Source organism: Mytilus californianus, unplaced genomic scaffold, assembly GCF_021869535.1.
Source record: "Mytilus californianus isolate M0D057914Y unplaced genomic scaffold, xbMytCali1.0.p SCAF_7, whole genome shotgun sequence".
Classification (NCBI taxonomy): Eukaryota; Metazoa; Mollusca; class Bivalvia; order Mytilida; family Mytilidae; genus Mytilus; species Mytilus californianus.
Genome location: NW_026262723.1, coordinates 89,679,319 through 89,823,497, shown reverse-complemented (window position 1 = coordinate 89,823,497; position 144,179 = coordinate 89,679,319). Strand labels below are relative to the sequence as shown.

At 33.6% G+C, this 144,179-nt stretch overlaps 2 protein-coding genes across 2 annotated transcripts; both read left to right on the top strand.

Moving 5' to 3' along the window:
• The first annotated feature begins 23,253 nt into the window (after nt 1-23,253).
• On the top strand, nt 23,254-27,671 carry LOC127708704 (uncharacterized). Its single transcript, XM_052213823.1, has 2 exons — nt 23,254-23,370; nt 25,669-27,671. Exons 1-2 carry the CDS (start codon nt 23,292-23,294, stop codon nt 26,652-26,654), a joined length of 1,065 nt encoding a protein of 354 aa, XP_052069783.1. The 5' UTR covers nt 23,254-23,291; the 3' UTR covers nt 26,655-27,671.
• Nucleotides 27,672-28,341: 670 nt separating this feature from the next.
• Nucleotides 28,342-140,890, top strand: LOC127709553 (uncharacterized). Its single transcript, XM_052215159.1, has 49 exons — nt 28,342-28,371; nt 30,537-30,768; nt 32,120-32,278; nt 35,463-35,621; nt 40,712-40,882; nt 42,158-42,241; nt 46,888-47,001; nt 47,771-47,903; nt 50,910-51,043; nt 51,929-52,132; nt 53,702-53,953; nt 55,303-55,388; nt 57,080-57,275; nt 57,570-57,812; nt 57,945-58,072; nt 59,142-59,338; nt 61,548-61,663; nt 63,414-63,536; nt 64,101-64,241; nt 64,843-65,008; nt 66,294-66,530; nt 68,450-68,721; nt 69,006-69,143; nt 70,175-70,270; nt 71,065-71,271; nt 71,620-71,884; nt 74,492-74,588; nt 78,871-78,967; nt 79,834-79,995; nt 80,938-81,099; nt 83,790-83,945; nt 84,369-84,530; nt 88,661-88,825; nt 90,114-90,275; nt 91,020-91,187; nt 92,217-92,378; nt 95,820-95,987; nt 96,824-96,979; nt 99,017-99,175; nt 101,426-101,608; nt 102,145-102,318; nt 103,613-103,777; nt 107,083-107,244; nt 109,069-109,230; nt 117,700-117,822; nt 121,513-121,617; nt 133,911-134,019; nt 135,325-135,638; nt 139,873-140,890. The coding sequence occupies exons 2-49, from the start codon at nt 30,555-30,557 to the stop codon at nt 139,935-139,937; spliced, it is 7,773 nt and encodes a 2,590-aa protein (XP_052071119.1). The 5' UTR covers nt 28,342-28,371; nt 30,537-30,554; the 3' UTR covers nt 139,938-140,890.
• The last annotated feature ends 3,289 nt before the right edge of the window (nt 140,891-144,179 follow it).

Here is a 144,179-nt window from a genome sequence, read left to right as displayed (position 1 = left end):
GGCGAGACACTGGGTTCCGCGGAACCCTTACAAATTTTTGGTCATATTTGTCTATTATCTGGAAAACTATAAAAGATAGAGAAAAACTTTAAGTTGCAAAAATGATCACCAATACAAGATCTACAAATAAATATGGCAAGATCAAAATCATCAGTCGATTTCTTATTAGAGTTATTGCCCTTTGATGACAATTTTTACCATTTTTCTTGCGTTTTTGCTTATATCTTAACAATTAGAATAGATCGATAGAAACTTAAATAAGAAAAAATTATCAGCAAGACAAGATCTACAATTAAGACAATATTATTTTTATTGGAGTTATAGCCCTTAAATGACGATTTTTACCAATTTTTTTTAGTTCTGTCATATATGATAACATTTATAATATATAAATAGAAGTTTTTAATAAAAAAATGATCAACAAGGCAAGTTGTTCAAACAAGTCAAATTTTGTTGATATCATTAGTAGACTGTCAATCTACATAGGAGTGATTGCCCTTAAATGATGATTTTTTTTACCCTCTTTTGTGTTATAAGCAAAAACTAAAGAAGATGGAGAGAAACTTAACAGATAAAATTTTCAGAAATACAAGATCAGCAAAAAAGATATTTTTGTCATGAATTCTTTTCTTGTCTACAATGTTGGAGAGTGTCCTTTGTTTTAATAAGTGTTGTAAACATTCAATAACGCGGTTTTACCTTTGTGTTAACGTAACGTCGTTCCCGGCAAAATTGGCAGTTGCCGATTTAGCGTTGCGAAATTCCGCCAACATGTGGCATTCGAATAACATCTTTGTTTTCTAACTTGTTATTAATCCTACATTTCTTTAGTTACTTGTATTTATATGCTTTATATTGATAAATTGGTGTCGAGACGTATGAAATCGTGATTGCTTTCTTTATAATCCAATATTTACGTATGTATTGACAGTGATTTATATGATTAACCTTGACCAGTAGCGACCTATTTTCTTACGCGCAAGGATAAGGCGTGATAAGTATTATAAAAAGGGGATTTTCCGAATAGCAAAACGAATTTGAACTCATCTTTACAGAAACTTAATAGGTAAATACTTCACGCACGAAAATCACAGAAAACCGTTAAACAAATTGTACTTTCATTCTTTGTAGTAATTTATAGTAATAATAATAATTTCTATTTCTTGAAATAGTAGTTTAGTTGTTATTTTATTTAGAAAACCTGGCTAATGTATTTCGAAAAGCTATTGAATAGAATAAATATCTACAGACTAAAGGTATTGTAAGAAAGATTGAGAACAATCTTTACACTGGTGGCAGCGGTGGGATCTGGAATAAACCCACCAAGTAGTTTAGCCATTCCCAACCATGCCATATCATCTGGGAATATGGAGGCCCATTTTTCAGGGGAATCTAGAAACTCTCATGATTATTTTAATGCAAGGTTTAATATCCCTGAATTCAGTAATGGGGAGACAATAGATAAGTATCCAAATATATTGCCTACTTCAATTAATGAAGGAGAAAGGGAGATAACTCATTTGACTGATGAAAATCCTTGTACCATGGATCATACTATCAACTTACCTGCTATAAGTAAAGAAATTGAGAATAACACTAATCTGTTCCTTGTTCCAACTCAAAGTCGAAGTGATAGCGCTTTAATTTCAAGATCAACCAATTCTGATAGTGATGAGCTCACACAATTAAGAAGACAATTAGATGCCTTAAAGAATGAAAATTTTGAATTAAAGAGAACAGCCCAACAAAACAGTCTTCCGATACCAAGTTCAAGTCAAACAAACCCTAATCAAAATCTGGTCAACACAATTACCCAGTCAACAGAGTATATAGAGCCGAATGTATATGCTGGTACCCATACCCATGTAAACCATGATATTGTTAGCAGCAACATTTCACAGAATCCAGTTCTTAACAAGAACTTGTATACTCAGAGTCAATTTGTGAGCAACACCTATCCTCATAATACAATGCAAAGAAGTAACTATTTGCAAAATACAGTACAGAATAGCCGATATATACAAAATCAAGCCCCGAACAGTAATTTTTCACAATTTCCAGTTCAAAATAGAGATTTCCAACAATATCAACCAATCACAGAGCCAAACTTGTTACCAATGCAGCATTCCAGTGGACCACAGTATATCAATACATCAGAAGTTCCAATATTTAATGAAAATGGACGCAGAACAAGAGTGCCATTCTATAACGGGAAGGATCCATGGAATGCATATGTGATGCAATTTGAATTGATTGCAGAAATGAATAATTGGAGTCCATCAACCAAAGCCATAGAACTGGTGACAGCTCTCAAAGATGAAGCAATGGTCTATGCTTCATTTCTTACACCAGAGACAAAAAGATCATTTTCAGCACTTTGTGCAGCCATGTCAAATAGATTTGGAGATCATGGGTACCCGGAAACATACAGACAAGAGCTTCATACTCTGAGAAAGTATGATAGAGAAACAATTCAGGAGTATGCTTCAAGGGTCGAGATGTTGGTCAGGAAGTCTTTCCCCACAATTGACACAGCAACACACAGTACACTCAGTGTGGAGTATATGCTTAGAGGATTGCCGGACCAGAGTATTGCTATTGAGCTACTGACAAAAAGGATAACCAGCATAACAGAGGCAATACACCAAGTTACCCTGTATGAAATATATAAGAGAGGTACAAGAGATAGAAACATCCGTCAGCTTGGTACAACAGAGGACATTTATAGAAATGATTGCGGGTCCGAAGATATAGAGGTCAGAAAAGTAGGAGGGAAAAGATTTGTTACAGAAGAAAGAATGACTCAGTTTGAAAGAGGAATTTCGGAGTCACTAGAGACAACCATTAAAAGAGAAATGGCAAAGTACTATACACAACAGGAGTATGACAGTAGTCCAGGGCAAAATAAGCAAGTGTATAAAGACCATACGACCAAGATGAAGAATTCCAGATGCTTTAACTAAAATGAGGAAGGCCATTACATAAGAGATTGTCCAAAAGAAAAGAGAAGCCCCTATCATAATCATAAAGAAAATAGAGGTGGTTTTATAAGGAATAATGAAAGGAGTCAAAACCAAAATGAAGAGTCTTTAAACTGCTAAGGGTTGAGACTATCGGCCAAGTGTCAGCCCCTAAACATGGTAAAGAAAAAGTTAAAGAGAATAATTTAAATATGAAGAGAAACATTGCCAAATGAAAGAGCATTTGGTTGAACCGAAAAAATCAGTGAATACAGCTTATATAAAGAGATCATTTGAAGAAGATAGCCTAGATATACGGGACCTAGATTTAAGCCTAGAGATGTTGTTTGAGGAGTCTAAGGAGATACAACAGAACACACCAGAGAACAAACCAAAGGAGGTAATGGGTAGTGCAGAACCGATCAACGGGATAGAAGGAAATATTATCATTGCTCGGGTGACAGCAGCTAGCATCACAGTTCCAGTGGTCATTAACAAGATTGTGACGAATGCAGTTATTGACACTGGAGCAGAGGTGACGGTTCTAAGTGAGAAGTTGTATAATCAGATTCCTGGGAGTAAACGGCCAAAACTAAGGAGAGCAGCAAGAAATTTGGTAGTTGCTGAGGCCGGTAAGAACTTGACAACAAGAGGGATTACAGAGGTGGAAGTTAATCTGGGAAGTGAAACCTTCAAATGGCCAGTTTATGTAGCACCCATTGGAGATAACATGTTATTAGGTTGTGACCTAATTGATGAAATGAATATCACAATCAATCCTATGCAAGGCTTACAGTTTAATGGTCAGCGGATTGAATGTGAGACTAAGAGACAAACTGATAGAGAAGCCAGAGTCGGAGTAAAGGACACCAATTCTGGGCTTATCGTTGACAAAGAAGCGGAAAGAAGTGAGTTCCTGTCAATCAGAGATTCAATGGTAGAGCCGGTAATGGCCGATGACAGAAAACCCATGGTAGCAAGTACGCAGGACATGCATGTACATGTACATATAGGAAATATTACCAGTACAAGTTATAAGGGTACACAGACGGACAAGGTCGATGTCCAGATGTTGCCTGAGCTCTTGCAAGAAGAAAATGTAAATGTTACAGAAGAAAATGTAAATATTAAAGGAGACAATGTAAATGTTACAGAAGAAAACGTTAATGTTACAGAAGAAAATGTTAATATTACAGAAGAAAATGTAAATGTTACAGAAGAAAATGTAAATGTTAAAGGAGAAAATGTAAATGTTACAGAAGAAAACGTTAATGTTACAGAAGAAAATGTTAATGTTACAGAAGAAAATGTAAATGTTACAGAAGAAAACGTTAATATTACAAAAGAAAATGTAAATGTTAAAGAAGAAAATGTAAATGTTAAAGGAGAAAATGTTAATGTTACAGAAGAAATTGTTAATGTTACAGAAGAAAACGTTAATGTTACAGAAGAAAATGAAAATGTTACAGAGGAAAATATAAATTTTACAGAAGAAACTGTAAATGTTACAGAAGAAATTGTGAATGTTCCAGTAACAGAAGAAAATCAAAATATTCCAGTTACGGAAGAAATTGTAAATGTTTCAGTTAAAAAAGAGGATGGAAACTTTTTCTGTCAGGTGGAAAAAATAAGTCAACTGAAAGAAAGTTTCCGTGAAACAGATTTAGACCAAACTAAGAAAGAACATGAGAATGAAAAACAGGTAACTCAAGACACACAAAAAGATTGGAGAAAAAGGAAGAAAAGAGCAGAAGAGGACACAGAAAGAGAAAAGAACAGAAGAGGACACATAAAGAAAAAAAAAAACAGAAGAGGATACAGAAAGAAAGACAAAAAGAGACGAACCAATGATACAGTGAAGTTGTTGGACAAAGAAAACATTGAAAATTTTATAAACAGTTTATTTATTATATTGAAAGACACAAAACTACAAAATTGTTGACATTATTTATATGTATATTGTTTTATATATCATTGGTACACTTTTATTATTATACGTGTCAAGAATTGTGATATATTCGTGATCTAGTCAACATTGACAAAAACAAATTTTCTTAATTTTAATATTCTATTGAGATAGCAGGTGCTTGATTAGATTTTGTTTAATTGTATCTAATGATTTAATATTTCGCAATTATTTAAATTTGGAGACGAAATTCTATTTTGACGGAGGGCAGTGTTGTAAACATTCAATAACGCGGTTTTACCTTTGTGTTAACGTAACGTCGTTCCCGGCAAAATTGGCAGTTGCCGATTTAGTGTTACGAAATTCCGCCAACATGTGGCATTCGAATAACATCTTTGTTTTCTAACTTGTTATTAATCCTACATTTCTTTAGTTACTTGTATTTATATGCTTTATATTGATAAATAGGTGTCGAGACGTATGAAATCGTGATTGCTTTCTTTATAATCCAATATTTACGTATGTATTGACAGTGATTTATATGATTAACCTTGACCAGTAGCGACCTATTTTCTTACGCGCAAGGATAAGGCGTGATAAGTATTATAAAAAGGGGATTTTCTGAATAGCAAAACGAATTTGAACTCATCTTTACAGAAACTTAATAGGTAAATACTTCACGCACGAAAATCACAGAAAACCGTTAAACATATTGTACTTTCATTCTTTGTAGTAATTTATAGTAATAATAATAATTTCTATTTCTTGAAATAGTAGTTTAGTTGTTATTTTATTTAGAAAACCTGGCTAATGTATTTCGAAAAGCTATTGAATAGAATAAATATCTACAGACTAAAGGTATTGTAAGAAAGATCGAGAACAATCTTTACAATAAGCACGAAGACCTAGGTGATCGACGAAGGCTCTTAAGAGCCTCTATGTTTCTTTTCTGTTGAGTTTTCCTTGGATTTGGTACCCCCTGCTGTCTGGGTACATCAAAAATAATAGAATTATATCAAATTTTTATACTCATCCAGGAATATGACATCAAGTAGACATTATACTTACAATTCTGAGCCAAGAATCTGATATCCAAGATTTATTCACTTCCTGTCCTCGGCCTGTAGTCTGATATGCAGTGTATATATATTATCTTCCAGCTTTTATCCAGAATTTGGAAATCCAGCGCTTAACCTGGACAGAAATTTGAATCTTTGTACCATAAAATCTCTAATTATTCACTATATTTCAAAGATCCTACAGTTTAAGATTTCTGAATAGCTTACAATTACATTGTACCTTTAAGCTGAAATCTCCTGATTTTATAACACTTCATTTTTTAGGCCTCATAAGGGGGCATATACTCTTTAAATTAAGAAGCTAAGGGTTTTTTTTCAGCCAAAAAAAATGGTTTTGCATGTCAAGTCAAACAGTATTTTAAATATGGATTATATAAGCGTATATATATCCTGATATGTCAATTAGACTTAATCAGATGGTCTGGTAAGTTAATTTTAAGATATATTATATATATTAGTTGTAATGAGCTATTGGCTTTCTGGCAGAATATATATCCTTTTTGCTTCTTTAAAATTGTCTCATTCTAAAATTTTGTTTTGATTAGGTCTGATTTTAAAAAAAATACTGCTTTGTTTCCCTGTAAGTCTAATATATGACCAAACCCCACTATCTTCAACACAAAATTTTAAAGATTATATTTCAAATTTATGTTGTAGAAATTGATTGTGGGAATCCTCCTGCTAATATTACTGGAGCAAATTTCACTTATCCTTCAAACTTGAAATATGGATCCATGTTTGAATTTACATGTTCCAGTTTATTTTATGTTGACGGAAAAAGTAATAATGGAGCTACTAATGCACAAGTTCAATGTGAAGCAGACGGTCAATGGGATCTTGGAAGTTTACAGTGTTTAGGTTGGTATCTGAGAAGTATAAAGATAATGTTACATATCTTTTGTTGAACATAATAACTTAGAATAAGCACATATCAGGAAAACATTTGCAGCCGACATTTTCAGATATAGATATGTCTGAATGACCTTAACTAATGAACACCTAGGAAAAAGTATACTACAGGATAACCTTGACATTTGTCCATCAGTTGAGAATAGATACATAAAAGATTTGTCAATCAGTTGGAAATAACAACATGTACATCAAAAGATCAGCTAGAAATCTGACAAAATCTTAGAAATTTTAAGGATAATCTTCATAACTAAATAAAAAGGTTAGGCATGACCTTGACATATCTGACAAATAAGTAGTGTTTGCAAGATAACCTTGAAATCTGATATTAAAACACTTGTACATGAACACTTGTCATAATGACCTTGATGATTGAAAGACTATTGGAATTAAAAAGTCATGTTGACTTTGATAGATACAATTTAGAATACCCTGTACACTTATTTTTATCTTATTGTTTTCAATTTTTTTTTTTGTAGGAGAAACATGCAATGACCCAGGATATCCAGCTGGGGGCATAGCTAACTTGATGATGAACAACACATTTCAAAGTTTTCAGAAGAATGGACATATAAGCTTCACTTGTGATAGATCTGGCTTTGTCCCTAATACTTTCACCAGGATTTCCTGTAATGAAAACAATTCTAGCACTGCATTAATCTGGGATAATCAAGTACCAAGTTGTATCGGTGAGTTAATTGATATCAATTATATTGGTATTTGCTGCAATTAACATTCAAAACAAAAAAACAATCCAATACAAAAATGATTAAGAATGGAAAAACTGAATGAAAAAGACTGCATATACTTTTATAGGCCATATAATTTTGCTCCAATAACTTCATCATTATTTTCTTAGCATGCAAATTCCAGCTTATTTAAAAAAAAAACTTGATAAAAAAGTCTGTAGAATGAAACCACCAGTATTCAGCAGAATTATTGAAGCTATATTGAGTAATTTTACCATATTGTTAGCAATATGCACATAAGTGACAAGGAATCTAGTTAATTTAAAGTTTTACTTAATCATATCTCGATCTCGCACAATAAAATTTAAGCTTTTTGTGGTAATGACAACTCTCAGAATTTTTTTTTCATAACTATAAAGTTCAAAACTCTAGAAATGATTCAAAAAATTTTTTTTTTAATTTTCAGATGTCACGAAACCAGTATTCTCTGGTTGCCCAGACAACATTACAGTGAAGGCTTATAGTAAACTATCATTACATTTTTCACAGCCAAATGTGTCAGATAATTCTGGTAGCATTAAAGAGTTCACAATTGAACCTGTAGATGCAAACAGTACACTGACAGTGAACATAAAACCATTTACAGTGAAGTACATTGCCAAGGATCATGCAGATAATGAACAGATCTGTAGCTTTGAAGTATTCATTGAAGGCAAGTTATTAAGACCAGATATAGCACCAAGAATCTTAGAAATAATGATCAGAGCTTGAAGGAGAATGTTAAATTGATAATTAATTAGTCCCTTACCTGCAAAAGCAGACAGGGAGTATAGTTTTGCCCTCTATCCATCCCTCAGTAGGTCCCTTAAATTGTGTCTTGTAAGTTTCCGCACTGTTTTGTAATGCTTCGATCTATTAGTTTGATATTTGGAATGAAGTTATAGAATTCAAAATTACAGATCAAGATTGAGTTTCAATCAAGTTGAGCTATATTTGTTAATGCTGTCGCCCTTGGAATTCTCAGTTTGTTGCAATCTGTTCTGTAATGATTCTGTATTACAGATACAATGAATATGGGTTGATTCTTGAAAAAGAAACCAAGAGCCCGGAGTCCATGGTATCCATTTATATCATAAGAAGTTACATATTAAGTTTGGGTTTCCTTGAGGTTGAGCCAATTTTACTGAAGTTCTGAAAGAACATACAAGAAAGTAGTACATATTTTAGACAAAATAGTTCCTATGCATAGCTGTATCTTTGTCAATAAGTGAAATATTTGGGTAGTTTTGGAATCAAATGAAAGCTTGGGGACTTGGAATTACTTTAGATACTTTAGAACCCTTGTTGAAAGTTTCTTTTGAATAATAAAAAAGTATATGAAATTATAATAGGAGGGCACATTTGCCCTGTTGTTCAGATCAGAAGTACCTGTTTTTGTACTATCAAACTTCCGGGAACCAGTATGCTCTAATATGCAATTAAAGGTATGTTGAATTTTTCAGCACAAGTCAGGATAAGGTATAGTTTACCGGTAGACATGATATGACTGCCACTTTATTTGAACTTAAGAAAAAATAGCCATTTATGCTTGCAATTGCAGAACTTAACATAGAAAGCAATTGGACTATGAATTAGTGGTTTTTGTTGAGCCTGCGAAATTTATTTCGCAAAAGTTAGATATAGCGATCCTAGATTCCTTCGTCTGCAACGGTGTTGGTGGCGTCATCATTTAGGTTCAGTCCGGTACCTCGAATCACCAAATAACACCGTTATTAGCCAAATAACACTTGTAAACACCGAATAACACTTGAAATTTTAATATTAGCACATATTGGTGACATTTAAACATTGATAATTAAATAATATTGTATTATAAGTGTATTTTATAACTTAAAAATTATTTATAGAAAGCAGGTAAGTTCATAAAGATCGCATTAAATATTAGTGTGTACATCCAACATGGCGACCAAGGAAAACACAATGGGAAGAATAAAAGAATGATTGCATATGCATACAAAGGGAAAAGCTATGAAAATAAAATATTAAATAATGTACTATATATACAGAGTATTGTCCAATAATTGTTTTTCAGTAAGGTTTCGAAAAGTTAACAAGTACATCAAAGCCATGCAATTACTCCAATCACCAATTAGTTTTCTTAACGATTTACTCAATATTGAATGAAACGTTATTAAGAATTTTCACATATTTAATTTAAATTTAATGAAAAAATTAATTATACTTGATTGTTTTATAATAAAAACAAAGCAGCTGAATGGATGATTCGTATGTGTGTATTTTCTCAAAAAGAAATTAAAGGTTTTCATTGGCAAATATTAATGTTTTTACAAGTAACTAAAATTTGGTATAAAAACATGTGAAGACATATGTGCTGTCTTCCATTTTGAAAATGGCTTTATATCCTTGTGTTCAATGTGATGAAGAATGTGTTGATTGCACAATTCAGTGCAGTAGTTGTGATCGTTGGGTTCACAGTGCTTGTGTCCGATTGAATGATTCAATGTTATCGGCCTGGTCAGATGTGTCTCTAAAGTTCCTATGTAAGGACTGCTGCTTTACAGACAACAAGTACGACATGGCCAAGTCCCTAGAAAGGTAAGTAATTTTATAAAGTATATTTTCAACATAATATTTATTAGAATGTATATGAAATATATAAAGAACAAATGTGAAATTGTACATATTTAATTTTAATGAAGACATTAATTTCACTAATTCGATTATATTTAACTTGTTTCTTATTTCATTTTCTTTGGCAATATACATTTGTATATTCAATTTACTTAATTTACTAAAAATTCAGAAATAAAATTAATGGAAAAAAAAAATAATATTCTTAGTATTGACGTTTAATTATTTTTTTATTGCTATGTTCATCCATTTTAATACATTAAATTAAGTTTAATAATGAAATATTTTTTGCCAATTAGATAATTTAATTGTGATAATGCCAAGTTCCCAATTATCAAAATATTTATTACCTTACAGTTCTATCATATTGTTAATTAGATTGTTGTATACTGACATGTGCCCATTACATAATTAATCATTAATTATATTACGGTATGGACACTCTGCATTAAACAGGCTTGTGACTGTCTTGGTATACCAAGGCTGCATTACCAAAACCAATAATAATAATTAAGAAAAAAGAACACAAATAAATATTTACAACTATATACAATATATGTACTTCCTAACTATATCTTCTGTAAAAGTGTAATAAGCTTTATTGTTTCACAAAGAATTTTTGATTATTTAATGTATGTTATAATCTATTTTAATTGCTTTCTCCTAATGTTTAAGTAAGTATATTGTATTGTTTATGCAGTTAATTTGTATTGTGTTTAATGCATTTTTCTTTTACTGTTCCCCATTGCTGTTTTATAGACTGGATAAATAATGCATGTATAGTATTGTTGCGCATGTTTTCAGGTACAACTTGAAGAAAATATTTTTTAACAATAAGTTCTAAATAAATTGTTATCGCAGACTATGATAGATAAGCCCGTGCCTTGTGCAGGATATCTTAGTAGTTTTAATTTTTTACAATAATTTCTAAATAAATTGTTTTCGCGGACTATAACAGATAAGCCCGTGCCTTGTGCAGGATATCTTAGTAGTTTTAATTTTTTACAATAATTTCTAAATAAATTGTTTTCGCGGACTATAACAGATAAGCCCGTGCCTTGTGCAGGATATCTCAGTAGTTTTAATTTTTTACAATAAATTTTAAATAAAATGTTGTTTTCGCGGACTATGACAGATAAGCCCGTGCCTTGTGCAGGATATCTTAGTAGTTTTAATTTTTTACAATAAATTCTAAATAAATTGTTATCGCGGACTACGATAGATAAGCCCGTGCCTTGTGCAGGATATCTTAGTAGTTTTAATTTTTTACAATAAATTCTAAATAAATTGTTATCGCGGACTACGATAGATAAGCCCGTGCCTTGTGCAGGATATCTTAGTAGTTTTAATTTTTTACAATAATTTCTAAATAAATTGTTTTCGCGGACTATAACAGATAAGCCCGTGCCTTGTGCAGGATATCTTAGTAGTTTTAATTTTTTACAATAAATTTTAAATAAAATGTTGTTTTCGCAGACTATGACAGATAAGCCCGTGCCTTGTGCAGGATATCTTAGTAGTTTTAATTTTTTACAATAAATTCTAAATAAATTATTATCGCGGACTACGATAGATAAGCCTGTGCCTTGTGCAGGATATCTTAGTAGTTTTAATTTTTTACAATAAATTTTAAATAAAATGTTGTTTTCGCGGACTATGACAGATAAGCCCGTGCCTTGTGCAGGATATCTTAGTAGTTTTAATTTTTTACAATAAATTCTAAATAAATTGTTATCGCGGACTACGATAGATAAGCCCGTGCCTTGTGCAGGATATCTTAGTAGTTTTAATTTTTTACAATGAATTCTAAATAAATTGTTATCGCGGACTACGATAGATAAGCCCGTGCCTTGTGCAGGATATCTTAGTAGTTTTAATTTTTTACAATAATTTCTAAATAAATTGTTTTCGCGGACTATAACAGATAAGCCCGTGCCTTGTGCAGGATATCTTATTAGTTTTAAAAGGGCTTGGTTACTCTCCATTTTTAAAATAAAAAATATAATATTATTTTTTAATAACTATAAACACAAAAATTATTATTGTAAACAGTTAAATATTCCAAATTTTTTTAAAAGGGGAGGCGCCCACCATCACATTGTTCATTGCCTTGACGTGGCGTGAGGGCTCCACTTTGGTGGTCTAAAATGAACACGTTGAGGGATTGTATGCAATCATTCTTTTATTCTTCCCATTGTGTTTTCCTTGGTCGCCATGTTGGATGTACACACTAATATTTAATGCGATCTTTATGAACTTACCTGCTTTCTATAAATAATTTTTAAGTTATAAAATACACTTATAATACAATATTATTTAATTATCAATGTTTAAATGTCACCAATATGTGCTAATATCAAAATTTCAAGTGTTATTCGGTGATTACAAGTGTTATTTGGCTAATAACGGTGTTATTTGGTGATTCGTGTTACCCGGTTCAGTCTGTGGTTGAAGTTTTTTTAGACATCAATAACTTTGTCAAACCTTCATGGAATTTTATGCAATTTGGAGAGAAGCTTGTTTATGACCAAAATACAGTATTAAGAGCAAAATTTTGAAAATATTTATTTTCATTTTTCCATATTTTACTGATAAAAAGACTTAGTTTTTTTTTAACAGTTAACTTTCAGATTCAGTCTGAGGTTGAAGTTTTTCAGTCATTAATAACTTTGTCAGACCTTCGTGGATTTTTATGAAATTTGGACAGAACCTTGTTTATGACCAAAATACAATATCCAGAGCAAAATTTTGTTTTAATTTTTCCGTATTTTACTGATAAACGGACTTAGTTTTTTTTTTACAGTTAAAACAAGTAGATACAGTCTAGGGTTATAAAAGTTTGTTACACATTAATTACTTTGTCAAACCTTCATAAATATTTTGAAACTTTGGCAGAAGCTTATTCATGATAAAGAAATAATGTCTGATGCAAAGATTTGAAAACATACTTTCATTTTCAGTATTTTTCTGATAGATGAACAGTTTTTTTTCAGATAACATTTACAGACAGTCTGGGATTAAATTTTTTTGACATAAGTTTGTAAACCTTCTTAGATTGTTATGAAACTTGGACAGAAGCTAATCTCCAAGACAAAGAAATAGCTGTGATCTAAAGAAAAAGTAATCTGTATTTTACTGATAAATGGACTCACTTTTACACTGACAGCAGCAATTGTAGACGAGACACAGGGTTTTGTGGAACCCCTTACAAATTTTAAAGCTATATATACAGTCATATCATAATGAGTTACATATCATGTTTGAATTTTATTCTGGTTGAGTGATATTTGCTGTAAATTTTACAGCAGATAGGGGGCAATGTATTCCATATGTAATACCTTCAGAATGCTTATTAGCCATATCTTGTCAGTAATAATCTTTAGTTTATCCCCTTTTGTGGGTTTGATCCATTGCCAGGTTCAATCAAAGATTTGAAATTTGGTATTTGCTGCTTCTTTACTAAGCATGTTGCATTTAGTAGAAAGAGCAAAGACTGGTAATCCCAGAGTCCTAATAATGTGCCTGGGAACTTGCGTAGAGTGGCATGTCTACCTGTGGACTATTACCTTTAGAACTAGCATGTTAAAATACTGACTAAGAGTGTTGATCTAAAACAAAGCAGAGTCAATATTTACATCACAAACTAACATCTTCTCATCCTGGATATGCATTTAATTTACTACTGGATGTTAAACAGCTATCCATCATTGTCATCACAATCATATGTTCCAAAAATTCACTTTCCAATGTCAGATAAGTTGAAAGTTTTTCTACCTTCAAATTCCAAATACAGTACAAACTGTAAAACAGCAGCTTTGAAAAAATACAGATATTTGTCTTCTGTTTAATTTGTAATAAATGAAACATGATTTTGTAATAAATTCCATTGTGCAATATTCAATTTTTCTAATTTTTGTCTCGACTTGACATAGTAAAAAAGCGAGACATAGGTATGCTGTATTCAAGGACATCATCAATGTATTAGTTTGTGATTAGGTCTAGTTGTATAAGCATTGGCATATCTCATTTCCATGGAGATTATTTGGCCCGACCCCTCAGTCATGGTCTATTGACTTTGAAACTTTTGCTTAGTTTATAGTTTTAGTTTGTGATTAGATCAGTTTAAGAAAAACCACTTTTGTTAAGTCAATGATATTTGGTATGCAAATGTTTTGGCGTTTGCAAGTTTTATTTCCATGGAGATTATATAGCCCCAACCCCTCATCATAGTTCATTGACTGAAATTTTTACATAGTTTACAAGTTAATGTTTGTGTTTAGGTTTGTTTAAAAGGAATGACGTATGAAAAGTCAATAGTATTTGGTATGCAGTTGTATAAGCATTGGCAAATCTCATTTCCATGGAGATTGTTTAGCCATATACCTTCAGTCATGGTTCATTCACTTTGAATATTTACATAACTTACATGTTAAAGTATTGCTATTTTAATTTCAACATTTGCATTATCAAAATAACAAATAGGCGAGACATATCTCTGTGTAAGCAGTTTATTAGTCCTGTGATTATATTCTGTTTCTTTGTTGACATCATAAACAAAACTAGTAGAAGTTAAACATTGAGATCATTCATGTTGAATAGGAGGTGCAAGTAATATGGATTATAAGACCTTCAAGTAAATAAGTGCCAGTCCTTGTAAGAATCAGGCAATTTTGAAAAAAAAAAAAAAAAAAAAAACATGACAAAAAAAAACCCCACCGACCTAACCATGCTATTTTGAAGTTACGCTCATCCTGAGTTAGAAATGGTAGGCCTTTCATTTCTGCATGTCTGGTAATTCGAGAAATCTCTAGATAATTTTTGGTTAGAATGATAGCAAATTACGGAGTTAGCTCCCCTTAATTTCTAATCTCTAGTGCATTTCAACCAAATTGTATCTTGAATTACCAGAACAGGAAAAGGAAACGATTACGAATGTTATATTCCTGCACCATTATACATTTTGAACATAAATTAATGTCAACTTGAATGGGTTTTGTCATGTTTTCACCACTGCCTGGTTCTTAGGCAGATCGGCATTTAATAAAGCATTTGATTTATCTTCCAATGTCCAGATATTTATTTAATTTATCTTCAGATTTCCAGATTTTCATTTAATAACCATTTCTCAACTGTGTTGGTTTATCTTTTTACAGATGAGAAACGTCCTAAAATACAAAATTGTCCAAGGAGTAGGATAGAATATGTAGATAGTACGAGTCACAATATCACCACTGCATTAGCTAATACAATAAAGGTGACTGACAATATGGACAATGTTAATGCAATAGTCACACCTGAGACATTTATAGCCGATACCAGCAATCCCATGAGGCAGATAGTTAATGTCAAAGCAACAGACAAAGCAGGCAATACTGATGAATGCTACTTTGAAATTTATGTTAGAGGTAAGATATGATTTGTTAAAAACTCATACCTGGACTGCAGGTATGTAATTAATATTAGTATTTCAATATAGAAAGGGAATTTGGTTTGATTGCCAATGAGACAACTATCCATAAATACCAAAGGAGAAAGGAGTGTGCAATTACAGGTCAATGTACAGCCTTCATCAGCGAGCAAATCCCATAGCTTATAGTAAGCTGTATACGACCCCTGTGACAAAATGTGAAACAATTAAGATGGAAAAACCAAAAAAGGCTGAATTATACTACAAAAAAAAAACCACAACAACCATAGCAGACATAGCAGACAGCAACCAACTAGACAGCCACTGGATTACAGGTTTGTGGCTTGGAGTTATGCCTAATCACTTATCCTCCAATCCTCCCTGTATATTGCTGTTATTATTAGTTAGGGCTGAAACCCAGTTTGAGATTTCCTTTGCATATCAATAAAGCAATAAACATATTAACGAACAAAGCAAAATGAAGTTGAAAATCTGTGGTACTGGGTACTCCAAAATAACCCCAGTGTCTTGGAACAAGTATTATAACTTCTCAAATTTTAATCAGTTTACCCCTGATGCATTTAGTTTTAAAATATCAATAGCAGTGAGAAAATAACCTTGTGCAGTACCAATATATAAGTTTCTACAAGATAAATGTCCCTGGATACAAGTATTTATGTATACAAATCCTTGCTGGATAGCAATAACTTTTAGTTATGTAATAAACTATTAAACCAAAATATAAGTATCTACAAGATATAGGTCCCTGGATAGCAATAACTCTTTAGTTATGTAACAAACTATTAAAAATAAAATCAATTATCATAAGTTTAGATGGATCATATCTTAATTTACTAGCTTTGTAAACAATATAAAATACCTTCATATTTTATACACATATGTGATTGTATCACAAAAAGGTTAAAGGGGCATTTTCTGTGATTTCAACAGTATAGGTTAATAATACAGTCTTTTTTGGGGGGTTTTTGTTTTAAACATTTACAAAAATGAAATATTTGATAATGATTTGTTAGTTAGGAGTCTTTTTGTTTTGATTTTGTCATAATACAACGTCCGACCAAAAAGCTTACCAAAGCATTATTGATTTGACAGACAATTCAACCTCATTTGGGTCCATATGCATGCAACCCATGATGTGACCTTAGTTGGGAATAATTGCACATGTGCTCAGCATGTTCAGCTCAGCTGAAAAAGTGAAAAAAGAAAACCGATTTCATGTCTTGTGTGTTGATTTCTATGGAACATTTGTATTTCTGATTAACCTTTTAGTATGTTATATATCAAATTCAAAAATTAAATTGGCAATTGATGCCCCTATGAAATAGAGGAGTAAGTCTATGAAGAAATAAGATAAAAAATGTGGTGCTCACTGAATAATATGTGTAAAAACTGTGGTGCTCACTGAATAATATGTGTAAAAAATGTGGTGCTCACGGAATAATATGTGTAGAGTGTTATTTAAAAGTGTGCACCACATTTGTGACGTTTTTTCTTCTTAGACAGAACAAATATTACAGTCATTCCTTATAATATAATTTTAAGTTCAATTTTTAAGAAGTAAATCATGAAATAAACGTGATGACGTCACGGTCTCATGACAAAATTATGTTTATGAGCTGATAGACAAAACAATTTCAGCCAATCAGAAGACATCTTACATCCAAAAGTAAATTAAATACAAGATGAATGACACTTTAATCTTCCTGAAACCTTTTTATTTTATCAATGGGAACTTTGTAACTGTAACTTTGGTTTTAAATTTAAAATTTGTTTTTATTGAAATTATAGGTTATCCTTTTGTGTTGAAGATTTTATTTTTTGCAACTGGGCCATTGGGTCTTTGACTCCACTGGTTGAACTATCCAAATTAAAGGTCCAAAGATTGTGTGATTTTGATTCATTGTTGAATTTTAGCTTCAGGTTTAAGGTAGTTTTATGTGATTATATCAATGCAAACATATAGTTTTTTTTATTAATTGTAGTATCAACTTGTTCACCATATTACCTACCAACCCCACAGCATGGTAGTAAAACTTGTATTCGAAAGAAAGAAAAGATTACAAAGAAAAAGATTATAAATGGAAAAACGATAGGAAACACTGGCTATATATGTACTATAACATGTGATCCAGGTTATTATATGTATGACTATCCGGACCAGAGTGTAGTTACCATGGAATGTGATAATAATGGTAACTGGAATCGACCAATCATTCCTGCTTGTACAAAAGGTAAGGAGAATTATATACAACTGATATATTTGAGTGACAGTTTTATTTTTGTTTTTTATTACATTGGTTACAATGAAATATCGTGATTTCCCAGTGAAATAAAAAATGATAATTTTACATGTGAAATAAAAAAAGATAATTTTACATGTGAAATAAAAAATGATAATTTTACATGTGAAATAAATTCAATGATCTCATTCCTCTGATGTCATACAACAATTGGATGTTGTCAAGATGTTGTCAGTGACATTGAATCAAAACAATTTAAGAATGCTTAGAAAAATATATAGTTGTTTTCATACGACCACAAAAAATTGCGTCGTATAATGCTATGATGTCGTCGTTGGCATCATCGGCGTCGTCATCCGAAGACACATTTGGTTTCCGGACAATAACTTTAGTTTAAGGGACGACATCAAAAAATCGATGTCGGATAAAACACTTAATTCAAATAGTTTGGGGGTGGGGGTAAAAATCGCTGTAAGTTTTGTTATCCGACATCGATTTTCGAATTGAAAAATATGGATTCAAGTTCGGCCCTTACATATGTTTGGACTTTTAAACCAAATGAAATCCATCAAATCGTACCGGAAAGCAAATTTTTGGCGGAAAGTATTGGGGCGAAATTAATCTTAGTATCTATGTCATTCAAACGCTTTATCGATCGTGAATTTTGAATGATATGAAACCATTTACAGATCAACACAGATTGTTTAGGTCCACACGGCATGGTGGCATTAAAAAATAAACTATAAAATTTCCTTTGAAATTGTGTTAATTATTTAATTATTAAAATGAAAACTGAAATATAAATTCAGATAAAAATTTGAAAGTTTTATAGAACTTTGTGAGATAGTAGAAAAATATGACAGTGGTCAACAGACATTGAATAGAAATTACATAGATCATATCACATACACTATTAGTCCAAATAATTATGACGTCTTGAAAGGCTATTTTAATTTTTTTTCTGGGACGCCTTAGGTGTTAGTTGTCCCAGAAAAAAATTAAAATAGCCTTTCAAGACATCATAATTATTTGGACTAATTCACTATATTCATTTGGGATTGTGCTTTTCCCTCTCTCCAAAGTTGGCACAAATGCACTGCCCTGTCATCACCAAACATTTCAATGGACCACTATTTAGTTTAAAGTATATACATTATATGAAACAATGAACTGTTTTATATTCATTTGAGAAAAGGAAGCAAAAACAATCAAAACCATAACCCCACTATTTACCCATGCCAATAGTGGGAAGATGAAAAATGCAGAATCCATGCTGACTGTAGTGTTTATAAAATTATAATTTAACAGTGCCTTTTTTGATGCATACCGTAATAAAAATACACATAACTTTTTTCCAATATTTTTTAAAAGTGATGTCCAAGTCAATATACAGAACAAACATACATTGTTGAGGAAAAACAGGACCCATGATACAAAAAGTATACCCTGAGAGCATATGCCCATATTGGTCAATCAATTTTTCCCAAATTAAGTTAAGAAGGGGGGGGGGGGGGGTCAGTGAAAAATCTATGTAAATTAAGTTTTTTTTATCCTACATTGAACTTGTGATGTCTTCCCTAAGTGAATGCATCTCTAAGAAATTTTACCAGAAGGTTCAATACCACAAAAGGAAGGTTGGGATTGATTTTGGGGGTGATGGTACCAACAGTTTAGGAGTTAAGGGCCAAAAAGGGTACAAAAACAAGATTTTTTGTAGTTTCTGGACAATAACTGGTGTGTAAGTGTATGGATCTCCCTGAAATTGTACCACAAGGTTCCATATCACAAATTGAAAGCTGGGATTGAGTTTGGGGGTAATTGCCCCAAGCATTCAGGAATGATGGGCAAAAAAGGGGCCAAAAACAAGCATTTTTCTAGTTTCCAGACAATAACTTGTGTTTAATTGTATGGATCTCTCTAAAATTGTACTACAAGGTTCCATACAATAAAGGGAAGGCTGGGATTGAGTTAGGGGGGGGGGGGGGGGGTAATTACTCCAAGAAGGGGGGAATTTTGTTTTGGGGTTTATGTATTTTTTTTCTTCAAAATTTTTGAAATTTCAAATAATTGCACAGTATTGCGCAATAGCACGAAATCTTCAATTGCACAGTATTGCGCAATAGCACAGTATTGGGCAATAGCAAGAAATCTTCAATTGCACAGTATTGCATAATAGCACAGTATTGCACAGTAGCTAGAAATCTTCAATTGCACAGTATCGAGTAATAGCACAGTTGCACATTGATGGCTGCATCAAAACAAATTAAGAATGTGTTGAAAAAAGATATAGTTCATTGCATTTTCTACTTTATTTCAAATAAAATAAATCAATGAAATAAAAATGACTAATCCTAGAATTCAAATATTGAAAAATATTCAACTCTTGCCCAAACAACTCTTATAAAAATAACTCTTGAACTACAAGAATTCGTGAATAAATGTGTTGTTCAGTCACTCGTTGAATATTTTAGTATATACTTGAATTCTGGGAATTGTTATTCAATAATTCTGTATGGACATTTTTGTCGAGCCTGCGACTTTTGTCGCAGAAAGCTCGACATAGGGATAGCGATCCGGCGGCGGCGGCGGCGGCGGCGTTAGCTAACTTCTTAAAAGCTTTATATTTTAGAAGATGGAAGACCTGGATGCTTCATACTTTGTATATGGATGCCTCATGTTACGAAGTTTCCGTCAGTCACATGTCCAATGTCCTTGACCTCATTTTCATGGTTCAGTGACTACTTGAAAAAAAAGTTCAGATTTTTTGTAATGTTAAATTCTCTCTTATTATAAGTAATAGGATAACTATATTTGGTATGTGCGTACCTTGCAAGGTCCTCATGCCCGTCAGACAGTTTTCACTTGACCTCGACCTCATTTCATGGATCAGTGAACAAGGTTAAGTTTTCGTGGTCAAGTCCATATCTCAGATACTATAAGCAATAGGTCTAGTATATTCGGTGTATGGAAGGACTGTAAGGTGTACATGTCCAACTGGCAGGTGTCATCTGAACTTGACCTCATTTTCATGGTTCAGTGGTTATAGTTAAGTTTTTGTGTTTTGGTCTGTTTTTCTTATACTGTATGCAATAGGTCTACTATATTTGGTGTATGGAATGATTGTAAGGTGTACATGTCTAGCTGGCAGGTGTCATCTGACCTTGACCTCATTTTCATGGTTCAGTGGTTATAGTTAAGTTTTTGTGTTTTGGTCTGTTTTTCTTATTCTGTATGCAATAGGTCTACTATATTTGGTGTATGGAAGAATTGTTAGCTGTACATGCCTGCCTAGCATGGTTCATCTGACCTTGACCTCATTTTCATGGTTCATTGGTCAATGTTTAGTTTACTTGGTTAATGTTAAGTTTATGTGACAGTTGTAATAAAGCTTTATATTTAGGACTATCAACATAATATCAATGATTAGTAAAGAAGGCGAGACATTTCAGCGTGTGCACTCTTGTGTTGAAATACTGAGAAAGATAAAAAAAAAGAAAAGGAAAGGTTGAGAAGGTTTTGCTTTAAGCCATTTCAGCATTGAACAAAACCCAAAACATATAGTCAGCTATAAAAGGCCTACACAAGACAAAGTGTCAGACAATTCAAACAAGGAAACCAATGGCCTGATTTAAGGATAACATTATATGAAAAAAAAAATTTGACAGATAACAACCACAAAATTACACGCTACTGACTTGTGACAAGCCCATAAAGAATATGGAGGGATTAAGCATGTTTGTTGGTGCTTATCCTTCCCCTAACCATTGACCACTGTGTAACAACACAACATAAGAGGAAACCAACCAATCCTTCTCTTTTAATTTATGAAAGTATAAATGTCCTGCAGCTTAGAATATCAGTGTGTAACAAATTCATTATTTTCAGTTGTTCAAGTAGATATTTGTAATTAACAAAAATTGTTGCTGCGAAATTTCAACTTCATTTAAAACTTCCACAGAGTTGGATGTAAGATTAGAAAAAGTTGCAACACAAGTCTTATTTAACTGTTTCATAGAGAAACATCTTTTTTATTTACATGAAACAAAAATGATTAAAGCAGGACATCATGAAATTGTTTTTAAAAAAAACAATTAGTCAAGGTCTTTGAGTCCTTAAGTTTTTGTCTCACCTTTAAAGCGAGACATAGGCATGCTGTTTCAGTGTTGGCGGATTCAACAATGTGGTATTTTTATATAAATAAAAATTGAGTATTAATACACAGTATAGTGAAATGCAATTCATCCTTGTGATTGCATTGCCTCTTATCAACAACATATTAAGTTACTTCATATCAGGATACAGTCATTTATGGAAATGAGTGTATCCTTAGCTTTGTATGTCATTGTAAACTTTTAACCAATGAGAAGATTGGGTTTTCCTAGTTGCTGCTGTTGAAATCTCGTTCCCTAATTGTGTAGTGAGATTTAGTTAGAGAACCAATCAGAATAGGGCGCTCATTTCAAAATGTCCAATCAGATAGTTAATTAATTACTGTTGGTTCTTTGTTCTAACAATTGCGCGTCTTCATAGGCATTCAAGCTAATTCAGTTGCATGAAGCAGAAGCATTATATTTTTGCAGTTGGAAATTTTTAAATTACGAATTATATATGTAAAATTTCGTTTATGGATAGATCGTTTTTACCATGGATAGTGAAAAATTTGTAAGAACATTTTTACTTATCCCAGAATGGTATTTGTTAACTCCAGAAGAAGTGGAAACAATTAAAACGTGTATCGTGGAATCGTCAGCAGATCGTGCTCACGTTTACTGGAGCATTACTTTAGACTGTGCAGCGTGTTGTAATGGATGCTATTTTTGTGGTTTCACAAAGAATTTGTGTAGTGGAAGCGTCAAGGCAGAAAGCAGGTCCGATTAGTCGGGATTTAATGTGAACTTTAAATCTATATTTGGAATTGTTAATACCACGTTTGCTTAAATTCATTTAAAGACTTGCAAAAATGGCGGAAAACGGCGACAGCGACCGCGAAGTGGAGATCTTTAATGACAGTGATCGGGTTAAGTTGTGGGCAGCAACTATGAAATTAAACGATAACACCTCATCAGAGTTATTGAGACATGGATTTGACACTATGGAGGCAATTTCGATGATTGAGTCAGAAGATATGCCAACTTTCAACATCCCGTTAGGCCAGCAAAAAGTTTTGCTTAGAGCGTTGCAGAAAACTTTCAAGACCGGTCGAGACGAAAATGGTGGAAATATTAATGGGGCGTCAATGCGCAACACACGTGAAATCGGAGGCGGAGTCACCACAAGAGAGATTGGAGGCGGGGTTTACAATAAAGATGGCGACAGTAGTACTTCCGTAAACATCCAAGATGGCGGCAGAAGCACTTCCGTAAACATTCAAGATGGCGGCTTCCATGCGAACATTCCTAGAGCGGACGATACATATATCCAGGAAATTATGAAAATGATGGCAGTGCAAAAGGACAATAATGGACATTCAATCAATGATTTTAATGCTAAATCCTCTCATTCTCAAGGTAGAGACAATAATTTGCTTATCAATGACATTTTTTCATGGAAAGATCCGCAAATATTTTTAAAATCTGCTAGCTTTGATCCTAATGTAAATTATTTTGATATCACTGAATTTTTACCTAATACCTTAGGAGAACTGACAGAGTCAGAAGAAAAATTAGTTTCAGAATCATCAGGTGGCAAACTTGTGTTTAAGTCAGGGCCAGCCAAGCCCAAATTAGAAACTTTAACTGTAACACAATGGTCCATGGAAAATTTGTCCATTATGCATAAGTTGTTAGCTGTAGGGGACCTTGCCTCATCACAAGTTATGGACTATTTGTCATACACCATGCGTGTTTACCTCTTCCTTTCTAGCTGCGAGTTGGTGTCTGTCTTGTTTTTTGATCGGGAATATCGGCGTCTGCAAAAACAACACCAGTTCAGATGGGGTACTGACATTCCACATCTCCATTCTGTGTTTTTGAGGCCAAAGTTTTTGCAGGGTCAGTATTCCCGCACTACACCTCAGACTCAAGGCTCGAAAGGAGTGAGCAATAAGCAACATTTAATCACATATGCTTCTCATGCACCAGGTGGTAAGATGATTTGTAAGAAATTTAATAGTCGCAAGGGCTGCTTTATGTCTCACTGTAAATTTGAACATGTATGTGCTATTCCTGCATGTGCTGATAAACATCCAGCTTTTCAGCATACAAAAAACTAAGAACAATGGTGAAGCCTTCGCGTGTACTTGATCTGTCTGCATGGACAGAAGAACTGGTTGATGACTTTGATAAAGAATTTTTGTTGTTTGGCATTGAACATGGGTTCGACATTGTCATGAATGTTCCCATACCAAAAGATATACGCTCAAAAAATCACCCTTCAGCAAAACCCGGTAGCCCCTTCTATAAACAGGCCCATCAGCAGATCCTAACAGAAATTGAAAATGGAAACTATGTTTTTGTAAATACCCCTCCTAAAATAATTAGTCCGCTTGGAGTGATTCCAAAACCTGACGGTGGAGTTCGAATCATTCATGACTGTAGTAGACCAATGGGTTCTGCAGTGAATGATTTTGCAGGTGAATTTGACAAACAAAGGTTCCAAACAGTAGATGATGCTTGCAAGTTAGTTTCAAAAAATTTTTATATGGCTAAAGTGGACCTAAAGGCTGCATATAGGTCTGTTAGAATAAGTAAACAAAGTCAAAAGGTTACTGGGCTTAAATGGGCATTTCCTGATGGTCATGAATACACATTTATTGATAAAAAATTCCCTTTTGGGTCAAAATTGGCACCAGGCATTTTTCATAGATTGTCCCAAGCTGTTCGAAGAATGATGTCACGCAGAGGTTTCACCATTGTAGCATATTTAGATGATTTCTTTATTTGCGAGAGGACAAAAAAGCGTTGTGCTCAGGCATTAGCAGTATTAATTGCATTGTTGCGAAAATTAGGTTTTTGTATAAGCTGGTCTAAAGTTACAGACCCATGTCAAAAAATTGTATTTTTGGGGGTTGAGATAGATTCTACCACTTTAGAGACTAGGCTGCCTATATCAAAATTAACTGATTTAAAATCAGAACTTGCTGAATTTTTATTGCGTAAGCATGCTTCGAAAAAGCAATTGCAATCCCTGGCGGGGAAGCTTAATTGGGCGTCTGCAGTGGTTCGAGGCGGGAGAGTTTTTCTCCGTAGAATCATAAATGGCATAATGCGCTTAAAGCAGGATTGGCATAAATTGCGTATGTCAGGTGAAATATTACAAGATATAAAATGGTGGCATGACTTTATGAGGACTTTTAATGGGAAGTCCTTTTTCTTGGCAAAGGTTCCTATCACTTCAGTAGTGACTGATGCTTGTAAATCAGGTGCAGGGGGTTTCTACCACAGTGATTGGTTTTATGTTAACTGGGTTGAAGATTACCCCTTTGCAACACAGCTACACATTAATGAGTTAGAGGCGTTTTCGGTGGCGTTGGCAGTAAAGCGATGGGCCCAAAATTGGCGTGGCAAGCGTATTATAGTTTACTGTGATAATGCGGCTACAGTAAGCTGCATCAATAAATGAACATCAAAAAATTCAAGTTTGATGTCATTTTTGCGCGAGTTGTTTTGGTTGTCAGCAACATACAACTTTCATTTAATAGCTAAGCATGTGCCAGGCAAAGAAAATATACTTGCAGATCACATTTCGCGGTTACATGATTTAACTTACTGTGAAAAATTTTTGCGGTTTTATGTTCAACCACCATTGCTTGTACGCGATCTGGTTAAGCACATGTCTAGTAACGCCCTTCGTTTTCTTTTATTTAGGCTCACTGGCATCCAAGGAGATGACAACACTGGATAGTATTGTGGCAAAATTTAGAAATCATACTTATGCTGAGTCTACCAAAAAGACGTATCAGAACTATTTAAAATCCTATATGGAATTCTGTAGAAGAATTAACATTGCCCTTGTTCCTTTGAGTCCTTTGAACTTAGCAAGATATGTAGCCTATTTGTCTGCGAGACTACAGTTTAACTCCATAAATAATTACTTGTCAATTATCCGTTTGTTACATTTAGAAGCAGGGATTACGTCTCCATTGGAGTCATTTTTTATGGATTCGGTACTAAAAGGTGCTAAGCGTGTATTAGGATGCACAGTTCATAGCAAATTGCCTTTAACGCCGAAGATTTTAAATGAAATATTCACTTTGTTGTCATTAAGCAGTAGTAAGGACTTATGCTTTTGGGCAGCCTGCTTAGTTGCCTTCTTTTCCTTTTTAAGAAAGTCAAATTTATTTGCTCCGTCTCTTTCAGCTTTTGATCCTGTGCGACAGTTATCTCGAGAAGATATCACTTTTCATGCAGAGGGTGTCCGATTAAGAGTAGTGAAAACCAAAACCATTCAATTTTCAGAGCGTGTGTTAGAAATCCCACTTCCAAGAGTGAACAACTCTCATTTATGTCCCTCTAAGGCTCTCCTTCTTAATTTCAAGCAGGTACCAGCCATAAGCTCCCCATCACCGGTCTTCTTGTACTTAGTGCAGGGCAAGGTAACACCTCTTACCTATGCCACCTTTGTAAAAATGCTAAAACATAACTTATCATTGTTAAATTATGACAGCACCAAATATTCGGGACATAGTTTTCGTAGAGGGGGAGCTTCCTTTGCCTTAGAATGTGGGATACCAGCTGATCATATTCAGTCTCAGGGTGATTGGAAATCAGATGCATATAAGTTATACTTGGATCCTTCCTTTGCTCATCGACAGAAAGTCATGAATAAATTTGCTGCGGCCCTTGGGAAATAAATAACTATACTTACCTACCCCTACTGGTTCCACTTTACATGTTTGGGAAGTTTGGAATACCACAGATTGTTCATTAATTAATTTGTGTATTGTTTGAAAACTGTACTGTTGTTTGTGGTTTTATTAATATGAAAACTATAAGCATTAAACTGTGGTTCTTTTCCCAAACATGTGTTTGTTTTACTTAAGTACCCAACTGGATTCACTGGTTTCTAGACTGCATTCCGAACAGAGTAGGTCAGATGCTATTCTGCATCCGTTCTGAATCTGGTCTAGATTCCAACACATTACACTGTCAGTTAAGGGGGGGAGGGGGGCTTATTTCTGAATGCTGTAGATTAATGTGGTATTTTTATATAAATAAAAATTGAGTATTAATACACAGTATAGTGAAATGCAATTCATCCTTGTGATTGCATTGCCTCTTATCAACAACATATTAAGTTACTTCATATCAGGATACAGTCATTTATGGAAATGAGTGTATCCTTAGCTTTGTATGTCATTGTAAACTTTTAACCAATGAGAAGATTGGGTTTTCCTAGTTGCTGCTGTTGAAATCTCGTTCCCTAATTGTGTAGTGAGATTTAGTTAGAGAACCAATCAGAATAGGGCGCTCATTTCAAAATGTCCAATCAGATAGTTAATTAATTACTGTTGGTTCTTTGTTCTAACAATTGCGCGTCTTCATAGGCATTCAAGCTAATTCAGTTGCATGAAGCAGAAGCATTATATTTTTGCAGTTGGAAATTTTTAAATCCCATCCTCACCCACCCTTTAAAGGGCTTGATATTTGTTTTATTATTATTGTATCAATTTATTTTGTGTATATAAATATGTTTAGAGTAGTTTGACTTACAAGAACACACAGTTTTGTATTCATAATATGTTAGTTTTTATATGGAATACCACAGATTGTTCATTAATTAATTTGTGTATTGTTTGAAAACTGTACTGTTGTTTGTGGTTTTATTAATATGAAAACTATAAGCATTAAACTGTGGTTCTTTTCCCAAACATGTGTTTGTTTTACTTAAGTACCCAACTGGATTCACTGGTTTCTAGACTGCATTCCGAACAGAGTAGGTCAGATGCTATTCTGCATCCGTTCTGAATCTGGGGCTTATTTCTGAATGCTGTAGATTAATGTATTGATTTTTGATAAGGTCAGTTTATGGGGAACCACTAGTGGTAGGTCAATAATATTTGGTATGCAGTTGTATTAGCATTGGTAAATCTCATTTCTGTGGAGATTGTTTGGCCCTGGCCACTGAGCCTTCAATTATGGTTCATTAACTTTGAATATTTTGCATAGTTTACACATTAAAGTATTGTTATTTTAATTTCTACATTTGCATTTTACTATCAAAATAACAAAAAGGTGAGACATATCTCTGTGTTAACAGTTTATTAAACTATGTTTTAGGGTTGATATATATTAGAAATTTAGAAAGGTTAGTCTTAAATTTAGAGATCATGCAAACACATTTTTCTATTTTTAGGTTATATTCAGGCAAACTTCACTCAGACTTTTGATTTGACGTACAATGCAGTTTCCAATATAACAGAAAATTGTACATCTGATTACCACAGTGCAATTCAGGCTTTAATTCCTTCACCTCTGGCAAATATCAGGAATGCATGTACTGCATCATTTCCATCTATGGTGGTGGAATTATCTATAGCTTCCTCATCTGTTAATACAACTAGTGATGAGGTATTTAATATCAGTCCTGAGGTGGGAATGTTATAATATAGTGTTATTAACTATAACAGGGCCAATACAGAAATAGCCAGTTCATAACACTTTTATTAAATGATTTTAATTCTTTTAATTGGAATAAACTGAGAAACTTACCATGAAAAAGATACAGAATTTCATATCTGAACTAGTCTTTTGACTTTTCCCATTCACGTCCATGAATTTTTTGTCAACATTGTCAGATGAAATTTCTGATTTCTCGTCCAAGTACTTAATATTATGCTATTACAATTCATTTTATCTAGCAAATATAAAGTAGCTGGGAAGAATAATTCAGATAGTTTAACTATTCTTACTCTTGGATTGTCTGCGTTCTGATGATTGATCGGCGGAAATGAAACAGTGTCAATAATCAAAAGTGGTACTCGATAAAGGCTTTGAAATATTTCTGTTTCAAGACTTCAAGACGTTACAAAACACTTAACATCATTTAAACTTTTTATTTTATGATTTTAAGTTAAAAAATATAATACAAATGTTTTTTATGCATAACGATACGTCCAAACATAAGTAAGGTGTAAGAAAATTGAAACCGGAAGTGAATGTTCCATATTAGCCCATGGGCCTTTACGGCTTATTTTTTGTATTGGCCCTGTCCGAAAAGCAATATCAAGTCTTGATTTATATCGACAGGGGAACGTCATCAGTATTGCACATGCTGATTTATCCGTATTAGGGCTGATTTGCTCATATCATTTAATAACATTATTTTTTTCATGGGGAGTAAACGTGAACCAGGCAGTAATCCAAAAATGCAAGCCAATCAAAATAGGCATGAAGTGTCAACGTACGACCTTCAATAATTGATCAAGTGCCAACATAGCATGACAAATTCTAATTGCTCTTGAGTTTATCCAAGTTTGGGAAGTTACTCTTGTTATATTAAAATCTGAATACATCTTTTTCATTTGAAAGATTATTATGTAGCAAAATATTTAGTCAAAGTCTTCTGAAATTGGAGAAACGAGTGTATAGGTTTTTTATGCCACCACCGCAGCGGAGGGAGCAATAAGTTTTACCCTTGTCTGTACATCCCAAAATTAGTTTCCGTTCTCTGACTTTAGTTTCCCTCAACCAAATGTTATGAAACTTATACACAATGCTTATTACCACCAAACACAGATCAAGTATGAATATGGGTGGCATTGCTTTTGTTATGTCCCTTTATAAATGGAAAAATTGGAAAATTTGCTTTTCCGTATTCTAACTTTACCTTGCCACAATCAAATGATCTGAAACTTACATAAAATGCTTATTACCACCAAACACAGATCAGGATATATACATATGAATATAGGTGGCGTAACTTTTGCTGTTCTCAAGTTATGTCCCTTTATAAATGAAAAAATTAGCAAATTTGCAGTTTCGGCATTCTAACTTTACTTTGCCACAACCAAATGTTATAAAACTATACACAATGCTTATTACCACCAAACACAAATCAAGTTCGAATTTTGGTGGCGTCACTTTCATTGTTCTTGTGTTATGCACCTTAATTATTGAAAAATTGCAAACTTTGCTTCTTTTGCTTCTTTTGCACACTCAGCATTCACTAACAAATGTCATTAAGTTACAAGGAAAACAAAATGTCAATAGGTTAGAATTAGTACTTTGATTCTTGCAAATTTACAAGTGGGGGCATCTGTTTCCCATGGACACATTCTTTTTATTTTTAATCAGGTAAGCTTTAGTACTTCAAAATAGGTATCAATTCTTGCTATGTATATATTGAAATGACAGTTTATCTACTAACTCTTTTTCATTTTTCCTGCAAACTATTGCCATATAGTGGGATATTTTCTTGTGTGTAAAATTTTGTGGTGTCTTTGCTCGAATGTACTGTTTAAGTCTTGCTGTATTTTATATTTCGCTCCACTCTGCAATATATATAAAATTTCAGAAATTATGCTCCCATTTTCAAAAATAAGGGATTCACCCTTGGATATTACCACAGCAGACAAAAATGAGGGTGACCTGTCAAGAAAGCCTGGTAAAAGGTTTTCGCTTATTAGAGGTAACCTTTATTGCAGGTTTGATTCATAAGTAACTATTATTTTAGTAAGATTGAGTTAAGTTATCTGAAGAAATTGTGTAATTTGAATTTGCAAGATACATTTCAGACAGTGATCAAGTTTACTATGGCCATAGGACCAGCAGGTTTCACAACAGATCAGTATAAGATGTGTGCAAACCTTACTGAGGTTCACTTGATTAATTCTTCTATCAGTACCATTAGGGATTTGTCAGAATGTTCAAATATCAGTGCTGATTGGAATTCACTAAGTTTCACTCAAATATCTATTTGTAATGGCAGTAGAAAGTATGCTGATATTGACGGGAAGAACTTTTGCAGTAAGTTTGTCAATATAAAATGCCAATAAAGAGGAATTACATGAAAACAGAAAAAATGGAGCAAAAATTACATATATATTTTGATTGGAAATTTATAAGATATCACTAACATATTGAAAATTCTGATGTTAAAAGCATTGTATAAATATAAGATGCTTATTTTTTGCTGTTTCTGAATCATGAACATTTTTTATAGCTATAAAGTCACGCTTCCTAAAATTTGCTTCTATATAGCATATAGTGAATATTTTGTTAAATTTCATTGAGAGTTATAGGTGTAATACCACCAAATCATAGTACGTCACATCCGGTTGCATACGAAAAAGGGTAGAAAATATTCCTTTGAATTTGACAGTTGTAGGAAATTAATCCTACATTTCATTGCAGTAAAAAATTCATAAACACATAATTCAAAGCACCATTCTTTTTTTATTTGGTGTTTCTATAGAATATTTTGGAAACTTGAGGTTACATGGTTACTAAAGCTTGTACACAGGAAAAAATGGGATGAAAATTTTATTGGTTAACTTCCAGTGATGGTTATTATCTTATATGCAGTGAAATGTTATATGAAAATTTATCTGTAGTATGGGACAAGATAAAACTTTACTCAAGCCAAGTATTTCTTCATTTGAAAAAAAAAATATTGCACAATTTATTGAAAAGTGCAAATTTAACAAAGACTAATAGGGAAAAACAATGGTGGTCTTACTCCTATAATGATATTGTGACCTTTCATAGAGCTAATTGCCAAAAAAAATCGGTGTATGATGAGATTTTTGTGTATGGTAATGTATTTCGATGGACTAGACACTTTTACTTAATCACAATAACAATAGCTAAAGACAATTTATATTGCACAAAGTCAGATCGCTTTTAGAATTTAATTGTATGAATTGGATAAACTATTAACTCAATTCTGGGAGTTACCTGGTATAGATACGTATTTATAGGCTATAGTGTTAACCATGATGGCAAGATGGTAATTTGCAAAGTCGAAGTTGTTAACCACTTGTTTTCAATGAAATATTTACCGCTAATTTTTTTCAACATTAATTGTTAATGATTAATGAATCAATGTTACCTTTTTTTATCATAATGTTAATATCTCACTATGTGAAAAGGGACAGATATATTTTGCAAAATAGAATCAATGTTCGATGTATTTTGTCTGTTTCAGAAGGTTAACCTTACCTTGAACTCATTTTCATGATTCATTGACCAATGTTAAGTTCTCAAGATACATATAATAACACTTTAATTTTTGATACTGTCAATATACTGTTTAGTCATAATCTAATAAGTAGAACAAGAATATGAGACATTTGTATGTGTCCACTCTTTTTTTCAGTGGCCTGTCCAGAGGGAACCTATATAACAGACCAAGACACTTGTGATTTGTGTCCTGTGGGAACCTATAATAGTTTGACTGAAGTTTCTACATGTATTAGCTGTCCTAATGGTACTACTTCATACACTAAAGGAAATGTTTTTCCTGGATCTTGTACAGGTATGCCTTTATATATTTTTCTACAGTCTTGAAGGTCATTGTGTATTTCAATTTCATTACAATATGTTTGTTTTTTATTGTCATTTTGTAACATTTTGGAATGGTTGTTTCAAACCTACAATGACAATGTACAAATTTACAAATGTACAAAGTTGATGGAACCATCCACATTGAGTTTTTTTGTCTGTAATAATCCGTGGGACAATCGGACCAGCTCAAACATGAAATAGCCAGACCTGGTTAAATTTTGGTGGACAGGTCCGACAGTTTTCGTCAAGTCTGCCAGTATAGTATTGGTAATATCAGTTTCATCCTTTTGCCAAACCCTTCAAAGATTCTAGGCTTCTAATTTGGTACGTCTGATGGGGGTTTCAAGTACATAAGACTCATCAATGGATATGACTTTGAAGAGCATCGAAAACCAAAAATTCTCAAAAGTTGTACCAATACGGCTTTGGCTTTCTTTGCCAAGTCCGCCTTCTTTTGATTTTAAAATGTCAGAACATTTATCCTACAACCTTTGATCAAGTAATTGTTTGGTCATCACCTGTACTTTATTGCTTATAACTGTCTTTCCTGTTTTGGTCAATATAGCGTATGACAATGACAATCCTCACTAGTGAAATAACTGTTCTCAGCAAATGATTGGTCAAAATTTAATTATGATGTCAAATTTTCTTGGTTTTCTTCTGAATTTCCTATTGTGACGTCATGAAAAAAAGGCGACCATGCCTGATGACGTCACAATGACATATTTGGTCAGCAGTTGGACAGTGATGAGTTGTAATGTGTATTTTGGATCTGTCCGGCACCTACTTCCTGTTTGTCTACTATAGATAGAAATATCCTCTTTATTGAACAAGTTATAGTTTGAGTAAAAACCATTCAATCTTATTTAAGGATGTAGACCTCTGAGGAGCCAAAAATTTATAGAATTAAACTTTTTTTTCTTAACCTGATTATTGGGTCTATATGACTAAAAAAATAATTGGTGAAGAAAATATCATATGGTGATGCACTTCCTTTTTTGCTATGGCCATTTAAAAGTATCCAATACTGATGATTTTCACATTTTTCATCAATTTTTACCCATTTTTGGGCTATTATCATGAAAAAAATCAGTTTCACAATGAAACTTTTTTTCATACTTTCAATAAAGATGAAGTGGACCAATCTGAATAAATTTAACTTAAAAAAACTATAGGTAGGTGTTAATATAAGAAAGTTTTATAAAATTTTGTTTGCTTTTTCGTGTCAAATTTACCATGCTGTCAATTTTGTAAATTTGGGATTTTTCTCTTTTTTTAGAACAAAAAGCATATTATTTCAACTTCTTTGTGATAAATGATTGAAAAAATACATATCTAAGAAATTTTAAAAGAAAGAATTGATATGGGATGTACATGTTTCTGATAAAATCATTTCTTGTACCCTCACCCAATTTCCCAACATTTTGGCTAATGAGACTGACTTGATTGGTAATAAAATTTTCACAGAGTTAAGTTTGATTATAATATTTTTCAAATTTTCCACTTGTATCATATGTTTTTGAAATAATTCCAGAACGAGATTTCAACAAGACTGAAACTTTAGAAGAATACATCCTTAAGCATTTCAAGATAAATGTTCCCCCACATTTTTAAATCTGGATTAAATATTTCCACCTCATTTCTGCTATGACCATCAATAAAACTTTGTTTCCTTAGTGACTTGCCAAGTTTTTTCAGCCAAAAATTTTTTAAAGGATTTGAAGAAATTAAATAACTTGAGATGTTGCAGATAAAAAATATTGGAAAAAAAGCTCATAATTTCATTTGATATGACAAATTTGCAAATACTTTTTTTTTATCATATTAAATGTAGACAACTCAAGATATTTATAAGATAAAATGCAATATCTTGGCTGAAACAATTTATCCAAGTTTGATCAATGTTTCAGTGGATATTCCATATCTTACTTCTAAGATGTTCAATAATTTTACTCTTATTTCAATGTGAATATAGCCTCAGAAACATCACAAATATGCCTGCATTTTACAAAATTGGTAACGACTTAAATTGATTGTAAGCCATGAACAATTCAGTATACTTACCTTCTTTTTTAGTTGTAAGACTTATTGTGAAAGGCAGGCCATTTCATGGGTAATATATTTCTTAAATGACTAAAGAACGCTGTTTAATTATTATACCCCATGCAACGAGTTGCGGAGGGTATAATTTTTTTGACCCGTCCGTCTGTCCGTCCGTCCGTCTGTCCGTCAGTCAGTCTGTCAGTCCGTCAGTCCTGTTTCTTGTCATTGCAACTCCTCTCAAACCACACAACAGAATTTCACGAAACCTTTTTAGATAATAAGGACATACTATGTAGTTGTGTTTATCGACAGGAAATTACGATTCAATTCTTTTTCTAGGAGTTACGCCCCTTTGAACTTATTTACTTTAATGTACTACTGCAACAGTTTGTCATCGCAACTCCTCTCAAACCACACAACAGAATTTCATGAAACCTTTTCAGATGATAAGGACATACTATGTAGATGTGCATATCGACAGGAAATTACGATTCAATTTTTTTTCCAGGAGTTACGCCCCTTTGAACTTATTTGCCCAATATACTACTGCAACCTTTTGTCATCGCAACTCCTCTCAAACCACACAACAGAATTTCATGAAACCTTTTCAGATAATAAGGACATACTATGTAGTTGTGCATATCGACAGGAAATTACGATTCAATTCTTTTTCTAGGAGTAAGGCCCTTTGAACTTATTTACTTTAATGTACTACTGCAACAGTTTGTCATCGCAACTCCTCTCAAACCACACAACAGAATTTCATGAAACCTTTTCAGATAATAAGGTCATACTACGTAGATGTGCATATCGACAGGAAATTACGATTCAATTTTTTTTCCAGGAGTTACGCCCCTTTGAACTTATTTGCCCAATATACTACTGCAACCTTTTGTCATCGCAGCTCCTCTCAAACCACACAACAGAATTTCATGAAACTGTGTAGATAATAAGGACATACTATGTAGATGTGCATATTGACAGGAAATTATGATTTCTGATACAATTTTTTTTTCTTACACTTATTTTATTTCTCTAATGACAATGTGGGGACGTGGGGTATGTGAGCGCGCTCACTAAGGTTCTTTAATTATCTCATTATTTATTTCCAGTTTTATCCTGTAGTTCTGGACACTATTCCTCCAGTGGATTTCCACCATGTATACCATGTCCATTAGACACATATTTTGTTGACAGTCAAACTTGTGAAAAATGTCCAATTAACACAGAAACAGAGATACGTGGTGCTGTTAACCAAACACAGTGTAAAAGTATGTTTATTTTAGATCAAATGAACCATTTTAAGTACAGTGCTTTATCATGGCAATGTCAGCTTTTGTTGTCACAATTCAAGGAACAAGGCCAAAGTTTTTTTTATCATGATCTAAAGCAAGGTCTAGAATTTATTGGTGCAATTTTAGTCTTTTTCAAAGTTTGATATTCAAATTTCATCTTCAAGCAAACTAGACTGCATTTCAAGGTCCATTCGACCTGTTTCTTGATCAGTTTCCAACAATTCTGCAATGTTGTCAATGGTAAACCAACTTTTGGAATAAGAATCAGTAATCCAGAAGACAAAACACTATGGAATAAGTCTGTTGCAAGGACACATGCATGGATGAGAAAAGAGGTACATGTATATGATCATCAAACACTGAAGACTAAAATTGTTGAGGGTATGAACTTTCATTGAAAGATTGATTGATTGCTCAATATCCTCATTAATGAGTGTGATCAGGGGAACCTGAAGGAAAATGATATCCTAATTTTAAATAATCCAAAACTTTTTTTTAATTGTTATCTACTTAAATATGATATGATTTTTCTATTTTCAAATATATTTCTATTAGATAGTAAAGTTAGAAAAGCTTGTAGAAAAATCTAATATATGTGTCATATTGAAGTTCTTGGATAATGTAAAAAACCTATCACAAATCTTGGTATGAGAAAGGAAACTACTGTTAAAAGGCTTGTATAGTCCGTGGTTTTATTCTCCAAAATTGAACCTGCAGACAGGGGTGCGGACTTTAGGGTACAATGAGCAAGAAATACCCAAGAGAAAATAAATCTGGGATCCCACTGGAATTCCAACCCTGATGGGATTCCAATTGGAATCCCACCTGATTCCACTGGGATAAAATTTCGGGATTCCCATGTTAATCCCGGTGGAAATATACTGGGATCCCACTGGGATATTGTGGGATTTTGATTGGAATGTACTGGGATTCCTGGAAAAAAATCGGGATCCTGAAATAAATCCCAGTGGAAATATACTGGGATATTGTGGGATTTTGATTGGAATATACTGGGATTCCTGGAAAAAAAGGGAGGATCCCGAAATAAATCCCAACAGGATATACTGGAATTCCATGCACGTACTTTACTTCACTGGGATGCCTGGTTTATTTATTTATTACCCTTGCGTAAGTTGCGAAAGGATACATGATGTAAAGTTCTCCTCCTTTCTGTAAATAAATTTGCTGTCTCTGTACTTCCAACTAGTATTGCTGAGTAAAGGTAACTGGATCTGCATGCAATCTGTTTACTATCAAAATTTGCAGCTCCATTTAATTAAATCATTAAATCCCCTAAAAGTATAAAAAAAATCCACAAAGAATCAATTGTTCAAGACGTTTTGAAGCGATAAATAAACTAGAAATATTATTGCATGTTTATACAGTAGATTGGAAGCCATTAGGAATCAAATTAATTACCCTCCCCCTTTTTTATCCCCTGAAGATAAACAACTAGCGACTTATTATTTTCACCAAATAATCATTCACACAACTCAATTAATTATAAAAATAAATCAAGGGTGTCGCATAAAATAATTTATTACTAGCCAGTTTTTAAATATAAGAAAAAAACAACATTAATTTAATCGGCATAGGCTGCATGCGGATGAACTAGTGGCAGCGTTATCTAGGACGGTATTTTCTAGGGTCGGACTGTTCAGTACAATTACAAAAAAAAACACATGGTCATGACTTGTTTACATTTTACATAAGTTGAGAAACCAACGTGTTACGATGTCAATCATTGGCCTATCATTGATATATGCCGGACAATAATTAATAGAACACTTATGTGAACTTGGAGAAAATCAGAAACGCCCTAACTTGTCTGGCAAAACAGCCGTTGACGTTTTTCGGACGCCCTACCATTTATATCGCGAAAATCTCAGCATTTTTCTGACTTAGAAATACTAAGTCCAATAAATTATGACGTCTTGAAAGGCTATTATATTTTTTTCTTTGACGCCTTACATCGTCGCAGGAAGGCGTCAAAGCAAAAATTTAAAATAGCCTTCCAAGACGTCATAATTATTTGGACTAAGAAATACCTGGGACTATTATACTAACTATAATAGTCCCAGGAAATACTGTCAAACTGAAATTCGTAATTCATCCATGAACAAGAAGTTCAGCTACATGTAGCTGTGTAAACTGTCAAATTAAGTGACCCATTAAGTGATTGGCTTCACCTGACAGCTTTGGTGTCATACACATTGTTAATTAACACCAATAACCTTTGCTTTATGTCATAAATAATTGTGTATTTCAAAAATGTTTGACAAAAAAGGAAGGCGTCCCAGAAAACAATTAAAATACTAGCCTTGCCAGGCGTCATAATTATTTGGACTACTTACATGGCTGTAAATGGATAAAAAAACATATTTGTTAAAACAACCATGCTATTTGAATAGATCCATATGCGTTTTCAGATTCAGCACTCAACAACTTCCTGTTTACCAAACACTTGCATATTTTACAACACAAAATTCTGGTTTATGTTTTCCCGTTTCAACTAGAATGGGATCCTGGCTTCAGACAGTTATCCCAAATGGGATCCCAGTTTCAGATATTTATCCCGTTTCAACTAGAATGAGATCCCGGCTTCAGACAGTTATCCCGAATGGGATCCCAGTTTCAGATATTTATCCCGAATGGGATCCCGACTTCAGATGCTTATCCCGGCTTATCCCGCCAATTTCACCGGGATTTCATAGGGATCCCGATGGATCCCGTTTTCATTTTCTCTTGGGTAAGAAAGAAGAAAAAATTTGATACCCCTTACGATGTATAAACTACAAAACTTAATCGGTTATTATTCATTCCGTTTTGGTGTTTCATACTGACATATATTAAACATTGTTTTACAAAAGGATGGAACTGTTTTACTTTCAAAGTCGTATTATAGTGATATCTATTTAGTACAGATTTCGACTCACCATTTTAATTTTCTTTTTCACGTGCTATTCAAACTTCCGGTTTAAACGTACACAATCTTCTAAATTGTTTTTTGAGTAATTTTTACTTACCGTATAGCGGGTTATTTTGGCGGGTGTAAAATTTAGCGATTTAGGGGCAACAAAGTATATGAAAAATTTTGGCGGTTTTTATTTTGGCGGATTCTTAAATCCCAATTAAATATTTTGACGGATACTGAAATGCTTGCAGTTAAAAAGCAGACAAACAAGTGTTAAATGATTGTTTTACCTTCATGACTACTTATTTATTGATTATATTTTGATACAGTTAATCAATAGAATACCGGTACTTAGATATTTGTCACTGGTGTACAAACATCTTGTAAATGTTATGGTTGATTAGTTACGAAATTTACCGGACCTTTGATGTACTAATTAGGTTATTAAATTATCAAAAGTGACTTGCAACTCTTACATAATTTGACAATAATTAATAAGGGTAAATACCTGACAGAGTACCTTACACTCTTATATTATTTTACACTATTAAACTAATTAACACCTGACAGCCATTTTATAAGATATATGTGAATAATGGCCTTTGGCATTTATGTCGTTTAAACGAATATAAACCGTTATTGGCCCCGTCGACCGGGAAAAAAAAATAGATTGTTTACAAAACGCTTTAGCTATTAGAAAGAACCGAATGTATGCATACATTTTCGCGATTTTCCCTCGTCCGCCAAAATAAGCGAAAATAAACACCCCGCGAAAAATAACCCGCTATACGGTATTTTAACAATCGTGAAGTGTTTTAGAATCATTTACAAGCAGTTTCAACTTCTGTTTGACGATGGAAAACGGGTTTTTCCATGAAAATACCGCAAACGACCACACACGATTTGAAATTACCGGAGTTTCATTAGACATTTTCTAACAGCTACAAAAAGTTTTTTTACCTGAAATTTCGTGGGGAGAAGGGGGTGGGGATAATGTACCAATGCTAACTATACAAGCCCGATTACGGTAGTAACTTTCACCAGTTTAAGGTCCAATATGAATAGAGATTTTGGGGTATAAGGTAAGAAACAGCAACTCAATGACGGTTGTAACTACAAGTCCAGTATGAAGATACTAAGTGGCTCACAATAATATTATTAGATACCTGAGTATTCCACCAAATGTAGGTCACCCTGACATCATTTAATCAATTTGTGTCTTGCCTTGATAGAATCAAAAAGGTAGACTTAGATATACTGTTTCCGGCATCGGAGGCTGTGTCCACAATTTGTTAATAGGTCAGTTCAGTTTAAGGAGAACCACTAATGGTAAATCAATGTTATTTGGTATGCAGTTGTATAAGCATTGGCATATCTAATTTCCATGGAGATTATTTGACCCTGCCCCCTCAGTTATGCATGGTCTATTGACTGAAACTTTTTGTCTAGTTTACATGATGAAGTTTGTGATTATGTCAGTATAAGGGAAACCACTTATGATAAGTCAATGATATTTAGTATGCAGTTTAAGCATTGGCACATACTCTCATTTTCATGGATATTATATCTCATCACCTCAGGGGCCTCAGTGGCCGAGTAGTCTTAAGTAGTCCAACTACTGTATAGCTAGCCCATAAACACTGAGGTTGTGAGTTGGAATTCAACAGGTGGCAGGTGTGTTCAACTCCAATCTTAATGGAATAGGATAGTCAGTTTTCCCACCAAAGGTCTGTGGTTCCCACCAATAAAAACTGACTGCCACAAAATAGTGCAATAGTGCTGAAAGTGGCTTTAACACCAATTAATCAATCAATATTTGGCCTCCCATTTACAATAAGTCGTCATAACTTCCTTCTCATGCTGGAATGACTGTGGTTTGGTTTTTGGTTTTAAGTATGTTTCTAGATTTTAAATGAGTTACATTAATTTCATTCAGAGTCCCCATTATTTACTTCATTATTCATTGACTAGTTAAGCTTTACAGTTTATTTCAAGTTGTTCCACTACCATCTAGTTTTTTACCTAAAATGCTTCTTTTATTATTGATTCACTTTAAGTTGAGCAAACAACCATCACATGACCAAAGAAAAAAAAAGAAAATTGATACTCATCACTTTATTTATCTTTGGTTTTTTATTTGCTTTTATTTCAGGTAAATGTCCAGCTGGACAGTACAATATCTTTGGTAATGAACCAAATTGTCGCCCTTGTCCATTACATTACTACCAACCATCAGAGGGCGCTATTGGTTGTCTGGAGTGTGCTAATGATAAGATAACTCTAAGCAATGGTACAGACAATTCCTCTGATTGTCTTGATGCAGGTAAGGTCAACATTCAGAGTCTACCGGAAACATCTGATTGTTTTGATGCAGGTAAGGTCAACATTCAGAGTCTACCGGAAACATCTGATTGTTTTGATGCAGGTAAGGTCAACATTCAGAGTCTACCGGAAACATCTGATTGTCTTGATGCAGGTAAGGTCAACATTCAGAGTCTACCGGAAACATCTGATTGTCTTGATGCAGGTAAGGTCAACATTCAGAGTTGACTGGAAACTTTACAAACCATGAAATTGTATTCACAATGAATTTCAAGGATGACACATGTATATGACAGCATATGAAATGATAAGATGCCATAATGTGACTGTTTAAAATATTTCAAATACAAAAAAATCTGGAGCCACAGTATTTATCTCAGCACAAAATGGATGAATATTTTAGCAATTTCAATAATTTTAACACAATATTCCATTATTGCCACAATGAAGTCCCCTTGTTTAGGTAGCATGCCTTATAGATATCCAAAATGTTAAGGACCATATATAATATTGCAACAACATGCACCTTTTTACAATTAAATTGTGAATTTGGGAATAATTTAGCTAAGGAATTGGCAAAGCTTTTTTTTGTACATATCACAGAACCAGTACCTTAAATTTGAAAAAGGAAACTGAACTACAAGAACAGGGTAGTTTGAACCACTGAGCAAATTTCCTGTAATAAAACAAGCCATTAATTAGTATAAAATAAGGAGTTGCGTTACTGTAGATTCATTTATTTTCATCGGTACAAGTTTTTGTGGAATAAGAAAAAATTGTATTTTCATGGATATTTCATTATTGGTTTTGCCAAAATCTGCAGATAAGCCTATAGAAAATTTGAACTTCCTTGAATATTTTGATTTGTGGTTCACCTATTTCAATGAAATTTACGAAAATTGGTATCTCACGAATCATAATGAATCCACTATGATTGCAAATTATCTACCAGAGACCGAATGATTTAAATGTAAGCAACTCATAGAACAATGCACGGTCTCTAACAATAAGCAAAACCCACAATGCATAGCAAGCCACAAAAGGCAAAAAATTAAAACAATTCAATCTAGGAAAACCAATGGCTTGACCTATGTACAAAACAAACATAAAAACAAATATGACATACAGTGCCTTTATAAAAATTTAAATTTAAAATCAATCTATTAATATATTCAGTAGTGTATCAAGATGTGCAGATGATTGGAATGGAAGTAATTTATTAGCTTCTGTTTTATTGAACTGAATTTAATGATTTCTTTATATTTCATATTTACAGCACCAATACTTTGTAAACCAGATGTATGTCAAAGAGGAAATTGTTCAATCAGAAATCATGACTTCTATTGCCAGTGTCCAGAAGGTATGAATTTTTTTTTTTAAGTTTTCAAGTGAAAATGCAAAGAAATGATAGAAATGTTGGTACATGTATCTTTTGAACTAACAGAGATTAAGCAAACTAAACATTTGAAAAATAGATGTATAAATTTATAGAATGCTCATATAGTCATGTGTTTTGTTAAAATATACTTTTTCACACATTTGGTCTTTTGGAAAAAATGTTGTTTTTAGACCCCTCTACATATATATATATATATATATATATATATATATACAAGTCTAAATTGAAAACAACGTTCAAACCTATGATTGCATTGGATAAAAACCGCAATTTTTATACGTGTGCATGCAAAACAAATTTCTTGTTAGAGGGGTCTAAATACAGCACAAACAACACTTTCCAAAAGACCAAAACAGTGAAAAAGTATATTTAAATTTTTATTATATATATATATATATATATATATATAAACAAGTCTAAATTGAAAACAACGTTCAAACCTATGATTACGTTGGATAAAAACCGCAATTTTTATACGTGTGCATGCAAAACAAATGTCTTGGTAGAGTGGTCTAAATACTGCACAAACAACATTTTCCAAAAGACCTAAAAAGTGAAAAAGTATATTTTAACAAAACGCATTTGACTAGCAGGTCGAACAACGGATGTTCTTAAACCCTGCTGAATGCCATGGCGATTTCCAAATAAACAGATCACCAGATGTAAAAATGGATCTTAATTTATTAATAATATACCAAACAGAAAACAATAAACTTGCGGAAAAGATGGTATACCGCAAACATAAGGTGCAAAAATTTGTACACCATATCCGGATTTCGACAATAAATGTCTCTTCAGTGATGTTAGGAATCGAAACGGTATTTGGAAGGCCATATAATTTACCTCAATTTGGGATTGAATCTTGAATTTTGAAGAGTCAAAATAGGATGAACGGATCATATAAACCCGAAGGCAAATATAATACAAGCCCAAACAAAAAAATATAAACAAGTCTAAATTGAAAACAACGTTCAAACCTATGATTACGTTGGATAAAAACCGCAATTTTTATACGTGTGCATGCAAAAAAAATGTCTTGGTAGAGTGGTCTAAATACAGCACAAACAACATTTTCCAAAAGACCAAAAAAGTGAAAAAGTATATATATATATATATATTTTTTCCAAAATTGATATAGTATTGCTCTTTAATGAAGAGGATGTACCAAAATCATTAAACTCACCCTAATTTCATAGCTTGTTAGGCAATGTCAAATAAATTTTATGGTTCTCAGACATTGACTTAAAAAAAATTGATGAGGGAGGCAGGGTATTTGATTTGTTTTTTGTCGAGCCTTCGACTTTTGTCGAAAAAGCGAGACATAGCGATCCTACATTCCGTCGGCGTCGTCGTTGTGGTCGGCGGCGTCCACAAATATTCACTCTGTGGTTAAAGTTTTTGAAATTTTAATAACTTTCTTAAACTATCCTGGATTTCTACCAAACTTTGACAGAAGCTTGTTTATAATCATAAGATAATATTCAAAAGTAAATTTTGTAAAAAAAAAAATCCATTTTTTCCGTATTTTACTTATAAATGGACTTAGTTTTTCTGCCAAGAAACATTACATTCACTCTGTGGTTAAAGTTTTTGAAATTTTAATAACTTTCTTAAACTATCCTGGATTTCTACCAAACATGGACAGAAGCTTGTTTATGATCATAAGATAGTATCCAGAAGTAAATTTTGTAAAAAAAAAATCCATTTTTTCCGTATTTTACTTATAAATGGACTTAGTTTTTCTGCCAGTTAACATTACATTCACTCAGTGGTTAAAGTTTTTAAAATTTTAACAACTTTCTTAAACTATCCTGGATTTGTACCAAACTTGGACAGAAGCTTGTTTATGATTAAAAGCTAGTATCTAGAAGGAAATTTTGTTAAAATTTTGTTTGATTTTTTCCGTATTTTACTTATAAATGGACTTTGTTTTTCTTCCAGTTAACATTACATACAGTCTGCAGTTTAAGTTTTTAAAACATTTATTAGATTCATAAACTATCCTGGATTTTTACCAAACTTGGACAGAAGCTACTTACAATCAAAAGATAGTATAGAGAGGAATATTTTTATTTATTTTTTTCCTCATTTTTGTTGAGCCTGCGATTAACAGCAAAAGTAGGCGAGACACTGGGTTCCGCGGAACCCTTACAAATTTTTATTATTTTGTTGACCAGTATTTTTTTTAACACTATGTATTCATGTTAAAGAATAAGATAGCAAGAGATGATTAAAAATTCACAAAATCAAAGTAAATACAACACTGCTGCAATAATTGTCTAGAGAGGACAAATTTTCACAGAAAACTAATTCTGAACAACACAAATTTAATGCATAACTAAGGATGTATGTGTTGAATCTGTAGAAATATACAGTTTGTAACAATCTAATAAATGTATTGTTTTTATTTCATCAATGAGGTATGTGACATGAAACTAACATATCAAACCATCACTGTGCTCTGCTGAATGTCAGAATAAAATTTTGTCCAACTAAATAATGTAAAGTTGAAATCCAGGATCTTAATAAAATCATAACCGCCTTTGGTATGCTCTAAGCCAAAAGTTTGGAAACCTAAAAACTTCCGAGACAGTATGAAGAAAAAGAGATATGTAGTATACTTCAATGAAATCCCAACCTAACAAAAAACATTGACAACAAAAACAAAAATGCATCCATAGACAATATTTCAGATAAATAAAATCAAGCCTAAATTGCCTTGTTGAGAAAAAATTGTGTCAATTCAAACAGAGACTACCAAAGATCTGCAATCAACACTTGTTATTTTCGTAGATAACTAATAACAAATATAAATGGAACTATAAAGACAACCAAGTCTATGATCAACATTGCCTGAGGGAATAGCAACCTTGGTTTATGAACATTTACATAATCTCTATAAGTCTCTCATGAGGTCAAAATCAAACTATAAATTTATTCCTTTGATTGAAGTCCTTTTAAAAAAATGAATCTTTTTGTCTGTTTAATATGCTTAAATATACAGATCATTAATCAACTGCATGGAACTGCACACTTTATGCAGAAGGCATATTCTAAAACCAGAACCTGTTGAAATACAAAAATGTCTAATAATTTTGTAAGTTAATTTCTATTAAAAAGTTTAGAAACATTGCTTTTCCTTTATTTAATTAATGGTCTTAAAAAGTCTGGTGGTACCAAAGAAGCTCACATACTTTGTTCATCAAGTTGAATCTCAAAGTATATGTGGAATTTTGCTCAAGCAATCCCCATGAGCAATTCCATTACGCTGATCTTTTACAGATGTGTCATTTGTAAGTTTTATGATCATCAAAAGATGAAAGCATTTTCGCTTCTGTTTACATTTTGCAAATGTGCAATTTTGCAAATAGAGGCAAAAACCTGAATTTTCCTGAATGCGTTAAGAGTTATGGATCTTTGACTAGTTTGAAGGTGGCTAAATTTGAACAATGCAGATTTTTTACACGTTCTATATATTTTGGTTTGGCAAAAAATACAGGCCAGTGGCATCTTTTTGGTTGAAGCTGCAGTGTCTGAGAACAAAAAATTTATTTAATATGACCTTACAATCTTGATTTAACCCCCCACTACTGGGGTCAGAGGGTATACTGTTATACCTCTGTCTGTCCATCTCATAATTTATTTAGTTGCATTTTCTTGGCAGGAACTACAATCAGAGCTCCTAAAATATGGTATCAAGCTTCATGTGAGCATGCAATGCCATGGATACATTTTCACATCCATCACTCATCGAAATAAAAATTGCCTTGTATTTTTTATACAGTAATAGTAATAAGATTTTTATATGGTATGACATTGGCGTCGTCGTCAGAAGACACATTGGTTTTCGCACAATAACTTTAGTTTAAGTGAATGGATCTCTATGAAATTTTACCATAAGGTTCAATACTACAAAAGGAAGGTTGGGATTGATTTTGGGGGTTATGGTACCAACAGTTAAGGAATTTGGGGCCAAAAAGGGGCCAAAAATAAGCATTTTTGTAACTTCCAGACAATAACTTGTGTGTTAGTGTATGGATCTCTCTGACATTGTATCACAAGGTTCCATATCACAAAGGGAATGCTGGGATTGTTTTTTGGGGTATTTGCCTCAAAATTTTAGGAATTAGGGGCCAAAAAAGGGTAAAAAAACAAGCATTTTTCTAGTTTCATGACAATAACTTGTGTGTAAGTGTATGGATCTTTATGAAATTGTACTACAAGGTTCCATATCACAAAGGGAAAGCTGGGTTTGAGTTTGGGGGTAATTGTCCTAAACGTTTAGGAATTTGGGGCCAAAAAGGGGCCAAAAAACAAGCATTTTTCTAGTTTCCAGACAATAACTTGTGTTCAAGTGTATGGATCTCTCTGAAATTGTACTGCAAGGTACCATACCACAAAGTGAAGGCTGGGATTTCCTAGGCAAACATGTACGTAACATTAAGGGGTAGACATCTTCTATCTGCAACTCTGCTAAAAACATTGACTACATTTCAATGATTATTGCAAAATATCTCAAGTATCTAATACTCTGAGAACTGAGTTTAGAAAAAACATAAAAGTGAAATAAAAATAAAAATGAAAGTTTTTTCCATATCTTTTGATAGGATACTATGGGAGACGCTGTGAAATGGAAGTAAATCACTGTTTGTCAGAACCATGTTACAATAATGGTACATGTACAAGTACACCTAACAATTATACATGTGATTGTCTTAATGGTGAGTCAACCAATGTACATGTCTTTGTTCTAATGGTGAGTTAACCATTATACATTTCTTTGTCCTTGTGGTGAGTAAACCAATATACATATCTATCCTAATGGTGAGTAAACCAAAAAAACATGTTTTTGTTCTTGTGGAAAGTAAACCAATATACATGTCTTTGTCCTAAAGGTGAGTAAACCAAAATATATGTGTCTTTTCCCTTAATGGTGAGAAAACCAATATACATGTCTTTGCCCTTATGGTGAGAAATCTGATATACATTTCTTAGTCCAAATGGTAAGTAAACCAATATACATGTCTTTGTCCAAATTGTGAGTAAACCAACAGTTCATGAATTGAGTATCTTCAACAGTGGCCAATCCATGATAAATGGAGTATTTGGTTTTTTAGATAATTGATTAATGTATAAGATAAGGTATCAAGTTACCAACTGATTTTACACAGGTATATTTGTCCTAATTTTATAGAAATTTAAAATATTTTGACTTTTTAAACAAAAAAGATTTACATTATTTGCACTTTAGAAACGAGGCAATACAAAGCTAAAACAAGGGGTTTTCTGTATGAACAATAGCTCAGCGCGGTCATGTAAATATTTATTAGTTCCTTGTATATGCCTGATATTACCCACATACAAATATGTGTCTAATTAATGTGTGCATTTTTGTACTAATGTTTTTGTTTTTCTTTATCATTTTGGAATGCATGTTCTTACAAATGTGAGACGTTTCTGTTCTCAATGTTCACATTTTTTTTTATTCAGGAACAGATGGAGCAAGATGTGAAACCGATGTAAATTCTGAATGTACAAATAGTACATGTAAAAATGGGGGAGTGTGTATAAATAAGATAAACTCTTTTAGCTGTATATGTCCTGTTAAATACAAAGGACCTAAGTAAGTTTTTAGTAGATTTTAGACTAATTGTTTTTTTCTATTGATATTTTTTTATTAGGTATTGTATGCAGAACTGTTTAATTTAATGGTTTATCAAACTTTTGGGATTTCCCATACCATATATGAAAATAAATAACTAATTTAGAAAAAAAAAAAAAAAAAAAAACAGAAATAATTTTTTGTGATGAACTATCAATCTACAATTTATAGAAATGCTCTAGAGCTAAGTTAATAAGAAATGTCAGACATTTCTGGTTACAAAATTAAAGTAGCAATAAATTCTAGCTTTGACAAAGATATGAATGTGTTTCTAGTATTCAGACCACCGAGGGGGGTCCGGGGGTTGGAACCCCCGCCTTTTTTAGCTCACCTGGCCCAAAGGGCCAGGTGAGCTTTTCTCATCACTTGGCGTCCGTCGTTATCGTCGTTAGCTTTTTACAAAAATCTTCTCCTCTGAAACCACTGGGCCAAATTTAACCAAACTTGGCCACAATCATCATTAGGGTATCTAGTTTAAAAAATGTGTCCGATGACCCTGCCAACCAACCAAGATTGCTGCCATGGCTAAAAATAGAACATAGGGGTAAAATGTAGATTTTGGCTTATATCTCTGAAACCAAAGCATTTAGAGTAAATCTGACAAAGGGTAAAACTGATTATCAGGTCAAGATCTATCTGCCATGAAATTTTCAGACAAATCTGACAACCTGTTGTTGGGTTGCTGCCCCTGAATTGGTAATTTTAAGGAAATTTTGCAGTTTTTCGTTATTATCTTGAATATTATTATAGATAGAGATAAACTGTAAACAGCAATAATGTTCAGAAAAGTAAGATCTACAAATAGGTCATCATGACCAAAATTGTCAGTTGACCCCTTTAGGAGTTATTGCCCTTTATAGTCAATTTTTAACAATTTTTCGTAAATTTTTGTAATCTCTCAAACTACTGAGACAAATTTAACCATACTTGGCCATAATAATTATTTGGGTATCTAGTTTAAAAAATTTGTCCGATGACCCCGCCTTCCAACCATCATGGCCGACTTGGTTAAAAATAGAACATAGGGGTTTATATCTCTGAAACTAAAGCATTTAGAGCAAATCTGACAGGTGGCAAAAATGTTCATCAGATTTAGATTTATCTGCCCTGAAATTTTCAGAAGAATCTGACAACCCGTTGTTGGGTTGCTGCCCCTGAGTTAGTAATTTTACAAAAATTTTGCAGTTTTTTGTTATTATCTTGGATATCATTATAATATCTAACTTCTAATACTATTAATTATGATTTTAACCTTATTTTACATGATTTCCAAAGCATCAGTAAATACAGGTGAGCGACACAGGCTCTTGAGAGCCTCTAGTTTTGATGACCAATGCATTTGAATGGGGACATATAGTTGGAACCCCCCTTTATCCTGGGTAAGGGAACCCCCCCCCCCCCCCCCCCCCCTTTATAAATGGCTGGATACACCCCTGGACCATTGATGGACATAGTTTTACATTTCTGGTACACAAATTAAATCCATATTATACATAGATCCAAAATTAGTTTTGAGGCTCCATGGAGCTTCTGACAAAAGTTTGTAGTACCAGGTAACTGACATTGCTTCTTCTGTATTGGGACAGGAAAGTTCATAGATTTTGGCATAAAAAACTAAGTGGTTTTATGCAGAAATCAGGAGACACTACTGTTTGATAGAAGACTGAGATCTTCTTTTTCAACAAGCAGCAATATATAGAAATTTGGTAGTCTGTACATTTGTACTCACATGATGTACATTGTCATATTTCATTTCTGCATCCATTTGTTTTTATAGGACCGCTAAAAATTGTGGCTGTATAATGGTATGGCAATGTCTTCGTATAAAGAACAGGGTTCCATATTACAAAAGAAAGGTTGGGATTGATTTTGGGGGTTAAGGCCATAACAGTTTAAGAATTTTGGACCAAAAGGGGTCAAAAGCAAACATGTTTCTGGTTTCTGGACAATAACTTGAGTATAAGTATTTACGAGTGTACAGATTTGTATGAAATTGTACCACAAGGTTCCATACCACTAAAGGAAGTTTGGATTGAATTTGGGGGTTATGGCCGTATCTGTTCAGGAATTAGGATTCAAAAAAGAGTAAAAGCAATTTTTTAAACTTTGTTTGAATTGCTTATTTCTGACCAATTTAAGTGGGGTTTAAATAATCTTGAAATACTGAGGTTCTTTGATATGCTTGACCATGTATTTAGAATTTTGGTACATATAAATTTATTTTAATTCTAACAATCATACAAGTCATAAATAAAACCAATAAACAATGAAAAATTACTTCCTCCATAGCATCATGTCAATTGTCTACTGCACTTTAAATAAGTAAAAAGATGCATCACCAAATTTATCAAATTATCAACATTCTCATTCAAATATATCAGTCCACTTCAATAATAATTTAAACATTTCCCAAACAATTTCCTCCATATTGACATTTCTGTTCAAAGGGAAATAACTCAAACCACAATTTGATGATAATCCACTCTAAAAACACACAACATTAATGTCACCTTTTGATATCACTTTTCAGACGAATTCTAACCACAAATTCACAAATATAATTAAAATAACATCCCAACCACTTAGATTTACAATCCCATGAACCACAATTACCAATTCATGCCCAATTTCATGCAACAATTTTATCCCATATTATCCTATTATGCAAAAAATTTTAAAAAATCTTCCGTTCATTATAATATAATTTTATTATCCTTTTAACTTAGATATAACTGTATTCTGCATTTCATTTCCACTACATCATTCATTCCGAAAATTGCTAAATTATCAATATTAATTTCTAAATGCTGACAGTTTAACAATGTCAAGAAAAATGAATTTCCTCACCTTTTCCCATCACCAGCATTCCAACACAATGAACAGCAGATGAACAATTACAATTCTTTTTTATGATTATGACGGTTTCTGAAAACATATGCACAGTGCATTTAATTCTGTACATTTCAGCTGTGAAATGCAGACAGACATATGCAATGTTAAACCATGCCTCAATAAGGCTAAGTGTGAAAACTACAACAATGTTCGGAGGAAATGTATCTGTCAGCCTGGTTTTACTGGGGTTGATTGTGAAACTGATATCAGTAAGTATCATTCAATTGAAATAGAATTAAACTTGACCAATACCTTCACACCAAATGTAGTGTGCACATTCATATATATTTTTTATCAGATTAATTATTTTTAAAGTTTTGAATTTTGACAAGTAATTTTGTTATGACATTCAACCATGGTAACTGAACTTTTATTAATCCATAACTTTTGGGAATATGGGGGATATGCATTTCTTTTTGTTATTTATGTCAGTCTTCGGGGAAAACTTATTGACTTAAATACCCAAAAATCTTTCATAAATATCTTTAAATTAATATAGCTTACGAGGCCACTTTTCAAGAAATTTTCCTAGGCATACAACATTTTTACTGGCCTGTGCTGTAGGGCTCTTAAAGACAATTGTGTTGTTGGCTTATTGTACAATTGAAGTATCCTCATCTTCTTGTATTCATATTAGAAATTGATAGAGCAGTATAGGTTAGAAGAAAATAGTTTGGACCTATTTGTATCATTTCACTCTGGCATAAGAGACTAGAACATCTTCTGTAAATAGTCTAGTGTTAATTGTAAAAACTGAACACATTCTCTTAACCGGGTGGTTAATCAAATGAACTACCATTGAATCCCATTAAATTCTTTGGCAATGATCTATAGATATAAGAAGATGTGGTATGAGTGCCAATGAGACAACTCTCCATCCAAGTCAAAATTTATAAAAGTAAACCAATATAGGTCAAAGTACAGTCTTCAACACGGAGCCTTGGCTCACACCGAACAGCAAGCTATAAAGGGCCCCAAAAATTACTAGTGTAAAACCATTCAAACGGGAAAACCATAGGTCTAATCTATATAAAAAACGAGAACTAGTTCATATTTAATTTTCCTAATAAATGTTTTAATTTTCTGTTTTTCAGAGGAGTGTGATTCTAATCCATGTTATAATGATGCAACATGTCAAGACAAAGAAAATGGATATTTCTGTCAATGTAAAAATGGTTATTCTGGTACCCGATGTGAGGTTCGTACCAGTCCATGTGTCAACTGTAACGGTGGAACTTGTGTAGATGATTATAGATTAGACTCCTACAGATGTATCTGTAATGAAGGCCTGTCTTATGGTTGGTATTAGTTTGGTAGATGTGTTGTCTAAATGACAGTCACCTATACATGTTTGAAATGCAGGGCTTTCTTGTGTCAATAGTAAATAGTTGTAATGAAGGCATTTTTCTGTTTAATATGGTAGATGTATTGATGATTACAGGACTGAACCCTACAAACGTGTCTATAGTGAGGGTCTATGTTAGGTAATACACATATAGACTGTATTAGAATGGTACATATATTGACTTTTTAAAACACGTGACAAAATGAAACAACTAGAAATTTAGAATATTAATATATTTGTACTTCATAATAAAAAATAAGGAAATGTGGTATGATTGCCAATGAGACTACTTTACATGTAGAACAAAGAATGAAGGTGTAAACTATTCATTATATGGCTTTCATTGAAGAGCAAAACCCATATCGATGGTAAGTCAACTTTGGCTTATTTTTCATGTACGGTTCATACTTTAATTGCTCCAACAGTTTCCTAGATAGAGTAATTTATATTATAGGATGTATGTAAACACTAAGTCAGGATGAATTTGTTTATCAATTTTGGAAATAAGCCTGAACTTTGTCTAACTTTAAAACTAACTGTTATGTGTATGCTTATATTTGGGAACCTTTTTTATAGGATACTTGAAGGATGAATAAAAAAATATTGTTTACTCATCAAAAACCAATGCCTAAACACTAAGCATGCAGAGGCATACTTAAGATGTGTTACCATTTTTGTCTCCACTTGACGAAGTCAAAAATCCAGACATAGGTATGCTGTTTCCAGTGTCGGCGATGGCGGCGGCGGCGTCAACAATGTATTAGTTTGTGATTAGGTCTAGTTCATGGTGAACCACTAGTGGTAGGTCAATGATATTTGGTATGCAGTTGTATACGCATTGGCATATCTCATTTCCATGGAGATTATTTAACTCCGCCCCTATTAGTCATGGTCTATAGACTTTGAAAATTTTGCTAAGTTAACATGTATTAGTTTGTGGTTGGGTCAGTTCAAGGGGAACCATTAGTGGTAGGCCAATGTTAATTGGTGTTCAGCTGTATAAGCATTAGCACATCTCATTTCCATGGAGAATATTTGGCCCTGCCCCCTCAGTCATGGTCTATTGACTTTGAAACTTTTGCTTAGTTTACATGATTAGTTTGTGATTAGATCAGTTTATGATGAACTGTTAAGTAAATGATATTTGGTATGCAAATTTATTGGCATTTGCAAGTACATTTCCATGGAGATTATATAGCCCAACCCCTGATCAAGGTTCATTGACTTTGAAACTTTTACATAGTTTACAAGTTAATGTTTGTGTTTAGGTTTGTTTAAAGGGAACAACTTATAATAAGTCAATGGTATTTGGTATGCAGTTGTATTAGCATTGGCACATCTCATTCCATGGAGATTGTTTAGCCATGTACCTTCAGTCATGGTTCATCGACTTTGAATATTTGCATAACTTACATGTTAAAGTATTGCTATTTTAATTTCAACATTTGCATTATCAAAATTACAAAAAGGCTAGACATATCTTATTTTCAGAATATTATTTTTCTCATATTAATTCTTACAGGAGAATTTTGTGACTTCAAACTACATGTCAATACTCTTCCATCAATGCCTCTAAGGGAGGCTTCCACTAATGAAAATTACACAGCCAGTGAATGCAGATCTACTTGTGACAAAGCTTTAAGTAGTTGTCAGGGCTTTGTTTACCAACCAACTGATAAAATGTGCTACATATTGAACAGTTCTTTGATCGGTATAGAGATGTCTACAAACTCAAGCTATGACTTTTATGTTCATCGTTGTATCAGACCTGTAGGTAAGTTTATTAAACAAGTCTTTCTAAAATCAGTTTCCTATTATATTTTAATTTCTAAGATTGCTTTATCCAATAGATAAGTGCACTGGTACTTTATTTTGAATGTTCAAATATGTGTGTGTGAAAATACAAATAACAAATCATCAGATATGTCATTGAGACTTAAATTTAGCGAAATGTTATCATTTTTGTATGTACAACACATGTTTCTGGAATAACTATCAGGTACACTTGTGACCAAATTTGGAAGCCCAAAGTATTAAACCGAGAGGTCCCTCAGAGAACAACCGAAATGTCCTTCAGAGAACAACTGACATGTGCTTCAGAGAACTTCCAAAATGTCCTTCAGAGAACAACCCTAATGTCTTTCAGAGTACTTCCAAAGTGTCCTGCAGAGAACTTCGAAAATGTCCCTCAGAGAACAACCCAAATGTCTTTCAGAGTACTTCCAAAGTGTCCTGCAGAGAACTTCCAAAATGTCCTTCAGAGAACAACCCAAATGTCTTTCATAGAATTTTTAAAATGTCCTTCAGAGAACTTTCAAAATGTCCTTCATAGGCCAACCCAAATGTCTTTCAGAGTGCTTCCAAATTGTCCTGCAGAGAACTTCCAAAATGTCCTTCAGAGAACAACCAAGATGTCCTTCAGAAAACTTCAAAAACGTCCTTCAGAGAACAACCCAAATGTCTTTCAGAGTACTTCCAAATTGTCCTGCAAGTAACATCCAAAATGTTCTTCAGAGAACAACCAAGATGTCCTTCAGAAAACTTCCAAAATGTTCTTCAGAGAACAACTCAAATGATTTTCAGAGAACTTCCAAAATGTCCTTCAGAGAACTTCCAAAATGTCTTTCAGAGAACTTCCAAAATGTCCTTCAGAGAACTTCCAGCATGTCCTTCAAAGAACTTTCAAAATGTCCTTCAGAGAATTTCCAAAATGTCCTGCAGAGAAATTCCAACATTTTCTTCAGAGAACTTCCAAAATGTATTTCAAAAAACTTTCAAAAGCTCTTTCAGAGAACTTCCGAAATTGTCCTGCAGAGAAATTCCAAAATGTCCTGCAGAGAACTTCCAAAATGTCCTTCAGAGAACAACCCAATGTTTTTCAGAAAACTTCTAAAATGTCCTTCAGATAACTTCCAAAATGTCCCTCAGAGAATTTCCAAAATGTCCTTCAGAGAACTTCCAAAATGTATTTCAGAGAACTTCCAAAATGTATCTCAGAGAACTTCCAATATGTCCTTCAGAGAACTTCCAAAATGTATCTTAGAGAACCTCCAAAATGTTTTCAGAGAACTTCCAAAATGTCCTTCAGAGATCTACCAAGTTCACTATGTATATTATTTACAGATGATTTCTACACTCCATGGTTTAATATTGACAGTCCAAATACAGGCAAGGGTGATAATGAGAGAATAAAAAGACTTAGAAGAAAGGTAATGTACTTGATTTTAAATTAACAAAGCAACAGTACATACAATGGTGCAAGTGGAGTTTAGTGTGGTGTCCATTTGTCTGAACTAGTATACATTATTGTTTAGGGGCCAGCTGAAGTCCGCCTCCAGGTGCTGGATTTACTTGCTGCATTGGGCTGTTTTCTGCTCTTTGGTTGGGTTGTCTCTTTGACACATTCCCCTTTTCCATTCTCTAATCTACTGTGGATTCATTTATTTTCGTGGGTATCAATTTTCGTGGATAGGGAAAAAAAGACGTTTCGTGGTATAGGTAAATTCGTGGATCGATGATTACAAAAAAAAAAAAATTCAGATACGTAATTCGTGGATTCCTTTATGATTAAGGAGATCATATAACCTCCTTGGTTTGATCAATAATAAAACAAACAAAAAAGAAGGAATTGATTGAAAAAGTTTTGAATTGTCAAAATCCTCACTTGGTCATTCTAGATTAAAGTGTTCATTGAAAACTTATATTACAATAATAGACAGAGACAACTAATTATTTGTTTGTTTTACAATTTATAAATTCTTTTCGGAATTTTATAAGGCATTCAAAACTCTATGATTGAAAGCTCATTTCCCTAATCACGATATAATAAACAGTCATATAAGTAAAAGGTGTGAAAATAAATGTTCCCTGTCATAAACAATATTACCTACGGGCAATATCCCCGTACTTAATCCTATTGATTTTTTATCACCAGTAAACCAAACTATTACACGGTAATAAACAACTTGCAGTTATTTTCCATGAACAGTTTTAATCAATTTTAAAAAGTAAATTATCACTGATATTTGATATATTTATTATTGATTTAATCAAAATACTTGTATCTTCTTTCAATAAAAACACGTGTTGTGTTACAATGTTTATCGCTAGTCAACACTATAGAAGAACTGCATAACATAACCGGAAATAAAAATCCGACTCCATACACATTTCTCGGGATTATTCTTCGTTGAATTCTTAAATTCGTGGTTCGCTGTGACCCACGAAACCCACGAAAATTGGTATACCACGAATAAAAATGAATCCACAGTATATAGACAATTTATGATTATAATAGACCTTTCAAGCTTAGTTTGTGTATCCATGGTCTATAGTTGTCATATAGATTTAAGTAAAACTTTACCAAGGTATTTTATGTGGCTGCAGCATAAATAAAAAAAATCAAAGCTGAGGAATTATGTTTTCATTACCTTAGCTGTATTTGGCAAAACCTTTGGAATTTTGGGTCCTAAATGCTCTTACTTTATACTATATTTGGCCTTTTTAACTTTTTTTGATTTGAGCGTCACTGATGAGTCTTACATAGACAAAAATGTGTGTCTGGCGTACAAAATTTTAATCCTGGTATCTATGATGAGTTTAATTCATAATCAATATTATATATCAAATCAAATCAATCCATAAATACAATTATCTCCCCTTAAAAACGTGCATTTTACACCTTTTTGTTTGGTCTAGGCATATTTTATAACTTTAATCAGTAATAATGTGGATTGTACTTTTTTGTTAAGTATGACATGGATATGTGTAAGCTTTTTTTTTGTTTTATTTAGTATGGTATATGTATATGTGGAGGTTTTTAGGGTATAGTATGGTATCGTTATATGTGGAGATTTTGTTTGGGTATAGTATGGTATTGTTATATTTTTTGTTTATTTAGTATGGTATGGATATATGTGGAGGAACCAAGCCAGTTGGAGCAGAGTGTCGTGTGTTTAATAAGACACTGACATATCACTATGAGACAGGAGATACGTTTTCATTGCCTTGTGGTACTAAGGGTTTGAAATGTGATAGTGGTCCAAAGAATCCATGTGAGGATTATGAAGTACGGTACAGATGTAGTGCCAATAAAGGTATGTCATACTCTTGTGACATTGAACATTATCAGTCTAAAAAATCAAACTGTTTCTGTTGTCCAAAATGATTAGGTTAAAATTTGATCATATATATGTCATTAAAGAAAAGGAGTAAAGGTTTATTGAAATTTGTTTTTTTGTTATTGTAGTATTTTATTTATTGTCTTTTAAGACTTAATTTTTTTATTGTTTTCCTATTCTACTTCAAGATAAGGAAACCATGGGATGGTAAATACATAAATCTTGGCTAAAGTGTCTACAGACACAGTTCATAATAATTTCTGTTTAAAGTTTTCAAGGGGAGAACATGTACAGACCTATTATTCTGTGATTATAATGATAGTCCATGTCAGAATGGAGCTACATGCTTCAATGAAGTTGGTGGATTCCGCTGTAATTGTAAACCTGGTTATACTGGTTCCCTGTGTCAACATAACATTGATGACTGTCCATCTGTTAACCCTTGTCTGAATGGAGGAAAATGCAAAGATATTCTGAATGGCCATGAATGTGACTGTCCAAAGGGATACACAGGTATGTAGGAATTAAATAAGCACAGAATTTCACTTTAAGGTATTGTTATTCTATTATTTATTATCAAGCATACTGCAAAAGACGTGAAAATTTAAATACAGCGCAAAAAGTACATTCATATTTTTTTTGCAGGAAGCATCTGTCAGAACAATAAACCTGACTGTTACTCTGGTGCCTGCTCTAATAGAGGAACCTGTATTGATGGTGTGAACACATATTCCTGCCAATGCTTTGATGGGTTTACAGGAAGCAATTGTTCAGTATGTTCCCTTAAAATATATTAAAAGAATCGGATGTTTATATTGCACATTAAAAGTATTTCTATGATTAGATAGAAAAGGAAAATATTTCTTTTTCCATTTTTCTGTTTCCAAGGCTACAAAATTCTAAGATTTTCTTTATTTTTGTGTGCAATACAACTTATTACTATTTGTTCACCATTACGGACCATCACAGACATTCCAGTAAAATTTTGACGTCATATGAGAAAATATCTGCAACAACGCTAAAAGTTGTTGTATGCATGACGTCAATAGTTAAAGTATCTCAAAAGTTCGGGTTAAGTGTCCCTGAAATAGTCTTGTAAGTGAGATATCTGTATGGTATTCCTTTTTGATGTCTTTTTTACTATTTTTATAGTACTTAACGATTCAAAAGACAGGAGCGTCTGTCAGACAAATGTCAATTGTACTTTATAATATATTCTGAAAAATTATTTGTCCCAAAACTTCAGGGAATAATGAATTTATGATCCCCATTTTGTTCATTTATAAGTTTTCATTAGTGTGCTAAACCTGCTAAAAACTAGTGTTCATGATGCTGTTGATTCCATCTAAGATACATGTTGAGTGAAACTCAATGATTGCCACTGTTACACATTCTCATATATTCAGAATAGAGAAATATTGTATGACACAATATTATGCTCAGTGATAGAATTGGTTCCCCTAATGTCTTTAGACAGCTTGTAGCCAAATTGATGTTCTTTTCTGGTGATTTACAAAAACTGTGCTTTATCTTTTTTTATTGCAGTTTTTTTTCATGCCATGGTAATAGAAACTAAGGAAAATGGCAAGGACCTTTATGTGGACAAGCAATACACATATTGATGATATAAAAATAATCATCTTGGGAGAAAAGTTTCAACCTGTCAAGACTTTGAGAAAATAATGTTCATTAAAGCAAACTACAAATTTTACTTTCAAATACGTTTATGGAGAGCATTTTTTATTTTTCAGTTAGAAAAAATTCCTTTTAGGAATAATAAATATTGAAGTAGTGACCTAATAAAGCTGTTTGTAAACCTAAATTAATTCATTCTATTTATAGACAAACATAGACGATTGTGCCATAAATCCCTGTTTGCATGGTGGCAAATGTCAGGATGGACAGAATGATTTTCTTTGCACTTGCCCAACAGGGTGGACAGGCAAGAGATGTGAAAATATTATCAACCTCTGTGAGATGAAAAGTCCATGTCCTTCATCAGCTAATTGTACATATCTTTTCAATGATTATTATTGTAGGTAAGTATAACATTTTATTTTTTTGCTCTTAATGGACATTTTGTATATGAATTTAATGTCTTAAATATGATTTGAAGTAGTTACAAATGCATATATACATCTTTCATCTCAGTTATTTGAAATTTTTATGTAGGTTGTTCATGGAGAATGTTGTGTAATGTAAGAATTTCAAGCCAGCACAATATTTTTGATATAGTTTGGAATGATCAATCTTTACATGTTGGATGGGATCCCTTTCTAACTTATTATACCCCACGCAACGAGTTGCGGAGGGTATAATGTTTTTGACCCGTCCGTCTGTCTGTCCGTCTGTCCGTCAGTCCTGTTTCTTGTCATCACAACTCCTCTCAAACCACACAACAGAATTTCACGAAACCTTTTTAGATAATAAGGCATACTATGTAGTTGTGCATATCGACAGGAAATTACGATTCAATTTTTTTTCTAGGAGTTACGCTCCTTTGAACTTATTTGCCCAATATACTACTGCAACCTTTTGTCATCTCAACTCCTCTCAAACCACACAACAGAATTTCATGAAACCTTTTCAGATAATAAGGACATACTAGTACGTAGATGTGCATATCGACAGGAAATTAAGATTCAATTTTTTTTCCCAGGAGTTACGCCCCTTTGAACTTATTTGCCCAATATACTACTGCAACCTTTTGTCGCAACTCCTCTCAAACCACACAACAGAATTTAATGAAACTGTGTAGATAATAAGGACATACTATGTAGATGTGCATATTGACAGGAAATTATGATTCAATTTTTTTTTCTGATACAATTTTTTTTTCTTACACTTATTTTATTTCTCCAATGACAATGTGGGGACGTGGGGTATGTGAGCGCGCTCACTAAGGTTCTTTCATGAATATTGTTTTGAAAACAATTAAGGTTTTTTTGTCTTGCCTTGACGGAGTCAAAAAGCGAGACATAGGTATGCTGTTTCCAGCATCAGCGGCATCAACAATGGATTAGTTTGTGATTAGGTCTAGTTTATGGTGAACCACAAGTGGTAGGTCAATGATATTTGGTATGCAGTTGTATTAGCATTGGCACATCTCATTTCCATGGAGATTACTTGGCCCTGCCCCCTCAGTCATGGTCTATTGACTTTGAAATTTTTGCTTTGTTTACATGTATTAGTTTGTGATTAGGTCAGTTTATGGGAAAACACCAGTGGTAGGTCAATGATATTTGGTATGCAGTTGTATAAGCATTGGCATATCTCATTTCCATGGAGATTTTTTGGCTCAGTCCCCTTAGTCATGGTCTATTGACTTTGAAATTTTTGCTTAGTTTACATGTATTAGTTTGTGATTAGTTCAGTTTATGGGGAAACACCAGTGGTAGGCCAATGTTAATCGGTATTCAGTTGTATAAGCATTAGCACATCTCATTTCCATGGAGAATATTTGGCCCCGCCCCCTCAGTCATGGTCTATTGACTTTGAAACTTTTGCTTAGTTTACATGTATTAGTTTGTGATTAGATCAGTTTAACATGAACTGCTTATGTATGATATTTGGTGTGCAAATTTATTGGCATTTGCAAGTATCGTTTCCATGGAGATTATATAGCCCCACCCCCTCATCATGGTTCATTGACTTTGAAACTTTTACATAGTTGACAAGTTAATGTTTGTGTTTAGGTTTGTTTGAAGGGAACAACTTATAATAAGTCAATGGTATTTGGTATGCAGTTGTATTAGCATTGGCACATCTCATTTCCATGGAGATTGTTTAGCCATGTACCTTCAGTCATGGTTCATTGACTTTGAATATTTGCATAACTTACAAGTTAAAGTATTGCTATTTTAATTTCAACATTTGCATTATCAAAATTACAAAAAGGCGAGACATATCTCTGTGATAACAGTTTATCATTGGTTATAGTATTGTGATGAGTGTTTAGAGGAGGGCCATTTGATTTGGGATGTAGACTGTAAAATTCACAGATGCTAGAAGTCCTTTTCAGTTAATATGACTTTCTGACATATTGACCTTAATTTCTTGTGTCAAATTGCTAAAAGGAGTCTTTTGAAAATCTTTATTGCCTGTATTTTTATTCTGCTTTCTTGTATATAAATATATATATATATGTCTAAGCATTTCTTTATAATAGAATCTTGAAATTCTTGTTACTTAAAATAGTGAGACTTCATATGATGTATGTTATGACATTAATCTGTTTTCTGATTATAGATGCCCAGAGAAAACATATGGGAATTACTGTGAGAATTCCTTAGATACCTGTCGTGATGTTAATCCATGTATAAATGAAGGGAAGTGTGACAATGCTGCTTTGCCGAACTGTGATTGTAATAATGGTCCGTATTCTTTAACTGTTTGTAACTTTCTTTGATGATTTGTCATTTTACCTTTTTTGAAAATAATGTCTGTGAAGTTATCATAATTTTAAGAATGGGAATGAGGTGGATATTTAATAACACTTTAAATGTAAGGTCTCCAACATTATAAAATTGTTGATACTCATCAATAACTGATATTTCCCAAGGAACATACTGTGAATTCATTATTATTCGTGGTGTACCAATTTTCACGTATTTCGTGGGTATAAGAGAACCATGAAATTATATCTTCAATAAATTAAAAAAATTTCTATAGGCTAATATGCAAACTTTGGCAACACCACAAAATCAAATATCCAGGAAAATACAATTTTTCCTCCATCTTCGAAAATTTGGTACCCAAGAAAATAAAAGAATCCACAGTATTTGGAAGTAATCCGTAATTTGCATATTAATCTGGTTTATTGTGTCTTCGAAGGAAATTTTGTAATCTGTAAAATTGATATTTTGATTAAATGTCCTAACAGATTGTGTGAAAACAAATTAGACTGGAATTGTGGTGAATGATAAAAAAAGCATTAATGCAAAGCTTCTACCCTCCATTTTTGAGATTCTTGAGAGACATATCTTTATCAGTCTTTCACTACAGTTCAAGTAGAGACTTTTAGAATTTATGGTTCAAATGGTAAGTACCGTAATCGGGCTTGTATAGTTCGCACTGGTACATAGTCTGCACCCCCTTCTCCCCACGAAATTTCAGGTAAAAAAACTTTTTGTAACTGTTAGAAAAGGTCTAATGAAACTCCGGTAATTTTAAATCGTGTGTGGTCGTTTGCGGTATTTTCTTGGAAAAACCTATTTTCAATCACCAAACAGAAGCTGAAACTGCTTGTAAATGGTTCTAAAACACTTCGCGCTGGTTAAAATAAGTCTAAATCACACAAAAAACAATTTAGAAACTTGTGTATGTTTAAACCGGAAGTTTGAAAAGCATGTGTAAAAGATGAAAAAACCCAGTGAGAGTCGAAATCCGTACATAATAGATATCACTATAATACGACTTTGAAAGTAAAACAGTTCCCTCCTTAAGTAAAACAGTGTTTAATATATCTATCACATTAATATTTGAAGGGTCTTAATCTAATACAAAACATATTTATCAATAGGAAACACCAAAATGGAACGAATAATAACCGATTACGTTTTGTAGTTTACACATCGTAAGCTGGTTTACGGTTGTCTTTTTTTACTTTTTTTGTAAGATTTCATTCAAGTAGATACCAGTTTATATTTAGAAATGCATTGAAAAGAAACGAGAATTTTGTAATGAAGCATTTAATTTTTAAAATTATCAGTATTAATTTGATATTGAATAAAAATAACTGATTAATATGGATTGGGTAAAATTATTGGTTTGAAAAATGATAAGAGCACCCTCTACAATGTCAATAACAAACATGGCGGAACTTAAACAAACCACATCGCGAAATTGAAATTTTCTCTCTTATTTCTTGCTTATTCTACTCTATAGTCCGCACCCCTGCTGTCAGGGTCAATTTTGGAGAATAAAACTGCGGACTATACAAGCCTTTTAACGGTAATAATTTTTTTTGCAAGTTTGTTTAAAAATCCCTTTTGGTTTGAAGATAATCTTTCAACAGTAATTTATTTTTTTAAAATGTTGTTACAACAGCTTTTAAGATTGATAAAAAAAACAGAGCTTCTGAGGTTTTAAAATGATTTTTTTTTATATTGATAGATTACACAGGAAAAGGTTGTCACACATTGATCAATCACTGTGTTGAGAAAGACAAATGTAAAAATGGAGGCACATGTCAAACATTAGCTGATGGAGTTGGTTTCAAATGTATTTGTAAATCAGGTTAGTATTATATTGTTGGATATGTCCAACATTATCTGGTTGTATTGGGTTCAAGTATCCTTATAAAGCTGGCGAGTTCAATTGACTAACAGGCAATATAAAGTTTACCTGCAAAGTTTCATAAAAGTGTTATGATATGGCTGTTAAAGTATCGTCCATGGTGTAGATTCTTAACTGGCTGTATTTATTTATTTATAATATATTTTGGGGGTAATTATAATGGGAGTAATATTTTCAGGAATGAAAAACAGTTAATAGGGTGGTGGTATAACAAAACAATTATAGACTGGATTCTTGGTCAACAGCTGTTGTGTGGCCCCCAGCCTTTGGCTTTGGACAACAGTTTAATCTTCTGACCAAACAATACAGCTGTTGACCTCATACCCAGTCAATAACTGTACTATTAACATTTTTTGATAATTGTATCAGGTTTTACAGAGTTAACTTTGAATCCAAAATTGATGTCTGTACTAATATGTTTGGGTAATGATTCTTTATTTCACTGGAGTTAACTGTTAAACAATCATTGATGACTGAACTAAAGTGTTTAGGTAATGTTTTTAGGGTTTACTGGAGTTAACTGTGAGACCAATATTGATGACTGTGTAGCTGTAAAGTGTCCTATAACTTCTGTATGTAGAGACATGGTTAATGATTATTACTGTAGATGTAACCTTGGTTTAACTGGTGAATACTGTGCAAGAGGTTAGTGTATTTATCGATATGATGTAATGAAGTATTATTGCTGTTATCTTGGTTTTGGTAATGAATACTGTAGAAGGTTAGTCTATTGATAGATGTGATGCAACTATTTCTGTTTTGAACTTTTTATTGATGTGATGCAAGTGTTTGGCTTTGCAAACTTTAAGTATAATAATCAATTACAGCGGAAAAGGATTGAAATCTCAAAATGCTAGTTCATGTTCCATGTGTGATAGTGATTGTCCCATGTCATGAACCTCAGTGTCTGAGTGATTGTCTAGAGGGATCTTTCTGGGTTTTTTTTTTATAATTTATGGAATTTTGTGTGAATGGATGATTTTTCATAGTCTCTGTTAAAGTTATTTACAACTTTTCTAGACCAACATTTTTAAGGCTTATTGTATAGAAAATTTTTTTGTTGAATACAGCATTTTAACCTCGAGATGTCTTTTGCTTTTTGTCTCAACTCAATGAAATTTGTGGAAAGAGAGTCATAGCCTGAAATGAAATCATGGTTTCCAGAATAAAATCTCACAACTGACATTCACGGGCTTATATAAATATGAATATTCTCTTTAATATGAATTTTTGTATGTTTTTGTAGAATTAGACACAAACTATGATTTGTTGTTCTATTTACCTGCCCATAATGGCTATGCTGCCTTGCCTTACCCCATAAAGCTGACTGGTAGTGGTATAACAATCAGTATGTGGGTTAAATTCCAAGTCAGTGGTAACAAACAGATATATTTTACCTTGTATAGTGTTAGGTAAGTATTTATCAAACTGAATGCTGATATGTATATCTGTAGCTAGTTAGAAAAATAACATTACAAACATACAAAAAATGAAAGAAAATTGGAAAAAAAAAAACGAAGCACATATAATTGTTTATTTTTTTTAAATATCAGAAACCTCTAGTGGTAGTGAAAACAAGTTGAAAATATCTTTGCATTCATAAAAGAGAACAACTAGTTTTATTTTAGGTATGAAGGAAAATTTATAGTAAGCCATTCACTCCAACATTGGAAATGTATAGAAAATAGTTTTTATATAACCGCAAAAAATTTTGCGGTCGTATATTGGTATCACGTTGTCGTCAGCGTCGTCCGAAGACATTTGGTTTCCGGACAATAACATTAGTAAATGTTAATAGAAATCTATGAAATTTAAACACAAGGTTTATAACCACAAAAGGAAGGTTGGGATTGATTTTGGGGGTTATAGTCCTAACAGATTAGGAATAAGGGACCAAAAAGGGGCCAAAATAAGCATTTTTCTAGTTTCCAGACAATAACTTGTAAAATTTTTTTTTTTTTTTAATTTTTTTTTTTTTGGGAGGGGGGGGGGGGTCAATTCGCAACAGCATAGTGTATTGCACAAAAGCAAAAAATTGAATATAAATTCAAATCATATAACCAATTCTAAGTTCTTTGACTACAGTTATTCTGTGTCAGAAACCTATTATGTGTCAAATATTTAATAACAATCCAAATTCAGACCTGTATCAAGCGCGAATGTTGTGTCCATTTTTGCCCCAACTGTTCAGGGTTGGACTTCTGCTGTCGTATCCAGCTGTGCTTGGCAAAGCAATTTATTTTTAAGTGCTCTCAATTCCTCACAATTATGATTTATTAAGCTGTGTATACTGTTGTTCTGAAAATCTGACATGGATGTTACACTTAAACTTATATCACATACCCAGTACAGTTTGCCCTGTATCAAATACTTTAGTACACATTTAGAACACCTCTAGAAATATCATGTTTAAATATATGATAAAGTTAACAATACATGATAAAATTTGTATTGCATCCTTAATTTATAACACATCAAATCTTCATCAATATATACCCTCTTGTCTTTGGTCCTTGGTTGAAATTTGATCTCTCAATCAGGTTGAAGCTACATACAATCCATTTTTTGCTATTTATTATTGTCTATATTGTGGTTTGGTAGCACAAGGCCCCAAATCAATGATAATTTTCACAAGAAAGTATAAATACCACAAATTTGTCACTTGATTCACTATAATTTGACATTTATATTTTGTAGTGCTATGAATAGTATTGAGAATCCAGAGGCAATGATAGTGTTTCATAATATGGGTGTAGATGTTACTGACCAAAGTGGAAAGAAAACAATCACACAGAACTACTTTACAATTGATAATGGGGAATGGCACAATGTTGTTTTTACTTGGGATGAAAAATCTGGTGGAAATTATATCATTAACAGTATAAGTCAAGGAACAAATACTGCAATCATTTTTAAAAACAACTTTAATCATAAGTAAGTCTGATAATTGTCTATGTTTGTTTTTAAGCAACCAATAAAATTTTGAGAGTATATAGTCATCTCTTAGTCCTTACATCTGTCTGTATGTCTGAAACAAATTGTTTCTGATTAGTAACTTGATTTTCCCTTGCTTTTTAGCTCACCGGGGCCCGAAGGGCCCGATGTGAGCTTATGCCATCACTTGTCGTCCGTCGTCGTAAACTATTTAAAAAATCTTCTCCTCTGAAACTACTGGGCCAAATACCTCCAAACTTTAACTAAATGTTCCTTAGGGTATCTAGTTTATAAATTGTATCCGAAGTTTTGATCCATCGACAAACATGGCCGCCATGGCTAAAATAGAACATAGGGGTCAAATGCAGTTTTTGGCTTATATCTCAAAAACTAAATCTTTTAGAGCAAATGTGACATGGGGTAAAATTGATCAATTGGTCAAGATCTATCAGCTTAGAAATTTTCAGATGAATCGAACAACCCATTGTTGGGTTGCTGCCACCGAATTGGTAGTTTTAACAAAATTTTGCAGTTTTTTGTTATTATTTTGAATATTATTATAGATATATATAAACTGTGAGCAGCAATAATGTTCAGCAAAGTAAGATCTACAAAAAAGTTAATATGACCATAATTGTCAATTGACCCCTTAAGGAGTTATTGCCCTTTAAAGACAATTTTACACAATTTGTTCATCAAGTTTTCTTACATTTAAAAATCTTCTCCTCTGAAACTACTGGGCCAATTACCTTCAAACTTTAATAAATGTTCTTTAGGGTATCTTGTTTATAAATTGTATCCGAAGTTTGTATCCATAGACAAACATGGCCACCATGGCTACAAAAGAACATAAGGGTCAAATGCAGTTTGTGGCTTATATCTCAAAAACTAAATCTTTTAGAGCAAATGTGACATGGGGTAAAATTGTTTAATTGGTCAAGATCTATTGGCCCTGAAATTATCAGACGAATCGAACAACTTATTGTTGGGTTGCTGCCACCGAATTGGTAGTTTCAACAAAATTTTGCAGTTTTTTGTTATTATTTTGAATATTATTATAGATATATATAAACTGTAAGCAGCAATAATGTTCAGCAAAGTAAGATCTACAAAAAAGTTAATATGACCAAAATTGTCAATTGACCCCTTAAGGAGTTATTGCCCTTTAAAGACAATTTTACACAATTTGTTCATCAAGTTTGCTAACATTTAAAAATCTTCTCTTCTGAAATACAGGTGAGCGATTCAGGCTCTTGAGAGCCTCTTGTTTTGTTTTGGTTCCAGGCATAGTAATACACAATTGTTTACATGAAATTTTATACCCTACATACCTGCCAAATTAAACAATTGCAATCTCTTGTCGTGATTGCATGATCACGAAACAGTAGTCAATCATCCTCATGTTTAATGGTCTACTGTAAACAGAAAAAGAATAACAACGAAATATCCCAAAAGCATGATTTTGTGAAAATCTTCTCTTAAATTTGTCAGACTTTTCCTAAGGGAGACAAACATGAACATCAATAATTATCCAATCAGAAATAGTTTTTCATGCGATCACTTATTAATCTCCAAGATTTGAAGAGTGTTTAGAGTTTATATCTTTTGGTCTCTGGTGGATAGTTGTCTAATTGGCAATTACTGTGGATTCATTTAATTTCGTGTGTACCAATTTTTGTGGATGAAAAAAAAATATATTTTTGTGACTATTTGATTTCCTGGTCTTGCCAAGGTCTGCAGAAAATTTGTTCTTCATTGAACATTTAAATTATTGGTTCACCTGTACCCACGAAATCCATGAAAGTTATGGTATCCCACGAGTAATAATGAATCCACAGTAAACCTCATCTCCTTATTTTTATATTGTACATATATAGCTAATGTACAGTACATTGTATTAACTTCTAAATGTTTTTCAGTATTTGGATAGTTATTGGTGACAACTTAGGACCAAACACAAAACAGTCAACTAATGAAGGCTTTAAAGGGTACATCAGTCAGTTAAATATTTACAACAGAGCTTTAGACTTTGAATCAGAAATTGCTGTAATTCATTCCAAACCTCAAGTGGTTTTTATAGGAGCCATACTTAGATGGGATGAATTTGTCTTGCACAAAGGTGTACGACCTGTTTACCCATCACATGCGTCAAGAGAAGGTTGTGTTTTGGGCAAAAGTTGTATCAAAAAAGGTATGATTTATTAGAATATAGCTAGTTACTTGTTTCCAAATACTGATGATAAAAGAGAAGTTAGTTGACCTTGGAAAGGAAAAAATATGTTAGAGCCATTATTTAGGTCAATATCCCTAATGAACCTCAAAATGAGGAACACAACTCTAAATCCTCTATGCTATGATATTGGACATGATGCTATTTTTAGTAATTGACTGAGCTTAACCATTTGTTGTTTTTTTTAAGAGCATGTACAGTACAATAAAATCAATGATCATTACAGAAATATTAATACATTATAGGCATAAACAAAACACCGCCATCAATTGTTAACTGTCCATCAGATTTGCATATCTACAGCAAAGAAAGATTTATAACAGTTTCCTGGAAAGAGCCTACTATTAAAGGAGCTAGCACTGTAAACAGAAGGTATAGGTCTGGTTAGTGTCCTGTTATAAAATTTATATTTAAGGTACTAACAAAAAATATATTTAAGGTACTATAAAAAATTTATTTAAGGTATTATTACTATAAATAGAAAAACTACAATCCTGTTAATCATAGAACTTTCATTAGAAAATGCTTGAACTGGTATATTGGTAGCTGCACATCCAAGAAGAATCCTGATGATGATACAGTATTGTCATAAATTAAAGTACAGGAAGACACAATAATATACATTCTCTTATGGTTATGGCCTGTTATCTATCTCTTGCACAAAATTATATTTCTCATATCACACTGCATGGTGTGTGATACGAAAAGTGATACCGAAAATGCATTAATTTGCTTATCCAGCATTGTGAAATTTCTATTGGCTATTAGTTGGGTCATTGATGACTTTTGCAGGTCAAAACAATGTACATTTCCTCCATGGCAACGGAGATATGTTAATTCTTCAAAAATATACAAAACACTTTTCCCATGGAAATCTAATTTTTTTCAAATTTTTATTACGTTCTGAATCGTACAAAAAGTTTTAAAATGTCTTATTTTATTGTTTGACGACAGAACACATCGTATGACGTCATACTGCTATTTGCAAAAGATTAGACCAACGAGTCACAGAGTTTTTTTTTAAAAAAAAAAGGATGTTTACTATAAGCGAAATAGGTTTAACAGCTTGTGAGAATTGGATATCTCTTGATATCAACACAAGGCTTGTTTATTATTATAATGTAATTAAATAACTTGAGTTGATATCAAGTGATATCCTATTCTCACTCATTATGAAACCTATGAATAGTGCCCAACAAACTCGTCAAAGAATTCATTCAAGGTAGAAAAAACAAACAAAATTTTTTAAACTTGCTTATAGTACAAACTGGTGAATTAAACAACACGAGTATAATTATATAAGTTTAATGAAGCTAAAAAGAAATCTTCACAATTTAAAAATTGTAAGAAGGGAAACTTTGCTACCTCTTATTCCATTTTCAAAATAGCATCATTTGATATGATCTTTTTTCAGGAGATACCTTCCTATGGGGTAAATACCAGATGATCTATGAAGCCATTGATGATGATTCTAACTCACAATTCTGTAATTTTAACATTTATGTTCAGTGTAAGTAATAATTAACTATACGTTGCAATTTACAATACAAATTTTGAAAATTTCCATTGTAGGGTAATAGAATTATTACTCATAGCTCACATTTTTTTGTTGTAACACTGAGGAACATATTTATTTCGATAGCAATAAATCACACTTAAGCCATATGATATATTGCTATGACTTGATGTCTGTCATAGTGGTAAACTTGAAATTTGCTCTGAAACCATAGAGCCAATTTTAACCAAAAATGGTCAAAATCAACCTAAGGGTGTATACTTTGAAACAATCTTGATAATCTCTTCATAATAACCCTGTAACTTGTCTTATCTTGCCTGGGAATTATATATTTATATGCTAAACCATGGGGAATAACACATTTTTAAAAATCTTCACCAAAAACAGTTCCAAACTGGATCAAAGACCAGAATCATCCCTAGGGTTTCTAATGATTTTTTTTTTTATCCCATATGGTATGCCTGTCTGTAAATCTACAAACATGTCTGATGATACAATGAATAAAAGATGGGGTTAATTGCATTTAATTGTAATTAATTTTGATGATATCCAGCATATGTAAATGAATTGTTATTAAATTGCCCACTAAAAATGCTTTTCTGAAAATCTAGGCAATCTGATTGAAATAAGCTGTTAGTCGGGTTCCTACCTGCTACAGTTACACTACTACTAAGTTAAAGTTATTTTACATAACAATAGTTTCCTTTTCTTAAGATGTGAGATCAGCAAAATGTGAAAGATTTCTAAATGATTTTTAAGTACTTTTTAGAGGAATATTTTTCTCACAGCTGATGTTTGTAATAAGTTACCTGACCCTTGGGGAGGTGAACAGATGTGTGAAAAAAAAGGATCATATCAAGGGTGTACAATCAGATGTAAAAATACTAAAACAGAAAGAATCTCACATTATCATCCCATACTGTATACATGTGGACCATCAGGAAGTTGGAATCCAGCAATGCCATCTCATCCATTGCTTTACCCACCATGTGGACGTAAGTTTGTTAGAACAATACTTTCTTGTTACAGGTTTAATTTTTGGGTGACCAGTTTACGTGAGTAGGCTCAAATGACATGTAGGAAATATATATATATATATATATATATATACTGGCATCACTTAGTAATCTGTCATCTGTTGCTCATTTTCAATCTTCGGAAACTTAAAACAAATGGGTGGATATAACCTAATTCTGTCTTGAAACATCCTTAGTATGAACAGAATTTATAACTGATAATGTTTTTTTTCAACAGAGGTGGATTTAAAGGGTGGGGTGGTGGCCAGTATTTAACAAATAAATTTGTTAATCAAAAATTTTATATTGATGCTTTTATATTTTCAGCAATAAATGGATTTCCCAAAAAGAGGCTTAATATAGTTTTATCCTATCCTAACATAACAACAGCAAACTGTCCTGGTGTAAAAGAAGCTCTGGAAGTAGAGGTCAAGAAGTCCGTTAAAAAGATTAATGCCTACTGGGACTCGAAACTATGTACTAAAGCAGATTGTTCTAATACAACTGTGGTTGTTGATTGTGGAACTCTTGCTGATAGACGCAAAAGAGCTGTCAGTATAACCAACGTTCAGATTACTATACCTAAGTCTCTGTAAGTCAAGTTATCATGTTTCTCTAATAATTATTGTTTTGCTCCATTTCTTAATACTCCTTTTGATGTCCAGCTAGCCAAATTGGTGTTAACAACATTATCTGTGCACAGCACTATATTATTTCACTGATATAGATAGAAGAAAGGGGGGGGGGGGGGGTGAGGGTTGAGTACTCCAAAGAACTTGTTTAACCCTGGCCCTCCATATGTGCTTTTCCCAAACCATAAATCATAAAACTTGTTGGTGATCACTTCATATCTTTTCATTTCATTGTTCAATAAAGTTTCAAATAAGAGAAGGTAGATGAGCTCAACTATCCATTTATTTTTTTTAAAGATAGGTAATGCATAGTGGTCCCTCAACTGTTTTTGAGCTTTAAAGTTGTTTTTAGTTGTACATTTTACTAGAGGCTATTTGGCGTTGCACCCACAGTCATGGTGCATTAACTTTGAAAGTTTTGCATATTTATATGTTAATGAAGATGATGCCATTTTAATTTCAACATTTGCATTATACATCTCAACATTTTAACATGAGTTTGTCAGTTTCTCAGAAACCAGAAGAAATAAGTGAACTGACTTTGGTCCATAGAATCTTTGTAAGGTTTACATGTCCATCTGAAAGAGATCACCTAACTTTGACCTCATTAAGATAAGATAAGATAAGAAAACTTTATTTTGATTCGGCATAAGTTAAAAGACACAACACAAGCTCTAAGGAGCTTTTGACCGAATATAAAAACATATACATAACATAAAAACAGTCTAATTTGACATATAAAACAACCTGTTATACGAAGTTAAATCTCACTTACATAGCATGCAATAAAAATTTAGCAACAAAATTAAAATGAAATAAAACATGCTAGACCAGAGCAACCAAAAGCAACATAAATAATAAACATCTCAAGAATTATCTGCACGCAGAACAGCGACATTCCAAACCGTTACAGGACTGAACAAGACTTTTAAAATGTGAAAAACTATTTTCAGTCCTGAAATGGTTTGGAAGGCTGTTCCATAAAGTAGCGGTAGCAAATTTGAAAGATTTTTTACCGTAACGGGTTGACTTTACCTGTGGAACATCCAGAATATTTACATACCTGAAAGAATACTTAGATTTTTTGACACTCACCAAATTTTGTAAGCACACAGGAGCCATATTATTTATAATCTTAAAAGTTTCTAGAGCCATTGTTCTAATCCGTCTAATCTGCAAGGAGGGCACCTTCGCTTTAAGTAAGAGGTCCTCGTAGGGGCTGGTAAAATCCTCATATACAAAGCGGAGTGCTCTTTCCTGCACCTTTTCTAATTTTTTGGAATTTTTCTCAGTGCAAAAATGCCATGCCAAAGGACAAAAATTAAAATTACTAAGAATAAAGGTATGAAAAATAGTAAGTTTACTAAGTCTATCCAAAACTGAGCCCAAACGTTTTAAAACATTTAATTGCTGTGATGCCCTCCTACAGATTGAGCTGATATGAACATCAAAATTTAACTGATAGTCAATTTCAATGCCTAATAATTTTACTGTTTTTTCACATGTAAGGTTTGAGTTTTGAATATGTATAGATGGGTTTTGCTCAAAGGTCTTTTTGCCAACAGCCAAAACTTGAAACTTATCGGGATTTGCTTGCATTTTATTCACCCGGAACCACTCAATAAGTATTTTTGACTCAGATTCCAAAGTTGAAATTAATAAATCAAAATCTGGAGTACAGAAAGACAAAGTATTGTCATCTGCATAGTTATATAAACTACCATTTTTAACAAAAAGAAAAATATCATTTATAAATATGTTAAACAACAATGGCCCTAGTATAGAACCCTGTGGTACGCCTTTATGGATGTCAGCCCAACCACTCAGAACATTGTTGACTTTAATCTGTTGTTTACAATTGGATAAATAGGACTTTAAAAGAGCAACTGCATGGGGGGATACACCATATGCTGATAATTTATCTAGCAAGATATTGTGAGGCAGGCAGTCAAAAGCCTTAGAAAGATCCATTAATACTGCTGCAATGTACTGGTTTTTATCAAGAGCTTCACGCCAATCTTCTAACACTCTGAGAAGTGTGGTCTGACATCCATGTCCACGTCTAAAAGCACACAAAAAAGGATTAAATATTTTATCAAAGTATTCAGTTAGTTGAATTTCATATATTTTTTCAAAGATTTTAGAAAATATGGGTAAGACATATGTCATGGCTTGTTAATCATCATTGTGATGCCATGCTTAAGTAAGTTAAATAATAGGCAAGGTCAACTATACTTGGTCTTCAGAGCTATTATTAGGTGAACAGTTACCTCTTTTATGACCTCATTGTTAAGGTTCATTGATTCACATTGAGTTTAGCAATTATATCTTTAATTTGTGAATGTTACAAGAGTGCAATGATTAGGATAATGTTTGTATTTGGATCTCTTTATTTTCAACATAACATTTATACATCATCAATTACTGAAGCATTTCTGCATGTTTATATAATGATTTTATATAAAAATATGGAAAACACAAAAAATGACCAACATATAATTTCGAAATTTCAGATAGAAATGATCTACAGTGATTTAGTTCCTGACTAATTATTATTTGTATTAAAGGAAAAATTTGAAAGATTTAACCATTAATCAGGAAGTTCTGTCAGCTGAGGACGTAATTAGACGGGAAGTTTTAGATTCTAAAAATTTTGATTTTTCTGTAAGTACTTTATTCATAAGATGAAGTTGAAGATTAACACTAGTCATTTGTATAATGTCCGGTAAAAGTCCGGCTGGGCAAAGGATGAAACGGTCATCTACTTTTTAGTTTTCAAGGCTTTAAGAGACGGTCATTTTAACATAATTCGTGATCTTTTTGACCCAACGTTTTGCCTTTAACAGCCACACATTTCCGGTCATAAAAGTGACATGATCATTAAGTACTATCAAAACAACCCCTACTTTAATACCTTCTCATTTTAATCAAGGCTAATTAGTTGTCAAACAGCTGAAATTTACCTGTTCAGGTGACAGGTAAACAATTTAGAGCTGGACATTGATCGGTCTATTCAAAGTTATTTTCTTACATTTCAGCGGTTTGCATCTAATTAATTTAGTCAAAGATTTAAATTATCAGAAAAGCGTTTACAAATATGATTTGATGAAAAAATTAAAAAGGTGAAAATGAAAAATCGTCATAACCACGTTGTTTGAACCTAGAGACATGTCTCTGTTTGAACTAGTACACGTGTGCGCATGTGCGCAGGTGTGAAATTTAATTATGGATCCTAATTTCTTCAAAAAATGCTTAAATTGTCATTGATACCTTTATTTCACGTTTATTTTTGACAACGTTATTTTGCACAAATAAAGAGTCTAAGGCAGATATAAGTATGTTGCACACTTCGAATGATGCACTGCCAATTTAACAGTTTACGTCAGAACTTCGAATTTGAATCAAAGAAAGTTTAATATTTTTTTTTTTAATGTCATTGTCAATCATTGGGATGGCCAACTGATTACCATAATTGCCTTTTGTTTATTTAGTCTTAAGGGATTAAAATCGGGATAATATATAAAATGTTCGGCTGGCTAAAAATAATTTTGGAAGCCCTGGCCAGTGCTATTATGCAGTAATTTTTAAGATATTTTACATTGAAAATAAATGAATGAATTACTATCCTCACTACAAGATGGTGTTTAAAAATAAATAAATAGAATATTAACCCTTTGTAATACATAAAACATAAACTACATCACTACTACATGTAGTCTCTGGAATGCAAATTTTCTCTCATTTGAAAAAAAGTACTACATACCTGTCAACCTTTGAAAATGAAAATGCAGGTCATGACCTGCATTGAAGAAGAAAATCTTGGTTCATAACGTGTACAAACTTTTTTCAGATGAATTTAAGTATTTAGGGGACATTTTTTTATATTTTAAATCAAACTGTTTCCAAAACGTGTTTACATGGTTAAGTATTAACTGAAAATAATTCAAAACTTTAATATTATTTTTTCATTGCATTTATAAACCTTTGAAGTATTAATGAATTTTACTATATCAATTCAAGTCAAGCCAATAGTTTTAAAACAACCCACAAGTCACAAGTTTTATAGTATGCTATACAGCATTATGTTAAGACTTATAAGTATAAGTCATGTTTATATTGTTAGATTGGTTGCTATACACTGAACTATAAGGCAGTTATTTTTAGTTCTGATTTTCAAGACTTTTGATTGGCTGTTAATTTATTATGACATCATTGATTGTTTAACATTGTTACTGCCAGGTCTTGTGTCTTATAAAAGTTTATACAGCATTCTTTATTTTATTACAACTTTATTCATACTATTGACATTATTATCATCATTCGAGATATGTACATTTTTCCAAGGATATAACTTTTCTCTGATTAATTGTGAAGTTGAATCTAAACTGTAACACTCAGACATTGACATTTCATTTATCACTGATCATGGCGGATCACCAGCACCTCGTTTCAGACAGAGGTCTAGTCAGTGGGACAGTGCCGACCCAGCTAACTGGACTGCTAATAAGTTGAACATTTTTGTCCCTGTTTCACCGGGAAAGAATGTGCTCAAGAAAATATACATGGACTGCTAATAAGTTGAACATTTTTGTCCCTGTTTCACCGGGAAAGAATATGCTCAAGAAAATATACATGGACAATATCGCGGGTAGGAACGTTGCCCCAGCTGACCAACAGATGACAGGCAACACCTCACAGACGTCAGCATGATCAGACAATGCACCAAATACAACTTCTTCTAATGAAGTTCCTCAAGTTCAAAGAGATTTAACTTCCGGCAGTGGTAGTAATTTGGCTAATTTTGGGGCACTCAGACCGCATACATTTCATGTATTCAATCTGACTTATGGCCGTATTAATTAATTAATCTGGTAATGGGAATACATAATTCATTAATTCCCCAAAATTCTGTAGTTTTCATTTGTTTCGATGTACAGTACATGTACATTAAAGTTTGAATGGGCTATTGAATTTGTCTAGCAGTTTTTGCTATCTTCATCCACATCAATTTGAAGTAATGCTCTTCCGGCTCTTCTAGCACACTTGTCTTCCGGCTCTTGTAGTTCTGGATACACCGAGTAGCATCTAACATTGCTTCCGGCTCTTGTAGCTAACTACACTGAGTTGACCGCTACACCGAGTTGAGCATTACTTCCATGTGCATTACTGACATTGTTATTCCGGCTCTTGTAGCCTAAGCTGCACTGAGTAAACAACTACTTTTCTGTTCGGATATCTTTCCAATAGCTGCTACACCGAGTTTTAACTATGTCAGTAATTTAGAAAATGCTGAGTCTGCCCCAAACCCAAATCAAGTATAAGTTTTTAGTTATTTTGTATTAAGAAGTTATGTAATATAGTATAATCTTTTTGACTAGAGTAATTTTGAGTGATTTATTGTGTATGTAAATATATTGATATTATGTTTTTAGTAATAGAAATTATTAACTACTTTAGTTTTGTCTAATTATTACATTAGGGAGCCATATAATTCGAGAATCAGAATAGTAAGACGACATCACTTTTCTTATTACTATACTAGTGATAAGATCCATCGTCAAACTATCCATACATGTAAATGTAGAAATTGGTATATGAGTAGCTGCACTCTATGCAAATATGGGGTATATGTCAATGCATACCAAGCAGAGTCTTAACAGTATTCAGTAACCTGTAATGCCTTATAGTAGATTATATGGCATCATTTTTTGAGCTGTGCACACACTTGGTTCATCTTTATTGAGTTTTGTCTTAAGTTGTGTCTTGCCTAGGCATATTTATATGCACATGGTTTATTGTCAAACTCTACAGAGTTCACAATGAGAAGTTACTTGCAGTACACTATGACCACTAAAACATCAGGCACATTACAACTATACATGTATGCTAAATGATCTCAGAATTATGATACAACACAATTACTATATTGGTATTACCATTCAAGGTGGGATAAGAATACAGTTGAAGGATCGAACTTGGTTTTCTATTCTAATTAAGTATTTACAAAATAAAATATAGCTTACCTTAATTTCCATTGGTGTGTAGTTGATATTAGAATATATAATTTTAGCATTTAAGAAAGAAGAGATGTAAAAAATAATTTTCAAAATATTAAATTTTTTAATAGTTCTAAGATAGAAAAAAAAATCATTTTTCAAGTAATATTCAGATATGTATTTGCCTGAGATTTAATCTTTTTACAAAAAAAATCAATTTAAGGAGTATGCTGTGAATAGTGGCAAAAAAGGGGAGTAACTAAGTTATTTTGTCAACTTTGAAATATACATTATTATTTATGACCCTAAGCTAAGGTAATTGGTGTTAATTAACAGTGTATTTGACACTAAAGCTGTCAAGTGAAGCCATGCACTTACAGTAATGGGTCACTTAATTTGACAGTTTACACAGCTAGTTGAACTTCCTGTCCAGGACGAATTACAAATTTTCCGGTATTTCAAAGGAAAATCACTTATGAAATCTATCACTTCATACTTGAAAAGTCTGAAGGCTCAAGAATCTGGGTGAAAACGAGTCATTTTCCAAATTCCCGGGACATTTAACAACCTGGCGGGTATTTAGAATCCCGTGTGAGAGGTGAAATTTATGGGTGTTACCTGCAGAATAGGTGTCAGTTGACAGGTATGGTACTTGTAAATCTTGACACTGATATATTAACATTTTCAGACTTGTCTAAACATCAACCAAATAAACTTTTTGTACTTTGAAATATAAGGGAAGTTTATACATTGAATACATGCTTCCTCAAGAATAAAATTCCTTTCCTTTTCATATGCAGTGCATTCCATTAAAAATATTTACATGTGGCACAAGAATGCAGGCGTTGTCTCATTTGCCATTATACAACATCTTATTTTTAAACTGAACTTATTTCCAATAATTGACATTACAAAAATGACTTCTATTGTCTTCACTGTTGTTTTTACAGAGTCCAATACCAGGTGGAGAGTTAGATCCTAGCGGCTTTAAATTGACTTCTACTGAAGTATGTGGTGATAATGAAACCGTCATTGATGGATATTGTGGTAAGTAGGGGAGATAACTTTGCTTTCACTTCTAGTATCCCATCAACTTTAAGTCTTACATCTCCTGAAATCTATGATGAAACTGGTACTGCCATTGATCAATAGTGTGGTACTAGGACAACAGATAATAGTTATGCCGCAGCCACTAAGTTTTGACTTATTATAAGAGTTGCAGAAAATACTGATACTGGCATTGAAGAATATTGTGGTAAATAGGTGAGTTAACTCTTGTTTGAGATCTACTGAGTGTAATCTTTATTGAAATATTTGGTAATACAGTCCTTGGATGGTGTAAACTTCCCACTAACACCATACACCATACACCATTACACCATACACGTTACACATTTGCACCATACACCTTACACATTACACCATATTGCAATTTAATTTCAAAGAAAGCGTGCGACTACAAAATTATTTATTTATTTTAGAAAACGAATTTTGATCCAGGGCTTCCAAAAAATATTTGTGTCAGCCGGACATTTTTTGTCTTATCCCAATTTTGATCCCTTAAGACTACGTAACAAAAGGCAATCATGCTAATCAGTTGGGTATCATATAAACAATGAATGATTGACATTAAAATGATATTAAACTTGATTAATTATATTTTATTTTTAATTGTTTTTTTTTTTTTAGATCATGGTTGTACATATGATCATTTTTTTGTAAAAAATAATGCTTCATGTTTATTTTTCAAATATGACAAATGATGAACAGTTTTTGTCAATCCTATGGTAGTAGGTAGCAGAGAAAATGCCTGTTTTTGTCCGACTTTCACAGGCATTGTTGATCACTTTAAAGTATCATTATTAGCCACTGTTGTAAAGAATTCTATTCAATTGTAGAAATTTTTTTTTTAGTTAAGTGTGGACCAGGAACCTACATAAATTCTACTACAAAGATCTGTGAGAGTTGTCCTATAGGTACGTACACCACCAGGGATGGACAAACGAAGTGTCAGAAGTGTGCAGCTGGGACAACTACAGAGACAGAAGGATTAAACAACCCTAAATTTTGTTACCGTAAGTTTACAAACTAGAACCTGATATTAGTTTAGTGAATGTTGATTGATTGAATGATTGGTTTTTACTTGCACCTCCTCATAATAGTTAGGAATGCTTTAAATACCCATGATATACCCATACTGTACATATATACACCTGTTTTGTTAAATAGTACTCTGCATTTTTGCAAATGGATGTTGAGTTATTCTACCTCAATACTATATATGACTGGTCTAGATTACTGCAACATTTACTATGGGAATTTTCTTTTGATTTTTATAGATCCTTCATAAACAGAAAGGTTTCAAAGCAGCTATTGAAATAGTCTTCCAAAACGTCAATTGTTTAGATGTGTATATGACATGCACAAGTCTTCCAAAACGTCAATTATTTGGATGTGTATATGACATGCACAAGTCTTCCAAAACGTCAATTATTTGGATGTGTATATGACATGCACAAGTTTTCCAAAACGTCAATTATTTGGATGTGTATATGACATGCACAAGTCTTCCAAAACGTCAATTATTTGGATGTGTATATGACATGCACAAGTTTTCCAAAACGTCAATTATTTGGATGTGTATATGACATGCACAAGTTTTCCAAAACGTCAATTATTTGGATGTGTATATGACATGCACAAGTTTTCCAAAACGTCAATTATTTGGATGTGTATATGACATGCACAAGTTTTCCAAAACGTCAATTATTTGGATGTATATATGCGCAGGTATTACATAGTGAAAAAAGTTACGAAATTCCTACATTATTTGCGTATAAAGTAAAAACTGATCATTATCAAATTAGAATGGGAGCATGCTGTTCGATTATTGTGATGATTCAATTATGGTTTTTAGGTACATTTCCAACACTAGTGACATATCATTATGCACCTATTGTCTGAATCTAAATAATACTATTAATAAAAAAGGAGGAAAAAATACATTATCATTTCAGCTTTATGTCCAGTTGGTCAGAAATATAATAAAGGGGATTCCAAGTGTGAAGATTGTGGTCTAGGATACTACCAAGAGAAGGCAGGACAGTTCTACTGTGAATGGTGTGGGTTAGGAAAGACCACTAGAGAAACAAATACAACATCAGCCAGTTTTTGTTATGGTAAGGAAGATGTTGCTGAGATAAGATGAAATGGTCCTGTAAATTGTGTTGATAAGGGAAAGACATCCAGAGAAGCAATTTATGAACTGTCATACAAGTGAGAGGTTTAGCTAGCTATAAAACCAGGTTTAATCCACCATTTTCTACATAAGGAAATGCCTGTACCAAGTCAGGAATATGACAGTTGTTTCTATTCGTTTGATGTGCTTGAGCTTTTGATTTTACCATTTGAAAAGGGACTTTTTCCTTGGAGTTCTGTATTTTTTGTTATTTTACTTTATACAACATACATTTTCTTCTTGCTTTTGTTTGACATTATGTTGTCGGCACTGGTTTCATCAACAATTGTTTGATTTGGTGTTTATCAATGTGTTAGCAGAATACACTTATTGACGAACTGTGAAAGTATATTTTCCTTATAACCAGTCGTTAAGTGTTTTTTTTTTTAACGAAAAACACAACTTTAAAAAAAATCAAAATACCCCATCTGTGAAATTTTTTTTATTTTTAAGTATCTAATTTACACTTGTCAAAATGCAGGATTGATCCTTGTGTTAAAATTTTCATGCATATGATTGCCTGAAATTAAAAATATATGACCATACAACAAATAATTCACAGATGAGGAAGACAGAGACAGATGCATACCAGGCATTTGTTATGTTTTAGTTGTATGAAAATGTCATTTGAAAACAAACTTGAACATGACAACAACAGAGGCCTACAGTTGTCAGTTATTTCCGAGTTATACCTTTAGTACTATGGGAAAAAATCCAAGCAACCTGACTAGCCAATGACGTCATTTTTATACGACCGCAAAAAAAATTTTGTGGTCGTATATTGGTATGACGTTGGCGTCGTCGTCGTCGTCCGAAGACACATTAGTTATCGCACTCTAACTTTAGTTTAAGTGAATGGATCTCAATGAAATTTCACCATAAGGTTCAATACCACAAAAGAAAAGGTGGGGATTGATTTTGGGGGTTATGGTACCAACAGTTGAGGAAAAAGGGGCCAAAAATAAGTATTTTTGTAACTTCCAGACATAACTTGTGTGTAAGTGTATGGATCTCTCTGACATTGTATCACAAGGTTCCATATCACAAAGGGAATGCTGGGATTGATTTTGGGGGTAATTGCCTCCAAATTTTAGGAATTAGGGGCCAAAAAGGGGCAAAAAACAAGCATTTTTCTAATTTCATGACAATAACTTGTGTGTAAGTCTATGGATCTCTCTGACATTGTACCACAAGGTTCCATATCAGAAAGGGAATGCTGGGAATGATTTTGGGGGTAATTGCCTCCAAATTTTACGAATTAGGGGCCAAAAAGGGGCAAAAAATAAGCATTTTTCTAGTTTCATGACAATAACTTGTGTGTAAGTGTATGGATCTTTATGAAATTGTACTACAAGGTTCCATATCACAAATGGAAAGCTGGAATTGAGTTTGGGGGTAATTGCCCAAAAAGGTTAGCAATAAGGGGCCAAAAAGGGGCCAAAAATAAGCATTTTTCTAGTTTCCAGACAATAACTTGTGTTCAAGTTTATGGATCTCTCTGAAATTGTACTGCAAGGTACCATACCACAAAGGGAAGGCTGGGATTGATTTTGGGGGTAATTCCCTCAAAATTTTAGTAATTAGGACCATAAAAGGGCAAAAAAACAAGCATTTTTTCTAGTTTCAGGACAATAACTTGTGTGTAAGTGTATGGATCTTTATGAAAATCTACTGCAAGGTTCCATATCACAAAGGGAAAGCTGGGTTTGAGTTTGGGGGGTAATTGCCCTAAACATTTAGGAATTCTGGGCCAAAAAGGGGCCAAAAAACAAGCATTTTTCTAGTTTCCAGACAATAACTTGTGTTCAAGTGTATGGATCTCTCTGAAATTGTACTGCAAGGTACCATACCACAAAGGGAAGGCTGGGATTGAGTTTGGGGGTGATGAATCATAAGGGGGTTCAAAAAATTTGGGAGGGGGTTTTTTTTTTCCTTTTTTTTCTTTAAAATTTTCCATTTTAAATTGGTTATTTCTGATTTATATATAAAAGCAAATAATAATGATATGGTTTGAATAGGTAAATTAAAAATGTTTAAGTTCTTAGACCACTTTCATTCTGTGTCAGAAACCTATGCTGTGTCAAATATTTAATTACAATCCAAATTCAGTGCTGTATCAAGCTTGAATGTTGTGTCCATACTTGCCTCAACTGTTCAGGGTTCGACCTCTGCATTCGTATCAAGCTGCGCCCCAGCGGAGCATTTTATTCTCCAATGAAAAAAGAAAGATGGTTGCAAAATAATTTATTGGGTTTATTGGCTTAAAAATTGTTGAAACTATTGTCTGGTTATTGTTAGCAAGATGCTATGAAGATAAGATGGAATAGTCCTCCTGTAAGTGTTATGGATCAGGAGTGACAGTCAGGGACACTAGTATCGGTACAACATTAGTAAGTTTGTTACGGTAAGATACTACTTACAAAATTTGGAATAATTTAATTGTAGATGATGCTGGTAGGAAAGACTCATACTACTTCATCCAATTATGTAAGATAAGATACTGCTGGGACACTTTTAAATAATATGTGATGGGTTAAACCATGCAATCTTAATATCATTTAGATAAGACAAACAATCTAGTACTCATACTTAAAGTAAAAAGTTGAAATGAATAATTTTTTTTCATTTTAGATGTATGTCTAGCTGGGAAACAGTTAGCTGCTAATGGTGGCTGTGAGGACTGTCCAGAGGGAACTTACAAAAACGTGGGATCTAAGTGTATCGCTTGTCCACAAGGGACCACAACCTTAAGTACAGGAGCTTCACTACAGACAGATTGTAACATAAGTAAGGCCATGTAAGATGAATATTTTGGTTCTGAGATAATGCAATGTCAGCAAAATATGGACCAGAAGCTTTTATTTATTGCCAAACAAAAAGAACATGTAAAATTACATTTTAAAATTTTTAACCTATTGCTTTCAAACTGGTCAAAGGATGATAACTATAGAATTCACTTTCCTTAGGTTTCAAGAAAAATACCCAGGAAACTAATAGTTATGATGGTTTTAAATGGAATGTAATGTATTAGTATTAGAAAAATGTTACATGATAATACTTTTTCAACTTCCACATTGAAACAACAGCTATCCCAGAACTTTCCTATTTTGACCTCCTACACCAAATTTTGCAAATGATCTTGTGGTGCCCATCTTATCTGTAAAGCTAAATGCAATAGGGGGATGTCTTCACCATGTCTTATCTTAACAGAAGCTTGTGAAGCTGGATACAAACGTGTTGGTACCAGTACATGTGAGAAATGTCCCATTGGTACATACCAGCCACAGAAATGGCAGACGTCATGTTTATCATGTGGTGGAGATCGTTACAGAACTGACCAGGAAGCATCTTCATCCAAAGATGATTGTAAATGTAAGTTCATTTCTACAACAAGCACTAGTGTTTCACATTAAACAAGGTACTTGCTGTTATATACCATGTTCTCACATGAATAAGAATGTTTTGAGCATGTTTATGCAGGGAATTTAACCTTAAATCCTAATATCTTTGTAATGCTTCACTTAAAAAAGAAAGCCAGTAAGTGATATTGCCATCACTTATCTTTCACTGTCAAAATTTTATGAAATATCTTTGTTCCAGAAACCAATTTTACCTTAACTTCACCGAAAAGATATATATGATATTCTGCTTTTGTGACCAAGTACTGTAAAAAATAAAACAGCAAGATTTTTTGAAGGTTTTTTTCTTATTTCAATTTTTAAGCCCCAAGATCAAAAAGATATTTAACTTTGACTTTGGAGAGAAGATTTTCCAATCTTATTCATGATACACTCGTAGGCAACAATTACAATAAGTATTACATTGTATTGATATCTTCCAGGGCATTCAAAAGATCTGTGTTGCATATGTATATGTGGATTTATATTCATCCTTAATGTTGACAGGTGAAAATGATTATCCTTCCAACATAAATGTAAGAGCAAATAACTTTATTGTTGAAGACAGTATTTGACCTTAATAATGTCTTATGTTTCAAAGACAAAACAATCTCACTGATGTATACCTTGCATCTCCTTTGATATCCAGTATTGTGATAAGTGACCAAGTATCTATGTGTTGTTTTTCAATGTGACCTAATTGTATCCTCAGACTAAATAAAGAACCAGTGCTAATAAAACTATTTATTAAAAACTAATATTTAATATAAAAATATTACTTTGGAAAAACTGGGGACAAACAGCTGCATACACATAATAAAAATTAAGAGTTATCCCCCTTTTAACATATAAATGAAAATAAATATACAGAAAACTTGGGGGATAAGATAAAATTTGATGATAAAAGTATACAATTTTATCGAAAAGTCCAAATACAGATGCATAGCAGCTGTAGCCCCAAGTTAATTTCTCCTTTTATTGCCAGTACAATAGTTTAAGACGAAGAAATTGATGAAACTAGCTGATTTTGAGCTTGTTGAATTACTCTTGGGCTGGTATGAATATACCTAGTATAACAATCTGATGACCACCTGCCTAATGTTTAATCAAGTGGTCTTCTAATCTTACTTCCTGTGCGGTTGTTGCTGCTCCAATTCTGAAAGAATGACCATTATAATTTTGCTTTGAAGACCTAAATTGTCTAAAATAATTTTGACATGTTTGATGAAAAATTGTCTACTTAAAGCATTGCCATCATCAGAGACAAACAGAGCATCAGATGTTATACTTGGCATATTTTTCCGAAGAGACAAATAATTTTTAACAGCAATGCAAGGACAAATAATATGACCACTTTTGTATAAGGGTATAGTAACACCCTGTCTGAAAGGATCTGTTTTAGATATTTTCAAATGTAACAAAATGTGATCTTCAAAATTTTCTAAATCACCAACACACAAATGTGTTTCATAATCAAAATTGCTAAGTATAGTGAACTCTCCACAACGCAAAAAAGCAAAAAAGGCTGCAACACAAGCTGCCTCTAACATTACATTGTTAAAAAGACTGAAAAAATTGCTTCTTAATAGCATAACCATTTTGTACAACAAAGACATAGTAATTGGCAATCTAGGCCTTTTAACACAACCTTTCTGCTTCTTTTTTTAAACCATTTAAAATTGTTTGTAAACATAATAATGGCTTTCCATATTGTTCAAGAGGACTAAATCCTGAATATTGCAGGTAATAATATCTTATACCAGTGTTCCAGCTAGGTCGTTTTCACAGGGCGGTCCGCCTGCCCTTTACTGAGTGCTGCCCTGTGCCCTTTTTCTGACGCCCTGTGCCCTTTTTAAGACTCCCTGCCCTTTTTCGTAAGTCCATGCCTTTATTGCCGTAATATTTTGATGAAAATACAAGTATTCTTACCCGTCTTCATATTTATGACAAGTTTATGACCCTCAGCTAATCAACATTTGCAGCAGGTGTAATAAGTTGTCATTACAGATAATCTGCTTATCTACATCGGATGGGTCATTAATCCGTTAATTAAACTTCATCATTGACCATTGTAATAATTTTTCTCATTAAATTCGGTCAGTCAGCATTTCAATTTCAATATTTCTCAAAATATGACAATTTGCGTTTGATGTATCCGTAGATCGTCTGTTGTTTATATGTAGAAAGATTTTTTTTTTAAATGGATCTTTTAAACTAGTTTTAATCCAGAAGAAAGTAAAAGCAATGCTTGACTGTACCTTTCATTGAATATCTATATCCAAAATTAAATTAATTAAAGCTGTAATCCATGATTACATATTGACTGCTTTGTTTACATTTGTTGAAAGCCATGTGCTTTTTTGGCTGGAAAATTCGGAAAACCCCTTTATTCTTTAACAAGAAACAGTTACATTTCATTGTTATTTATAGACAGTAAGATTTTTATTTTGATTAACTGCTAAGATTATTTCATTAAAAATGAATACTTTCTTGGGGTGAAACTGATAATACTTTAATACTCTACATCTAGCTAGGGGTGTGTAAAATGGAAAGGGGTTTTTTTTTTACATATAATATTACAAATATAAGCTAAGTTTAACAGTCTGAAAAGACATGGTTAAATGGATTGTAATTCTGAAAAACTCAATGTGGTTTATTATAATTCATTTATTATTTCTGTCATAATCAGAAACACTGGGCTACATGTATTAGGCATTTCAAACATATATTATTGCCTTTATAAGAACATTCAAGACTATTAATAAGTTTGTACTTGTAGTAAAAATACCCTGGAAGGGCCTTTAAATTTCTACTGGGCCCTTGGAAAAAAGTTTTGGGATCTAGGTTGGCCCCTGGAGAAAATGTAAGGTATCGTTCCTGACTGTATTGCAGATCTAGTGTAGTATTTTAACTGACATGCACTGTTGAACTCATTTCACTAATGAAATAAAAATAATTCTACAGAACGCTGCTGCGCTTTGCATTGCAACTTAACCTTAGACCTACCATGCATCAAAAATGTTCTAGGGAAGACTGAGCTAGTAATATACGTCCTTGCATGGTCCCTTTAATACTGTTACCCAAAATAAGGTTGATTTTCATCTAGTGTAAAAGTGACTAAACTCCTAGCTGAAACCCCTGCAGTTAACATAAGACAATGTTTGACATGCCCTTTTTGAAATATCAATCATCGTGCTAAAGTGCCCTTTTCATGATTGGCTCCCTGCCCTTTTGAAATCCTAGCTGGAACACTGTATACCACATAAATATAGCTTAATAGTGCTATGATGTTTTAAACTTTTATGTTAATCGCAAAAGGCAACAAATCGCATTAACAAAGTTTCTGAAACAGGCGGCATTTCATTCGAAGTCCAGAAGGATCCTTGCAATAAGGAGAACTTCTTATATAGATCAAAACCTGTAGTATAATGCGATCTTGTACTATCGGCTACAGAATATTTCCATAAGGTGTCTAATGAGCTGTCCAAATAATGTCTGAAAGCTGTGGGCAAGAAGTGGCTGTCACTTCTGCTAAAGGCGCTAAAAGTCTGAACTTTTCCATCTGAAAACGAGATAATGCATCAGTAATTACATTAGATTTTCCCGGTAAATGTTCACTATAGACAGCAAAAATATAAGTTGCAGCACACATTGTAAGTTTACGCATTAATTTCATAATGTTTGTTTCTTTTGATCGACCTTTTGCAATAATGAGGACTGTTGCTAAATTGTCACTGCTATTGATCTGAAAGCAGCAAAATAGATGACGTATATCCGAAACTAAGTTGAAAATGAGGCTAACATGATAAAGAGGTACATAAGGGTGAACCCTATCTTATGACTAAAACTTAAATAATCCTTTATATAAACATCAATTATCCAGATAATTGTTAATATAGGTTATATAACAATAAACTAAGTCTGTAACCCTCACCTTGCTGGAAGACATTTTAAAGCTGGACATGACTTGAACAGAGAGATAGATATTTTTATAATAACCCCCCCTATCTGAAATTGGTAGTATTCAAAATGGATTAAAAAAAAATTGCATTTGTATCAAATTTTGTCTGTTTCTGATGAGATATAATCCTTTTCATATTTTAGATTTTTGTCTTTCCGGCTATGAAGCTGTTGTATCATCTTGTGTGCCATGCAAAGAAGGATTCTTTAAAGACAATACTGTCAGTATATATGGAAAATGTAAACAGTGTCCATATCAAAAAACAACTGTTAATATGGCCTCAAAATCATTAAAAGATTGCTCTGTCTGTAAGTTATTATTTATTTAATCTTGGTTGTTTTTTTTCTAGATCTAAGATTATTTTTGGATATTATTAATTATGCTTTCAAATAAAAGGGATTTGTTGGATAAATACCAATTAGACAACCCATTGAAACAAAAGAAAGAAATACCAATCTCTAATCAACATTATGTTTTAACCACAGATAACAGTCTATACAATTTGTCAAGCTCTAAATCACCCAGAGTTTTGACAGTGTGAATATATACAACAGTTTGCCTTCAACACAAATACAATGCAATCCTGTGTGGTTGACATAGAAATACCTGGTGTATCCGTATGCATGCTTATGTCCCTCCATCCAGTCTTGTATGCCCTCTCACATGTAGAATCATGTGTGGTTGACATAGAAATACCTGGTGTATCCCTATGCATCCTTATGTCCCTCCATCCAGTCTTGTATGCCCTCTCACATGTAGAATTCTTGCCATATTTTAAGAAATTTCTATCAAAGGATCCTATCAGCAATGACTCATAGAAGAGTTCAAAAATCAGTGCTGATCAATTATTTTTACGAGAATTATGTCCCTTGGAAATGTTAATTCTATGGTAAATTGCATTGTAAATACTTTCAAGTCTAAAAGGTTTATATCAGCAATGCCCTAGACGGGTATTAAAATCAGTGCCAATCAATTATTTTTACAAGAACTACGTCTCTTTGAAAATTTGCAAAATTTGTAAATTAAATGGAAAATTGTATTGTAAGCTTTACCACACCTACATTTCTTCAGCATGGATCAACTTTTTTTTTACTAAACTTATGTCCCTTGGAAATAAAAATATGGAAATTGTAAGCCATCATATGTCTACATATCTTGTAGGATATTTGTGGAAAAAAAAGAAAAGATATTAAAGTTGTTGCCTGGGGAACATTGGATTCAATATATTCAATATATATTTTTATTTATCCATACACTACAATTAAAAGCAACTATCATAATTCATGATAGGTAAAAAAACCTAACCAAGCAACAAGCTTGGTTCAAAGTGACTTAGAATGCAATGTTGATGAACATAGTAGAAAATGCTGTTCATTAATTAATAATTTTAATGTTGTAAATGATGTAATATAGTAAAGATAAAATATTTACTGAAGTGATCATTTGTCATTATGACTAACAAATCAGGATACTAAATAAAAGTTATATATCCAGTAAGTTTTTCATTAAGAAAAATAATATAAATATTTATACAATATCAGCTGTTTTTGCCATAATTTCTTATGGATATTTTATGGATTTACTGTATATTTATAGATAATTGTCCTCCTGGATACATGTCAGACATATTGGGTACCAGATGTGTAATATGTCCTGTAGGAACCTATCAACCCTTCCATAATGAGACTACCTGCTACCCATGCAGTTCTTGGCTGAGTACAGTACAAACTGGATCAACTAATGTTCAACAGTGTTTAAGTATGTTTCTTTCCAGTGAAAATTTTAATTCTTTTCAATAAAACATAATCGTGTGACAAATTTGATTATAACATTAACAAAAGTCAGCTCCCTTTAGATTTGACAATTTCCAGACTAGTTATACCAGGGTTTGGGGACTAAAATAGTCAAAGTAAGGACAATTTTACATATGTCTCACATTAACTGAAGTATGTCTTCATGTTTCCTTATGCCTTTTTTACACACAGCAGTTTGTTCATCAATAACATGTTTTAGATTTATATACAAGGGTACCAAGTCCCCATTCCTTGAAATGTTGATTGGTGTATCACACACTTTTAGCACAATGTTTAGTCCAATTATAGCAATTAAATTTTAGAATGAAGTATTCAATCTTAATAAAGTGAAGATACATAAAAAATTCATCCTGAAAGCTGATGAAAATAAAAATACAATTACTTTACAATATGGAACTAGCAAGTTCTTGTTCCTTTTGCCTCTCTTGGCAAATTCAAACATAGTATGTATTTATGTATTTTTTAATTTTATAAGTACAGGCTAGTCAGAACTTTCCCTGTATTACAACAGTATTTGAGAACCAGATGTAATGATTTATATGGCTTGAGACAGTATACCTATTCTATGATTTTTGAAGGGCTCAGTGCTTTGCCCTCAAAAAACCTTTATCATGGTTCTATACACACACTCTCTGTATGAATATTCTTTTGTTGTGCTCTATTTTTTGTAAATTTAATTGTGTTGCAGATTACTGTCCCCCTGGACAAGAACGACATCCAGATGGTTTCTGTTTTGACTGTGGAATCGGCTTCTATAAACATAATAAAGATAATTACTTCATGCCATGTACAGCTTGTCCTGATGACTACACAACACTTGGGGCAAAATCTATATCCATGTCACAATGTACTATGAGTAAGTATACATTATCTGGGACAAATCTATATCCATGTCACAATGTACTATGAGTAAGTATTGATAATATCTATATCCATGTCACATTGTGATTTGAGTAAGTGGACATCACCAGGGATAATATCTTTATCCATGTCACAATGTACTATGAGTAGGTAGTGTTAATATATATATCCATGTCACATTGTGATTTGAGTAAGTGGACATCGCCAGGGATAATATCTTTATCCATGTCGCAATGTACTATGAGTAAGTAGACATTACCAGGGATAATATCTATATCCATGTCACATTGTGCTATGAGTAAGTGGACATCACCAGGGATAATATCTATATCCATGTCACAATGTACAATGAGTAAGTGGACATCACCAGGGATAATTTCTATATCCATGTCACATTGTACTATGAGTAAGTATACACCATATACGATTAATTAGGGCCCCGCTGAATGGCGGACGCCCTATAGTGATCAGTCTGTCCGTATGTCCGTCCGTCCGTAACAAATTGTGTCCGCTCTATATCTAGAGAACCATTATGATTTCAAAGTTTATACTTGACATGTATATTAACCAACACCAGAGGGTGTGTCATAATGTATGTACAACTTACTAGGTCAAAGGTCAAGGTCAAAAACTTTGGTTTTAGTTAACAACCCCATGTCCTATGGTAAAGATCGTGTCCGCTCTATATCTTGAGAACCGTTATGATTTCAAAGTTTATACTTGACATGTATATAAACCAACACCAGAGGGTGTGTCATAATTTATGTACAACTTCCTAGGTCAAAGGTCAAGGTCAAAAACTTTGGTTTCAGTTAACAACCCCATGTCCAATGATAAAGATACAAATTTTTTACCACACATTATTCACAGCAGGGCCCACAGAGATGGCTTCCATCTCAATGATATCTAGTTAAAATTGTATTTAACAATCAAAATGATACTGCTAACCATAGGAATGTTTGTATAACAAAAAGGATAGGATATTCACAATTGCAACATAATATTAATACTCAACTTTTTACAGGAAAGTGTATGCCTGGTTCAATGAGAAAAGCTGACAACACAGGTTGTTTACCTTGTCCTAGAGGAACATACCAGGACTTACCATACCAGACAACATGTAAACAATGTCCTGAATATAGCTTTTCAAGAAGAGAAGGAGCTTTTAGCATAACACAGTGTGAAAGTACGTTTCTATGATTTAAACAAAATGCTGTATTTGCTTAGAAAAGAGGTTATGTCAGATTGCTGTAAGGTAACACATATATATATATTAATTATCTTCAGGTAATTGAGGGTCCTCATTGGCAATGTGGTTTAAGGAGTTTTATTACAGTAATCAAAAGCCTTGGTGGCTGTTTGGCCGAGTGATCTAATTAGTTCAACTACAGTAATCACTAGCCTTTCAACACTAAGGTTGTGAGATCAAACTTTGCATGTAGCAGGTGGGTAGGACTCTGATCTTAATTTACTTGGGTTGTCAATTTTTCTGCTAATGGTCTGTTGGTCCTCTACCACTACTATGGCTTCCTCTAACAAAAAATCGGCTGCCACGATGTAGTTAAAAGTGCTGAAATTAGCACTCAGCACAAACAATCAATCAGTCTAGGTTTTTGATGGAATTAGTCACTGTCTAAGATCACTATGTTCATGTATTTTTTTGCCTGCCACTGACATTTCAAAATAGTTTTATAATGGTGATTTTATTTTCAATTTTATGACATCTCCTAAGACCTTCTCTTTACCAAAGTTCTGTTACTCTCATACAATCTTTTTATTACCCCCTACAAAGTAGTCATTAATATATAACAACATATTTTTTTTCTGCATTGCTTTCCATCACACTGTCTTGTTTATGCCATGAGTAAAAAGGACCATTTACCTTTAGTGTTTGGTATGAAGTCTGCAAACATGAATATCTTGGACAAGTTTTGTTGTCAAATTGTAAGATGACACCTTATTGGAGCTTTATATCCATGCTACAAAGTTGTGAAGAATATGTGTTTGACCAGTCTGTCAGTTTGTATATTCATGCTACAAAGTTGTGAAGAATATGTGTTTGACCAGTCTGTCAGTTTGTATATTCATGCTACAAAGTTGTGAAGAATATGTGTTTGACCAGTCTGTCAGTTTGTATATTCATGCTACAAAGTTGTGAAGAATATGTGTTTGACCAGTCTGTCAGTTTGTATATTCGTCCTTCATCAATTTGTTGTCACTAGAAAGTTTCCACTCATCAAGACCTCAGATATGTTTGATAAATAAATGAGGCACTTATTTTTTAGAGGGAAATATTCAGGATAGAGAATTCATTTATTGTTGGTACTTCTTCATATTTAAATAAAAGGTTTCCATTCAACAAAACTTCAGAGTATTTCGATGATCAAAACATTTTTAATGAGCTATGATGTCTTCTCCTTTATGTGCTGTATGTGAGCTTGCTCATTAAAGGTTCTTTCATCTTAAAAACTTGATTAGATACAAAGAACTGTAAACAGTATTAATGATCAGCGAATCAAGATATACAAATTAGTCGCATGACAGAAACTGTCAATTGACTGTTTATTGGATTTATTGCCTTTAAAGGACAAATTTTGTCTCGCCTTGACGGAGTCAAAAAGCAAGACGGAGGTATGCTGTTTACGGTGGCTGCGGCGTCAACAATGTATTAGTTTGTGATTAGATCAGTGTAAGATGAACCGCTAATGTTAAGTCAATGATATTGGGTATGCAAATATATTTTCATTTGCAAGTCTTGTTTCCTTTGAGATTATATAGCCCCACCCCCTCATCATGGTTCATTGACTTTGAAACTTTTACATAGTTTACAAGTTAATGTTTGTGTTCAGGTTTGTTTAAAGGGGACTTATGATAAGTCAATGGTATTTGGTATGCAGTTGTATTAGCATTGACACATCTCATTTCCATGGAGATTGTTTAGCCATGTACCTCAGCTAGGGTCATTGAATCCAATTATTTGCATAACTTACATGTTAAAGTATTGCTATTTTAATTTCAACATTTGCATTATCAAAATTAAAAACAGACGAGACATATCTCTGTGTTAACAGTTTATTATATTTTATTTGCAATTTTGGTTCTAAGTTTACACTAGAAAAACCTGAAAACAAAAATGGACATGAACTTAGAACCAAAATTGCAAATAAAATATATTCTGTGTTTTGATTTTAGTTTCTGAATTAAGTCACAATCTATCTGCCAACATGGTCACCATGACTAAAGATAGAACTTTGGGTTACATTTCAGGGGTTAAAAAATCCACTAGCCCGACGCCCGGGACTACAGCATTTAGGCCTCGGGCGATCAAAACTTGTAACCCAATATGCCCGACGGACTAGTGACAAAAAATATTGGCGTTTCCAAAATAGAAAGTTGAAAATCCCCTCATCACTATTCTATCTTAGCCAATCAGATTCAACTACGTCATCCGGGATTCCAAGAATTTGAACTGCTTTTGTACATGTTTTAAAAATAGAACAAATAACTCTGGGTGGACCGGTATCATGTATTGATCGCCATTCCCTTACTTTCAATATCGATTGTCAGTACAGGGGGTATTGTATATTGCTTATGCAACCAGAGAAATATAATTCAAACTGATTGTACCTCCTTCTGAATAATTTATTGCAATATGCATGTGAATCCCTTTTGACAAGAGAAATCTGACTTTTGTCAGATATAAATTTGTAACGTGCATGACCACATGTTCTGGACGCCATTATGTTTTGTTTACTTACTGTGAAGAAGCCTCGAGAACCATGACCTAAACATAAACAGTCTTCAGAAAACTTAAACTTGATGCAATACTATTTTATCAATCATGATAATCTTCATTGATATTCAATTAAATTTGAATTTTAAAGAAATAAAATATATAACAACTACAATTTCAGTTTAGAGACTATACATAGTCTGTAATCTATTTATAGCCCAATTAGCTTACATGTGATATATGTAAATATGGATATTACTTCATTCATAAAACAAATATAAAAGACACAAACTATGGATGGTAGATATTAATTATTCACATAAATATTTCAGAACATTTGATTTATTTTAATAAATATAGGATTTAAAAACTGAAAGCAAATATGAGCATTACATAACCAGCTGATAATTCTTTTACACAAACGTGATGATGTATCTGATAAAAATCACTCCAATCCTTTTATATATACATGTATAGCAGTGGTCAAGGCTTGTACCATCTCAGGATTTGGTCAACTTATTATTGCACCATATTCAATGAATATACATTTATCGACTAATTGAATATCGGGGTAATCAGATATTTTTTGCTGACATAATTTTTGGGTATCCGATTTGCCGAAGTCTACTGTACAACGGATTAAAATTGTTAAGTTTATAGAAATTATTGTATTATGCAGCAAACTCTGAATTTGTAAGGCATACTCGGGCTAGCAGGTCAGTTTTGATGGGCTGTCAGTTCTTCAAACAGGGCTAGTAAAATCCTGCTACCAATAAGCCCTGGGCTAGTGAGCTGTAACAAAAAATTTTAACCCCTGCATTTCAAATAATTCTGTAATATCTTGTTTTCTAATCATCCAAATGTGATATTATTTTATTTCATAAATTTTTGTAGGTTACTGTGATCTAGGTTATGAGAAGGACAGTAACAATCACTGCACTCCGTGTGGAATAGGATATTACAAAAACAATGATTTTGACAAGTTTGTTAAATGTACACCATGTCCAGTGGACCGTATTACCACATCAATTGGAGCTACATCTATATCACAGTGCACACAAGGTTTGTATGGAGAACTATGCAAGGCTAAGCACACATTATAATTAGATTCTTGACCTTCATGAGATCAGTGATAGGATTAATACCGACCATCAAAGCTTCCATCCTTACATCCATATTTTGGCCATCAGACATTATCTTATAAGTCAAAAATCAGAATTACCTGAATTTTTTGCTTTATATGCTTATTTTTTATGATAATGGTGATGCATATTTTTGTGAATACTTTCTACATAAAGAAATCATATTTCTATGGGTGCCAAGTCATACCGGCATCCACAGAAACAAAGTTGTAGATCAGGAAGCAAAGAATGCCCTGAACAAGCCAATATCAAAATGGGAAATAATATATACTGATTTTAAATCTAATATAAGAGAATATGTTTTTAATATATGGAAAAATGCATGGAGAAAAAGGAACAACAATAAATTGCATGAAATTAAACCAAATATATGCAAACCATTAAACAAATTTATATGCAGGAAAGATCAGTGTTATGTCTACAAGTTTTATTTGTAAAATAGTTTTTCTGCTGATGCGGCATAAAGCAATCACCAATCAATCAATCAATTAATACATTCTACTACATTACCAATATCATTCAATGTTTAAGGTCAAATTTATTAACTTTTCATCACACTCTTTTGTTTTACTATGAACTTGAGAGTATTATTCTCACAAATATAAATCTACAGGGAAAACATGCAAAAGAAATTCTGTACTGAGTTTATTTATTATTACAGTATATTTCATTCCTCTCATGGTCTTAAGGTCAGGTAAGCTATTGTTTTCACTTGGGTGTCCATTGTCATTTGTCATTTAAATTTTTGATACACAGGTAACTGTTCACCTGGATATAAGATAGTCAGAACTGGATGTCAAATCTGTCCGATAGGTACTTACCAAAGTCTCAAATGGCAGGATGAATGTATTCCTTGCCCTCTACATAAATCTACAGTGTCTGCTGGATCTACAGACTACAGTGATTGTATTTGTAAGTAGAAATATATAGAGATTTGTCTGTTTTGTTGTTTCATTTAATATTTGATATTTTAGTTTCCTTTGTAATTTATGTGAACATCAACTGATCCTGTACTTTACCGAGTCAGTTGAAAAAAGTTATTAGACCAATGCTCTTTTAAGACAATATCAAGTGAAATACGAAAAAGGAAAAACATTCTGTTTAAGGAAGGAATAGGATAAAAAATTATCCTAAACAATCTGAAAACTACTGCAGGATTTTCAATTATGAGAAGATCCATAAATATGAAGGTCAAGATTGCCATAAAAAAATCCATCAATATGAACGTGAAGATTGCTACTAAATTTTGTATCCTATGCTTCAAAGTAGCATTTTAATTTTTTTGACCCATCTGACTGATCATCAGCCCTTCCTCTAGTTATATGTGACTATTTAAGTTTTGTTGTTATCCAAAGTAAGGTTCTCCAGTTTAATTAATTGATGATCTCTATCAATGATGAAGGTCAATGTCACAGGTAGTAAAAATATAAGTGTTACAGAAAGGAAGTTTCATGGAAACTTGAGAACTTTTGTTTGAAATCAGATATGATTTTTAGCTCACCTGGCCCAAAGGGCCAAGTGAGCTTTTCTCATCACTTGGCGTCCGTCGTCGTTAACTTTTACAAAAATCTTCTCCTCTGAAACTACATGACCAAATTAAACCAAACTTGGCCACAATCATCATTGGGGTATCTAGTTTAAAAAATGTGTCTGGTGACCCGGCCAACCAACCAAGATGGCCGCCATGGCTAAAAATAGAACATAGGGGTAAAATGTAGATTTTGGCTTATATCTCTGAAACCAAAGCATTTAGAGCAAATCTGACCGGATAAAATTGTTCATTAGGTCAAGATCTATCTGCCCTGAAATTATCAGATGAATCGGACAACCCGTTGTTGGGTTGCTGCCCCTGAATTGGTTATTTTAAGGAAATTTTGCCGTTTTTGGTTATTACCTTGAATATTATTATAGATAGAGATCAACTGTAAACAGCAATAATGTTCAGCAAAGAAAGATCTACAAATAAGTCATCATGACCAAAATGGTCAGTTGACCCCTTAAGGAGTTATTGCCCTTTATAGTCAATTTTTAACCATTTTTCGTAAATTTTTGTAATCTTTTACAAAAATCTTCTCCTCAGAAACTACTAAGACAAGTTTAACCAAACTTGTCCACAATCATCATTAGGGTATCTAGTTTAAAAAATGTGTCCGATGACCCCGCCCGCGAACCAAGATGGCCGACATGGCGAAAAAATAGTACATAGGGTAAAATGCAGTTTTTGGCTCATATCTCTGAAACCAAAGCATTTAGAGCAAATCTAACAAGGATAAAATTGTTCATTAGGTCAAGATCTATCTGCCCTGAAATTTTCAGACCAATCAGGCAACACATTGTTGGGTTGCTGCCCCTGAATTGGTAATTTTAAGAAAATTTTGCAGCTTTTGGTTATTATCTTGAATATTATTATAGATAGAGATAAACTGTAAACAGCAATAATGTACAGCAAAGAAAGATCTACAAATAAGTCAACTTAACCAAAATTGTCAATTGACCCCTTAAGGAGTTATTGCCCTTTATAGTCAATTTTTTACAATTTTCATAAATTTTGTAAATTTTTGTAATTTTTTACAAAATATTTTCCACTGTAACTACTGGGCCAAGTTCATTATAGATAGAGATAATTGTAAGCAGCAAGAATGTTCAGTAAAGTAAGATCTACAAACACATCACCATCACCAAAACACAATTTTGTCATGAATCCATCTGTGTCCTTTGCTTTATATGCACATAGACCAAGGTGAGCGACACAGGCTCTTTAGAGCCTCTAGTTGTTTGGAACTTAGTAAACATGTTCATTGTGAATAGAATTTTTAAAATTTCGCAGTTTACTGAATATGGAAATGTGAAAATGAGAGTGGGGCATTCTGTCCAATGATCTCAATTTCTTGTCATAGTACTGTTTTGCAGTTGTATTTATAAACAAAGAAGTTTGATTTTTGATTATAGTTAGTTGTGATCCTGGATATGAAGATACATTTGGTGGCTGTGTCAAATGTCAGATAGGTTATTATAAATCTGAAAAGAAAGCCAGTAGTTGTACAAAGTGTCCTAAGGGGAAAATTACATCAGATTTTGCAGCCACTAGTTTTCTTGATTGTAATATACGTAAGTTTGATGTTACTTATTTCAAATGTTGATCCTATATTATACGCAAGTTTGATATTACTAATTGCATAATTATGTTGGTCGTATATTATTCGTAAGTTTGATATTACTAATTACACATGTTGGTCCTATATTATACGTAAGTTTGGTATTACTAATTACATATGTTGGTCCTATATTATACGTAAGTTTGATATTACTAATTTCATATGTTGGTCCTATATTATACGTAAGTTTGATATTACTAATTACATATGTTGGTCCTACCGTTAAAAGGCTTGTATAGTCCGCGGTTTTATTCTCCAAAATTGGACCTTCCAGACGGGGTGCGGGCTATAGAGTACAATAAGCAAGAAATAAGAGAAAAAGTTCAATTTCGCGGGCGAGGTGGTTTGTTTACTTTCCGCCATCTTTGTTATTGATATTGTAGAGGGCGCTCTTATGATTTTTCAAACTAATAATTTTAACTCATCCATATTCATAAGTTATTTCTATTCAATATCAAATAAATACTGATAAATTTAAAAACTAAACGCTTCATTACAAATTTCTCGTTTCTTTTCAATGCATTGGTTGAAATAAACTGGTATCTGCTTGATTGAAACGATACAAAAATAGTTAAAAAGACAACCGTAAACCAGCTTACGATTTGTAAACTACAAAACGTAATCGGTTATTGTTCGTTCAGTATTGGCGTTTCATACTGACTAATATGGTCTGTATTAGCTTAAGACCCTTCAAACATTAATGTGTTAGATGCATTAAGGACTGTTTTACATAAGGATGGAACTGTTTTACTTCCAAAGTCGTATTTTAGTGATATCTATCATGTACGGATTTCGACGCTCACTGTTTTTTTTCTTCTTTTACACGTGCTATTCAAACTTCTGGTTTAAACATACACAAGTTTCTAAATTGTTTTTTAAGTGATTTAAACTTATTTTAACAATCATGAAGTGTTCTAGAATCATTTACAAGCAGTTTCAGCTTCTGTTTGATGATGGAAAACAGGTTTTTCCAAGAAAATACCGCAAACGACCGCACACGATTTGAAATTACGGAGTTTCATTAGACCTTTTCTAACAGTTACAAAAAGTTTTTTTACCTGAAATTTCGTGGGGAGAAGGGGGTGCGGACTATGTACCAGTGCAAACTATACAAGCCCGATTACGGTATATTATATGTAAGTTTGGTATTACTAATTATATATGTTGGTCCTATATTATACGTAAGTTTGGTATTACTAATTACATATGTTGGTCCTATATTATACGTAAGTTTGATATTACTAATTACATATGTTGGTCCTATATTATACGTAAGTTTGATATTACTAATTACATATGTTGGTTCTATATTATACGTAAGTTTGATATTACTAATTACATATGTTGGTCCTATATTATACGTAAGTTTGATATTACTAATTACATATGTTGGTCCTATTTTATACGTAAGTTTGATATTACTAATAGACTATTTTCATATTACCGACTTTTGACTCCGGATTATATAATTTGTCGACTGGTTACCTTGGACATCATGGTACTCGGTCAAGTAAGAGCAACCAAAATAAGTAAAATCAAACATATAATCGGTGTAATTTGAGGGGAAAGTTTACTGTTTTCCGATGATTTTGTAGTGAAAAAAAAATGTTAAGCAGGTAATTTTCCCCCAAAATTGTACCAATTGAAAGCTTGGTTTTACTTCTTTAGCTTGCTCTTACCTGACTTAATACCATGATGTCCAAGGTAACCAGTCGACAAATTATATAATCTGGAGTCAAAAGTCGGTAATATGAAAATAGTCTATTACATAAATATGCTGGTCCTATACGTAATTTTAATATGAATAATTACATATGTTGGTCCTATCTATTCTACTAAAATAACCAGGTCCAATTTGTAATCCGGCACAACGTAAAAATGACATATCAAATAATTCAACTTTATATATATCTAATATAGGACAATGGTGTTGATTAAAAATTACACCAATCCAGGCCTTTTTGTTTTCCAAATAATTAATATTACCAGAAATTAACAAGTTTCTGGCCGACGGGTTCAAATAAAAAGAAAGCAGAGAAAACTGTGCACCTTATAATCGCCAACCGTGCTAGACCATCAATGTCGTTAAAAATGAGTGGTCTGTAGGTCTGAACAACATTTGTATCAGATTGGTATTGTTTTTCTGTATTTGTATTTTATCTGACTGTGACAAAAGAATATCTTTTTTTTTTATATCTTTTAGCGGACTGTCCTGCAGGGTATAAACTTGTGAGTAGATGTACCAATTACAACTGTGATAGACAATGTGAAGTTTGTGGATACGATTATTACCAACCATCCACGAGACAACACAATTGTATTTATTGTGGAACTGGATATACTACATTTGACCTACAAAATGCACAGACTAAATTACACTGTAAACGTATGTGTCTTTTGGGACTGTAGTAAAAGGAGTAGGCTCATCGAGGGTCAGCGTTGGCTCAATCCTTGGAATTAAGTTTTATAATGATTGTGATAACCACAGCATGAAAATATGTAATAACAATTCCAATACAAAATCAACAAATTTGGCACATTCCACAAGTGTGGATGTCTTTATTACATTATAATAATGTACTTTTTTAAAAGAAGAATTTTATAATTTTGACTATTTGACAATGAACAATACATGCTCTAAGAAGGTACAGACACAAAATAAAATGTCTTGGGGTTATTAATAATGAATGGAGAGAAACAGTTATTTTTTCTCAGAAGCTACAGATAAGAGCTACCTGAAACTTTGTATCAATTTTCATGAGAACATGCTTTACTGTATGATACTTTTTCAAATTATGCCTCATCAAATTCCTGTTTACCAAATTCTTATTGCAGGGTAATCACTTGTGAACAATATTTCAAAGTTCATCATGTTAATGAAAGCAGCTGTGCACATATTGCATGTATAATTTTGTTTTCAAGTTGATTGTGCCAGTGGGAGTGAGATAAATCCATCAGACCCTCTGTCATGTCGTACATGTGCGATTGGTTACTATAGAGATGGTTCAGATAGAAAGATGAGATCATGCCAGTTATGTCCCTTGGATTTCATCACTTCTGAATTAGGAGCCACTAATATAAATAACTGTATTGTCAGTAAGTTTGATCAAACTTAAATGATATATCAAATGCTTATGTACATTAAGTGTCTTAGTTTTATGAACAATTATAAGACAAATTAGTTGAGTTTGTCATACTAAGGTGAAGAATTTGATGCATTTTTTTTTTAGAATCGACTGAAATTCTTGGATGGATATCTGAAAGTATGCAGAACCATTTTTTTAAGGTTCATGAAGACATTAATTCCATTGCAACATTAAGGTTTCCAACATGACATCATCTCTTTAAATCAAGGTCTTGAAACTTAGTTGGAAACATTTTAATGATTGATTAATAATTCTTATATGATTTGCATATTAGGGAATACGTTTATATGATTGGTCGAGAAGGCTTCCGGTAGTGGCTCTTGAAGTTATTCATTTTTGGATAGACGACATTGAAGGAACTACTTTTTGTAACCAACGTAAAAAAGATGGCAGCGATAATAGCACAAACTGCCTCGATGTTTAAAATATTTATTTTCAATTCTCGTTCATCGTTAAATTATATAATAAACACAAAATATTCATTTGAATGATTTTTTTATCAGATAGCAAATTTCATGGAGTACAGTTTTTTGTGTTTACCAAAAAATATATTCATGGGCCAGGCCAAATCAATGACACTAATATACAATTTACATGTGATAGAGGTTACTAGTGGGGAAATTTAAATTCCTTATCTTAAAAATTATAAGGATTAAAAGCATTTTAAAAGGAATTTATTGGTGTATAAACTGGACCAAGTCACTCACAAACATATCAATAAAGTCCTTCAGACTTTTATTTGTTTATGAGTAACTTGGTGTAGATTATACACCAACAAATTCCTTTAAAAAGGCGTTTAATCCTATAGAATAACATTCACTCCTTAAAAAGTCTATAAAGTCAACCCTGTGAGTGTTGTCCTATTTAGGTAAACTGCAGATGCTTATTTGTTGTCAAAAAAGAAGAATTTTGAGAACTGAGTTTTGTTTTAGCAAGAATTTTAGTAAAAATCAAATTTTTTGAATAGAAATATCATGGATTTTCTTATTTTGAAATTTTCTTATTTGTCCCCCATCTTTTTCTAGATTATGTTTTAATAAAATGATTAGAGATTTAAGTCTGATTTACATTATATTTTAATGAAAATGATTTGAATTCAAAACTTTTTACCAATTTTTGGAACTAGCTCTTAGATGGAGCCAATTCACCAAATAATTTTGGGATTTTTATTTTTATCTTATTTTGAATCGGAAATAAAAATCAAGGTGAAATCTTTTGTATATAAACAATTCTTATATTTTAAGGAAACTGTACACAGCCTGGCACATACAGAAACTCTGTCAATAATAGATGTACACCCTGCCCAGTGGGAACATATAACCACCTTAAATGGCAAGACTCTTGTACACCATGCCCTGATGGGTATACGACAGCCACCACTGGGTCGACTAATGTCAGTATCTGTATCCGTAAGTATGCAGTACAAAGTGAAATGGCTAGAGTTTGCCATTGTAACTAATATGTCCATTGAGGCAAGTAGATTGTAAGAATTGCTGTTGATTCATTTAGTTTGGAGAATACCAATATTTGTGGATTGAGGAAAAATGTATTTTGTGGATATTTGATTTCCTAGTTTTGCTTAAGTTTCCATACAAGACTATAGAAAATTTGTGCTTTGTTGAACATTATGATTTGTAGTTTAACGATAGCCATGAAATCCATGAAATTGGTATCCAACAAATAATAATGAATTCACAGTAACTTATTTAGTGAAACAGTAATATTATATCATACAATCCCTTATAAAGGGAAACACATCAATTTTAGTCACACACTTTTCACAGCGTAATAATGACACAACACAATCTGCTAATAGGTATACCTCATCAGCTGAGTGGGTTTATGCCTGGGTATTTAGTATAAACTGTGTATAGAATGATAGACTTCATACACATTATACTCAATATACAACCTATGAATTTCAAGATGGTTATATATGTTTTCTTAAGAATTTATGAATGGTTTTGGGAGTACAACATATGGTGTCAGTGTTCTCCCCAGGATTTTTTGATAGCGCTGTGGTAAGCGCGTGATTTTCGACTATTCTCAGTAACTTTGTCGCGGCGCACGGTTCGTTTGTAATGGGTTTGTTATGATGTTTTTATAGAACATGCTGCTGATGTTTGCTCTTGTAATGTTGTTCTGATGGAAGTTACCCCTTTGTTTGTAAATGTTAATGTTTGAAAATAGATTCTTTTTTCATCTCCATTGTGAATTCAGATAATCAAACAAAAATAAGTTATTCATTATCATGATTTAACTGTAGCATACATTAACCATTCTCTTTATCCGTGTACAAAACCCAAGGAAAAGTATTTTTCCATGAAGGGTCAACACCAGACTGGCGATGTGAAGATTTCTTAATAGGTGATGCTGTACAAGTAGAACATGTAGGACCCACAACCACGTCATTGTCAGTTTCTGTGTTGGGTTTTGTAACCTACTGGAGCAGTGTACTATTAACATTACGACTTTTGACAGGAGTTGACATTTTGAAACATTATGATTTCTCATTTTTATGATCACCATTTTATTACATTCGTATGGCTTCACCACAGGCACTTGTTTCTATCCATGGGAAGATGCGTTGATAGTGGATCTTCCCATGGATAGAAACAAGTGCCTGTGGGCTTCACCCTAGTCCAAATAATTATGACGTCTTGCAATGCTATTTTAATTTTTTTTCTGTGACGCCTTCCTGCGACGTCATAACGCTGAAGCCATTTTTTACGTCTGGACTTTGAGAACCAATTTTGGCATCTCCTGTTAGATTATTGATTCAAAATATTTCCAGAAATATCCAAAAGAAATGATAAAATAAGATACCATTCCATTTGAGGTGAGCAAATATTTACTTTAATTTCAAAATGGTTTCCCAGAATTTCCAAAATACGTCACTTCCAGAGAGTATAAAATATAAAAATCGTTAAAATTTGAAGGACCTGAATTTCCGAATAATACAAATCGAACGTTCCGGAAATTCGGGTCCATCAAATTTTATCAATTTTGATATTCTATACTCTCTGGAAGTGACGTATTTTGGAAATTCTGGGAAACCATTTTGAAATTAAAGTAAATATTTGCTCACCTCAAATGGAATGGTATCTTATTTTATCATTTCTTTTAGATATTTCTGGAAATATTTTGAATCAATAAGCACAAAAAAGGTAAGATTTTGTAACTATGCAAAAATTTCTAGCCAGCAATGAAGATTTCATGCCAAAATTGGGTCTCAAAGATCCCCCCAAAATTCTCTCTCAAAGTTCAGACGTAAAAAATGGCTTCAGCATTATGACGTCGTAGGAAGGCGTCGCAGAAAAAATTTAAATAACCTTGCAAGACTTCATAATTATTTGGACTAGCTTCACCCATAGTGGACAAAGTGATTTTTTTTTCTCAAGTCTAGTATCGGCTTGGGGTTTGTTTTTCTAATCATATCCTAATTGTTTTCAAATGGTAAAATTTATTACTGTAGTATTGCTGATTAAACAATTATTAGTTCGATTAGGAGATAATACTTCAAAGTCCAAAGACTTGCACATTGAAGCCAATTTGATCGTTGTTTAAAATAATTGTTTGATCAAAACTAGTAAAACAAGTTTGTGAGTGTTGTTGGTAAATGTGGTCCATTTATTTCATCTTATTCCATACATATTGGCTTCTTTATATTCTTTTTAAATAAAAAAATGGATGATAATGTTGATTTCTTCGTTTATTTTGATTTTGCAAAGACGCCATTTTTTAAAATTTATTAAACTGGTCCCGTGATGTTACATTATACAAAGCAAATAACGCAATCAGAAATAGTAAACCAGACGATCACGTGATCAAAGCAAAATATAAGCGGGAAATTTAAAAAAAAAATAAAATAAAAAAAAATATAGTGACGCAATTGATTTGGATAGCGCTGCGCTCAGTTCAATAGAACAGCAGAGAATTGCGATAGCGCTGAATACTGCAGCACTAAAACAGCCTGGGAGAACACTGGGTGTGGATGTGTGTCAGTTGTTGATAACTAGTTTTTACATATGTTTTGTTTGTATGCTGGTTTGCTGTCACTTTGAAATTCTTCTGAGAAACTAGACATTGAATTATCTTGAATTCAAGATTAAATGATTACACTCTGTCTGTTTTGTATCTTATTTTTAATCCTGATAGTTTCTGAATGTTTTCAAATTGAAATGAATTTTTACCTTTAAACATGGTTTAAACTTGTAAATGGGAGGAAGGGTAAATGTTGTACCCATAAACCGGAACAAGGATTAAACTTGTAAATGGGAGGAAGGGTTAATGTCTAATACCTATAAACAAGGTTTAAACTAGTAAACAGGAGGATAGGTCAATGTCTCATCCATCAACCAGGTTTAAGCTTATGAAGGGGATGAAGGGTAAATGTTTCATATGTCATACAACTTTGGAGAAAATGAGACATACCTAGAAAAACATCTCTGACCAAATAATGACAACTTATTTGTATGGTTAAAAGAATTGCCACATATTTATAAACGCATTTCTTCTTTTAACATTGCAATAATACTTAAAAAAAAAACAAATTAAAAGCAGACTTTCAGACTGATAGAAACCAGGGTATAATTAATTTTGAAATGTTACCATATATATGATAGTTGCCAATGAACTTTAAACACCCCTGATTTAGTTGTTGGTTCGAATGATGATTTGAGTGTCATAACGTACCCAGTATATAAACTTTCAGGTGATTGTCCATCTGGTTATGATCATGATGGTTCAGTCTGTCGTCCTTGTCCTGTCGGAAAGTACAGAGATAAAGACAAGAGTGGATTAAGCTGTCGAACCTGTCCAAATGGATATACTACTGCTAAGACTGGATCTATATCATCATCCATGTGTAACCAATGTAAGTATATAGACCCAAGTTTCTATGCTGTCAAAAGTGATAACACTTCTCTGGTCTAACATTGCTAGAAATATAACACTACAATTTTTTATAAAGATACAAAACTGATTACACTTCCGGGCTCTAAACTTATTAGAGTGATTACAATACATGATTTCTTCATACCAAAGTGATTACACTATTACGGTCTAAAAACACCAAGCTGATTACACTACAACGGTCTAAAGACACCAAAGTGATTCACTACTAAGGTCTAAAGATATCAAAGCGATTAAACTTCAGTGGTCTAAAGATATCAAAGCGATACACTGCTATGGTAAAAAAGTTCTTTAAGTAATTACACTAGTTTAGTATAAAGTTAACAGATTGATTACACTACTATGGTCTCAAGATACAAAAGTAATTACACCAAAGATACCAAAATGATTGCACTAGTATGGTCTGATGATACAAAATGGATTACACTAGGGATTCTAAAGATACCAAAAAGATTCATTCCACTTCTATGGCCAAAATTATCACACTAGTACAGTCTAAAGACCTGCCAACTATCCCGATTTATGGGGGATATCCCCAATGAGAGGTGGTGACCTGAATTTTTAGATTTTTTATTTTATAAACTGAACACCTCAAAACAGGCATTATAAAGAGTTAAAGGGGTATTTAAGCACATACATACTCATTCAAACAATATAGTAGTAGATTAAAAACACTTATGACAATATAAGAGGATCATAAGTTCCTCTTGCGCTCAAAATCCCCCATGGAGATTTTGAAAAGTTGGCAGGTATGGTATCAAAATGATTTCACTTGTGTGGTGTAAAAATTCCAAAGTGATTCCACTACTATGGCCTAAAAATAGCAAAGCCATTACACCAGTATGATCCAAAGATACCAAAGTGATTCCACTACTATGGCCTAAAGATAGCAAAGTTATTACACCAGTATGATCCAAAGATACCAAAGTGATTCCACTACTATGGCCTAAAGATAGCAAGGTTATCACACCAGTTTGATCCAAAGATACCAAAGTGATTCCACTACTATGGCCTAAAGATAGCAAAGTTATTACACCAGTATAATCCAAAGATACCAAAGTGATAACATTAGAATGGTCTAAAGATAGCAAAGTTATTACACCAGTATGATCCAAAGATACCAAAGTGATTCCACTACTATGGCCTAAAGATAGCAAAGTTATTACACCAGTATGATCCAAAGATACCAAAGTGATTCCACTACTATGGCCTAAAGATAGCAAAGTTATTACACCAGTATAATCCAAAGATACCAAAGTGATAACATTAGAATGGTCTAAAGATAGCAAAGTTATTACACCAGTATGATTCAAAGATACCAAAGTGATTCCACTACTATGGCCTAAAGATAGCAAAGTTATTACACCAGTATAATCCAAAGATACCAAAGTGATAACATTAGAATGGTCTAAAGATAGCAAAGTTATTACACCAGTATGATCCAAAGATACCAAAGTGATTCCACTACTATGGCCTAAAGATAGCAAAGTTATTACACCAGTATGATCCAAAGATACCAAAGTGATAACATTAGAATGGTCTTAAGATAGCAAAGTAATTAAACTTTAACGGTATGAAGATACCAGAATGATTACATTTGTTATGGTCTAAAGATATCAAAGTGATCACACTAAAATTACTAGAGTTGCTGTCTCATTGTAATATAACCCACATTTCTTTTTATTCATAGACACAAATGTTTACTTTGAGAATATGCTTTTTTAATTCAAAATTTGCTCTCATTATTTTTCCATTAACTCATTGAATATAAAATATGTTATTTCAGCTCCTTGCAACTTAGGAGAATATCTGAACACTGGAACAAATAAATGTGTAAAATGTAAATTGCATCATTACCAAGACAATACCGGAGGATTTAATTGTAAGCTGTGTCCTAATGGCAAATATACAGAACAAATTGGAAGTGTTAGCCTAGGTGCTTGTAAGAGTAAGTAATTCATACATAAAATATTGGTAGTGTAAGGCAATGAACCCTAAAATATTTAGGGATTATTTTAATTGTTTTATATCTTCCCACAAAGATGGCTGGGTCATACAGATTTATATTTGTACCATGTCTAAGCATATTCTATGAGATTAAATTTCAACTGTCATCCTGAAACTAGAATTATCTCATCTATACATTTCTAGGAATATCATTGGTTAAAAGCGATTCTTGGAGACTGTGTATATTTAATATGGGGTTAGTAGGCGTGGTTTATATTAATACACGGTTAGTAGTGGTGTTGCGTCCTTTATAAAAACAACACGATGTTGAGGAAAAATCTGAAACCTTTCGCCCAGACAACAGACGAAGAAATTGATGATGAACGTTTGAAATAAATGCAGAAAACACATTAAACAACATTGAAATAGGAGGTATTGAAACAATGTGGTTTGAAGTAAAACCAGATTATAAAAAATCATTTTTTTCAGGTCATACCTAAGTAATAGAACACAGCAAGTAAACATTTGCAATGTTAATTCTGATAAAAAAAGATGTGAAATTTGGTGTCCCCCAAGGATCTATACTAGCTCTTCTATTTTTTGTCTTATTTATAAATGACCTTCCCCTTTGCATTAAAAATTGTAAAACAGACTTGTATGCTGATGATACTACTCTTCATAAATCCGGGAAAAACATAGAAAATTTACATCATGATGTACAAGATGATATATGCAGAGTTGAAGAATGGTGCAAAATGAATAATATGTTCATCAATACTAAAAAAACAAAATGTTTGGTTACTGGAACAAGTCAGAAGTTATCAACTCAATCTTTTCAACCAAATTTACAAATCAATTCAGAAACACTACAAAATTCATCATGTGAAAAATTATTAGGTGTTAAAATTGACAGCATACTTAGCTGGACAAATCAAATTGATCAAAGGAGAAGGGGCTATAATGGCCAATATTGGCCTCAATTTCGAGAATTTTTCAAATTCTACTTATTCGTATGTGTATGGCTTTCTTTTTGCGTTGGACATATTCATTTTATGAAAAAAATGTTTTTTTGTAGTTATGACGTCACAATGCTGTGTTTTGACATCACTTCACGTGCATATTTGCTGGCTTTTCGCAATTTTCTAGTCATTTTCACTAAGTTTTTTTACGAAAAAAAGTACCAGCGCATTCTTGCCCCAACAAAATATTTTGTCAGAGCAATAATATCAACAAAAAGCATCTTATGTTGAAATATTTTCATGGGGCAAAGCTGCGCTCATACTGAATTTCAATTAAAAACTTGCTCAAACGGGCATCAAAAATTTAAAATTATCGTCCGTTTTTCATATATACCGGTACGCAAATTTTGTCAGACAAAGAGTTGACCAGGAACAGATGTATTTTTTTAACAGAATTTTTTGTCAATGGTTGATAACAATAAAGTTTGGCTATAGATAGTAAATAACAAAGTGTTTGTCTTCATTTTTTTGGGTATATATATATATAACATAGCCTCTCAAGCATATCCTGGCCCTTGCGTATATTTGTTGTAAACGATTACGGAACTGACGCACGGAATTTTACTAGAGCTGTTGTTAAGAAGCTTTTTATAGCGGAATAGAAATCAGCGTATCATTCGTTAAATACTTGATATTACCAGACAGAATTGAAAGAACTTAATATAATTTAAAAGATGTGATCATATTTTTGAAAATGGTGGAATTCGTATCTCGTGAAAGGTAAGTTATGCATAAACTACAGCATGAACATGTCACGTAAAAAGTTCTTCCATCTTTTCATATAATTATCTCTAAGAAAAATCGAAATAAAAACAAAATTTTAATTATATGATTTATTTTCTATTAATTGCTTCAAAGTTATTCAAAATTAAGTATTTAAAACGGAACACAGATTACTAAACACGTATAAAATTCCACGGCACAGTAGACGAAAACTTCATTTTCATTTTGCACGTCTGCATGGTCTGTTTGGTATAAAACAAAAATAATTTAGACCATGACATAATCAACAATTATGAAATGGCCATATCAATGATATAAACAATTTAGTTGAATCGTAAATAAGTAGTAAAGAAATGAAAACGAAATAATATTGTTCCGTCCGTTTATGAATCAAAATGATAAATATGAGTTATTAACGTCATGTAGTTGATGTGGCAGTGTGGTTCATATCGCCTACACGCTACGTTAGTAAGAAAAGGATTTACGTTCGAGTCTCATCTTGACCAATTTTTTTTTTTTCATCGTTTCGTAATTTTTTACATTTGTCGTTTTAAATCATATTATCATTTATCAATAATTTTGTAAAGACACCTTAAACAACAAAAAATTAAAAAAAAAGATAAATAAAAGTATATACCCGAACTTTGTTAATTGTTAATTCTCAAGCTACATGTACTATAGTATCATTATCGACAGATTTGCACGTGTTTTACTCATGAAGAAATGGTATATGTGCTAAAGAGGAAAGTTCCTTCTGTTGACTTTCATGATAGATATAAAAAAAAGAAACAAAATCAACATGCACCAATATATATAAAGACATGATTTTTTTTTTTTTTTTGATTTTTAGACATAAATGGATTCTGCAGACAGTGGACCTAAATTATTACATGATAATTTCCTTGTAGAATTAAAAATGAGTAAGTATCTATATAGTTTTATGCAATCGATTATTTGATACTGAGTGCAGAAGATTAATAGTTCAATTAGAAGCATTGCGAAACCAGATTTAAAATTAGATATTTATGCGCAGCATCCAGAAGTAAAAGTATAAAATATGGATTACATTATGTTATAGTCTGAAAATGTATGAAATATTTGCCACTGGATGTCAATACATTCATTTAATATTCATATAACCAAATACATCGATGAATTTGACAACTTAGAATGTTATTTCTACTATGGAAAATCTTATGAAAATTTCATGTGATGCACTGGCTTGCATAATCTACGCTATTAAGAAGAGTGACAGACAGAGTTTCATCTTCAAAGGAATTTATTATATTTGATCTAAATTTTGTGTTATGTGAATAACAAACATCAAACATAAAACCTCAACATGACTGTTACTTAAAAAAGCAATTTATGCTGAACAGTCATTACAGTGCCGGGCTTGTCTTATGTCGAAAATGTTCTGGTATTCTCTGTAGTTGGTTTGCTGTCTTATTTATTCGCCTCCCCATTTAATATGGCTATTCTGCACAACACATTGTAAAATGTATTCCGCCTATATTCATAAACGGTTATTTCTATTCTCTTCTTTACAATAATAATCATTAAATTTAATCATGTTATTTCACCAATATTCTTTTAGCACAGGCTAACGTTAGATTTTGCAATACAGTTAACACATATATATTTAACAAAAACAGATTGCAATGAAATTGTTTAGGAGTTGAATAGATTTTGCAATTGAATGTACCAAATATTATTTGTATCCTCTTATGTTGTTTTTTTTTCAGAATGGACAACATAAGAAAGGGACGAAAAGATTTTAAATGTATATTGTGTGAAAAAAGAACAAAACCTGGAAAAAGAAGACCTTTGTGTGGAGAAGCAAATAAAAATCTGCGCAATTTTCTCAGTAAGAGTTTCCTTGTTTTACCTAATGATGATGACGTTATATGTGATACTTGTCGACGGAAATACTACAGAGAAGAGCAAGCACAAGTAAATACACCAACTGTTCTTACAACTGATACAAATACAAATGATCCTGATTTTATGCCACCATCCGCACCTAAAAGAGCAAAATTAAGTTCTCCTTTATCAATATCGCTTCCTATTTCTTCAACAATTAAAGGTCATGCACAATGTTGTCTTTGCAAAAAGCGTGGTCCAAAACTTATGGTTGTTCCCCAAGAAGCACGATTTAACACATTTTTGGAAAAGAATATAATTATTCCTGCCGGATCACGTTGCTGTCCTCGTCATTTATGTACTGAAGGTTTTACAAAAGAAGCTAACGAAGACATAACAAGTGTGTATACTGTTTCTGACTTCAATCGCAGCGGACTACTTGAATTGATCGATACAATTAGAGAACATGCTTTAAAAAATAAAAACGCTAGAATTGACTTTGATAAATCTTCTTCTTTAAATGACACAGATTTTCGAAATTTGACTGGCTTAACAATAACTGATTTTGAAGACTTATGTTCTCACATTCCAAACTCATCTATAAGAGATACTCGAGTACGAAGCATGAGAACATGCATTGGTATATTTTTGACCAAACTTCGTTCGGGGATGTCTAATAAGATATTAGCAACTTTGTTTAATATAAGCAAAGATTCTATCAGGAAAGCTATATCATCCGCAAGAGATGCAGTTAAACAGCACTTTACACCAAAATATTTAGGTTTTGATCATGTATCCAGAGAAAGTGTTATACAAAACCACACTCGTCCACTGGCACAAACACTATTTGGTGATATCACAAACACAACTGCTATACTCGTAATTGATGGTACTTATATTTACATACAAAAGAGTGGACAATTTAAATTTCAACGTAGTACATATAGCATGCACAAATACCGCAACCTGATTAAGCCAATGATGTTTGTAACTACTACTGGATACATTGTAAGTGTGATTGGACCCTACCTTTGTAACAGCAAAAACAATGATGCCAAAATTTTGAACTCAATTTTTAAAAATAACTTGGAGAAAATTAAGGAATGGTTTGAAACAAATGATGTTGTTGTGGTTGATCGGGGATTTCGGGACAGTATCGACCTTTTAGAAGAATTTGGTATTCAAATTAAAATGCCAAGCTTTCTCAAACGTAACGAGAAGCAACTTTCGGTTGAAGATGGTAACACAACACGTCTAGTAACAAAGGTCCGCTGGGTTGTTGAGTCCGTTAATGGTAGAATCAAGCAGTGGCGATTGCTTGACAAAGTACTACCCAATTCCCTTATACCGTATGCTGGTGAATATACACGTTTTGTCAGTGCCATATGTAATAAGTATAGACCACCACTTAATTCTGGTAATGAAACTGAAGACCTTCTCTTAGGTACAAAAATGCTTCACATGTCAAAGAAGAAAAATGAGCTCATGGAACGAGTATCAAATGAAAACTTGCATTCCAGAAGTGGTAGGTGGCAAAAAATAGACGGCAACGATTCAGTTGAAGATTTTCCGAAGCTATCGGAGGAGGACATCAGGGACATAACGCTCGGTGTATACCAGCTTAAACTAGCTAAGAGTTATACTGAGGAACATTTAGAAAATGACGAATACTATGAAGTCATGCAACAGGGACATCAACTCATTAGGGTTAGAATGGCAAGTAGGCATACAAGCAGCAAATCGCATAATCTATGGATTACATACGATGACTGCTGCATAAAGGCTTGGTACTGTACTTGCAAGGCCGGAGCTCGAATTGTTGGCACTTGTAGTCATATTTCCTCAGTGATATGGTTTCTCAGTTTTTACCGGCATCAAAGTTGCAAAGGAAATCAAGCAAAGCAATGGAGGGACTATGTCCATGATGCTAATCAGCCTGAAGTCATTGATGATAGTGACAGTGAACCTGAGGAGTAAACATTAAACATTTGTATTCTATACTGAACAATTACTTGGCCATATAGGGCATATCGTATAATGTCAATTTTGTTTTGTATGTCATTGTTGGAAATGAAACTGACGTACGTCGGTATCAGGGTACCACTATGTGGAATATTACCAACAACTGTCAATTTTATAGAAAAGAACAGCAGTTAAAGTGTTTTTGCCTGATATATACATGTACTTCCTTTAACATTTCTAAAGCAAAAAACAAATGTCAAATATGATGGCTTGACTGAGATTTTTCTAAATTTTTTAATGGTGATACTTAAGAAGTTTTTTCATTATATTTAATATTCAATCATGCTTAATTTCAGTACGGAAAATCTTAAACAACAATTGAAATGATTTCAATTCAAGTTTCATGTGTATCTGCAGATGTCGAATATAGAAGGGAAGACATTTATTGCAATAGTTAAATTGGTAAATTCGAACAAATTGTTACACCAAACTGGCATAATTATTATTGATAGCATAATACCTGAATTTGTGATAACTGTTGTTTAAAAAAAAAATCATAATCATTGTCTAGTAAGACGAGTTTCTTAATCAACAGTTTTGTTGATCTGATATACTATCTCCTGATGTAGCACTTGTAACCTTGGCAACATTTAAAAAAAGAAGGTTGAGGTAATAAAAAAATGGGGTGGGGGTGGGGGTGGGGTAGGGGGATGCACATTATATTTTTTAATTTGATATGAAGAACATGTGAAAAGTTAATAAAGATAAACGTGCTAAGAATATTTCAGTTTTAAGAAGGTTGAGAAATTGTTGAAATGTATAGTTTATGAAATTGCGAACTTTATTCATATATTATCTCTATACTTAGTACTGTACGATTTAAATGTTATACCTTCTTTTTGTTTTTATCAACAGGCTACATAAAAGTACACACAATACTCATTTTGGTTATTCAAGGTAAAAGAATACACAAACAATACTTGTTGATTCTCTCTTGTGAAAAAAATTCTGTAATTTAGTCATACATAGAACAAAATTTTAACTTTGTTGTTACCATAGCAACTATATTACTGATATTAAATAGTTAAACTTTATATCAATTTTGTTCTTCATTGTATAAATACAATGTTACACTAGTAATAATGTATTCACGTTGATTATTTAAGGTTTAATCTGTTGTAAAAAGTACACAATTCATAAAAAAAGGATAAAATATGCAAAAAGCTGATATTTTAGCTTAGTCGGCATACCATTTTTATGACGTCATAACAAGAAAACGGCAAAAGATAACTATTAAATCCTTGGTGTTTTATAAGCTCCATATCATAGATATCAATTGAAAGAAATATCAATAGATTTGGAAGTGGGGCCAATTTTGCCCCTTAGAGCCCCCTCTCCTTTGTGCTAGCATTTCATCAAGAATATAACTTCTTTCTAAATTAAAGAAATTTTAGATATTTTAAAATGCCAGGAAAGCATATTATAACGGGTATATTCTGCCGCTCATCGATTACTGCTGTATTGTTTGGGGAGAATGTAAAAATGAAGGGATAATAAGAATATTAAAACTTCAAAAAAGAGCAGCAAGATTAATTCTTGTTGCAGACCCTTTATCCCCATCAGCCCCTTATTTAAAGAACTTGGATGGATGACAGTAGAAAATAGAATCAAATACCACAAATACTGCTATATAAATGTATGCGGAAAGAAGTACCACAGTACCTACTTCAAAAGTTTCAACTTATATCTGTTCATAATCCTTATGCTTTAAGGTGTGTTACTCAAGGTAATTTGATAGTTCCTAAGCCAAAAACTGAACTGTTTAAAAAATCTTTTGCTTATTCTGGATCAGTTTTATGGAACGGACTACTATATGAAATGCGTAAAGTGCAAAACACTTTTTGTTTTAAACAAATTATAAAACGATACTTGAGGCAGTGCCAATATTCAGTCTTGAAATGATTGCAACTATTACTTTTTTAGAATGTATGATTTTGATTTGTAGATAATATCTATTTACTACATGAACTCTGTAACTGTTTTATATGTTCTAATGGTACATGTACACTGAACTATCATGACTATACGATGGTGAACGGACTATGTGTTAATATGTTGTATGTTTGCTTTATTTTTTTACTTGTATTGTATATGAGGGCCTCAGGGAAGATTAGTAATTGTAACTAACTGTGTTTACCCTCTTTAAATAAAGAATTTATTATTATTATTATTATTATTATTAAAAGCTAACAAGTTGTTACTGTTGGCATTTGTTTTTGGATAGACCAATGGAAGTAGGTTCTTTATATTGAAGACTTGATCACTTTGATAGGCCACTAGTCAAATGCCACATGTTAAGATAGTCGGTAAGATAAATTTGTTACACAGTGTGCTAGTGACCTAATTAAATATTTATATATGGGGTCAGTAAATTCCACCCCATATATACCGTATTAGGTCACTAGCACACTGTGTAACTAATAAAACAAGATGCAATGATGGAATAACAATATAAGGTTGGATGCCCTTGGTAAAAACATTATCTAGGTAGGGAAAATGTAAGTATAATGGAAAGGATCTGCTATGGAAATGAATATTGTAAACCAACTAATTTTCTTGAGCAATTTATTTTCATGATTCATGAGTAGAAAAATAACGTGAATATTACTTGTCGCAAATATGTAAAACTGGTATCTTTCCTTATTTAACTACAAGTAAATTTGAAAAACGTGAAATTATATTGCTGTGAAATGGGCTAGGAAGGGATAAACGAGAAAGTATCCGCGAAAATAAGTTGGTTTAATGAATAATTTATTTATCTTATTGATTAATAGACCAAGTATTTGGTAATGGTTTTAAATATGTTGATTGACTGTAGAGTCCACCATATTTTGATTATTTAGGTTACTGTGATGATAAGACGAAGAATAACTGTACTGCCACCTCAATTTGTCAAGACAATGTAGTTGGTGGATTTATCTGTGTGTGTATCACTGATCATGTAAAACAAAAGGGTGTATGTAAACGTAAGTTAAAATTTTTGTATTTAAATCTTACAACCCTGTCAACAAATGTGAAAGGGACACAACTGCTGCTTTAACATTCTCAAATATGCTGAAAAGCACTTCAGATGCAGGAAATTTATAGGTGTTATTTTCTTTTTGTAAGATTCTATTCCTAGGACTGATTATATTCTGTTTTGAGCTTGATAATGCAGAGTTTGACTGTAGATGTTATTTCTTTATTGCTGATATTTTGTATAAAGACAGAAATTTCATAATAACATTTTGTAAAGAGATAAAAAAAAAAATCTGATAATGCCCATTTTGTTGGAAATTAGCTGCGGAACCGTAGATCTAAGGTCCTTATGATATTTTTTAACAATTTGCAGACCATAGAGCTACAGATTTTTCCTATTTCAAAACATTTAAAATGCGACCCAGGGTCATGTTGCACTTATTTCCAAAAATTGTTTATCGCCTGTGCATAGCTTGTCAATGTATATAGTTTGTTTCAACCCAAACAAAATAGGCGGAGACATATATACAAAAGGAAACAATGAGAAAATTGTGTCTAGGAATTGAATATTCAAACATAAATAGGTAAGTCATACCAAAGAAAAATATCTAATGAAATGAACTATATACATTGACAAGAAATGCACTGGTGATAAAAAATAAAAATTTTGGAAATAAGTGCAACCTGAACCTGGGTCTCAATTCCAAACATTTTGAAATAGGAAAGATCTGTAGCTCTATAGTCTGGAAATTGTCAAATATTTCTTGGGTATAGGTGAACCACAATTAAAATGTTCAACAAAGTACAAATGTTCTATAGGACCTAAGAGCTACGGTTCCGCAGCTAGTTGGATATCTTACTTTATCAACTAAGATAATTTAAATGTTTTAGTATGAGAATTAACATTCAAATATGAGGTGTTCTAGAGTTCTTGATTGTTTTTTCTTTTTTGTTGTTGAAGAAAGCAAGTTGTATATTACTTGAGCTCCTTTGGTTATCTCCCTTACTCCAAGACACCTGATTTCTTCATTTCAGTGACACTTTCAAAGAATCATTGTTACAAAATATACTCTTCTCACCTGTGAATGGCTGTACAAAGTATGTCCTTTATTTTTTTATGATCTCAGAGGTACCCAATTTGTATTTGCAAGTGCTCCCTAACCCCATATCATATTATATGAAACCTCTGAATCATAACAATATATTGGTACTGTGCACCTCTTATTTAATTTTTGATCTGATTATTTTTAAGTTTCCCTAAGCAACCATTGACTTTGACATTGCTTTAAGTTTGTGTATGGTGTGGGTGGGGTAATTTTTATACGGCCGCGAAAAAATTTTGCGGTCGTATATTGGGATGACGTTGGCGTCTGGTCGTCGGCGTCGTTGTCCGAAGACACATTGGTTTTTGCACTCTAACTTTAGTTTAAGTGAATGGATCTCTATGAAATTTTACTATAAGGTTCAATACCACAAAAGGAAGGTGGGGATTGATTTTGGGGGTTATGGTACCAACAGTTAAGGAATTAGGGGCCAAAAATAAGCATTTTTGTAACTTCCAGACATAACTTGTGTGTTAGTGTATGGATCTCTCTGACATTGTACCACAAGGTTCCATATCACAAAGGGAATGCTGGGATTAATTTTGAGGGTAATTGCCTCCAAATTTAGGAATTAGGGGCCAAAAAGTGGCAAAAACAAGCATTTTTTTAGTTTCATGACAATAACTTATGTGTAAGTGTATGGATCTCTCTGACATAGTACCACAAGGTTCCATATCACAAAGGGAATGCTGGGATTGATTTTGGGGGTAATTGCCTCCAAATTTTAGGAATTAGGGGCCAAAAAGGGGCAAAAAACAAGCAGTTTTCTAGTTTCATGACAATAACTTGTGTGTAAGTGTATGGATCTCTCTGACATAGTACCACAAGGTTCCATATTACAAAGGGAATGCTGGGATTGATTTTGGGGGTAATTGCCTCCAAATTTTAGGAATTAGAGGCAAAAAAGGGGCAAAAAACAAGCAGTTTTCTAGTTTCATGACAATAACTTGTGTGTAAATGTATGGATCTTTATGAAATTGTACTACAAGGTTCCATATCACAAAGGGAAAGCTGGAATTGAGTTTGGGGGTAATTACCTAAAACGTTTAGGAATAAGGGGCCAAAAATAAGCATTTTTCTAGTTTCCAGACAATAACTTGTGTTCAAGTGTATGGATCTCTCTGAAATTGTACTGCAAGGTACCATACCACAAAGGGAAGGCTGTGATTGATTTTGGGGGTAATTGCCTCAACATTTTAGGAATTAAGGGCCAGGGGCAAAATAACAAGCAAAAATAACAAGCATTTTTCTAGTTTCAGGACAATAACTTGTGTGTAAGTGTATGGATCTTTATGAAATTGTACTACAAGGTTCCATATCACAAAGGGAAAGCTGGGTTTGAGTTTGGGGGTAATTGCCCTAAACGTTTAGGAATGTGGGGCCAAAAAGGGGCAAAAAAACAAGCATTTTTCTAGTTTCCAGACAATAACTTGTGTTCATGAGTATGAATCTCTCTGAAATTGTACTGCAAAGTACCATACCACAAAGGAAAGGCTGGGATTGAGTTTGGGTGTGATGAATCATAAGGGGGTTCAAAAAATTTTTGGGGGGGAATTTTTTTTTCCTTTTTTTTGTTTAAAATTTTCCATTTTAAATTGGTTATTTCTTATTTATATATAAAAGCAAATAATAATGATATGGTTTAAATAGGTAAATTAAAAAAATTTAAGTTCTTAGACCACATTCATTCTGTGTCAGAAACCTATGCTGTGTCAAATATTTAATTACAATCCAAATTCAGTGCTGTATCAAGCTTGAATGTTGTGTCCATACTTGCCCCAACTGTTCAGGGTTCGACCTCTGCGGTCGTATCAAGCTGCGCCCCAGCGGAGCATTTTATTGTTATATTTACTGAAAATTTTTGATCTGATTATTTTTAAGTTTCCCTAAGCAACCATTGACTTTGACATTGCTTTAAGTTTGTGTATGGTGTGGGTGGGGTAATTTTTGTTATATTTACTGAAAACAAACAGACTTTTAACGTTTACAATAAATGTAAGCATCCTAGTTCCTAAAAAAACTGACCTGATTTTAATGAAACTTTTACAAAACACACCAGGTCATTTATTAGCAAATTGATCTTAGTCTTGGTTTAAAACATTATTAAAGGTCATTTTAAGTGAAACTTTAGGTCCCAAGGTAGCCCACCAACTGCTCAAGGTCGCATGTCAGATTTGACCATGTTGGAGAGACATGTGTTGGTTGATTGATAATGGCCAAGAGTCTATCAACAATTAATGCATACATATGTAATACAAGAATATAATTTATTTTGATTTGTAACAGACTGGCTGATTTTGATTTTGTCATTGTAATAAGGCTAGATATAAAAGTTTATGTATACATGTATATCCAAAATGATCACTTATGCCTTTCTGAGTTCAAGAAGTAAATACTATTGACATACTGGTAACTGGATTAAATGATATTTAGTTAATACAGTTTCACCTAAATAAATCAGATATATGACATATTTGAAAATTAATTATTACAAGTCCTTTAGGTTTGGATACTATGATAATAAACTGTAACCTCAAAGCAGTTGGTTTTAGATTTTGTATAAATTTATTGTTAACATTTTTTGTATATTTTCAGATAAGTGTGATACTGGTTATTGTTCACATGGAACCTGCAACAGAAAGCCACTATCCTGCTCATGTCCTGAGGAATATAGTGGAACAACATGTCAAACTCGTAAATGTAAGTAAACTAACTTCTTTAATATTTTAAATAGTATAAAAGGAGATGTGAAGTATATGTCAAATTTTTTTTTAAATCAACCTAAAAACTTATTCCATTCAGGGGAAATATTTTAAAGCGTACTTTCTGTGTCGATATAGGTGTGCAGGTCCACAGCCGTTTCTCAGAGGCTTATTTTGTCTACCACTATGATATTTAGTTGTCATATTCATTTGGTACACTTTATCTATCCATATTTCTTAGTTAATAGGCTTTAAGTTTAATTTGGTTTCTGGTATGTTGAGTTCTGTGTTACTGCTTCTGCTCTATCTAGTTGTACAACATGGTATTGCAACATTTTTAACTCTTGATTCCACCATGCACTAAAGTATCCTTTCCAATTGGCACTGGCCTTGGGGTGAAGCCACACCAGTTAGGGGATTACTACTGTTCCTCTTCTAATCACTGGTCTTTGGGTGAGGCCACACTGGTTAGGGGATTACTACTGTTCCTCTTCTTATCACTGGACATTGGGTGAAGCCACACCAGTTAGGGGATTACTAATGCTCTCCTTCTAATCACTGGTCTTTGGGTGAGACCACACCGGTTAGGGGATTACTACTGTTCCTTTTCTTATCACTGGTCACTGGTCTTAAGGTGAAGCCACACCGGTTAGGGGATTACTACTGTTCCTCTTCTTATCACTGGTCACTGGTCTTAAGGTGAAGCCACACCGGTTAAGGGATTACTACTGTTGCTCTTCTTATCACTGGTCACTGGTCTTTAGGTGAAGCCAAACCAGTTAGGGGATTACTACTGTTCCTCTTCTAATCACTGGTCTTTGGGTGAGACCACATTGGTTAGGGGATTACTACTATTCCTATTCTAATCACTGGTCTTTAGGTGAAGCCACACCGGTTAGGGGATTACTGCTGTTTCTCTTCTTATCACTGGTCACTGGTCTCTACGTGAAGCCAAACTGGTTAGGGGATTACTACTGTTCCTCTTCTAATCACTGGTCTTTAGGTGAGACCACATCGGTTAGGGGATTACTACTATTCCTCTTCTAATCACTGGTCTTTGGGTGAGGCCACACTGGTTAGGGGATTACTACTGTTCCTCTTCTTATCACTGGACATTGGGTGAAGCCACACCAGTTAGGGGATTACTAATGCTCTCCTTCTAATCACTGGTCTTTGGGTGAGACCACACTGGTTAGGGGATTACTACTGTTCCTCTTCTTATCACTGGTCACTGGTCTTAAGGTGAAGCCACACCGGTTAGGGGATTACTACTGTTGCTCTTCTTATCACTGGTCACTGGTCTTTAGGTGAAGCCAAACCAGTTAGGGGATTACAACTGTTCCTCTTCTAATCACTGGTCTTTGGGTGAGACCACATCGGTTAGGGGATTACTACTATTCCTCTTCTAATCACTGGTCTTCGGGTGAGACCACATCGGTTAGGGGATTACTACTATTCCTCTTCTAATCACTGGTCTTTAGGTGAAGCCACACTGGTTAGGGGATTACTGCTGTTTCTCTTATTATCACTGGTCACTGGTCTCTACGTGAAGCCAAACCGGTTAGGGGATTACTACTGTTCCTCTTTTATCACTGGTCTTTGGGTGAGACCACATCGGTTAGGGGATTACTACTGTTCCTCTTCTTATCACTGGTCACTGGTCTTTTGGTGAAGCCACACTGGTTAGGGAATAAATACTGTTCCTCTTCTTATCACTGGTCACTGGTCTTAAGGTGAAGCCAAACCAGTTAGGGGATTACTACTGTTCCTCTTCTTATCACTGGTCACTGGTCTTTAGGTGAAGCCACACCAGTTAGAGGATTACTACTGTTCCTCTTCTTATCACTGGTCACTGGTCTTTTGGTGATGCCACACCAGTTAGGGGATTACTACTGTTGCTCTTCTTATCACTGGTCACTGGTCTGTAGGTGAAGCCACACCAGTTAGGGGATTACTACTGTTCCTCTTCTTATCACTGGTCACTGGTCTTTTGGTGAAGCCACACCGGTTAGGGGATTACTACTGTTCCTCTTCTTATCACCGGTCACTAGTCTTAAGGTGAAGCCAAACCAGTTAGGGAATTACTACTGTTCCTCTTCTTATCACTGGTCACTGGTCTTTAGGTGAAGCCACACCGGTTAGGGGATTACTACTGTTCCTCTTCTTATCACTAGTCACTGGTCTTTAGGTGAAGCCAAACCAGTTAGGGGATTACTACTGTTCCTCTTCTAATCACTGGTCTTTAGGTGAAGCCACACCGGTTAGAGGATTACTACTGTTCCTCTTCTTATCACTGGTCACTGGTCTTTTGGTGATGCCACACCGGTTAGGGGATTACTACTGTTGCTCTTCTTATCACTGGTCACTGGTCTTTTGGTGAAGCCAAACCAGTTAGGGGATTACTACTGTTCCTCTTCTAATCACTGGTCTTTAGGTGAAGCCACACCGGTTAGAGGATTACTACTGTTCCTCTTCTTATCACTGGTCACTGGTCTTTAGGTGAAGCCACACCGGTTAGGGGATTACTACTGTTCCTCTTCTTATCACTGGTCACTGGTCTTTTGGTGATGCCACACCAGTTAGGGGATTACTACTGTTCCTCTTCTTATCACTGGTCACTGGTCTTTTGGTGAAGCCACACTGGTTAGGGAATAAATACTGTTCCTCTTCTTATCACTGGTCACTGGTCTTAAGGTGAAACCAAACCAGTTAGGGGATTATTACTGTTCCTCTTCTTATCACTGGTCACTGGTCTTTAGGTGAAGCCACACCAGTTAGAGGATTACTACTGTTCCTCTTCTTATCACTGGTCACTGGTCATTTGGTGATGCCACACCAGTTAGGGGATTACTACTGTTGCTCTTCTTATCACTGGTCACTGGTCTTTAGGTGAAGCCACACCAGTTAGGGGATTACTACTGTTCCTCTTCTTATCACTGGTCACTGGTCTTTTGGTGAAGCCACACCGGTTAGGGGATTACTACTGTTCCTCTTCTTATCACCGGTCACTAGTCTTAAGGTGAAGCCAAACCAGTTAGGGAATTACTACTGTTCCTCTTCTTATCACTGGTCACTGGTCTTTAGGTGAAGCCACACCGGTTAGGGGATTACTACTGTTCCTCTTCTTATCACTGGTCACTGGTCTTTAGGTGAAGCCAAACCAGTTAGGGGATTACTACTGTTCCTCTTCTTATCACTGGTCACTGGTCTTTAGGTGAAGCCACACCGGTTAGGGGATTACTGCTGTTTCTCTTATTATCACTGGTCACTGGTCTCTACGTTTTGCCAAACCAGTTAGGGGATTACTACTGTTCCTCTTTTATCACTGGTCTTTGGGTGAGACCACATCGGTTAGGGGATTACTACTGTTCCTCTTCTTATCACTGGTCACTGGTCTTTTGGTGAAGCCACACCGGTTAGGGAATAAATACTGTTCCTCTTCTTATCACTGGTCACTGGTCTTAAGGTGAAGCCAAACCAGTTAGGGGATTACTACTGTTCCTCTTCTTATCACTGGTCACTGGTCTTTTGGTGAAGCCACACCAGTTAGAGGATTACTACTGTTCCTCTTCTTATCACTGGTCACTGGTCTTTTGGTGATGCCACACCAGTTAGGGGATTACTACTGTTGCTCTTCTTATCACTGGTCACTGGTCTTTAGGTGAAGCCACACCAGTTAGGGGATTACTACTGTTCCTCTTCTTATCACTGGTCACTGGTCTTTTGGTGAAGCCACACCGGTTAGGGGATTACTACTGTTCCTCTTCTTATCACCGGTCACTAGTCTTAAGGTGAAGCCAAACCAGTTAGGGAATTACTACTGTTCCTCTTCTTATCACTGGTCACTGGTCTTTAGGTGAAGCCACACCGGTTAGGGGATTACTACTGTTCCTCTTCTTATCACTGGTCACTGGTCTTTAGGTGAAGCCAAACCAGTTAGGGGATTACTACTGTTCCTCTTCTAATCACTGGTCTTTAGGTGAAGCCACACCGGTTTGAGGATTACTACTGTTCCTCTTCTTATCACTGGTCACTGGTCTTTTGGTGATGCCACACCGGTTAGGGGATTACTACTGTTGCTCTTCTTATCACTGGTCACTGGTCTTTTGGTGAAGCCAAACCAGTTAGGGGATTACTACTGTTCCTCTTCTAATCACTGGTCATTAGGTGAAGCCACACGGGTTAGAGGATTACTACTGTTCCTCTTCTTATCACTGGTCACTGGTCTTTAGGTGAAGCCACACCGGTTAGGGGATTACTACTGTTCCTCTTCTTATCACTGGTCACTGGTCTTTTGGTGATGCCACACCAGTTAGGGGATTACTACTGTTCCTCTTCTTATCACTGGTCACTTGTCTTTTGGTGAAGCCACACTGGTTAGGGAATAAATACTGTTCCTCTTCTTATCACTGGTCACTGGTCTTAAGGTGAAACCAAACCAGTTAGGGGATTATTACTGTTCCTCTTCTTATCACTGGTCACTGGTCTTTAGGTGAAGCCACACCAGTTAGAGGATTACTACTGTTCCTCTTCTTATCACTGGTCACTGGTCATTTGGTGATGCCACACCAGTTAGGGGATTACTACTGTTGCTCTTCTTATCACTGGTCACTGGTCTTTAGGTGAAGCCACATCAGTTAGGGGATTACTACTGTTCCTCTTCTTATCACTGGTCACTGGTCTTTTGGTGAAGCCACACCGGTTAGGGGATTACTACTGTTCCTCTTCTTATCACTGGTCACTGGTCTTTAGGTGAAGCCACACCGGTTAGGGGATTACTACTGTTCCTCTTCTTATCACTGGTCACTGGTCTTTAGGTGAAGCCAAACCAGTTAGGGGATTACTACTGTTCCTCTTCTAATCACTGGTCTTTAGGTGAAGCCACACCGGTTAGAGGATTACTACTGTTCCTCTTCTTATCACTGGTCACTGGTCTTTTGGTGATGCCACACCGGTTAGGGGATTACTACTGTTCCTCTTCTTATCACTGGTCACTGGTCTTTTGGTGAAGCCAAACCAGTTAGGGGATTACTACTGTTCCTCTTCTAATCACTGGTCTTTAGGTGAAGCCACACCGGTTAGAGGATTACTACTGTTCCTCTTCTTATCACTGGTCACTGGTCTTTAGGTGAAGCCACACCGGTTAGGGGATTACTACTGTTCCTCTTCTTATCACTGGTCACTGGTCTTTTGGTGATGCCACACCAGTTAGGGGATTACTACTGTTCCTCTTCTCATCACTGGTCACTGGTCTTTTGGTGAAGCCACACTGGTTAGGGAATAAATACTGTTCCTCTTCTTATCACTGGTCACTGGTCTTAAGGTGAAGCCAAACCAGTTAGGGGATTACTACTGTTCCTCTTCTTATCACTGGTCACTGGTCTTTAGGTGAAGCCAAACCGGTTAGGGGATTACTACTGTTCCTCTTCTAATCACTGGTCTTTAGGTGAAGCCACACCGGTTAGAGGATTACTACTGTTCCTCTTCTTATCACTGGTCACTGGTCTTTTGGTGATGCCACACCGGTTAGGGGATTACTACTGTTCCTCTTCTTATCACTGGTCACTGGTCTTTTGGTGAAGCCAAACCAGTTAGGGGATTACTACTGTTCCTCTTCTGATCACTTGTCTTTAGGTGAAGCCACACCGGTTAGAGGATTACTTCTGTTCCTCTTCTTATCACTGGTCACTGGTCTTTAGGTGAAGCCACACCAGTTAGGGGATTACAACTGTTCCTCTTCTAATCACTGGTCTTTTGGTGATGCCACACCGGTTAAGGGATTACTACTGTTCCTCTTCTTATCACTGGTCACTGGTCTTTAGGTGAAGCCAAACCAGTTAGGGGATTACTACTGTTCCTCCTCTAATCACTGGTCTTTGGGTGAGACCACATCAGTTAGTGGATTACTACTATTCCTCTTTTTATCACTGGTCACTGGTCTTTGGGTGAAACCACACCGATTAGGGGATTACTACTGTTCCTCTTCTAATCACTGGTCTTTAGGTGAAGCCACACCGGTTAGAGGATTACTACTGTTCCTCTTCTTATCACTGGTCACTGGTCTTTTGGTGATGCCACAACGGTTAGGGGATTACTACTGTTCCTCTTCTTATCACTGGTCACTGGTCTTAAGGTGAAGCCAAACCAGTTAGGGGATTACTACTGTTCCTCTTCTTATCACTGGTCACTGGTCTTTAGGTGAAGCATAACCAGTTAGGGGATTACTACTATTCCTCTTCTAATCACTGGTCTTTGGTTGGGGCCACACCAGTTAGGGGATTACTACTGTTCCTCTTCTTATCACTGGTCACTAGTCTTAAGGTGAAGCCACACCAGTTAGGGGATTACTACTGTTCCTCTTCTTATCACTGGTCACTGGTCTTTTGGTGAAGCCACACTGGTTAGGGAATAAATACTGTTCCTCTTCTTATCACTGGTCACTGGTCTTAAGGTGAAACCAAACCAGTTAGGGGATTATTACTGTTCCTCTTCTTATCACTGGTCACTGGTCTTTAGGTGAAGCCACACCAGTTAGAGGATTACTACTGTTCCTCTTCTTATCACTGGTCACTGGTCATTTGGTGATGCCACACCAGTTAGGGGATTACTACTGTTGCTCTTCTTATCACTGGTCACTGGTCTTTAGGTTAAGCCACACCAGTTAGGGGATTACTACTGTTCCTCTTCTTATCACTGGTCACTGGTCTTTTGGTGAAGCCACACCGGTTAGGGGATTACCACTGTTCCTCTTCTTATCACCGGTCACTAGTCTTAAGGTGAAGCCAAACCAGTTAGGGAATTACTACTGTTCCTCTTCTTATCACTGGTCACTGGTCTTTAGGTGAAGCCACACCGGTTAGGGGATTACTACTGTTCCTCTTCTTATCACTGGTCACTGGTCTTTAGGTGAAGCCAAACCAGTTAGGGGATTACTACTGTTCCTCTTCTAATCACTGGTCTTTAGGTGAAGCCACACCGGTTAGAGGATTACTACTGTTCCTCTTCTTATCACTGGTCACTGGTCTTTTGGTGATGCCACACCGGTTAGGGGATTACTACTGTTCCTCTTCTTATCACTGGTCACTGGTCTTTTGGTGAAGCCAAACCAGTTAGGGGATTACTACTGTTCCTCTTCTAATCACTGGTCTTTAGGTGAAGCCACACCGGTTAGAGGATTACTACTGTTCCTCTTCTTATCACTGGTCACTGGTCTTTAGGTGAAGCCACACCGGTTAGGGGATTACTACTGTTCCTCTTCTTATCACTGGTCACTGGTCTTTTGGTGATGCCACACCAGTTAGGGGATTACTACTGTTCCTCTTCTTATCACTGGTCACTGGTCTTTTGGTGAAGCCACACTGGTTAGGGAATAAATACTGTTCCTCTTCTTATCACTGGTTACTGGTCTTTAGGTGAAGCCAAACCAGTTAGGGGATTACTACTGTTCCTCTTCTTATCACTGGTCACTGGTCTTTAGGTGAAGCCAAACCGGTTAGGGGATTACTACTGTTCCTCTTCTAATCACTGGTCTTTAGGTGAAGCCACACCGGTTAGAGGATTACTACTGTTCCTCTTCTTATCACTGGTCACTGGTCTTTTGGTGATGCCACACCGGTTAGGGGATTACTACTGTTCCTCTTCTTATCACTGGTCACTGGTCTTTTGGTGAAGCCTAACCAGTTAGGGGATTACTACTGTTCCTCTTCTGATCACTGGTCTTTAGGTGAAGCCACACCGGTTAGAGGATTACTTCTGTTCCTCTTCTTATCACTGGTCACTGGTCTTTAGGTGAAGCCACACCAGTTAGGGGATTACAACTGTTCCTCTTCTAATCACTGGTCTTTTGGTGATGCCACACCGGTTAAGGGATTACTACTGTTCCTCTTCTTATCACTGGTCACTGGTCTTTAGGTGAAGCCAAACCAGTTAGGGGATTACTACTGTTCCTCTTCTAATCACTGGTCTTTGGGTGAGACCACATCAGTTAGTGGATTACTACTATTCCTCTTTTTATCACTGGTCACTGGTCTTTGGGTGAAACCACACCGATTAGGGGATTACTACTGTTCCTCTTCTAATCACTGGTCTTTAGGTGAAGCCACACCGGTTAGAGGATTACTACTGTTCCTCTTCTTATCACTGGTCACTGGTCTTTTGGTGATGCCACAACGGTTAGGGGATTACTACTGTTCCTCTTCTTATCACTGGTCACTGGTCTTAAGGTGAAGCCAAACCAGTTAGGGGATTACTACTGTTCCTCTTCTTATCACTGGTCACTGGTCTTTAGGTGAAGCATAACCAGTTAGGGGATTACTACTATTCCTCTTCTAATCACTGGTCTTTGGTTGGGGCCACACCAGTTAGGGGATTACTACTGTTCCTCTTCTTATCACTGGTCACTAGTCTTAAGGTGAAGCCACACCAGTTAGGGGATTACTACTGTTCCTCTTCTTATCACTGGTCACTGGTCTTTTGGTGAAGCCACACTGGTTAGGGAATAAATACTGTTCCTCTTCTTATCACTGGTCACTGGTCTTAAGGTGAAACCAAACCAGTTAGGGGATTATTACTGTTCCTCTTCTTATCACTGGTCACTGGTCTTTAGGTGAAGCCACACCAGTTAGAGGATTACTACTGTTCCTCTTCTTATCACTGGTCACTGGTCATTTGGTGATGCCACACCAGTTAGGGGATTACTACTGTTGCTCTTCTTATCACTGGTCACTGGTCTTTAGGTTAAGCCACACCAGTTAGGGGATTACTACTGTTCCTCTTCTTATCACTGGTCACTGGTCTTTTGGTGAAGCCACACCGGTTTGGGGATTACCACTGTTCCTCTTCTTATCACCGGTCACTAGTCTTAAGGTGAAGCCAAACCAGTTAGGGAATTACTACTGTTCCTCTTCTTATCACTGGTCACTGGTCTTTAGGTGAAGCCACACCGGTTAGGGGATTACTACTGTTCCTCTTCTTATCACTGGTCACTGGTCTTTAGGTGAAGCCAAACCAGTTAGGGGATTACTACTGTTCCTCTTCTAATCACTGGTCTTTAGGTGAAGCCACACCGGTTAGAGGATTACTACTGTTCCTCTTCTTATCACTGGTCACTGGTCTTTTGGTGATGCCACACCGGTTAGGGGATTACTACTGTTCCTCTTCTTATCACTGGTCACTGGTCTTTTGGTGAAGCCAAACCAGTTAGGGGATTACTACTGTTCCTCTTCTAATCACTGGTCTTTAGGTGAAGCCACACCGGTTAGAGGATTACTACTGTTCCTCTTCTTATCACTGGTCACTGGTCTTTAGGTGAAGCCACACCGGTTAGGGGATTACTACTGTTCCTCTTCTTATCACTGGTCACATGTCTTTTGGTGATGCCACACCAGTTAGGGGATTACTACTGTTCCTCTTCTTATCACTGGTCACTGGTCTTTTGGTGAAGCCACACTGGTTAGGGAATAAATACTGTTCCTCTTCTTATCACTGGTTACTGGTCTTTAGGTGAAGCCAAACCAGTTAGGGGATTACTACTGTTCCTCTTCTTATCACTGGTCACTGGTCTTTAGGTGAAGCCAAACCGGTTAGGGGATTACTACTGTTCCTCTTCTAATCACTGGTCTTTAGGTGAAGCCACACCGGTTAGAGGATTACTACTGTTCCTCTTCTTATCACTGGTCACTGGTCTTTTGGTGATGCCACACCGGTTAGGGGATTACTACTGTTCCTCTTCTTATCACTGGTCACTGGTCTTTTGGTGAAGCCAAACCAGTTAGGGGATTACTACTGTTCCTCTTCTGATCACTGGTCTTTAGGTGAAGCCACACCGGTTAGAGGATTACTTCTGTTCCTCTTCTTATCACTGGTCACTGGTCTTTAGGTGAAGCCACACCAGTTAGGGGATTACAACTGTTCCTCTTCTAATCACTGGTCTTTTGGTGATGCCACACCGGTTAAGGGATTACTACTGTTCCTCTTCTTATCACTGGTCACTGGTCTTTAGGTGAAGCCAAACCAGTTAGGGGATTACTACTGTTCCTCTTCTAATCACTGGTCTTTGGGTGAGACCACATCAGTTAGTGGATTACTACTATTCCTCTTTTTATCACTGGTCACTGGTCTTTGGGTGAAACCACACCGATTAGGGGATTACTACTGTTCCTCTTCTAATCACTGGTCTTTAGGTGAAGCCACACCGGTTAGAGGATTACTACTGTTCCTCTTCTTATCACTGGTCACTGGTCTTTTGGTGATGCCACAACGGTTAGGGGATTACTACTGTTCCTCTTCTTATCACTGGTCACTGGTCTTAAGGTGAAGCCAAACCAGTTAGGGGATTACTACTGTTCCTCTTCTTATCACTGGTCACTGGTCTTTAGGTGAAGCATAACCAGTTAGGGGATTACTACTATTCCTCTTCTAATCACTGGTCTTTGTTGGGGCCACACCAGTTAGGGGATTACTACTGTTCCTCTTCTTATCACTGGTCACTAGTCTTTAGGTGAAGCCACACCAGTTAGGGGATTACTACTGTTCCTCTTCTTATCACTGGTCACTGGTCTTTAGGTGAAGCCAAACCAGTTAGGGGATTACTACTGTTCCTCTTCTAATCACTGATCTTTGGATGAGACCACATCAGTTAGTGGATTACTACTGTTCCTCTTCTTATCACTGGTCACTGGTCTTTGGGTGATGCCACACCGATTAGGGGATTACTACTGTTCCTCTTCTAATCACTGGTCACTAGTCTTTGGGTGTAACCACACCGATTAGGGGATTACTACTGTTCCTCTTCTAATCACTGGTCTTTAGGTGAAGCCACACCGGTTAGAGGATTACTACTGTTCCTCTTCTTATCACTGGTCTTTTGGTGAAGCCACACCGGTTAGAGGATTACTACTGTTCCTCTTCTAATCACTGGTCTTTTGGTGAAGCCGCACCGGTTAGAGGATTACTACTGTTCCTCTTCTTATCACTGGTCTTTTGGTGAAGCCACACCGGTTAGAGGATTACTACTGTTCCTCTTCTAATCACTGGTCTTTAGGTGAAGCCACACCGGTTAGAGGATTACTACTGTTCCTCTTCTTATCACTGGTCTTTTGGTGAAGCCACACCGGTTAGAGGATTACTACTGTTCCTCTTCTAATCACTGGTCTTTAGGTGAAGCCACACCGGTTAGAGGATTACTACTGTTCCTCTTCTAATCACTGGTCTTTTGGTGATGCCACACCGGTTAAGGGATTACTACTGTTCCTCTTCTTATCACTGGTCACTGGTCTTAAGGTGAAGCCAAACCAGTTAGGGGATTACTACTGTTCCTCTTCTAATCACTGGTCTTTGGTTGGGGCCAAACCAGTTAGGGGATTACTACTGTTCCTCTTCTTATCACCAGACATTCTCCAAAATCAGTTTGTAAGCAAGTTGAGGAAACAATTCAGGATCTTTTTTAAAAGTGAACGAAAAAAACAGACTTATTAATGATGAATTTCTCTCTTGGGAGTATTTTGTTGATTATGGCTTACAAGATGCAATTAAAGAAATTTTGAGTTAAATTAGGTATATAGTTGCCAAAATTTAAGCAATCAGAGATCATGTCATATCATGACATAGTATGCCAAAAAGCATGTAAAATGTGTGCTGAAAAAAATATGGAGATGTGGTATGATTTGATAATTTGACAAATAACAGTATCCCTACTGACCAACGAACAAACTGTGCTTCATTACCTTTTGAAATCATACAAATTAAGTACAATTAACAACCATTAATTTATTTATTATTCTATAGTTGGAAAAATTCAGTTTTATTTTATAATGAATGGAAAAAATAAAAGTATTTAGCTGCAAATCTAAAACTGTGTGTACCAGCCTGTAAAACAAAAAGTGATTGTAAACAGTTAATAAAGAAAGTATATAACATGCTTAAAGTGTATCAGTTGGCTATTATGATTGGGTACCAGTTTTAAACAATATTATCACCTGCTGCATGACAGGGTAATCTTAAGTTATGATGAATGTTTTTGTAGAAAACATCTTGTTTATTATACCAATTCTGATGATACAGTGGATTAGAATGATGGAAAATTTACATAATACCCTATATGATAGACCTGAAGGTTAATCTCTGGAACTCTAGTAACCTTATTTTGAACCAAAAGCTGTAATCTTTTACCAAAGGAAACTATTGAAGTAGTTTTAAATTATTTTGAGACTCGTGTTTAAAATATAAGATCACATCAAGTTTAGCCTCTAAGTTTTCATGCTTTTAAGTTGTTTTTTTTTATGTGATTTGTAGCTTCATCAGGATGGACTAGAACAGAGAAGATCATAGCTGGATCTGTTGCTGGTGGAATAGGACTCCTTATTATAATTATATTTATTGTTTGCTGTTTCACCATGCCATTGTAAGTTTTATACATATTCGTAAAGTGGTCTCGATTCAGAAGGACACATTTTCAAGAGCAGAACAGCTAGCATCTATCTTTTTAATCTCAAACATATATAACTAAAAGGATATGGGGGGATATGTCAATGAGACAGCCATCCATCAACAACAACAACCAAAAGGGCAACATACAGGCTTCAACAATAGACAGGTGTTTATACAATTTGGCAAGCTCTAAATTGTCCCGAGTTTATACTAATGTTATGAATAAATTTAACAGAAATAATCTTTTATCTGCCGTAAACATGTATGTGTCAGTACACGTATACATATCAGCAAATATAATAGCATAACAATTTCGCTTTTATTTGGCAGCACAGACGGAGAAAGAACAATTTACGCATCGTCTACACAAGAGTTCACCACCCTTAGCTTTTTGTTCAATGTATATAATATTTGGTTTAGGGTTAAAACTGTAATATTGGTATCAGAAATTTGAGTTTGTTAACCTCTATGTTATAATAAAGTAGACATTCAAAATGGTATCCATCATGATATTTAGAAAATAATCCAAAAATATTAAGATTCATAATTTACAATTGATTTGACCAATTTGTGTCGGTTTTGAAGAGAGAAATTTTAAGACAACATGTAATAAATACATCTGATAAACCCTGCCCTACATCTCAGCTTACAGAAAAAAAATTGTATATCAGATCATGTAGGAACAAAAATACTAGTTATGCTGATTGGTCAATAGACTTGATATTACTTGGTACTGAGGTGTACCTATTAAGAAATTTCCTGTCTTCATATTACTGCTGTTACTATATAAAACAAATATTTATCTGTTTTTACCTAATTATCAAATCGGTTTTTGGACCAAATCAATTTAATTGATTCTTCATATCACCAAATAAAGTGATAATCATGATGACAGCCGGCTATCTTAAATAGAATATATAATACAATTATTGTCTGTTGATGAGGTAAATGTGTGGTTTTATTGACTTTTAAAGAAATGTAATAAGCTGAATCAAAAGACAGTTATTATTTTATACCGTATTTTGATGGAAGAAAGTTGTATTCAATGACAAAATCATAAAAGCTAACTGTACATCTTACCTAATGTCATTATCATCAAATTCTTTAGATATTTACTGAATTTTTTAAGTCCCAAGCCTGGATGGGAAAGGTGGAGGATTGTGCAAAGGGCCAGAACGTAAAAAAACTATGCTACAGAAATTACAATGAATTGAAATTTCCATCTATTAAAATCGGAAAAAATAAAAAGTGATTTTAAATATCTCCTTTTTTTTAATAGATGGAGAAGGAATCGTATGCCATCAATGCCATCACCAAATGTTCAGAAGGTTGATGTTGATGACAATGCTAATCCATACAGTATGCCAGTTGTTCATCAACCACTGCTCTACCATGATCGTGATGTAGATAGAGTTAGTATGTTCAACATAGTTCCCGTTCATCAACCTACCTATTACGATAACTACTTTAGTGGTACAGGACCTAGGGGACAACTACATTTCAGAGATCCCTTGCCAGAATACATGAAGGAAGAAAAACTACAACTACCAGATATACCAGTAATCTATCAGGATAATGCAACATATTCCACAGGTATTGGTTAGTTTGATGAAATTACATTGATGTTACACAATTTGATCAGTTTTGACATCTATATTCTTAGTCACTAGCTTTTATCCTATCTGACAGAAACTGATTTATACCATATGGTAGTGTTGGATAATCAGTTGAAATTACCAACCCATTATCTATTACTATCGGTTGACAGCAACCAACCGACAATCGGTTATAATCGCATCATTACACCTTGCTCTTTTTGTATATGAAATCATGCATTCAGCCACATTGTACATGTCTAATGCATATATTCCATATCATTGCAGAGTCTTAAATGTTCATGTTTAATCTTTAGTTTTCTTTTCATATTTTATCAAGCAATTAAAACAGTGAATCAATTAGAATATAGATTCCGATTAAACATATTTTGTCTGATGATTACAACTTTTATTATCAACAATGACACTAAAATTTCTAAATTTCAATGGTATCACTCACATTATAATTTCAAATACATAGCTTCATCAAAATTTGAATGCTTCTCATTAAAAAAAAAGATATATATATATAAAGTATTTAACTTTGAGCAATTCAAAATTAATCAATAAATAAAACAATGCATTTGCATTGAAATATATACATTTAACTAAGGGGATCCAACCAATGTCTGTTAATTCATGTGGAATGCGTATTTTTCACTTTTGTGATCTTTATTCTTACATGAGCTGTGTCATTCGTGCATCTGTACTTATAATTGTAAGAATACGGAATTCTTTCATAGTTGGTCAGTATTTGATCTGTGATACGTACATGTGTTTCAATGGCAGACAAACCGGGAAAATTTACAAAAATTAACGATGTTTGACAAGCAATTTGAAAAGGAATATGACGTTTTTAAAGCCACAAATTAATGAAACATTAATAAAAGGCAATTTGCACCACGTCCTCTAATGTAGCAACAAATTTATTTTATCGAAAATAAGAATGATTTGAAGTTCGCTCTCGAGTAACAAGTACCAGAAGTGAAATAAAGTATTTCATAAAAAGTTTTTTATTTTAAATAGCATATTACCAATCTGCAACGTCAATGCTTTTACCACGTTTGTACAGAAAGAAATTGCTTATGTCTTTGATTATAGGATGTTTGACATTGTTATTGTCATCTACTGATATTTTTCTTTACAATTTGTTTGACTGCGCATGTAAAATGCAAACCGGAAACGGACCGGAAGTTGATATGCTAAAAGTCTGGAAACTATTACGACAACCGATTGAACAAAATTCCAATCGATTATTGACATCGCCAAGCCCAACCAACTGATTTCCGACTTATTCCAATCATCAGAACAACACTACCATATGGTACACACTCACCTATCAGAAAGTGAATATCAGAACATTCTAAAAGTTTGCAATCGTATAATTACGATTTTCTAGGTCTGTTTGATTTAATGTCATAGATTAAAAAAAAATATGTAAATCCTTGTTTTGCCTATATTTGAATGATGTTCTGTGGTGAGAATCAGTCAATGAAAAGGATATTCCTGGTGGCTACCTTATTTCACTTTTCAATGTTTGCATTCTTTTCCTTTTAATAACTGAACTTGCTTAGCAAATGTGTATCCCATCCCAGTTAAGGGTTAAAAAGAAGTACACATGAATATGGATTCAAAAGAGTTGAATTATTGACTTGCAAGCAAATAATACATGATCAATGTTTTTGAGCTTATTTTGACAAAATTTAACCAAAAACTTGTTGCTAATAGAAAAATATTATTTCACAAATCTGCTTTTGTTTGAAACAAAAAAATCAAAATATGTCAACTTCATAGCTAATGCCCCTTTAAAGTAGATTAGAAAATTATATTCACTTGATATTATGGATTCATTTTAGTCTTGTCTGCGACAAAAATGGTAGAATGCTATACATAGGGATGCTAATCCTGCAGTGGCAGCTGCCTTAACTATTTGTGGGATGCTTAAAAAATGTATAGTTTTTATTTACGAGACGTATTATGGTATATCGTTGTCCGTCCGTCTGATGTCAACATGTCGGACAGTAACTCAAAAATGCTTTAACCAATTTATATGAAACTTTGGTGAATTGTTTATATCTATGGACGTACGCTCCCTTTCAATTTTTATAAATTTCAGATTTTACATTTCCTTGTTATGGGATTTTATTCATAAAAAATGGGTGATTTTCCAGTTTTCTGACTATAATTCAAAAATGCTTTGAACAATTTTCATGAAACTTTGATAAATTGATTATATATATTGACATAAGTTCCTTTTTGATATTTTAGAATTTCTGATTTTTCATTTTGGAGTATTGAGACTATATTCATAAAAAAGGAGGATTTTTCAGTTTTCCGACATTTACTCAAATATGCTTTGAGCAGTTTTCATGAAACTTTGGTGACAGGTTTATATCTATTAAAATAAGCTCCCTTTTGTCTATTTTATAAATTTTTGATATGACATTGAGGAGGACTGGAACTTTATTTGTTGAAAAAGCGATGGGCACATCATGTGCTCATAGCACAGCTTTTTATTTTGTAATGTAAAATACCCACTTATTATTAGTAAAATGTAATAGAATAACTATATTTGGTATATGGGATCCTTGCAAGGTCATCATGTCTGCCAGATAGGGTTCACCTGACCTCTACCTCATGGTTTATTGGTCAACACAAGTTTTTGTAGGTAGGTCCTTTTTAAGGTATAAGCAATAGGTCAGCTATATTTAGTGCATGAGATGATTGTTAAGCGTACATCACGTTTTGTCTGGCAGGGTTCATCTGAAATTGACCTCATTTACATCATCATTGATAATATTGAACTATTTGTATAAAGCTTTTTTATTTCAGTAGGTAGAAGATCTGGATGCTTCATACCTTGTATGCAGATACCTTATGTTACAGAGTTTCTGTCTGTCATATTTCCATTACATTTGACCTCATTTTCATGGTTCATCGACTGGTTTAAAAAAAAATTATAGTTTTTTGTCATGTGAATTTTTCACTTATTAGGAGTAATAAGATAACTGTATTCTTTGCAAGTTTTACTTGTCCATCGGACAGGGTTCACCTTACCTGACCTTGACCAAATTTCATGGATCAGCGACAAGGTTAATTTTTTGTAGTCAAGTCCATATATAAGATACTAGAAGCCATAGGTCAACTATATTTGGTGGTGTATGGAATGATTTTAAGGCATACTTGACTGACTGACCTCTTTTTCATGGTTCATTGGACAATGTTTATTTTTTTGTAGTTTGGTTTATTTCTCAGATACTTTAAGTAGTAGGGTCATTATATTCGGAGTATTGAATGATTGTAAGGTGTTCATGTCTTTCTGGCAGGTTTCATATGACCCTGACCTCATTTTCATGGTTCATGGATCAATGTTAAGTTTTCATTGTTTTGGCAGTTTATCCGATACTATGAGCAATAGGTAAACTACCCATATATTTGGTGTATGGTATGATTGTAAGGTTTACGTGTCCCTCTGGCAGGGTTCATATAACCTTGATCTCATTTTCATGGTTCATTGGACCTTGATCTCATTTTCATGGTTCATTGGTCAATGTTAAGTTTTTGTGGTTTTTGTAGGTCCACTTCATTTGGTGTATGGAATGATTGTTAGGTGTACATGTCTGTCTGGCATGGTTCATTTTCATGAATTATTGGTAATGTTATGTGTATGTGATATTTGCAGTAAAACCTTCATATTACAGACTTTCAACATAAATTCAATCATGATAAGTAAAGCAGGTGAGACATTTCAGTGTGTGCATTTTTGTTTGTTTTTGGTAACATTTCAATGGTTGTTTGGTCAATGTTAAGTTGATATAGTGAGCTATATTTCTATGATTCTATAAGAAATAAGCACATCTGACCTTTACAACAAATTACATGGATCATTTATAAAGTAAAGTATAAGTGATACCTGTAGTCAAAGACTTTCAATATAAAATTCAACCCTGATGCTATATGGCTTAAGTCCATTCTCATACTCTTGTTATCAGGTTTAAATTTTTTAATAGGACACAAATTATGCATTATACATGTTTTTCATGTAAGTTCATGACAAGTCATATTGAAGGAACATCTTCATTTGAACTTTACCTTTATTTGAGAGTTCATTGTCTTTTAAAATAGTTATATATTGCAACAGAAGTCACATATTAAAGTTCCAACTCAAATTTCATATACAATTGGTGCGTTTTACTGATTACTTTACAAAATTATCTGTATTTTATTTTCAGATCAACCTGCAGTTTATATACCAAAGTCAGCACAGAGAGATCTTAAAAAAAGAGACAATCTTTGAATCCCATCCTGTGTTTCATCCTTACAACTTTTCATCTTTGGAAATACAAAGTTCATTAGTTTGTCAGCAATGTTTTCAGATTGATTACCAAGTTGATAGCATTGCTACCATATTTATTATTTTCACAGATATAATAAATACATCATCATTCATTTTCATGTCAGAGTGATTCATATTTATTTGTTATTTGTGTAATTATGATGAAGTGTTGATGGGAAATCTGTGAAATTTTAATGTGATGAGGCAGTGAATAAAAATATCATAAAGTAGGGAAAAAAATAAACAAAAATTAATCATTGTCAGAACTAAGTTCATATTTTTCTTCCTATACTAAATAATGACAATGTAATAAGTTAATGACAATGAAGTAAGTTATGAATCTTTAATGATTAGTGCTATTTTTATAAAAATTGGTTGTTACTTGCAGTTGTTAAAGTTTTGCATTTGCTTTTGTCAGATCTGTTAGTTCCCTTTAGTAGTATAAATATTTACCATTAATTGATTAACATATTACAAAAAGTTCTATGATAAACATTTAGGTATATCATTTTATGTATATTCTGTAGTTTTGTCATGCAATGTGGTAACTTGGTCCCTTTCCTTAATTACTAATATCTACATACTTACCAAGTTGGGAAAGTTGACGAATGTAATATGTCTAACATGCAGACAACAGTATTCACACAGAATTACCTATATAGAATTATGTTGAAAATTTACTGGTCTTTTGTGACTCATATCTTTAAAAAAAAAATCCATATTTTTGTATTCTTAAAGAAAACTTCAATTAAAGTAATTTTTAGAGTTACAGACATAAAAAAATTTACTATTATTTTTATGTTTAGAGAATTGATGTAGTTTGTTGAATTATTGTAGTTTGTTTTATAGCAAACATCTACTGCTAATTGAAAAAAATCTACATACAAATGTATATAGTAAACAAAAATATATATTTAAATACAATAAAAAAAGAAAACATTTGAGAAGAATTTGTTTTATATGTTTGTATTCTTTTAGCTCAAAAAGTGTCATTATAAGGTTCATAGTAAAACACACATGACCCTGGTCGTTCAAAAAAAAAATTCCAATATATCCTCTGAATTCAGCTACTGTAAATTCAGAAATTATTGCATGCATTTATTATTGCGATTTTTCAAGAATAGACAAAAATGCGAGTTTAATTATTGCGATTTCGAAAAAATCTGCATACAGATCTATGTTTCAGTTATCAGAAAGCGAGTTTTTATCATTGCGATACTCATACAGTCGCATTATTCGCATTAATAAAGACCTCGCAATAATTTCTGAATTTACAGTAGTTTATAAAGACCAAATGAGTTTCCTTAAGGTATCCAATTTGTATATAATTAATGAAAGGTGTACATGTCCTATAATAACATTAAGAGTACAAATTTTTACTGCACCAGATGCCCATTTTGACAATATCTGTTCAGTGATGCTCCAGGTCAAAATATTTGAAAAATTGAAGAGCTGATAATACCAAAAAGGACCAAAGGTGAAGCCAAAGCTGACAAGAAATTGATTATGCATGAGGGAAATGCATTCATTAATTTAAAATAATTTCCAATTATTTTTAACAGCAATTTTCAATAAAACAATATCTGTATGTTCATGCAAGTACTGAAATAATGGCTATTGGGCTGGTGACAGGGTTTATCTTACCTTGACTTCATTTTCATTGAGCATTGACAATAGTAAGCTTTTGTCATACCTGTAGGAAAAGCTTGATCACAAATACTTTCAAAATAAAATTCAGTGATACCTCCAAATCAGGCCAAGCTTTTCAGTGTGCGCACTCTTGTCTTGTATTATTAATTTATGTCCCTCTTATAGTGCAATAGTGTAAAAACATTTTTTTTATACCTTCTACACACACAAGTAGTCAACATTCTAAAGTTTTATTTCAATTTTAAAAGATAGTTTCATAAAAAAAAAAACCAGAGACATCAAAGATACAGGTGTGGTTTTTTGTTGAGCCTGCGACGTTTGTCGCAGAAAGATCGACATAGGGATAGTGATTTGGCGGTGGCTGCGTTAGCTAACTTCTTAAAAGCTTAATATTTCAGAAGGTAGAAGACCTGGATGCTTTATACTTTGTATATAGATGCCTTATGATATGAAGTATCCGTCTGTCATATGTCCATTGTCCTTGTCCTCATTTTCATGGTTTAGTGACTACATGAAAAAAAAGTTAACATTTTTTGTAATGTTAATTTCTCTCTTATTATGAGTAATAGGGTAACTATATTTGGTATGTGCGTACCTTGCAAGGTCCTCATGTCTGTCAGACAATTTTACTTGACCTCGACCTCATTTAATGGATCAGTGAACAAGGTTAAGTTTTCGTGGTCAAGTCAATATCTCAGATACTATAAGCAATAGGTCTACTATATTTGGTGTATGTAATGATTGTAAGGTGTACATGTCCAACTGGCAGGTGTCATCTAACCTTGACCTCATTTTGTTGGTTCAATGGTAATAGTTAAGTTTTTGTGTTTTGGTCTGTTTTTCAAATACTGTATGCAATAGGTCAACTATATTTGGTGTATGGAAATATTTTACGATGTACATGTCAGTCTGGCAGGTTTTTTTTTTACCTTGACATCATTTTCACGGTACATTGCTCAATGTTAAGTTTTTGTGTTTTGGTATGTTTTTCTTAAAATTTAAGCAATAGGTCAACTATATTTGGTGTATGGAATGATTGTAAGGTGTATATGTCTGTCTGGCAGGTATCATCTGACCTTCACCTCATTTTCATGATTCATTGCTCAATATAGTATTTCCATGGTTTGGTTTGTTTCTTTTATACTATAAGCAATAGGTCATCTATATTCTGTGTATGGAATGATTGTATTAAAGGTATACATGTATTTCCGTCTTGGTTTATCTGACCTTGACCTCATTTTCTTGGATCATAAATGTTCATGTGATACTTGTAGTAAAACTTTATATGTAGGACTATCAACATAAAATCAATGGTCAGTATAGTAGGCGAGACATTTCAGCGTGTGCACTCTTGTTTTTTTTTAGGAAGGAACAAATCAAGGTACTTTCAGCCACCATTCTTATTCAAACAAAAAGTTCTTTAAAGCTAATGTCACTAAAGAGGGGGGAAGATAGCAAAGGAATATGCAAGCTCATAAGTGGAAGACAACTGACAATGCCATGGCAAAAACTGAAAAATGACAAACAAACTCTACAAGACAACATACAAAACCAAAAAAAAAGCAACCCCACCAAAATCAGGGGGTAATGTCTAGTGCTCCAGAAGGGTAAGCAGATACTGCTTGACATATGGCACATGTTAGTACAAATTTGGTGATTGTCCCATTCAGTGATGCACATTTATGGAACAGAGGGCAAGATTGTGGTTACTTCGTAACGGTCAACCATCACTTGATGGTGCTGTAAACATTTTTTTGAAGAGATAGGATATGCAAGCTCTGAAATATTGTGTCAAGATATATACAGGTGCTGCTGGAATGTTGTTACATAGAAAAGAAAGGTTTTGGAAGCTGGAATCATCTCTTTTGTTATAAAGTTTGTTCTCAACTGACACTTATCGTCGATCTCTAGATGTAAGTCAAGATATGAAGCAGACTTAACTGTATCTGTCGTATTCTTTATTTCAAGTTTGATGGATAGATGCGTTCAACAGAAAGAATAATGCTAGCTTCTTTTCATTCTTCCTAAGAAGCTGCTATATGATTGATTGATTGTTGGTGTTGTATTGCCACTTTCATCACTCATGGCTATATCGTTGCGGCCACTTTTCATTGGTGGAGGAAGCAGGAGAGAACCATCAACCAATTTTTGGCAGGGAAACTGGCAATCCTAGGCTCTTGTATGAAATCTGCGTCAAATAAAGGAACAAGTCGGCAAGAAGAGGAGCACAGTTAGTTCCCATAGGGATTCGATTCTGATTTTTTTTTAAACACGTCATTAAGGTGCTTGATTTTTATTTACAACATCTCTATAATTGGTGGATGTGTTTTCAACAGATTGTCAGTAATCCTATGGGAATCTGCTGTGTTTTCTTGCCCACTTGTTCCTTCGTTTGCAAACTAAATACAGGAGCTTCTTGGAAAGAATAAGCAGAAGCTAGGATTATCCTTTAAATCCTCTATATTGAATATATATAAGATTAGTGACTATGTTGATCACATATATCCAATTTAACTTGAATTAATGGTTATCACGGAAACAGTTCAGTTTAAT

Bases quoted from the DNA above. Each gene is read 5' to 3' on its own strand.
- LOC127708704 (XM_052213823.1), top strand. From the start codon at position 23,292: ATGAAAATGATGGCAGTGCAAAAGGACAATAATGGACATTCAATCAAT. The intron at 23,371-25,668 runs GTAGAGACAATA...TCTTTTATTTAG, and splicing joins TAAATCCTCTCATTCTCAAG to GCTCACTGGCATCCAAGGAG.
- LOC127709553 (XM_052215159.1), top strand. From the start codon at position 30,555: ATGGCCATAGGACCAGCAGGTTTCACAACAGATCAGTATAAGATGTGT. The intron at 47,904-50,909 runs GTAAGTTTTTAG...TGTACATTTCAG, and splicing joins GTTAAATACAAAGGACCTAA to CTGTGAAATGCAGACAGACA. The intron at 63,537-64,100 runs GTTAGTATTATA...TAATGTTTTTAG, and splicing joins CAAATGTATTTGTAAATCAG to GGTTTACTGGAGTTAACTGT.